Source organism: Microtus oregoni, unplaced genomic scaffold (genome assembly GCF_018167655.1).
Source record: "Microtus oregoni isolate MIOR12 unplaced genomic scaffold, Mior012 000000F_ref0000247, whole genome shotgun sequence".
In the NCBI taxonomy this organism is placed as follows: Eukaryota; Metazoa; Chordata; class Mammalia; order Rodentia; family Cricetidae; genus Microtus; species Microtus oregoni.
In genome coordinates, this window is record NW_024543059.1 from 72370891 (window position 1) to 72515069 (window position 144179).

General features: G+C 39.1%; 1 protein-coding gene across 1 annotated transcript; it reads right to left on the reverse strand.

The window, feature by feature from the left end:
• Positions 1-22625: 22625 nt before the first annotated feature.
• Dkk2 (dickkopf WNT signaling pathway inhibitor 2) lies at positions 22626-112890 on the reverse strand. The gene is made up of 4 exons (XM_041655385.1): positions 112472-112890; positions 28976-29126; positions 27748-27903; positions 22626-24796 (listed from the first exon to the last, which is right to left on the reverse strand). Exons 1-4 carry the CDS (start codon positions 112691-112693, stop codon positions 24546-24548), a joined length of 780 nt encoding a protein of 259 aa, XP_041511319.1. The 5' UTR covers positions 112694-112890; the 3' UTR covers positions 22626-24545.
• Positions 112891-144179: the final 31289 nt, after the last annotated feature.

Below are 144179 nucleotides of genomic sequence, written 5' to 3' on the forward strand. Positions count from 1 at the left end.
TTCTGTCATTGACACTTGTTTAAAATGGAATTTATTTTCTACAGAAAAGGTGATTCCTGGAATAATAAATTTCATCACTCAGGGCAGCTACTTTTTAATTTCCTTTGGATTCTGTTAGTGGCTCACAAATGGCGGTCACAATTTCTCTGGTAGAGAAATAGTGTCAATATTAGTTGAAATTTGAAAGACATGAAATCATGATTTTCCTTTTTTAAAAAGATGAAGTTATGAATCTCATAAAGGTTAATTTTTAAAAGAATTTGGAAATAAATATCCTTTATTTTCAAACTAATATTAAATGAATCAGCAGAACCTATCAGAACTGACAGAACTTGTCTCTCTGCAGCATGCTGGCTTGAGTTAAGTGTACAATTCCTCAAAGCTAGTCCTTGTGGGCTCCCCGGGCCTTTAGTAGGGATCACGTGTGAAGAGTCCCGTCACCTCTGTACTGTGGAAAACAGAGCATCCTCCTCCTCCCTGACTTACTCAGGAACTTCACTGCTAGTGCTGTTTCTCAACACGGTTGTTTATTCTATTGGAAATGTATTACAATGAAATAGTCGTTTCTTAGCCAGCAGCCTTATTGATGAGTCTGAGGATGATTGATGGCCGTCAGTAAAGAGGATCCACCCTTTATAGAGACTCTACTCTGGCTCTCAGGATGTGAAATCTCCCTGAACAATGAGGCTGAGTCAGGAGCACCACGAAGAGCCCTGAGAGGCAAGGAAGTGAGACGTTAGAACCAGTTTATAGGATGTATAAGGTGTGTGCAAATGAGGAGCCTCTTCCAGAGTAAGATGCCGGGGATTAAGCTGAGTAAGACATGAATATTCTCACACTTGTTTTTAAATGAGAAATAAAGGCAAACTCTCCATCTACTTCATAGACAGGAAAGAAAACAGAGTATGCAGTAACCTGAGAGGAAAGTTGGAGTTCTTAAAAGAAACTTAACAAGCTGAGAACAGTGCATTTGAGGAGAGAAGCAGCAGAACAGGAGACGGAAGGGTGGGAAGGACCTTTAAAACGTCATCGTTTTACAAGTAACCCGGAACTGCAGAGATGGTAAACTAAGCCTGATGACCTTACCCCTCTTCAGGCTCAGTGACTTTTCTAGAATAGGGAGTAGAGGCAGAGCCAGTGGCTGACTACAAAGAAACGGTGTCTTCTGAACGCATGAGGGAGGCTGCATTTGCAAACTCGCAGTAGTTGGGACAGAATGTACAAGATGTGTACAAGCCCAAACCAGGCCAAATCCCAGCATGGAGGAGGGAGCTGGGCGCACCGTCTTATCCCTATCTGTGGAGCTATTGCTAACTGTTGGTTAATGACGAGTCCCTGGCAGTTTGAAGACCCTCCAGTGGAAGACCGACTATCTAAGAATATTTCAGTGTACATGTTGGTCTTGAAGAATGAAAAAGGGGGTGGGGACACAAAGTTGGGAAGGAAAGGAAGGAGGAGAGTTGGTAGAGGAGGGTGAATATAATCCAAAGATATCTTTGACTGTCTCAAAAAATAAAGAAGAAATTAGAAAGCATTTAAATGTAGCAATTTAAATGATTTATTTAAAGAAAACACATTATTGCTGTTCATTGGTCCCCATCTGTTGCTCTCTGTCCTATACAGTCTGACTTTGCTGCTTCTATCAATAATCAAAATCTTCCTCTGCCTAGGGTTCTTGTTAGTCTTGTACCTTAATTTGCTTTTCAGAATGTGAAAGTGGGGAGCTTGCCCTGTGTGATTGGAATGCAGATGCTTTGTGTATGCTACTCTGTCTACTGAAACCCCCTTACTATCATATGGAAACCTCATACCCGTCTGTAAGGCAATAAGCAAACATAGAAGTGAGATCTCTGTTGTTTCAAGGCTGATCATTCACGCCCAGCTTATGGTTTGTCAAACTTCCAAATTTGGAGAAGTGATATAATCAGCAGAACATGTCAGCCAACCTCCCTCTGAAGAGGACTTGGCCAAGATCAAGGAACAAGAGCACCTGGATGACCTGAAAGCAACTGCATGTGAATTGATGTGTATAGTTTTAAGATTTTAAGTTTTGTGGTAATATAATCACTAGTCTTGGTAATTTTAACTTTTCTTTATTTGTTTTAGCCACTAGAATGATCACACCAAAATATGTTACAACATAGCATGCTTCCTACTAAACACAGATACAGCTTTAATTTCATTCAAAATAAAAGCAGTGTTCTTAAGCCCACAGTGAATGCTGGCAGGTACTTTGCTGTCAGCATCTGTTACTCCAATCGTTATATTCCTGAAATGGTCCTGCATTGTTTGGCACTTTCTTAGCTTATTTTCAGCTCAACATCTGTGTTTGATGCTTCCTTTACTCATAATATCCTTCTCTGGCAATCCTATAGCTCCCCTCATCCCCTTAACCCTTCCTTTGACTCAAATATGTCCAACAAAGTATGTTCCTAGGTGTTAAAATTAGTAACATTAGTAACACGCACCTATCCCAGCCCATTCACTCTCTGCTCTCTCTCTCTCTCTCTCTCTCTCTCTCTCTCTCTCTCTCTTTTTGCTCTATTTCTCTCCCCATCACTTACAATAATCTAACACACATTCTATTTCCATACTTAAACTTTATGTATGCGTTTCATTGTAAACCACTTATGTAATGGCACCAGGAATTGCTAATAAGTTTTTTTTTCCATCCTCAGCTTTAGAATAGTCCGTGTTTCAATAAGTCTTCTTTAAAATACAAACTGTTTAACAAATGGAAACAGTGAGAAACATAATGTGCTTAAAGCTAGATTTTTCTCCAGAAGATAATCCAATAAATATCTGATTTTAAAATTAAGTTGTTTTTACTTGAATTGGTATTATTGGAATATTACATCAAACAGATGGCCAAACAACAGAACAGGTTTCTTTCAGACAGTCTGCAGAGTGGGAAGAAAAATGGTCCATGAATCCTTGAGGTACTTCAGGGTTTTGAGGAAGAATAGGATCTTGCACAGGGGGCGAAGTGCTCAGTCCGAGAAGAGAATATTCTAAGACAAGACACCTCAAATCACTCTAACTGTCACAGGAAGTCAGATAAAATACATTTACAAATCTGATGCAACTTCCAGTTCATAATTTCTTGTTCAGTATATGATTTTTCTTTCATGAAAATTGTCTAGAGGCCTATAGTCCTCTCTACTATATATGTATTTTACTTTTGTTTTCTGATTATCTGTACCCTTCCATACTGGTTATAAACCCCTTCAAGGAACCTTTGATATTTTCACTATTCTCTTCATATAATGTGTTTGAGTTGTTACATTGATGGAATGATAGAGACTATTACTGCTTCTCCATAACCTAGCTTGTAATATGTTAGAGACAGAGAGTAGGGAGGAGAGACTATCAATGAAGAGGAATCGTTCACACCAGCCGCTTTCAAAAACTTCAGGGAAGAGTTTCTTTTTTTAGAATTTTAATAACCCCAGTAACCACACAAGAATTCTGGAGATGAAATCCATGAATTAAAAGAAAACGAAACCCCTGCAGGGAGGAAGGCACTATAATGGAAAGTGTGACTTTTTAAAGATGAGCAGCTGGAATTTCCATATCAGGCAATCAGAGCTAGACCCCTGTGTATTAATGCACTAATGCATTCTAAAGATTCTCTGAAAGTGTTTTAAAGTGGAGTCTTGCATACTCTCTCATTCTGTCTGGGAGATTTCAGGTGCATAGCTTCTAATAAAGATGAGTATGGCTCCTTCTCCCCCATACCCAAGGGGATAGTTCTGCTGAATAAAATTTCTCAGCTTATCCATCATATCTCCTTGAGGACTCTGATATGAAGGCTGCACATGTAATCAGTCTATCTTCCTAAGTGATAAATTTTATATTTCATTATGCTTCCCAAAGATAGCACCAGGTCTTGTGAAGGACGTCTTCAAAGTGAAGTCCGCAATAACCTGGGTCAGACTGAGACTAGGGTCCTGGCCACCACTTCTCCAGAAGTGACCACCAGAGTCCCCTTCACTCATTCGGAGATGGGCCCTGTCAGTAAGAAGGAAAAATTGTGTCCCCATAGCCCATTTCCAGGCTGAGTCTTTTTTTGACAGAACAAAGACTGCCATTTGGGCCAAAGCTGAGGTCTTTACTAATACACTGGGAGCTTTCGTTCTCTGGGAATAGTGCCAAGACCACCAGACGCATTGAGCTCGCAGTTTTACCATCACATCATCAGAATGAGCTCCAATCCCTCCGGCCAGCGTTGGATTCTGACCAACTTGAGTCAGGTGAAAGGTTACCAACTTCAAGAATGCCTCCCCCCCCCCCCCGCCTCCACCTCCCTCCATCTACTTCCCATTGTCCCAGTAATTAAATTGTGTTTATCACTCCTTAATACAAGTTCACGTCACTCTGTACTGAATTTCAGGCTACTGGTTGACAAATGACTGCTCGGCTCCATATGTCGATTTAACTTGAATTCTTACAGTGTTATTTAAAAGGGCTTATTTTATGAGAAACTTTCAAATTAGAATTAAAAGGTAGCTCTAAAATCGAACTCCCATGTTTTTCTCTATTGAATCTTGTCTTTCTGGGAAATGAAATAGACATAGTGACCGTATTACTCTAGCTAATTTCAGTAATGCTAAAGGGATTAAAATGTCTAATTGAGTTTAAAGATGCTCTAGAACAGTGGTTCTCAACCTTCCTAATGCTGTGACCCTTTAATATAGTTCCCTCATGCTGTGGTGACCCCCAAGTCTTAAATTGTTTTCATTGCTGTTTCATGACTGTAATTTTGCTACTATCATGAATTGTAATGTAAATATTTTTGTATATAGAGCTTTACCAAAAGGACCATGACCCATGGAATGAGAACCACTGCTCTAAAGTCAATAATGGCACCTGCATCTTTATGGGTATTAACACATCTCAAAATATTTTGTGTCACTATCAAACAGTCCTTTAGTGTCTTGTGAGATACTACTACTCTGTACAATGTGGTTTTTCTATAAAATAAGTGTAGGACAGGAACATCCTTCTTAGGCCTGGATTTCAATAGTAATTTTTATTGTAATAGTCCACAAATATTTATTGACAGTCTATAATTAGCTGTAAATACAGGTGGAAAAGAAATCATGTGAGACTGTGTCTCCTGGAAATGACAGGGAAACTAAACTAATGATATCTCAACAATATGGCTTCCCAAACAAGACATGAACAATGATAACTTCAGTACACTTGCTAAGGAGGAAGGAGGGAAATCTCAGAGAGCCCCATCCCTAAAAAAAAAATATAGAGGCAACTGATGACTTCTGAGATGTGGAAGCTATCCTCTCCCAGGGATGAGTCCTGCAACTGGCCATTCAATATAAAGTAGCCATCCCTGGAAATATATACACAAGCTGCATTGAACAGTCTCAGAGGTTGCGTTTGTATATTTATGTATATGTATTTATATATTTATACATTTATATATCTATATATATGCAAAATGAATATCAGAAATGAAACCATCAATTTGAGAGGGAGTGAGGGAAGAGTAATGGGAGGCACTGGGGAAGACACAGTTGATGAGGAAAAATGATATAAATATATTTTAATTAAAAAAGGAAAATAAAAATAAATACTTATTAAGATAAAAATAGGTAAGTGCTGGAGTAGATGCAGAGTAAGGGTAAATACTAGATTTATTTATTTTATGTGTATGATGAGTGTTTTGCTTTATGTAGGTTTGGGCATCTCATGTGTGCCTATTACCAGAGAAAGTCAGAAGAGAGCATGACATAGTCCAGAGCTGAAGTTACTGATGGTTGGGAGCTGCCATATGAGTTCTTGGAACTTACCCTGAGTCCTCTGCAAGAGCAGTCAGTGCTCTTACCACTGAGCATTTCTATCCTCTCCATATTTCTTTTCTTTTTTTCTTTTTTTGATTTGTTCTTTTTGTTTTGGAGATAAGAGAATGTGTCTGGAACCTTCTTAGGGTGGTACTTTCTCCAGCTTTTGCTATTCTTTTCTATGTGTGGTTTGAATCTAGCATTCATATTTCTCTTTTCAAACACTGAATAGAATTGTCTTTGTCCTGACAGAAATAGCTCCCAGCAACGTTAGACCCACCTATAAACCACTGTGTGGGTGTCTGAAGCGGAGGCGGCTAAGGCGGAGCTGGTGAAGCCTGACTATGGTCCTCTCAGGAAAATCTCTCATCTATTCTCAGAGAATGCTTCCTTCCCCCGGGAAAACAAGTTGAGTGTTTTCTAGCTGGGATACATTAACAGGAGATGGGTTCTCTGGTTTCCATTCTCACTTGCATCATCAGACAGAGTCGCCTTCTGTATTTCAACCCCTCTGGGGCACTGTGGACCAGGCTAACGAGAAGCAGAAAAGAGGACACATGCTTAATGCTCAGTCCAAATATCGTGACTGAAAAGTGTAAGCTCTTGAAGAGAGGAAGGGCAGCACATGATGTCACCGCTGCCATCATATATTCAAATGTCAGAAAAGGAGGCTAAGGAAAGCAACAGGTGTTGCTGGGAGGGTAGTATCCAGTACTGAAGAAGGGCTGAGCAGATAACTAGGTGGCGGACTGTTTTCCTACCATAAAATACAATGTTTGTATCGTGTCATTCGGACAAAGAGGAATTTAAAAACTATTTCTAGCAAGATGTGATGTGCATTGGGAATGTTTGATGAAAACATGGGGAAGCGATTGGGGACCTGGAAATATGGACTTGATTTGAACCCTTGGATGAAAATCCTCCTTTCTGGGCCATTTCCATGACGTGTAACATTACAGTGATGACATTTGCATTCTCCAGCCCAAGATTATCTGGAAGGGAAGAAGTACTCCGTTGAATTGCTTTAGTGAATGCATAAACCATGACATCTCCTGAAAGATAATTCTGATTAAAGGATCGCAAACCCTAAGTCCATTTGCTTCGCAGCATGGGCAACAGAATGATACACAAATGCAACATTTGCCGGAGTTGAAAGAGGAAATTCCTCTTCATCATCGTCTGCATTCCGGTTCTGGGTTGAGGGAAGCCATAATTTTCAGATGGTGATGTCACATCCATTCCCACAACAGAGATTAGACCATACCACAAACGCAGATTTATGCTTCCATGGGAGAAATCTTGTGTTTTCAAACATTTGTCTTTAACAATGGGCTACTGGCAGGAAGGAAAGCTACCAGTCACACAGAAAAGAATGTACTGTGTTGTCAATGATGAACTGTGCACAGACACAGGTACTGGCTTCTTATGTGAAATCTGCTTTCTGTGATGTACATACATTTAGCTATTCTATCCGAAACTAAGGTAACTAGTGTTATAGCTCACTTTGGTAGGCTAGTTATAAAAATGTTTCTCACAATGAATGATTAAATTATAATTAAATATAAATAAATGAAATTTCTGTTCTGTCAAAAACCTTGAGGTACAATTTTTAAAATCCACATTTAATAATTGAGGGAATGTGCTGAAGCTGCAGCAAAGATAATGCAGCTTTTACCCTTCTCTGTAAAAATTCAGTTGGATAGAACATCAGAACTCTTTCTACCTTTAAAATTATTGTATCACGCATGTTTTTCACTGTGAGAAGTTAAAAATTTTTAATAGTATTATGACATTAGACTTAGTTTCAGAATAAATTATCTTGGGAAGTCATTACCCCCATTTCAGCATCTGTTGATGTTTATGTGTTTATTATTATTGTCATTATTTCCTTTCCTTATTGTTTTGGAATGAATGAATATGGTGTATATGTGTGTGCATCATTGAATATGTGTGCAAGTGTTATTGTACTTGTGTGCAATGCCTGGAGGTCGATGTTAGGCGTTTCTCTAGTTATTGACTTTATTTGTTTGAGACAGAGTTTGCTAATTATCTTAATTATCTTGTAGTTCACTACCTGGCTAGATTGGCTTGCCATCAAACCACAGGGTTCGGTCTCTGGACTTACCCATATGTGTTAGGGCACTCAGCTTGCTGATACGGGTAAAATGCTAGGAATCCAAATCCAGGTACTCATCTTGCATAGCAAACACTTCATAGACGGGGTTATTTCTTCAGACCTTGATGCTGCTTCTTTCAATCATAAATTCCATTTTACTCTAAAAAGAAGCTAAGTAGATTTGTAAGTCTGTATACTATATAGTTAAATGAAATAAATGTAAAAGAAAGGAAAAAAATAAGACAAATATTAGTGAGGGTCTCATGTTCTGCTTTCCAGAAATGAGTCTCACATTTGAATCTCGTCTTCCCCAAACCAGAAACAAATGAGAAAACAATATCAATGGCAAGATTTCATTTCTTCATTTAAACAAAACATTTATTTATTTTTATATGTACGAGTACTTGCCTACATGCATGTGTGTGTGACCACATGAGAACATCAGATCCCTTGAAACTGTAATTACAAACATTTCTGAGCTGCCATGTGGGTGCTGGGAACAAAAATTGGTCCTTTGCAAGAGTAGGATGGGCTCTTAGCTCTCTCTAGCCTGATTTCATTTTCCTTAAAACTTCCAAGGTGCTCCTGAGAATACTGAGATTACTTGGATCCTCCAGGACTATTGATTAGAAACAATTTTTTGAAATAGGATAAAGCCATGATTATCTTTTAATTCTTGCTCCCTTGTGATTGTATGGTGAAACTCCCCTGCAGACACATGGCATGTGATGGTCCCATGAGTCTACATGCTCTTGACTTGTGTGCTGGTGCCAATACAAATAAAACCACTTTGAGGGTTACAATCGGTTTTAAAATTAAACCAATTATTATCATGTGTATATAATGATAAATGTGTGTGTGGAGGTCAGAAGACAACTCTGGAGCTGTTTCTCTCCTTCCATTGTAGATTTAAGAATCGAACTTGGGTTATTGCTCGTGTATGGCAAAGGCCCTTTCCCACTAAGCAATCCTTCCATCCCCTTAATCATTTTTGAGAGTGTAAGCAGGTGCTTTCCAAATGTATGAACATTCTGCTAATTTTCACTTTCTTGACAGAAAAACCTGAAGCATTACTTTCATAGAAGTTGAATATTAGGTTTAACAAAGAACACATAGAATCCTGAAAAGAACTACGTAGTGTTTTAGACTCTGTAGGAATTGTTCACATCAGATGTCTGAGACCTTTTCCATGAGAAAAGAAAAAAAAATATGTGGCTATCCTGGTCCTAAGAATCATTTATCATTTGCTTATATTGTATTAAAACAGTTTTTAATTTCTTAATATTTGATGTTATAATGTGTAGTTGGACTTTCCTGGATATATATACTCAGGCACACACACAAACTTGTAAAAAATTAAGCTTAAAGCACCAACAAAACTCCTTTCTTACTGCCTTTCTTGGCATAAATTAAGGTAAAGCATTTCATGTAACAGTGCCAGTTAGTTATTCTATGGCAGGAAAAGTGATGATTCCTGTTACCCTCACATGTAAAAAGGCTTGGCAGGTTCAATTTTTCTCCATTGGATCTGTGCTTGCAATAATCCCATGATATTAAAATACAAACACAAGAGTTTCCCAGAATGGTGAACTGGTGTGCAGCATCAGAGACCCTTAGGAAAGCTGTGAAATACCAAGTCCAGCTTCTAACATCACTAAAGTAGATTTATTGTTTCCTGGAGTATAGATCTGAACACTGTAGGGGTTAAATCTAGGATGACATTTGTCAGGGATTCAATTTAAATGTAAGATATCATTAACAGATGAAAGTAAACATTGTCTACACTTGATTTACAATGGACTTATGTATTTATGAAATCACTGTGAACTGCAAATATTATATCAAAATTTCATTTTGTACTGGAGTAAGGCTCAAAGTTCAAAGTAGGATTTTTATTGAATTTGGGCTGCTTTCATGCCTTTGTAAATCAGAACTAGCTTAAATTGAACAATAGTTATTGAACAATAGTTAGATCAAGCACAATGTGTACACGAGAAAGGACACTATGACCAAAGTAACCTTCCAAAGGAAAAAGTCTCCAGATTCTGAAACCTAAGCGAGTGCTTTCATTTAGTAATGTTGCTTCAGCAGATATGTAAAATCTTATCAATTGAATTGTGAGGAAAAGAAAGTCACACATGTGATTATTGTCAGAGTTAAACGAATGCACACACACACACACACACACACCCGCATACACACACACACATACACACACACACACACATACACACACACACACACACACACACACACACACACACACACACACACATACACACACACCACGTTATAGAACAAATACCCGGCAAATGTCACTACATCAAGAGCTGCACAGTGTGCTCCCATGAGAGACAGAATATGAACGCAGAAGAGAAGGCTCGCTGGGGTCAGCTTGGAAGAGTTTACAGGGGAGTTAAACATTCAGCTTTGGGGGATACTAAGTGGAGTGGGAAGTTATAAAGTTCTCGGTGGAGCATAAATTTAAAATCTAATGGATGAGAGAGGATCAGCCCCAACTTCTATATGCACAAGTGTCAGAAACATGGAAGGAATGCTCGGGTCTCTAGAGATGGACATGGAAGTGCTAAAATGCAGGGAAGTGAAAAGTGTAAGGGGAGGGTGTGGGTTATTAACGTGGCCGGAGTGTGGCTAAGTACTTTGCACTACTTATGGGACCAACTTGCTCTGTTCAACCCTCCAAATTAAATCTCACTTTCCTCGGGGGAATCTTTTGAGAGTAATGTTCCAGAGGGAGAATTCGTCTTTTGTTTTATTTATTTTCTTTTTATAAAATATACATTATGAACATAGGAAACACACTGACTCTTTCAGACACACATACATAGATAAAAACAGTAACAATATTTCAAAATTATGTCTATGTGTTTTTTAAGACATTTGTACCTTTTGCCTTCTCATTAAAAGAACTAGAAAAATTCAAGATTATGAAAGAGAAAGGATCACAAATACATTAATGGGAATGGGCATTAATCGCACAAAAGATTCAAGGAGAGTCAAATGCAGTGGCTTTCCCGTTCTCTGCTTTCATATTCTGTCTCTCCCTGCGGCACACTGTACTGCTCTTGCTGTAGTGACATCTGACTAAAAATTAATAATAATTTGCTTCATTGTTGCATTTTTCCTGCATACAGAGCATCACTCCTCTAAAATAGCATCCCTGGTTTCTGTGGTGCACAATCATTTTTTTTATCCCCCCAAACAGGGGGGAAGGTGAAATTTAAGGAGGCAGGAAAATAAGCATGGCTGGAGGGGCAGAGAAGAGCGAGAGTGGCAGGAAGTGAGATCAGGAAGGCTGGTCAGAGTGTGTAATAAGTGGAAGCCAGTTGAAAGCAATGGGAGACATCAGGGTACTGGTGACAAAAAAAAAAATAATGTGGCAATTTTTCCTTAATAATTCAAAAGGAAAACACCTGCATTGATATTTTTTAAAAAGGCAAGGAAATTGGCATGGGGCGTAACAGGTGCTGGAAGGATGGAAAGGTAAGGGAACGCGGCTCTCTCGGCACAATTAGCTTCAAGGAGAAATTCAGGACCAGAATTTTCCTATTTTGTTTTGATTTTCTGCTTTGCTCTTTGGGCACACCTAAAAATCATTATTTTATAGAATAAACTTGTAGTGCTCTAATGATCCAAAGCTTCTTACAATTGGCACAGAAGCCAGCACACTGTAGGCAAAATTGAACATTCTTGGAGGCCAGACAGAGCCCTGGTTTTGATTATTTACTAACCCAATGGTATTGTATCCTGACTTTCACAGATGGTGAAGGAGAATAATGAGAGGGGAACGGCTGGAGACTCGGGTTTCTGTGTGGTATCAGCAGAAGGCATGCGATAGACAGGGCCAGGGTGAGTGCGGTTACCAGAGAACCGTTTATATGATGGTACCCTGTTTGGGAACAGGAAGCAAGGGAGAGTTGAGTTATCAGGACTGAGCACGCAGCAGGCACCACCCCTGGATCTGGAGAAGCCCATGCTGAAACCCAATCAGTGCTGAGAGGGAGTACAGCCTCCACAAACTACACGAGTCAGGGCTAAAACTCGGGGAAAGGCTTCTAAGTCCTTGCTTCTGACTCTTGGAACTTCCAGAAGGAAGCTTGAGGAGCAGGGAGTCCTGAGCAAGAAGCAGGTGTTTCCATTAATCTCCGAGGATACAGGGGACAAAGGTAGATAATCCACCACAATCAGATGCCTTTATCATTTCCACATTATTATTTGTTTCGAGTATAAGTGGTTTCAAGGATACTAATGCCTTTAAAATGATGTGAATCGAATGAAAAAGAAAGAGCTTTTAGAGTTGGGACTATTTTTTTTCTCTGTTGGCTTTATTGGGAGGGAGATTCTCCATGATCCCTCATGAAATCCTGAGTTCACATCCTGAGAAATTCCCCCACTTTATTCTCCAAACAGCCATATATATCAAAACATAAACTGAGAGCGAAAATTATTAGCATTCTGTTTCCTAGGTAACCAGGTGAATGGCTTTTAGTCACATCCATAAACTAGAAACCAGCTATAAACTGGCCAAAATCAGCTTAGAGAAGTGCTCGATTAACATGCATATTGTTAGAGAAGGCCCAAGGCCTTTTTCTTTTCCAAAACTGATTCTTCAAGTTTTTCCTGTCTTTGAAAAAAAAAAAAAAACAAAACAAAACCAAAAACCAAACAAAATAGTAACAAAAACCTGCTTTTGTATACACCTTTCAGAGTCCAGTGAAAAGTAACCTTCAAATATATTTCTCAAAATTTTTAAAGTTTTAAAATTGAATGTATGTACTGTGTCTAAGTGGGTGTATGTGCACATGGGTGCGTGTGCTCACAGTGTCCATCAGGGGGCGCCAAGCCTTCTGGTCCTGGAAGGTGCCTGTGCTCAATGGCCATCAGAGGGGGCCAGGCCCTCTGGGGCTGGAGTTTATTGTAGTTCCAGCTGCCTGATATGAGTAAGGGGACTGAACTTGGGTCCTCTGTAAGAGCAGCACGTGTTCTTAATCACTGAGCTATCTTTCCAGCCCCACCCACTGCTTTTAAGGAAACATCACTGGAACTGATGAAACAGCCTTACTTCCTTTCTCTTGGGGCTGAACTGACTCTGTTGGTGACTGATACGGTGATGCCAACAAAATGCTGAGATGAGAAGTCATCAGCCTTCCAGAAATTGATGGTTTTCTGTAGTGATATTTTATTTGTATTTTAATATATACAGCTTGCCTGAAGATTGGAGTGTAAAACAGCCACACTGATCAGCCATGCAGACTAGGCAGTGGGGGCACATACCCTTAATCCCAGTAGCCACACTAGTTTGCCGTAGAAACCAGGAGATAGTGATGCACACTTTTAATCCCAGCACTAGAGAAGAGTATAAATGGGAGAGGAAAGGTTTCAGGCTCAGTCTCATTCTGAGGATTTCTGGAGCAGGATGGCCATTATTGGACTGAGGTAGAGGTAAGAACCAGTGGCTGACTGCTTTGCTTTTCTGATTTTCAGGTTGAACTCCAATTTCTGACTCTGGGTGTTTATTAGTGATGCTACAGGTTTCTAATCACACTATTCAAAGGAACAAGAAACAATGATTTTTAAAGCATACAGAAGAGGAATCATCCTTAAGTGAAGCATGAGTGTGGAGTCCAAGCCTTGCAGGTCATAGTTAGGGTACATGTCCACCTCTGCTTCCTCCTATCCCAAGCCAATGACCTTGTCAAGTCATTTTGTTCCGTTTCCCTCAAAGAATGGTATGATTATAATTATTTTTATTATTTTTAGCCAATTTGTGTGTTCCTTAAACAGATAGTGATCTGAAGATAGTCATAGGACATAGAATGAGGTCAGTGGAATCTCAGACTGACTTTTAAAAGAATTGTATTTTCTGTTTTTTTTTTTTTTTAGAATATGTCTATGAAGATAGTCATAGGACATAGAATGAGGCCAGTGGAATCTCAGACTGACTTTTAAAAAAATTGTATTTTCTGGTTTTTTTAGAATTGTTTTTATTGAGCTATATATTTTTCTCTGTTCTTCTCCCTTCCTTTCCCCTCCCCTTCTCCCCTCTCCCATGGTCCCATGCTCCCAATTTACTCAGAAGAGCTTGTCTTTTTCTACTTTCCATACAGATGCGATCACATATGTCCCTTTTAGGGTCCTCTTTGTTGTCTGGGTTCTCTGGGATTGTGGATTTGAAAATTTCTAAAATAATTTCAATTAATATTTTTAAAATTCAAATTTGGCTTTCTACTGAATTCTGCTGTCACTCCAGCAGACTGTGGTGCGCTTGAGATCCGGTGGCTCTCAGAGTGTCTTGGCCTTAGTCTGCTCCTAGCCACATACTGTAAGTCCTATTTGAAAAACAATCCTATTGCTGTTTTCCATTAGCTTTGTGGAACTTTGAACTTTTGGAGTATCCTCCAATTGTCTTCATGTCAGTTGACTGCAAGGTACGCAGTATTAATCCCCACAGCCTGCCTTTGTTACCACTGTCCAGAATACTAAATGATGGCTCCATTTGTCCTCTGAAATGAAAGCACCAGAAAAGAGTATCTACTGGGTGATGGGAAAGAGGGGTGCATATTTACTATCGTTTCAGCTATAGCTGCTCTGTTCTTGAAGAAAGCTAGGGAAGATGCTTTGGGAAACAGTGATAGTATAATGATACTGATGGCCCATGACAGCCTTAAGCGTCTGGCCCACTGCTCACATGACTTTGCAACACTAAGAAGGCCTCATGAAAGGCCCAGTTACTTCAAGTAGAAACAGCTTATGCTACTGGTTAAGAATGAAATCCAAGGCCTCAGAGCATCATGGTTTCAAATCCCGACTCTACTTCTCTTCACTCCAGAGTGGTTGCTGTGGAGAATCAAATGTGGTGTTGCATCCATAGCCAAGCGGGTAACTATATGTTTTTCCTTTGGTTCACCTTCTTACTTAGCTTCTTTAGGATCACTAATTGTAGACTCCGTGACCCTTATTTATGGCTAGAAACCAATTAGGAGTGAGTACATCCCATGTTCATCTTTTAGGGTCTGGGTTACCTCACTCAGTATAGTGTTTTCTATTTCCATCCATTTGCAGGCAAAATTCGAGAAGTCATTGTTTTTTACCGCAGCATAGTACTCTAGCGTGTAGATATTCCACACTTTCTTCATCCATTCTTCCATTGAGGGGCATCTAGGTTGTTTCCAGGTTCTTGCTATTACAAATAATACTGCTGGGGTGGGGTGGGATGGGGGTAAGTGGAGATGGGGAGAGAAAAGGGAGAAGGGGAGGATGGGGGGAACTTGGGGAAAAAGGAGGATTGGGATAAAGGAAGGTTGGATAGGGGAGCACGGAAACACAATTCTTCGTTAAGGGAGCCACCGTAGGGTTGGCAAGAGACTTGACCCTAGAGTGGCTCCCAGGAGCCCAAGCCGAGGTCCCCAGTTAGTTCCTTGGGCAGCTGAGGATAGGGAACCTGAAATGACCCTAGCCTATAGCAATACTGACGAATATCTTGCATATCATCATAGAACCTTCATCTGGTGATGGATGGAGATAGAGACAGAGACCCACACTGGAGCACTGGACTGAGCTCCCAAGGTCCCAATGAGGAGCAGAAGGAGGGAGAACATGAGCAAAGAAGTCGGGACCACGAGGGGTGCACCCACCCACTGAGACAGTGGAGCTGATCTACTGGGAGGTCACCAAGGCCAGCTGGACTGTGACTGAAAAAGCATGGGTTAAAACTGGACTCTCTGAACATGGAGAACAATGAGGGCTGATGAGAAGACAAGGACAATGGCACGGGGTTTTGATCCTACGCAATGTGCTGGCTTTGTGGGAGCCTAGCCAGTTTGGATGTTCACCTTCCTAGATATGGACTGAGGAGGGAGGACCTAGGACTTACCACAGGGCAGGGAACCCTGACTGCTCTTTGGACTGGAGAGGGAGGGGGAGAGGAATGGGAGGAGGGTGGGAGGAGGGGGAAGGAAATGGGAGGCTGGGAGGAGGTAGAAACTTGTTTTTTTTTTCTTCCTTTTCTCAATAAAAAAAATAAATAAAAACTGAAAAAAAAAAAACAAATGTGGTGTTGCAGATTATCCATTAACCCAGCAGCGCGGTGCACAATAAACAATCAGCCAGAAGAAGCACAAGCCCATCGTGAGTACTAGTGTAGGGACACTCATGTATGGAGGGAAGCATTCTGAGGCAAAATCCAAACATCTCCTAAATGTATGGAGGGTCAATGCACTGTGCCTGCTTCCTACAGATGAGCCCTTAGGAACAATCCTTGTTGCTAGGAAGTTTAAATGACCACTGTAAACAGAAAGACCCGTGAACAGCAATATTGCTAGGCAGCCCTTAAGTCACTAGACTTCCTACAACCCCAGCCCTGGTAGCCAATGTTTCCCTGGTCTGTCGTCTTTAGCACTTCCTTCATTTGGCTTGTTCAAGACTACTTATACTTTGTCCCAAAGAGGAACGTCTGCAGGCCTGATTAGTTTCTGTATCACCTTTGTTTACCCTTGTGGATGGCTCACCTCTTTGGCTTGTTTTGCTATTAAACTGAGTACGTTTGCTTCGGGGCTTTTTCTTTTTTCTGTCTAAAGTATCTATTCTTTTTGTAACCTGAAAACAGTCTTATGAGTGATGTCATACTCTTAAAGAAATACCATTTACTTGTATTCTGCATGCGTGTGTGTGCATGCTCACATCTCCATAGCTAAGGTTAAATTTTAAGTCTCAAATGGAATCCCAGAGTATAGCAAAGTGTTTATTACCCATGAGAATTCCTGATCCCTTGGAACATGTAAGAGTCTCTCTGCGTTTTCTTCTCAGGCATCATAAAAGGATCTTGAAAACTTGCAAGGCATGGATGTATGTTAAACCAATTGAAGATGATATTCCCTTAGCCAATTCTTGGTCTTACTGATGTCTAAATCAACCTTAAGAATGGCACACAACTGGGCACCGAATCAATGACTGTTGGAACAGAAAGAACACAGCTGGTAGAAACGGCAGACAAGGTAGAAAAAGAAATGGAAGACAAAATGATCTCAATTTCAATGTTCGCCTGAAACGTTTAAGTAGGACTTCGAATATCTTACATGTGTTATGCCGATCTGATGTTCTCCATCTGTTCCAAGGCCCCAGAGGCTGACCGGCCATTAAACAACAGGACGATGACTGTTGGAACAGGTGCAGTGAAGTGGGAAGGTGTGGAGCAAATAAAACAAGTCCGTGGCATCTAGAAGAGATGGTGGCCCCCAGGAAATTTTAAAAAGTTGTGTGCTGCGGTATTCATGACGTATGTGTGAGAGGCATGATGGCAAGTGGATCTCTCACCAAAGTACTTCAATTACTTGCATATTGTTTTATTTCTTTCAAATTCCCAGGCCCGGCACTGTACACTTACTTAATGCTCACAGAGAGCTATGACTTGCTTTGACAAATTGGCCTTTAATGCAATTCACTGGCCCGATGTCAATGGGAATGTTGTATGAGCTACACCCTTTGCTAAAGTAATTTTCTAAACCTACCGCTGTGAGTCAACCAGTCTCTCTCCGTGAGTTTTCCTTGACACCCTTTGACATCTGTATCAAATTGACATTCCTGATTAGCACCCTTCAGGAGTTCCAGCCTTAGTCAAAGCATCCCTTTTTTATATCCTCACTTGAAACTCTGCTGGGCTCATGCTCTGTCTTAGGTTTCTTGTATTCCATTTATCACCCTGCCCCTCTCACATCCCTCTATTTTCCTACAACCAGTTCCTTCAGTGTATCTAACAAACTGTTCCTTGATAATATAATTCACTCTGCAGAGAACCTTTGAAGATACCAGGATGCCTAGTAAACGATTTAGTAAGGGCAGATTTCTAAGCACTTATTTCTACTGTACCAAGGGTATTTTTACATATTAAATACATAGAATATTTATATACTAAATATACAGTAGAGAGGATTCTTTTAAGTTCCTCTTAAGAGCAGTTCTTCTTCCTGTGTTCTTGAATATCATACAAGACTTGGAACATTCCCTTCTTTCATTAATAACTGTAATCTAGCCTGACAGTCCAGGTAATTCTCCATATCCAGCCACTTCTCACAAATTCCACCTTTCCTCTCTAATATAAGCAGCCATGAGATTTTGCCTCAGAGTCCTACTGTCAAAAACTCTGATCAGCAGCCTGATCCTTGCAAAATATGCCAGTTTTTACCACCCACTTCCAAAACCATTTTCAGCTCCATCTCTTTCAAGATAAAACCGATGGTGGCAACAGAGTTCTGTACCATCTGACCCCAGTCTTTCTCTTGTCTCATTCATCTCCTCCCAGCCTGCCCCAGGCAATGGCATCCCATTGACAGAAATATGCATTTGTTCCTCTGCTTTCTCATCTTGCCTTTAGATCTTCAGCCATCACCCCTTCAGCTCACATTGGTTCACTCGGTTTATGCAAACTTTATCCTAAGAGGCATTCGTTGACAAGGGGATTTAATATGCCAACACCAATCATTTTCCTTTTCTTTTCTCCCTTACTCTGGCTTTGTTGATAGTGCCTATTGTTGTCTCCTATATTAATATATTTGCTAATTAGTTTTTCCCCTACATATCTTGGCAAAATATTAACTGTAATAAAAAGATGAAATTATTGACTTCATTACATGGTGCCTCTCTCATCACCGATCTATTTAAAGACCTTATGGTGAAGGGCAGATAGAGATGGCAGAATCCCTTGCCAAAATAAAACTGAGTAAGTGTCCTCCAGAAGACACAGATCTCACAGTCCCTTTTGCAGGGCATAACATCAAGGCCCTAAGGACCTCCAGATAAGAATTACCTGATAATGGCCCACACTTTAAAGATCAAATTTCCCAACATATAATCTTCTTGGGATCACAAACCATATTTAAACTACAGAACGAGCATCCCCTGAGATTTTTGGAGTCTGTCATTTCTGAAAATATTTTTCCAAAATATTAGTCACAATTTTAGTTCAGAGATATGCTAATGAGCCTTATTACAATGTGAACAAATGTAGGGCTGATGGAATGTTTCAACAACATGGGCCGCTGAAAATTCACACAGAGACGTGGAGCTAAAGATGTCAGCTTGCAAGAGCTAATGGAGTCTGTGCCACTCAACAGAACCTGTGTCATTTAACCACTAGCTGGGCTCTGAGGATGCTAGGCATAGGAAAAGGAAACACTAGTATGTTTCATACCATGGCAAACCCCTAAACTTGACCAGTCTTATATAAAGGAAGAAATCACTTAAAGACTACACATTCTTTAAAGGAAAAAGACTGTGTAGGTAGAGTCTCATCTCACCATGCCATTTGTTTAATAGAGATATCTGTCCGGTTTAGTAAAGTGGCATTTATACATTCTCCTTCAAGATCCATGACTTCACCAAACTGGATAATTGGCTAGGTTTCCAGTACCTGGCATTATTTCCCTTGTGGTGAGAAGGTCTTGAGTCTAATTAGAGGGCTGTTGGTTACTGACTGGCAAGACATGTGTGCCACTACAGCATCTTTGGAGTTATCATGCCGTGATAGACATAATTGTATTCATAGGTTTCAGAGCAAGGTAGGACAGTTGATTGTTTCTGCCCTTTAGAAGTTTGCCTGGCACCTTCTAGTACCATGAGAGCTAGGCTTCACAAGAAGGTTTTCAGCTTAGAGCCAGTACAGAGACAGCCAAAGAATGCCAATGGCAGAAGAAATAGTCTTCCCCAGGGAAAAGCATAGTTGGTAATACAGTATCAAATGGTCATCCCTGAAAACATATACATATGTGCAACATTATACAGATTGAGCAGGTTGTTTTTTATGGTTTTAGGAAAATATTAAATTTTGTAAGATAAATAAAATGTAAACAATATCACACACCCATAAATATGTGTATCAGAAATTTAAAAAGAGAGACCATGAATTTGAAAAAGAGCAAGGGGATATATGGAAAGGTTTTGATGAGAAAGGAGAAGGGGTAAGTGATACAATTATGTCATAGTGTCAAAAAATATTTTTCAAAAATTAAAGAGAGAGATCATAGATAAATTCTTGGCAGAATATTCCCTCCCCTATAGATTTCAATTAATATGTCACAGTTCCCGATACCTATTTTAGATCAGTAGGCAATTTTACAAAGTAAAAAGGAAGAATTATATTCTATGATATGAGTGCATTATCTTCAATCAATCCCATGCATCTCTACTGGGACCTTTGAAATCGCTTACGCTCTACACGTGTTGAGTGGAATTTGACAAAGATATCAGGTCTAAGATCCAGAGAACATCTTGTTTCCAATGTGGTAACACTTTTGTCTTAGTATTTTGTGTCCTCAAAATTCATCAGACTTTTTTAAAGGCTAGCAATGTCAGAGAATGAATGAATAAATCCTTGATGTCCTACTGGGTCCACAGTCAGCTAAGAGAACATCTTGGCCACAGCTGTTCAAGGAGTTCTAGTTGAGACACCAGGAACCCTTCAGAAGACAGAATAATGAAGAGAAAATTTTGTTGTTAACTTGGAGATTTGAAAGCTTGGTTGTTTGGGACTCATTTGCAAAGTAAGATAATGATTGCACAATTTAACTCCTTTGAAGCTCAGCTTGTTTTGACTTAGCTTAACATGCAAGATTATTTACAGTTCAGTTTTTCTCTAATGACTTAATAGAAGAGGTGCTGTATTCAAATGAGGGGTTTCTCTACATTATCATTCTATGATTACTGAAGTATGCTTGCTCATTCTATTATTGGCTACTGAATGTGGTAGTTGTTATTTTTACTGCAAAAATAGGCTCTGTTAAATGATATGACAGACATGGTTGATATTGTAAAAAAGAAAGGGGAGTTATTCTCCAGGTTTGGAAACAAACTAATCTCAGAACTGATTTAATTAACAGTTTACATCCATTTTGCAAGCTGAAAGCCCAGCAGTATAACACAAGCATATGGTGAGGAGTCTTTTGGGTACTTTGCCCTGTGACATTGATAATAATGGTAGGTGCACATCTGGAAACAAGTTGGAGATCTGGGTCCTACTACACTTCCTGAAGGCATGCTTCCAGTGACTCATGGGTATTTCACTGCATCCAGCTTTTAAAAGGTCTATACCATCAGTCAATGTTGCCCCTCAGGGAATCAAGTTGCCTACACATGGATCTTGGGTGGGAGACAAGTCATCTTCAAGCCATGGTACCACATTGGTAGATAGCAGGGAATATTATAGTTTCATAGGAATGGTTTTATACAATGGGATGTGATAGGAGATGTTTTTGGTATAGTGGTCTTGTTTTATATCCTGAAGACTCAATTACTGTGGAGTCTAGTACTAATTTCTGTTTTACTTTATCGCGCATGTCTCAGTATGAGTTGTTCAGTTTAGGAGAATTTTGAATGAAATTCTTGAATGAGAAGTATATAACTCACTTTGTCCTTCCTTCTCCTTTGGTGCTAACTGTGGAAGGAAGTGTGTCATTGTGCCCTGCTTGTCCATGTAGAAAATTTGAAGGGAAAGTCCACACAGCACAGACTCATAGAGTTCAGTATAATGTGTTCACAATCTCACAGCAGTGCCTAATTTTTGTAAAGACCCTTGTCCATAGATGTATGTTATATTCTCTCGTATTAATTTTGTCTACAACAGAGTACTGGCAGATTATTTGGCCTTTGGAAAGACCTTTGTTCCTTCTAGCCTGAATTTGAAGAAAGAAAAAAAAACATAATTAAATAATTGTTCCCCAAATGATAGAGGGCAGTTAGGTACTTTTTGGTTAAAAAAAGAAAATGAGTACCTTTGTCACTTCTCAGAGCATGTCATTTAGTGTAGTGGGAAAGAAACAGAATGTCACTCATATGATTGTTAGAGTCTAAAAATACATTTTCACAAGGAAATACAAATGGTCTCAATTTGAGGGAATGAATGACTAGGAATACCCAAAGTGACTGATTAAAATGCTGTGGAAATTCTTCAGCCGTGCTTTGGGGATCTTTAACTCTTTCCTGAAGCCCTGGGACTACTCTGCCTTCAGTAGGCTGTGAGAGCCGCATGTGCTCCCTCCCACTTTGTCACCGAATGTCTGCCTTTTGCATTTCCACACACAGGGCAACATGGACTTTCCCATTCACCCCGGTCTCATGCTGAGCATTGCCAACCAAACACGCCCAACCCTTAAGGCTCAGAAAGCAGGCAAAAACCAACTTGCCAGGAATTAGATTTGAGTTAATCAGGCCCAAATAAATGGATTGATTTCCCTCCCCAGCTGGAGCAATTTCATAGGTCTTGGAAATGAACAAGTACACTAAACCTATTGGGCCTCTAGTTCGGAAAATTTCTCCCAAGAGAGAAGGTTGTAGGGACTAGGGCACCTGCCTTCAAGTGTTTTTGAAGAAGAGTGTGGAAGCCTCTTCTTTAAAGAGGGTCCTGAAGGCAATGGACGAAGGAATGGGTGGAAATCACAGGTGGGACTATGCCAGTGTTCTTTATAATAGCAATCAGAGCCATTCTGTCTTGGGAACAATAAGCTGGGCCACCTCATGTTGCTGAGATTCAGATGTTTCCCACTTAGGTTGAAGACTCCTACCACACCCAGTTGAAACCCCAAGAACTTGGGATTCTGTGAGCTTTTACCCACATAAGGAGACACAAGGCACTTTGCATTCAATTTTTTGAAAGAAAAAAATTTAATATATTTTATCTTATTATACATTTCCCCTAAATTACAAAGTCGACAGCTGCAAATATATTCTGCTACAAAGCTTTCTGTAAGAAACATCTCTATAAGAAAATACATCTCATTAACATTTCCTGTAAATAAATTATTTCAAATAATCATTCTTGAGGGGGTGGATATAAGGGAAGTAATGTGGAAATTAGATTGTAGGTATCATTCCTATGTAGGAAATTGTGACCAAACTGTGCCGTTTTCACATCACCGAGCTCATACAACAAACGTTGGCTTTTGGATGAATTAGCTTATGATTTTTTGCACACATGTGGACACAGTCCATCATCATCCTGGCAAAATGCATGCTGGAAGTTCAAACTCCTAAGGGGCTGTACGAGATTGCGTGTGGGATTTAAGTAAAACAAGAAAGTGGTGTGATTCTGTAAGATCTGGCGATGGCTTGGTAACCTCTTTTTGTCTCTTACGCTCTAGACATAATATTTAGAACTGTGTTATATTAGGAAGTAGTAAAGAATTTCTATAGATTAGAGATATGTTGATTTCACTTGTCAATACTTTTTTTTTAACTCTCAATAGTTGCAGAAAACAGAAACTATGTCTTTGGCAGTGAAATTCCACTGAGAGGCTAGTACAGAAATTCCCAAAGATATCATCAGTCCAAAGCTTAGGGAGGACATTGGTTCCTCTTGTACCAGCTGGCTTAAGAGAACCCACTCTTAAAGATCCCCTCATATTTGATTATTTTACACCCCCCAAACTATGAAATATTTTGAGGCGAGGGAGGGCAAGTTGCACTGCACCGAGCTCTTCTGCATGGTAAATATCATGAGAAGAACAAACCCTCTGGAGAGCTTGAAGCTCCCTTGTGGAGCCCCTGGGGTCAGCCATGAAAAATAAGCCTGTGCTTCAGACACGTGATCTTAGAGCCTGGACAAATGATGAGGTTTCCTCTACTTCCCTGCTGGGCTCCACTCAGTATAGCTGTCACTCCAATCTCTAGTGTCAGCTTCACCCTACCGGTCTCCAGCTACGCAAAGATGAATGTATTAGCAGATCTGCTCTATCACATACAGCACATGTCAAAGCTTTGGCCAAACGGTGCTCACTCCATTTTTCAGCTCCCCACATGTGTTGGACATCTTTAAAGGTTTTGCAATCTGTGAAAGCTCTGCCCTGTGCTTGCACTACACAATGACTAGCTCTAGCTTAGGTAGGCCTCTCATTTGAGATACAGTGGCATTCCTTCACCATGCAGGGTTTGCTTTTGTCTTACAGCGGTCTTTAATAATTCAGGAGAAGAAATGAATAGTGTGGGGAGACACATATTTATCTTTTTCAGATGTTGAAAAGACATGCCGGTACCTTGAAGCGATATGGAAAATATTAACAGCCTTCTTCTCTCGCCTACCAAGGCCTTTATGTGAGAAGTTGAAGCTGCATTCCAAAGACAAAGGTGATTTTTTTGGGGGGGGGATGTAAATTAACAATGCTCCATGCTTTTGCTTCCTATTTATCATCTTCCCCATGTTTTAGAGATTGTCTTATGCCAATGGACAGTGAGACTAATTTATTAAACCATTACTTTGAGCAGAAATAGGGCTTTAGGTTATTTTTATAGTCATTGCCAATCTGAAGGAACTGTTCCCTCTAACTCAAGCCAAACTCTTGGAAAATCACACAGTATTTGTCAGTAATTTCCACGGTGTGCTTTCTTTTAATATTAGCATTTTCACAAAAGTGTACATTATTTACATAAAGAAGTTGCATAATGGAAACACTGGTTGTGCTTTAGTTGTCACTGTCTCTACGTCATTCAGTCCCACTGCTCTCCTGTGCTCCAAATCCCCATCACGTTCCGTGTTCTTCCGCGCTCCAAACTGGATGTTCCATCATGCCATAATGCATGAAATACACAAATTCACAGTCTGCTAGTGATAACTCTCCCAGTGTTTGTCAGATCTTCTGGCACACGTGGAGTCTGGCTTTGGAGGAGTAGGTAGCATCTTTCCAAACTTTGCAGGACAGGCCCTTTGCACAGTCACACCTCTGGAAAATCTCCAGCCCATGGGAACCTTTCTTGCGCTGTTTGGTACAAACTTCCCCCTGATGGAGAACTGGTTTGCAGATTTTGGTCCAGAAGTGGCGAGCACAGCAAAATCCATCAATGCAGTCTGATGATCGCAGACAGGGGTCACCTTCATGTCCTACAAAAAAAAAATGAATAAAAAGGGTTATGGGATGCTTGAGAGAAATTTCGACTTTATAATCAGCATTTAATGAACAGCTAGACTATTCACCTTCAATGTGTCTTAGTCTACTTTTTCCTGTTTCTCTCTGTGTGTGTTTATTTGTGTAGTGTACATATAGGCATGCTTTTTACTTGCATGTGAGGGCATGTGAAGGAAGGTATGCAAGAACATGTGTACATGTGAACATGAAGGACCCAAGGAGATGCTGGGAATCATCTTCCATCACTCTCCCACCTATAGCTAGCTGATAAGGCTAGATTTGCCAACCAGCTTGTTGGGAGGATTTCCTATTTCAGTGTCCTGAGACTGAACTCACAGACAAGCTGCCATGTCCCACGCCACATTTATAAATTTTCTGGAGATTGGAACTCCTCTTCTCATGTTTGCATAGCAAGCAATTTAATCATGGAGACAACTTCCTAGTCTGTAGTCTAACTTTAGATATTTTCCTGATGATTTTCCCCCTGTAGGATGAATTGGGAGGGGGGAAGGTTGGCTTCAAGCTAATTAACTTGATGCCTTTTCAACAGGTCTCAACAAAGCTGTAAATCAAGAGAGCAGAAATTTTCAGGGACTCTTGACATCATTTATCAGTTGAGTCCAGCTGTGAAAGCAGAACCATTCACACCGGTTATTTAATGCAGAGAATTGATCGCATGTGCGGTGGTTGAATTATAAAAGGTGGATCAGCTGCAGGAATTTACTACCACGTTTAGGCCAAGAGACCCCCAAGGATAGGTGATGTCAGTATCCAGAGGCTAGATTCACTAACTAGAACCTAATGGCCCCACCTGGAAGCAACTAGAGATTGGAGGAAACACAGTTACACCAGAATACCAGTGGAAGCAGCGAGAGTAGTAAATGGTGTAAACCCAGCCAATGCATCTGACAAGGAGTGGTAGGAATACAGCCTACCAGAAGCTGTGAGACAGAACAGAGCAGAGAGATGACGGTCAGCTGTCAGAGCCACCAGGCTCAGGAGCAACCAAGAACTTTCTCAAAAACCTGTGAAATTACAAATCTGGGTAGTGTGTGCACACACGGAAGGATTAAGTCACCAAATAACACTCTCCCACACACATCCTGGCTGCATTCATCTGTGTTTCGGTGTAAGGCAGGAGTAGTCAAACTTCTGTGTTACATGTCTGACTACAAATCTGTAACAGCTCCTCAGTTTTGCTGTCCTGTAAAACTCATCCGTAGAAAAGACCTATATGAACGGGTAAGTCTGTGGTTTTATGAGTCATTATTTAGAAAATCTGGTGATGCAGATTAGGCTCAAAGTTCATCATGTGGCTACTTGTGGTCTAAAGGATTCTCTAGCATCCTAGACATAACGACTTCAACTGCAAAATTTTGGTGTAACTCAGTAGTCATACAACACAAGATCTCTTTATGTTTGCACTCAGTACATTTCAAATGTAGTCGAACTGAAATAATTGGTAGATTTTAAATAGTGCTATGACTTAGGAATCTTCTGGAATGAGGAAAGACACACATAATGGCAATTATATAGGAATTGGTTGAAATTTGTTGAAAGTACTGGAAATAATAAGAGATAGAAAATAATTAAGGATCTTGGTAGATAAAGCAAAATGATGAGAAAATTATTTGCCAACATCTTTAGCATCATACACACGACTACTAGCAGTCCAAGGTGCACCAATGGGCCAGTTAGTTCTCCGAGACTGACTCTTTAGAAGATGAAAATGTGGGTTTTATGGTGAGACAAGCTATGGAAATAACGTGTTTAGAATAGGAAGCTACTTTTATGCATCATGAATTCCCAGAGAACTCCCAGAGAGTTCATCAAAAATTCCCCCAAACAGGGAGATGCTCTATTGTAAATTTTTTAGACCACTATGTATTTTTAATCACATACATCTTGAAAGAGGAGCACTTCACAGATCACATGGAATAAGTCTCTTTTGAGTATAAATGTGTTTTATGTTTTCAAATTTTTCCTATTAATAAAATATTTTCACACTCTTCAGGTTTGTTGGTGGTCAGCTGGTGGGAGAAGAGGACTTTATAGCGATGTATAACCCCATATACGGGCTGTTTCTCATAGACTGGTTATGGATTAATTGATTATATCTCATAGATAATGGTTATCTGATTGCTTAGTAATATCAACTTCCTGGATCTACAACGGTGAGAAAAAATGGGCATGAATTTCATCGTCAGCATCTAAATTTCCTCATGCATTTTCCACAACGCTTTATTCTCGGATAGGTTTGGACCATACAGGTTTTCTTGGAATATTTCTGCTCAGTTTTCACATGAAAACTTAGAAAACAACATGGCAGGTCAGGCTATTGCCTTTCTCATAACATATACTTTGCAATAATTCCATGAACTCTCTAACATTTCCAAAATTAAAAATCAGTAAACTCAGTTTAAAATTGCCCATTAATGAACATTTCATTAATGGATTCATAGAACCAGAATGAATTAACTATGTTTGTCTCGTGTTGGAGAGAAAATTGCCCCCAGTGGAGTGGCACTATTAGGAAGTGTGATCTTATTGCAGTAGGTGTAAGTCTTGTTGGAGGAAGTGTGTCACTGTGGAGGTGAACTTTTAGGTCTCATATATGCTCAAGATACCACCCAGTGTTAGGCCACTTCCTGTTGCCTGTGAATCAAGATGTAACAACTCTCAGCTCCTTTTCCAGCACCATTTTCGCTGGCATGCTTGCATGGTGCCTTGCTTCCCACCATACTGACAATGGACTAAACATCTGAACTGTAAGCGAGCCACCACAATTGAATGTTTTCCTTTATAAGAGTTGCCATGGTCAATGTTGTCTCTTCACAGCAATAGAAACCCTGAGACTCTATTTTTTTTTACTTTTTTTATAGAAGAAATAAAGAGTAAACAAACATGGAAATATAGGTAGTCGTACCTTTTATATGCGACATCTTGGTGTGTGGCCTTCCTAGATTCTGCCATCCCAGGTCATGGTTGGAATAGTGACCATGGTTCCGATCTCTATGCCGAGTGCCATCCAGAGCTGGAATATGAGGGGTCAGGATGCTCTCAGTGACCGGGATGCAGATGCCTGGAAATGAGGGTGTAAACAGACCACTTTTATTCTAACCTGTGATGTTCATCTTGAGCTGTGTTTGAAGACATTTATGTGTCTATTTCTTATGCTACCTATTGTGTTTCTATTTTCTTATCCATTAATTAATTCATTCATTCATTCAATCATTCATTCATTCACTTACTTATTGAGGGTAGATTACTCTGGGTCTGGAACCAAGCTTCCTTGATCTGAATTTTCCCTTTTTTTTTTTTAAGATAAAATGACACTGTGCAAACAACAACAAATTAGGAATAAAACCAGAATTAACCTCATCCAATTACTATAAATATATGCAAAGTACTTAGAATAGTGACATGGTGAAGAATTAAACCAGTGTCCAGTATTTCTTTCCTTAGAAACCATCTGCTAAGTCCTTTTTGTTTATGAGCAAACCAATCTGGTCAAGCCTACACACTTCTCAAATGGTTGTGAGGTCATTCTCTCCACATCAGGTCCTCTTTATGGTGCTCACAGCAGGTTTATGCTTAGAGCCCAGAGAAGGCATGACAATTTGAGCTTGACTGTGTCATTTTCTATGGCTAAACTTAGGCTTCTAACCCCTTTCTGCAATTACTTAATCATGTGTTATCTGTGATTGTTTTCAGTACATTATTAATGCTGAATAAATGTCTGCCTATGAGTTCGTTAGGCTTGAGAGCAGTCAGGCTACAGGTTGGAGTCCTTTGTTCTTGGTAGATCAGTCATCCGTTCTAGGACATCTTTAATATAACAACTATAATATAAAACTCCTGTTAACCTGATCAAGGGACTCACAACTACACTACTTGTCTTGGTACTCATAAATTCAGCAAACAGAACATTTAGCAATTTTGCAAACAACTCTTCAATTTCGCAGGAGGAAGTGGCCAGATCCCAGGAAGCCCAAGTTTGGAAGGTGACTATGGTATCTCATACTACACAAAAACCCAAACCCTCCCAATCCTAAAAGTCTTATAACTCAGTAGTGTGGATAAACAGGCATTAAAATCACCTTTACACAAAAACTTATGAGAAAAAAGAGACTGCTTAACGCTTGATCTCTTACCATTATTGCAGCGGGTACCAGGGCAACACATGCCGTCTCTATGGCAGCGTTTCTTTTTCCTCCGACACACCATACAGGCTGACGATCCTTGGTGGGGACTGTGACAATATCTTCCCACTTCACATTCCTTATCACTGCTGCAAGGGTAGGCCTGTCATCAGATAGGACAACACAGAAAGCAGTGGGTGAGGTCCTTGGACACTGGAAAGGCACTGAGGCAGCAAGCCTTAAGGGAAACTAAGTCATGTTTGCAGTGCCTGAATGAAATACATCATTGTGTACTTTTCTGCACAACAGTTCTTCAGGCTGACCTTTAGCTGATGACGTCTGATGGTTTACAAAGATGAAATTGGCAATAAAAGTTAAAGTGAAAAAACACCATGGAATTAACACTTCCCATGCATTTTCATGGCCACCGTTGGGTTTAGGATTTATACTTCATGCAGATAGGCACCTGCTGTAAGTGACCCTGGAGGCTCATAGAAAGGTGACTGTCATATTGCCACTAATTGCAGAACACACCAGCAGCCTCACCACTCCATTCCCTCCTGATATTGAAAGATGAAGAGAGAATAAAACAGAGAAGCGATTGGGTTCGACGTTAAAGTATGTCATTTGCCCAATCAGGGAAAAAAACACTCACAATCCCTGCTGCGAATGGTAGGGAGAGACTCTTCCAGAATGATCTGAGAAACAACTGATGTGCACACAATGCAAAAAACAACAGCAAACCTCCAAAACAAAGCAAAGGGCCCTGCCCTCGTTCCTACGTCCCCCACAGAGCAACAGCAGTATCCACATAACCAAAAGGACACCGGGCTTCAGTTACTCAGAGTTCTCAGGAAGCCCAACAAGGCTCTCATCACACCATCTCCTCTCATCATACACAGCAACCAGGCCTTCAATTTGTTCAGAAGAGACTGGTTAATAATGCATTTCTCCACCAGCAGGAAGTCCTGAAAACTTCTTGAGCTGTGTGTGAGAGTAACTCAAAAGATAAAAGTGAGATAGGGACTCCAGCCATACACAGCTTGCCTTTCGGGAGTTGGTGGAACATTTAACATGTACATGTTCTGAGACTGTGATGTCGCACAGCACACTCAGGCTTAGAAGATTGAGATAGGTCTTTTTTTTTTTTTTTCTGAAACAAACGCTAACTTTAGCTTGTGTTTGTTGGAACTCACCCTAGACAACTTTGGTCTTGAACTTTGAACTTGTGGCAATTCTTTTGCTTCTGTCTTTACATAGTGGGGTTATGAGCAAGCATGACCAGGGCTAGTCTCATTTTATTTTTCTGATTTTTAGAGAAATGCATTCATTTTCAATAACAAATGCAAACTGTAGTTTTGAAAGCTTTGGTTTTTGCTTTGAAGTTTGTATAAATGATATACGGATGAAACTGTGGATAAAATGTTTGTGTCTCTAAAATAATTATTTTGGTTTGGGTGTTTCCATTATGAAATCCCACTTGATGTTCTGACCCCACACATTGCTTATTTCCTTTCTCCTTCTGTCTCTGTCTCCTCTCTTTTCCTCTTTCTTCCTCTCCCTCTCTCACCCTCTCTCTCCTTTGCACTATATGTTTGCCGTGTGTGTCTGATCATCTTCAATTAAAAAAAGGAAGTAGAGATGAAGTTTATGTATGAGTCTGGGGGGAAGTAGATTTTATCCTTATTACAACGTCTTATTTGTTGAAGGAATAACCTTGGAAACCATTCACTTCACATGATTGCACAGTGGCCATGCATGCAGAAGATGAATTTGTATTTGTAGCCCACTTTACACATTGTCAATTTACCTTCAAGAATCTGAATGAAGCTGGATTCACGGTAGTAGATTGTTTTTCAAGAACCCAAGACTGATGAAAACAAAAGAAATGTCACTTCCCGCCTTGCCACACTCCTTCCCCCAAGCAGTTCACCATCTTCCTATTTAACCTCATTAATTTTAATTGAAACACAATTCACATGTTTCTGATTCATTTACATTCATTTCATCAAATGTTTTGCAAGAAACATTTGATGTCTTACAAGTCTTTCCTTTCTCAAAAATAGGACATGTTCTTTCAACAGAAACAAACATGTGCCATCTAAAACATCATGTGCTGTTTTCAACTCAGCAAATTCTCAAACTATTCCCAACAGAAGGAAGACTGGGTCCCATCCATAAAGAACAGACTACATTGGAGAAAAAAGTTGATTTCTAAATTTAGTTTATTTTAGAAATGTTTAGAAAAACATTAGTTTGAAGAAACAATGACACAGGCAAAGACAATATTTATGACATCTTTAGCATGAAATGTTTTAAATATTGTGTGCTTGGAACTGAATGCCCATACAAAAATTCAAGAAGGAATAATTAGAAGTGCTTGAAGTGATTTTAATAATTTTAAATAGAAATATGGCTTCTCTTCAGCTCGTAAAACTTTTGGCTATTGTAAACTCTATGAAGTAAAATATATGAACACACATACATACATATATATATATATATATTCCTGAAATATTTTCAAAAAGGGAGCATAATAAATTGAATGAAGCAAGTTTGAAGAGAAGCACGTGATATTAGGAGACAAAACTTGCTTTCAAAAATTCATGCCCCCAGCCCAGATTGACTGAGGAATAAGGCCTTTTTAGCCCGTTCATTATCAAGAAAACAAACATAAAATGGAGGTCTAATATATTAACAATACACATGCATCAGCTTTGATGCCCCGCATTTCAGTGAAGCATTCTGGACAAGGTATTTCACCATGAACATGAGGGCTCGGCCACTTGTCATCCCAGCGGTGCCTTTCTGTGCTTGATGCTCTGTTATTAAATTGTGTCACAGGACAAGAACAGGGAGAGGAAGGCAGACAGAAAAACAGGAGGCCTGAAGGACTGACGGACGTAGGAATGAATGAAAGAATGTCTGGTGAGAAAAATAGAAATAAATCAAGCAGCCATTTAGAAAATCTCACAGACATATCTTCATTTCCCTTTGACTTTGTTCTCAAAGGCTCTTACTTGGTTCCTACTTAAGGGAAGCCTTCTGGCAAACATAAAGTGAGCTTGAAAGCCTTAGCCAGAGTCTCAGTTTAATATTAATAACATGCTCACCTGGTACCTGTTTCAGAGATTTAAAAGTAAAAGGCTGATATGTTTCTTACTACAGAAATTAATAGCAGTGGATTTTTACAACTTTCTTGATATGGTCTTTAAGTGAAGTCTAGATAACGATAATACAAGGACCAGTGGGAGTTTACTAAACCAATAGTCAAGGGAGAGACCCAGAATGCAGACACCTGCATTCTCTCTCCACTAAAAACTTCCAGAACTGATTAGAAATCCCACTTTGTCAGCATTCACAACCATTTATTACCCAAACTCAGGCATGGTTAGGACGTAAATTAATTAGGGACACCTAATAAAGGGAGTGATTAGCCATAAATTAAGAATGTGTGAGAGCTGCCCAGGATCAGGCCAAAGCACTAGGGCATTCATCTTGCCCCTTTCTAGTCTAAAAATAGAGTTGTTTCTACAAATAGTTACACTGGCAATCATTATAACCATGACAGGAGCTTAAAAAAAAAAGAGTAAACACATTGAACACAGATTGAATTGAAGTCTATCAGAAACCAATATTTCTCTTTAGTACAGAGAGTTTGAAGTCAATTTCTGCTATGCTAGTTTGGAATATTTTTTTATCATTGGAGAGGGGAAAAACAGCATGTAGCTTTTAGAAATAAATAGAGACTGAGTGTCGCAAGCTTGCCTTGGCATCGGGCCGCATCCCGAGGTATCAGAAGCAAGAATGGGTCACGGTGAGGATTTTACAACCATAGAGACAGGGTTGGGTCTTGATGACCTCTGTGCTGAATACAGAAATTACAAAAGTAAACTTGTCCACATCTGTCTTATGCCAACAGCCTGTCCTGCAGCAGCTGTTGGAGGGACCGGAAACGGGAGGGAAAGGGAAGCACAGCCAAAGCTAGGACAGTTCTTGACAGCAGTTCTGACAAACTGTAGAGTGGATTTACAAGCTGAATACCACCATGCATATAATGATAAATAGAGTTCTAAGGAGCAAAGCAAAATGAAATGTACCCATTCCATCTTACTTGAAATAACTGAATCTCTTTTCCTCTCTTTACTGCCAAATGCCAAAACTTCTAGGAGAAATGGTTTCTTCATTCAGTTTTATATATAGGATTGAGTTTATTAATGTTTTGTTTTGTATTTTAAAACAATAACAACAACCACAAAAGCTCCCCATCCCTTTGAACTGTAATCACAAGATCAGTTCTCTGGGATCATGAGGAACATTGCTTCAGGTTTCTCTACAACACTGACCAATGAGTAGACCTTTGCCACAACCAAGCCTCCCACGTTCTCAAAATAATGATATTTTTCCTGTTTGATGAGGGGGGCTGGGAAGTGGAAGAGAAAGAGACAGAAACATCACTCGTTTATGTGGGATGGCTGGCCACCCATCCGGATTCTTGCAAGATCGACCTACTTTTGTTGTTGCTTCAATCTAGGCAATCCTTTGTCCCCTTGAGCACTGTTTGCAACAAGCACAGAAGTTGGCTGGAGCCAGGAAAACGTCATCAGATGGGCAGGCCGAAGACAGCCTGTGGGGGTAGAGGGCAGGGTGGGGGACAACCCAGCTGTGTGAATGAAAAACATTTGAGTGGATAGAGGGCGTGAGGGTGAAGTTAGGGACCAGAACATGTCTTGGGGCTCTACAGTCGAAGCAGAACAAGGCTGGCCATCACACTTGGGAAACCATAGCCTTTTCCTGACTCTTTAGAGAAAAGGTTAATTTCCCATGTTATGACACTCCACCTGGTAGATTTGTCTTTCCACGAGTACATAAGGTACACTACCGTGAAGGCATGCATTTCAAAACTACCCAGGAAAAATTGCACCACGGGAGTGCAGTGTGGACTCTACCCCGGTTTGGTTATGGGCAAAGCGCTCATCAGCTCCTCTGTACACTATGACCTCCAGGCACGCACCTTTGAGGACTCACGGGTCATGCTGGGAGGAATGAGCTATATTAAATTTGAGAGAGTTCAGATTCTCATGGTGTGCAGGATATGAATGTTTGGGTCCTTTAAAGCAGAGGTTTGGCTATGTGCTCAGCAATCAGTTTATTGCTGAGCCCTGGTGGACTAGTGGTGGATAACTACTGGTTATCTTCCAGGTGCTTTCAAGAGAGATCTGTAATCTGCAAATGTTTTGCTGGCTACTCTAAAGATGTTTTTTGACAAAAAAAATATATATGCTTTACACATGTAACATCTAAAAGCTGTCAACATGTGTCTGTTCGCTTTGTTAATATAATGCTTAATGTTAAATAGTTTGCAACATTAAGTTCACATCAATTCAATATGGCTCAACAAGATAGATATAAAACAGCATATTCATCATAAAATTAATTGCAGCGTATTTTTTCCATGAACATTTTCTCTTCAGTTAAATTCTGGGGCTTGTACTCAATTAATTCTGAAATGCAGAAGTCATCATCACAACTTTGAATGCTTTGCTTCCAGATTTTCCATGATTTCATTTAAGAATTCAGGATAGGGGCCAGCAAGATGTCTCAGCCTGTAAGGCACTTGCCACCAAGACTGATGCGCTAGGCCATCCCTAGTGGAAGAAGACAAAGACTCCCTGAGGCTGTTCTCTGAACTCCATAGGTATGTGTATGATATGGCACATGCACCCCCATTCACACACACAATAAATAATATATAAATAAATGACAAACATGAATAATTTTAAATCAATCAATGATAACACAAAGAACATAAGATTTTAAGACAAAGCATTAAAAATAAAATCACTCAAATCAAAACTTCAACCAGGTGATACATGTCTGTAATTCTAGCAGTAAGGAGACAAGACAAAAGGATTCCAAGTTCAAGACCGACCTTGGCTACATAATGAGTTCAAAGCCAGTCTGGACTATATGAGATCCTATAACACACACACAACACAGAACATAAAAGTATTTAAGAATTTTGCCTGTATTTTCATCTATAATGTGCTAAAAGATGTGTGAACTCAGTTGTAACCCTAGGTGATTTCAAGAAGGAAGAACCACAGATGTTGAGGATCTGGAAGCAAATTTAGTCAGATAGCAGTGTTGTGCTTCCAACACTGCTAGGAGACACAATCTCACAGCTAACTCCCTTATCTTCTGGCTCTTATAATCTTTCTGTCCCCTCTTACACAATGTTTCTTGAGCCTTGGGTGCAGAAGCCGTTTTGTTGATGTATCTATTGGGACTGGGATATACAACTGTATGTTTTGGTTGATCAGTGTTTGCTTGGTTGTGGTTTTATATAATGCTCTCTGTCTGTTACAATGAGGAGGGTTTCCTTGATGAGGGTGGAAGACTACGCTTACAGCTAAAGATTTGGAGCTATCCCGTAAAGTTTCACCAACATAACAGCCTAAATATGAGATGAACAAGGGCAATGATAGACATGTCCAAGTGGAAGGGGGAAAACCCACAAGCCTTCAACCTTACACAAGGAGATACAGGCAACTAAGTAATGCTCAGAGTGGGAAAGAATAGTCTTTCTCCAGCTAGTTACCTAACACCAAAAGATCACACTGGAAAGCATAAATACAACTAACAGTATACAAACGGAGAAGGCTATACTTAAGAACATATATGTATGTTTGTATGTATATGCACATGCAAATGTATACATCTATGCATGTACCAACAATCAATAAAAATGAGGTCATGAATTTGAAAGAAAGCAAGGAAGGTTATGTGGGGAAGTTTGGAGGAAGAAAAGGAAATGGAGGAATGATGTAATTATAATCCCGAAAAGAAAAAGTGAGGAACTAACCAAACAATGACAAAACAGCCACTGGATCAACATGACTGAGTCTACTTTAAATTGAGTTTCCTAAGAAGAATAAACAGCAATTCATGTGGTTCATCCCATTGCATATTTTTTTTTAAAAAAAGAAAAGATAGAAAGTTGAGTTTTGACACAAAGCTTAAAAGACAGGAGAATACCTGTTAATGTTGCCAGGGTTACTAACTAGGAATAATGGATTTCTTCTGGTAGCTTGAAAATACATTAGTTCTCGAATCAATTCAGAAAGTCCCACCAGAATCCAAGAGGATAAGTTAATTTTATGGAATAAAGGTTAGGTAATCTCTAACTTGAGTGTTCCACTCAGTCATTTTTCTAAAATTAATTTTCTATTTGAGATTATAGAAAAAATATATTCTTATCCCTTCCCTTTCCTCCATTCAAACACGTCACATATCACCATCCTTGTTTTCCTTCCTTTTTCTTCTTTTTTTTTCATTGATTTTTGCTACTTGTACTTATGTATAGACATATATTCCTAAATACAATCGGCTCGACCTGGACAATGTGGCTCATGTGATACTCACATGTCTTCAGGGATGACAGCTTGGTATTAGATAACTAATTGGTGTACTCTTCCCTGGGGAAGATTATTCTCTAGTGTTACCATTCTTTAGTTGCCTGTTGCTCTTTTAATCGAGAGAGAGAGAGAGAGAGAGAGAGAGAGAGAGAGAGAGAGAGAGATTCTAAAAAACTCTCTGAACACATCCCGTGTTCTCATCTGTGACATTTATTTCCCGTCGGGGAGTGAATGGGTGAGCTGACGTTTCTGTCTGGTCAGAGAACTTATGGAAACATAAGAAATGTGCTTTACCTGGCTCTTCGCTATTTTTGTATTTTGTAGGTCTTTCTCCCCTCATTCTGTTTAGGCATTCCCCCTCATTCAGAATGTATAGAGCAAGCTGCTCATATCTGTGGCCCCAGAAGGACCTCAGCATGTGCATAGGTGACAAGGCCTGTGTGTTCCGTGCTTCTATTACCGAGTCCTTTATAACTCTCTGACTGACTGACTTAGTGTAATTATCCAAGCCTAAACAGAGGAGTAAACTGCCAATTTAATGTGCTCTTCAAATGTTTGGTTGATAGCAGGAATAGAAAAATGTCATTATAGTCTTAAAAATTTGCTTGATTTCATGTCTTTAGAAATATATTATGGTAAGGCAGATTTTTATAACTGTGCTATTTAAATTATGCCTCCAGATTAATTTGTTTTATGACTCTTGGATAAGTTGGTAAGTTTCATTGGTCCCTTGATAAAATAGACATATATTTCTACTTCAGCAGTTCTTACCTGCTTACTTAACCATAAACATTCCATAGATTCTCTTTAAAAACTGCCTACCTACTCATGGATTCTTTTCCTGGACATTCCGCTTATATTCTCATACTAGATGGTGTCCAGGAGTGTCTTTTAATAGACTCTATTCTGATGAACACACAATAAGGTAAGATAGAGAGACAGGGCTTTAGAGATGCTGCGTGGAATAATGATACATACTTTGCAGGTGTCACACAGATGATGCAAAGCTAGACCACGTGATGGACCCAATACCTTTTCCAGACATCAAAGGTCCACGTGAGGATTGCTTGCATGGCACAAGTGCGTCTACGAAAGTGGTCCACTGGAAACAACTCTTTCATTTTTATTCCTCGTACTCATTCACTGTGCTTGGGGGAGAGCTCAGTACTTTCCAGAGCTCTGTGAAAAGTAAAGGAAGAGAAACACACATACACATCACAGCGTGACTTGGGAAGAACACACTGTGGATTCAGAGCTGTCAACACATCCGTTATTGCTGCACTGTTTCGTATCCTCATGCGGGTATACACTTGCATCATGTCGGCAACGGATAACTATGTAGCTTTCTCTGTATCCTATATCCTGAGGGTAGACACAAAACAAAGAGCTTTCATCCCCATACAATATATGAAAGACAGATCGTGTGAGTGTCCATTAGTAAGTGTTCTTCGAATAGGTTTTCCTTTTCTCAATGAAAGGTCTATTTATATTTAAAAGCTGCTATTTAGATAGAAATGAAGACTTAAACTTTTAACTTACTGCTTTCAAAAGACTTTTATGATAACAAAACAGGCCAAGGTTGGTAAGTAGTTTTGTGTTCAAAAAATAAATACTTGGAAATTTAAATGTCATATGAATTGGTGATTAAATGTTTGCTTACATTATCATGAACTAGAAAATGATGACATGACATTGCAGTGTGTTTGTAATTATATACATGAACATATGTGTGTAGTAATCATATCAAATTATCTCAGGAAATGTACCAAAGAAACACGTGATAGAGTTTACATATGGGAAAGTAGACTAGGTTAATGTTGAGAATAGGTCTTCTAGAAGAACATTTAGGTTACACATAAGCCTTTAAAAGTATTTTATAATTTGCACCAGATACACACAACCCCCCCAAATTAATACAACTTTTTAAAGAGCTAGTATTTCAAAATTTAAAACAGAGTTTCTTACTTGTTTTTAAATTATGCCTTATGTTTTTGTTTTAGAAAAGAACAGTTTTCCTTAATCCAAATCTTCCTACAAGAGCTTCAAGTAAAGACTCCCTAAGAAAAGTGTTCTGAATGAGTTCATAAATTTCACTGTCTTAGAACAATATGACTATCAATTAAACATTCAAAACCATAATATCACACACATACATAGACATACAATGCACTGCTCTAACAATTACTTGACTCAGCTAATGTTTGTTATTATCTTGGCTGATTTCACTTGCTATAGAGCAGTCGAATGGCAAAATCTCTCTAATCTTGTTGAGTTCTCTTTCATTTCCTTCAGGAATTAGGTCACACGAAGCCAAGTAGCCACTGGCTACATTTTATTCTAATTCTGAGGAAACAGCTGATACAAGCAGATAAAATTTCTGGTCAAAATGATGAAAAAGAAAACCCAGAAAAATATCTCATTCATGTTCATTTTGCAGCACAAGAACTTTTCCCCATATTTGTTAAGAATACTGTGAATAAATATTGAAAATTATATACTGCTCCTTTTAGAGCTTAGAGGCTGTAAATTAGAAGATATTCAGAGTTTGTCCCTCCAGGTGTGCCGGCGTGGAGAGGCACTGGCTGACTTGAAGAGAGGCTGACCCAGGGAGTTACGGCAAGACCTGTACTCTGTAGCTAGCATCAGATTGCCCTAAGACACCTTTTATTATTAACACAGGGCAAGGTTGTGAATCACAGTTATCACAGGCAAGTCTAAGAAAAGCAATTAAACAAGAGCTATGATATATCTAGCCAAGGTATAAGAGTGTTTATGTAGATAATTTGTTCTATCAGCCACAGGGTGAAGGACTAGAATAAAGTCCTTAGGAAAAGAAAGAAATGATGCTATCTCATCTGATAAGAATTTTACCAGCCTTACTCTTTGCAATTTCAGCCTGATGCCTGAATTTATGATGTCTAAAGATTACATCCTGGCATCTCCAATCTGTCCTTTGTTAAGGAAGGCTCTGTGTCCTCGTCCTGGGGTTTGTTCTTGGATGTTTGGGTTGTTCTGTTGACAGGCAGAACAGATCTCACAGAGAAACCTGTGCACAATGTCACACCAAGTACACTTACATTGTCAGTCAAATCAAATCATTTCTGAATTCCACAATCCAAGACAACTATGAATGTTTGAAGCAATTTCAGAGTTTCAACTTTATGCTAGAGTAAACGTTTCCCAATGGAGGCGTGCTTGACTTTCTGACAGATGAAATGTGATAGCAGCCAAGGTCTTTTATTTTTTGAGACATTTAAAAGATGATTGAATGGAAAAGCCTTAGATTGGAGAATAGTTTTACGTTTAGTTTCTGATAATAGCAATAATACTACCACATGTTATTTATTAAAATAAAGCACTTTTCCAAAAAAAAATCAGTATCTCAATATACATATGGACTTAGTTCTCAGCCCCGTACCCCTACGAACCAATTTAAATTCTTACTGTGTAGAAAAAAATGAAGGAAGGTCAGCACACAAGGGGCATGGAGATACGTGTCTCCAGAACAATATGGTATAGAGACTCATTGGGTTAGCATCCATTTCTGTGAAAATTTTCTTTCAAAAGCGTTGGAAAGGAAGGAAATTATAAACTAGATGATGGATGCTTTGTGTTTTGGTGATCCCTACTATTCAAGTATCAGCCTCAGAAATGTGGTCTATCTTGTGATGACATTTCCAATGTGTTAGTAATCCCAAAGAGAACATGCTGAAGACATTGGTCCCCCACCACCACCCACATCCCAGGGCATCCGCTTTTGTGTGGTGACCCAAGAACTCTCAGTAGAGCAGAGGGGGGTCAGAATATTTGTTACCAGATTAAACAACAAAAATAAATAAATAATGTTTTGGGTTTAAGTCATGCTCCTCTCATCCCGTTGGCTCTTTCTGCCTGTGCAAAGAGTATGCTCCTCTGTATTTCTGCTGCTTCCATTTGTGGGTCCCTGGTCATTACTAAGGAGCCCCAGATGTGCTGGCATTGAACTCCTGTTAATACCTATCTGTTAATATCTGGCCTAACATTCCCACAGCCTTTGCAAAAAAAAAAAATGATGGGGTTTTAAAATGTGAGTATAGGGGAAGGTGGTGAGAAAAAAAGGAGAGGGTAGCCAAGAGAGCAAGAGTTTCCATGGGGATAGAGATGAGTCTGTATTGCCTTTATATAACCAGAAGGCTTTTCTCACCATAGAAGGATCATGAAGAGGGCTAATGTAATTTTTAGACAGCGATACTAGGGTCATTCCAAAACTCTTTCACTTAAAAAAAAAACAAAACAAAAACTCTGAGCTGGTCAGTGGTGGCGCACACCTTTAATCCCATCTCTCAGGAAGCAGAGGCAGGGGGACCTCTTTGAGTATGAGACAAGCCTGGTCTACAAAGGCTAGTTCCAGGACAGGCTCCAAAGTTACAAAGAAACCCTGTCTCAAAAACAAACAAACAAACAAACAAAAAATCTGTACTTCATGCCATACATTCAAATGTATTCAGAGCAATATTTAAAACACTATGCAAAGTTTTTCCAGTGTTGTTTGATCATTTTAACCAAAGAAGAAAGCTATATTACAGTTAAGATTACCAGAATACATTTGTTCTTTGTTTGATGAAGAATCTATTTTCCATCTGCCTCTCTAGGTTTTGTGCCATGCATTCCGGCTACACGGGATAGATGCATATCCTGTAGTCAACCTCAACTCCGTGGCTCTTTGTTTAGAAACATTTTCCCCTTGCCAAGATCACTCTTTCTTCATCCCAAGTCATCATTAGGATATCTTTATCTCATAATTCAAAGATTACATCAACTTACTTCACTTTTGGGCAACTCTCCAGGTTAAGTAGCCACCTCCAGTTGAGATGAACTTGATGTTTATATCCCAGATATAGGGTGCTTATCTGTACTAGGACACAGAGCACACTCTGTTGAGTTCTTCGCCTACTTTCTTTGAGTGAGAACAACATTTTTAAATCTCCATTTCCCCAGTGGTAACATAATATTTGGAATGTATTAGCACCCTTCAACATGTCTTCTCTTGAGTTAATGAGATTTCACTGTAACTGAGGCTTAAATTCTATAGAATTAAATTGACAAAAAAAATCAACCATGAATGATAAAAAGTAAACTGATAAAAAGTAAATGCTCAAAAACTAAGGCTGACTTTGTATGTTTTTTCATACTCGTTTTTAAAGTTGGTTAAATCTTATATAGCCTTTTCTAGTCTAGGAATCTGTATATATTTAAGAAGAAAGGACTTTGGATGATGAGATATTTTCTGTCTAGGAATTTCGCTACAAATGTCTCACTGAATCACTGGCTCTGCTTTCCTGAGTGCTATCATCAGCACCTTGCCTTATATCCCCAGAGTTTTCACCTACAGGTTAGCAACAGTGGGAAGATATTTCTAAGTAGCCACAGATTGTCTCTACTGTAGAGGTAATGATGTCCTGATAGTTATCCGGTGCAGTAACTGTCTTTGATCTCTTTCCTAATTGTCCTCTGGAAATGATTAAGATTTGTGCTAGGTTGGAACACTCACAGTGGATATTTCTTGGATGAGGGAGCTGGTTCCCTCCTGCTCCTAAATACTTCTTTCCATTGTTTCTTTGAATTTTTCTCTAGATATTGTCTTTTGATTATATATCAAATGTGATAGTTTCCTAGTACATATATACATATATAAATGTATGTATTATATTACACACACATATAGTATTTATAGGTCTTGAACAAAATGCTTTCCAGCTATTGTCTATAATTATTGTTCATATGCCCTCAACTTCCATAATCATGCCAATAAATAATTGATTGGAATTTTAGGAAAACCCATGTAAGTGTTAGGTCCTGTTTCTAAATTTTACAACATGCAGATGTTTGTAAAAGATTGTTTATAGCTTTATCTGAGTTCATATTTGGTACTTTCAGAAAGATACTATGAGACTACTTGCTGGGCAAAGGGGTGAGAAATAAAAACTCTGTCTTTTAGTTTGAATGTGTCCTACACATATTAATTCCATATAGAATGTCACTCTAGTTTGAAAAGGCTGAACACTTGTAAGGTTCGTGTACATTCCAGTTGCATAGAATAGACCAACCAGAGTGTTGGCTTCTCTAACATTGTAGGAAAAGGAAAGACATTCACACCTGGGCACAGCAGGTATCAGGCAGGCTCGATTATATCTGATTATAACATTTAGTGGGTTTAAATGTGATCACCAGAACTTCATTCATACAAACAAGTCAAGTTGTTTCCACACTAAGATTAGATGAAGTATTTTTTTTTTTATAAAAAAACAACACTAGCCAGGCTCCTGTCTGAGAATAGATCAAAAGCCTACCAATCTGTTTATGAACTGGTTTTCATCTGCCCTCCTGGAGCACAGCAATGCACACACTGATCAAATGCTGCCTGGGATTAGTAATAGGATGGATGGAAATGCCAAGAAGGAGCCCCTGAAACCAGACCACCATAACAATGAGAACTGGAGCTGTCTTTTCATTACATACACATCAGAAATCCTTACCACTTGCAAATTATGCTTCCAAGAAACAGTAGAATGACTTTCTAATACAGAAATATTAATAAATATCAACAAATTCAATTCTAAAAAGTCATGCCTTGCTTTCTGGAAATTACTCCAGTACAAAATGAGAGGATTTCAAAACACAGTTCTACAGAATGATCATTTCAAGGTGTAATCAGCCTGTTACTTATTATAAAACAACAATTAATATTTAACAGTAACTGTGTATAAACCCTTTTGTCTTTGAAGTTAATACTAACAAATTAATTATCTGTCACAAACTACCAGTATATGTTTGGAGAACTCCAAGAACTTTATCATCCATGTGTGTCATTTTGTCATGTCTGCAATGGGATCCCTCCATGGTTAGATATTAAATAAACATTCTTACATGTACACAGACAGGGTAGCAACACACCCACATCGCAACATCTGCCTGGCTCAGTGCTGGATCCTCAACTCATACCCATTCTAAGGCGAAAAACATGTTTGGAGTGATAGAGGGGTATGGTTTTCATTGAAGACAAGTTTAACTGAGAAGAACAGAGAAATTGTCTGGGAATTCGGGTGCATAACCCGGGTGTGGTAGCAATGAGCTTTTCCCATTTCTTACTAGAGTTCCACAACTCTCCATGCAAACCTCAACCCAGCCACAGTTCCTGAAATCCACCGTCTCACAGGCCAAAATGTCTCCTCCTGCTACCAGATGCCCCAGTCCCAAAGTCTCACTGCAGACTGCTCACATATCCATGAGACCTTGACAATAGCAAGTCCTAGAGACTGCAGCTATTTTACAGATGTGCCTTTCACAAAATGGTTTCACAACTTCCCTGCCCATTTCACTGTGTCTGTTATTTTATAAAATAATAAAGAATAATCTCTAATCTTTATTACAAATTGCAAAGTGAATTGTAATGAGTTTTCTTTGTTTCCAAACAAGTGAAAATTTATTAATTCCCTTTCCTATATATGGAAGAACATGAAGGAATTATATTGCCAACTCTTAATTTCAGTGGTGGTGTTTTGGTTATTTTTTTAACTTGGTTCTTTACAGATGTGACTGAAGAGCTTGTGGATAGAACAACATGATAGTAATGAGCTAAAAATGGTCAAAATTTTAGGACCAGAATGTGAGGGTTCAAACACATGATTTCCTCTGCTTTTGTGTTTGCTAGAAATAGCCATCAAACAAAACAAAAGAAGTTTTGCAAATATAGACAAAATGCTGAAATTAATCTAGTCATAATCAATCCCATACATAACTCACATAATTTGATTTTTGCATACAGAGTCTGGGTAGAATCTTGGGAATATGGAATCAGAATTGTCCCTTGGCCTCTTCTTCTACTTGGAGTGAAGAGAAGGTAACCTTCAATAAAATGTGTCAGGCTAGAAAGACTTTTAATCTTATCAGAAACTTCAGAGACTCCAGAATCAGGCAAATTCACACTGTACTTGCAGAAATATCAATGCATTAACTAAATTTAGAAACTGATATTCTCAACTCTGACCAGAGCCACGGACCTGTAATTTTAGTTACTCAAAATGTTGAGGCAGGAGCATCACATATTCATAGTCTATGTGGGTTACATACCAAGTTTCAGGTCAGCATGGGCAACTTTGTGAGACCATGTCTCAGTAAGGTTTAGAAAGAGTATCAGCCTGTCAAAAACAAATTTCTGGGTCTAGTTCCCTGTGCCGAGAGAGAGAGAGAGAGATAGAGAGAGAGAGAGAGAGAGAGAGAGAGAGAGAGAGACACTGCCTTGTATTTCTCAATCCATAAAGATCAAAACACCAACATACCTAGCCACTGGGATCCATTGATGACTTTCCTAAAGACCTAATGTCAACAAAGCTAAGAATGACTAAGGGAGAGTTAGTGCCCCACAGAGGCCAATAGAGAACAGGGAAGAGAAGTCAGGACACCATGCTTGTAAAGAGTCATGATCTAGTTACTACTGAGAAACCATTAGTACATGGGAATCCTGCTACCTTAGAGTAGCAAAAGAAGAATCGATATGACTATGATGAGTAATCATTTTCTAAGTGTATGGAGTGTCTTGTCTCTTTTTTATTGCTCCTTGGGTCTTGGAATAAATATGATGCTTATAAAAAACATGTGATATGACAAGGATTTTATGACAACATGTGAACATCAAATACAGTCCCTATAGCCAGTGTTCTCCTCCCTCTAGCCTCACCATATGATAATTTCATTTTAAAAAGTGCTTTCCCACGTTGCATCATTGGCAGCACATATAAAAATAAATAAATAAAAGCAACTAAGTATCTGTGTTCTCTGAAGAGTCATTCCCTGGAATCACATCTGCGTAGCACCTCTGGGTGGCACACATTCTCTCGTGGAATTAGGATGGGGAGTTGAGTTGAGCTTTTGAAACAGTATTGAAATAAAGGTCATGTAACACAGGATAACTTTAAGATCAGTGTTCCAAGGGGCAATGTATTCACAGTGGTTCAGCCACCATATCTGATTCCAACATGTTTCAGTGCTCTACAAAAAGCCCACTACGTAGTATGATGAGACACCAGAAATGTTTACTGTGGAGGTGAGGAGGCCTACCTCAGAGTCTGCTAGTGACTTGTGGTTAGTTAATATAAAAATCAGTAAGAGAACCCAGTTTTTCAAACTCTAAATTCCTTAGCAGACTAGAGGTTCTCAAGTATTCACCTTGACCAGACAAGTTGGATGTATCAGACACAGACTGAAGGCTCCATCTTCAAAGTCTCCGAGTCAATAAGTCTGCAGGGGACACTTGCTTTCCCAACAGATTCCCAAACAAGGCTGATGTGGCTGTGTCTATGATGTGGGATTTCCCCTCTGTATAGAGAAGCTGCTTTGGCCTGTGGCGGGGCAGACTAGAACTTGGCGGGGAAAACTAAACCGAAAGGAGGGAGAAGGGAGGCAGAGCTAAGCAGATGCCATCTAGCTGCTATGCTGGAACTTTACCAGTAGGTCACATCACAGCCCATTGGTGATACATAGATTAATTAATGGATTAATTTAAGATGTAAAAGCGAGCTGGGAATACGTCTAAGCCCCAGAAACTAAAGTACCGTATTCACTTACATCTCCGTACTGTAATTCAAGAACCAGCGGTCTGTTGTCAGGTGTCTCAACCAGTTTCCTAATTACAGATTTTGCTAAATTTAACCAGAAGTTTCTATAGTCAAACAGAGCAAGCATACTGGAAGTTCTTACACTCCCTGTGTTGTTAGATTTTCGTTTGTGTCACCATACAGTCAAGAATCTGCAAGAAAATGTTCTTTAACAGCTTAAAAAGTTGTCATTTAGAAGGAATTTTCAAATTTTTATTTCTTCCTGAAGACGGATCTTTCTCTTAAGTTGCTGAGCTTTTCTTTTTCAAATGTCTGGGGAAATATTTATAGTGTAAATGAACTCGCTGGTGTTACAATGAAAGGAAAGGGGTTTTTTGTTTTTGGCTTTTTTTTTTCTTTTGGTACTACTTGAAGTACTTCCAAGTACATGGCCGCAGAGTAAACTCTGTGTTTTGTATTATGGGCAGGGATTTCTCCACTGGTTCACCCTCAGTGAAGTTTCAGGCTGGCATCATCGTCTACCAGCACTAACAGGTTTTCCTCAAGGCACTGATTACACTGTCCGAGCCACCCCTCCTCTCTCGGATTTCTGTATATGTTGATGCCAATGCTTCAGCATCAACTCAAGACCACCACCCATGCGTGTGCATGTGTGTAGATGAACATTCCAACATCTGCCCAGCAGATCCGCCTGTGCCCTCCTGGTGAGGAAACTTGAGGTTGGGTGAGGTGGAGCATTGCAGGATGCAGGAGTCAACAGTGGGGTTGAAGATGTCTTGTTTCTAAAGTGCTTGGATCCTTTAATCTTTCTTCCTTTGATGTTTGAGATTTCCTTCTTTAGGCAGTGACACTGGGACCAAAGCAACACCAGGAAACCATTTTCCAGTAAAGGGTATGTGTGCTGCAAACACCTGCAGTGCCCCTGGAACCAGGTGACTTGAATTACACACACATTACTATGTTCCTGCTTTGCGTGTGGGTGGCAATTCCAACCTTGGGCAAAAAGATGATAGCCCTGGTCACAGTGCTGTGACTTCTATTTATTGTCTTCACATATATCAAATCAAATCACCATGATCAGAGAGGGGAAACCTTTGTAGTGCTTATGAGTATAAAAATAATGGATTGCAAGCCAGTTGGAATTTTTGTACACATGGTTTGTGGATTCAAACAAGAGAGAGAATGAATGGTTTGTGATCAAAGTCACTACGCAATTGAAAGACAGAATTTGGGGACCAAGATTTGATTGTTATCAGCTAATATGTGAACTTTTTGCATACTGTTTAACGTTTTGGTGCTATTGACTTCCTTCTCATCTATAGAATCAAGGTCAGCTTTCAAAATGTAAGGTTTTGGGTTTTTTGTTCTGTTTTTGCTTTAACAAGCAATCTCTTGCAATTTCTGGGGTGGCATCTACCCACATTCTCAAGAACTATTTATTCTGTTCATCTTTTATTACTTGCTATTCATTTATTATTATTTATTATTAATTTGAATATTCATTATTATTCTTTTGAATTACAGAAATTAGTGCCAATATGGGCAACAGTCCTTCTCATTTTTATCCATCTAATGGCTAAGTGTAAGAGGTTCCGTAAATTGGTATAATTCTCTGTCCTCTCTGTAGGATGTCCTTTATAGATGGCCATTTTCTCTGAGCTTCAGTACACAACATCCTTATTCCCTCCTGTCTCAAGGGAATCCTCCACTTCCTCTTACATTCTCAGCATAGTAATCCTCATATGTTCTAGTCTTGGGTTTCTTATAATACTATAAAACATTTCACTCTGGAATTCTAACAATGCCTTCAAATATCTTGTGCCAGTGATGTTCTAAACAAGGATGAAGAATTGTCCCTCAAAACTCTAAGTATTTCCCATTCTCCTTCAAGTACCTGAGGTAACTCTTCTTGGACCTCACTTAGCATATGCCCACATCCACATTCATTGATTAGGATCAAAACCACCTCTCCTTCATGACTTTCTAAACAGTCTTTAAAAATTTAAAATTAGGGAGGTTTTTCAAGGTTTAAAAGAAAGCTATAAAGCTAGTGGAAAAGGAAGACGAAAGGAACCGGCGAGGTAGAGAAACCAAATTCAGAATATTCTTAGTGAGAAAGCTGAACATAGTAAGCTCCAACATTTTGTTTTGCATTGCATAAGTATTCCAAAATTTTAGAAGTTATTAGCTTGGGAAAAATTTCGATTTGAATACTTAAAAAAGATATTTTAGCATTAAGAATTTTTAAAAATATGGCTCAAGCAACTATAGTTGACGTGTCTACCATTTTAGAAAGCATTTTTATTAAGTAAAAATAACATAGTCAATGTGGTCGTTTTTAGTAGTGCCATTAAGACAAACCCATTTGGACAAGACTGTATGTTTGCTGTAACATTAACTAAACAGGCTGCAACGTCTTCACTGTCGATGTGAGCTTCATCCTTATTTGACTTCCTCTGATACTCAGTCCTTGACATGTGGTCATCCAGTGTTGGCTTCAGGAAGGACATCACGACTTGGAGGGGCTGTGTATCTATTTCCAAGTTGAATAGCTGCTTGCTCTATTCTGCATAACATATATGAACAAATCCTTTCAATTCCATTTTTTTTCCCATGTAAATCCATTCAGAATAAGTCTTACATTAACATTCTGTGAAGTTAAACTCTCAGGTTGTTTTTTTTTAATGTAAAGCACAATCTCCGTGTGGTTTTGGTTCTCTTGTCTAGGGGCAAGCTTTTGTTCTGCCGTTTTCATGTCATCTGCTGTTATAATGGGTATAGCAGTACTTCCCTCTAACTTAGAAGACGGGCAGCATCATGAACTTGCTAAGTTAACAGAGACGAAGGCCAATAACGTTCCCTCTGATACTTGTTTAAGACGTTACAACAATGAACAATTGACTCTTAATCTTTTAAAATCACGAGTAGCATCAAGGGAAAAATTCTTTATTTGTGTTTGAATTATGATTTCCAATGAGTGCGATTTCAATGGTAATACACTCAGTGACTCAACAAACTAAAGCAACCTTACAAAAATTTAAAAAAAAAATACCGGCCTCAAAGCCCTAAAATATATTATCAGTATGCATCATTTCATGCATATAAGTTAAAAGTTATTGGTTAATCACTTCCAGAGCAAGAGCTGAGTATTTTCTTATATCCAAACACTTTCTCATGCGTGGTCTAGAACTGTGAAAGAACACAGCTACTACCTCAGATAGAGCTGAAGAGATGTCAAAATTTTTAATAGCCGAAATTCTCCAAGATTTGGTATTTACCTTTTATAGCATGGGGTAGTCAATTTGCTTACAAAAAAATAATCCAAACCATAACACAGAATCTTCATTTTACAGTCTAGAATCCACATTCTCTTTTATCTGTTTTTACAATCCCTGATATACTTTTGCAAATCTCATCTAATTTCCTGTTTTAGCTTAGCTTTTTTCTTAAAGGATTCCTCCTAGGTAACCACTTTTATTTTGTGGTATTCCCATTTGTATTTCAACTCCTTGTTTGCATTTTCTGTGGATAACCAGCTGTTAAGCTTAAGAATACCAGATGTTAGTGTAAGATTTGAGATGCTGTTTCCAGGGCAACCAGCACAGAGCACTGGGCCCTCTTCATCACTATGTCTGCTACTCTAAAAGGGATCTAGATCCTCATCTTTCTCTATGGAAATGAAACAGATAAAAATGCTCCATTAGTACAAAGTGAAGTGGCTACATCTTCTACCGTGGCGTGGTTTCCACCGTCTTTCATTTTTCCACTCTGTGTAAGAACCAACTATTAAGAGCTTGATAGTATGAAGGGTAGAGAATGTTTTAATCATTACCACTTGAAGGATCAATTAAATTTGCATAATTTCAAGGTCAAGGGTAATTGCCTCCCTATGCAGATGTGAAGGGGAAGCTTTGTAATTTCCTACCTGTCCTTTTTTCAGCACTCATGGGATAAGCTGTCCAGGCTCATGATGTTCCCCGGGGAAAAGGCAATACCTTAACATCGTTCTGCCATTCTGAAGCCACAAATACAGGACACGGAGCCTCTCCTCATGTGCCTTATGATGTTAATCATTGCAGTGCTCTTGACATCCGGTGTGGTGATTTTTACAGTAAGGATTGAACATGTTAGCCTCAAGCTTCAAATGGTTAACAACTAGACTCCAATCCTCTTTAAAACTTTTTTTTTTATTTTCTAAATAAGGTGCCCCTGAGTTTTCCAGGTTAGCCAGGAGCTCTGTGACCCATGCTGGCCTTGAACCTGTGATCCTCCTGTCTCAGCCTCCACAGTAGTGAGAATTACAGGCTTACGCCACCAGAAATACACACAAATGCGCACATGCAAACATTATGGTAGAAAAGTCTTGTTGTACAATGTGATGAGGTTTAAAAATAACTGTTGTCTATTGCAAATTACTGATAAACATCATATTTCCACAAATATAAAATGAGTTCAATAATTGTTGTTCTATGTATTGTACCATCCAGTCATCAACTGAGCTATATTATTCATAGTGTGTTGTAAATGAGTAACAATTCCAATTGATTTATAAGCTTTACCCTACTCAAATTAGCTTTAATACAGAAAAGTTGCCTCTTCTTCCAGACATGATTGTTGTCACTGATACACCATCAAATGTGTCACAAGCAAGACAGTTCACAGGCAAGCTGACATCTTAGGGTTCTAAGACAGTGGGTTTGAAGTTCCAGGTTTTGGGGTGTAGTTTTGTTTTTTGATTCGTTTTGCCTGGTCTGATATTAGTGTCCCTTGTCTTCCATTATACATTTAGTCTCTCTGTTTATTCTCTCATAGAAAACAAGAGACAGGAGAGATGAGTGTTAATATTTCATTTTCAAGAGCTATTCTTTAAGCATCACTTTATTATTTCAAATAGCAGTCTAAATCAGAATTGAAAACTGGTCATTATTGTGTGTCAGAAAAATGGGTCCTTTGGCTGGTTGTGGTATGCACAAAGCTGCTCCCAGTGTTAAACAGGAGACCATGCAGCAGAATGGAGGCATTTCTGGACCATGTGGAAGGATGCCACTCACTGAGGACCATGGCCTCACACATTCATAATTAAGAACACTGCTCTGTTCCTACTGAAGAACCCTGGGAAACTGTTAATTGAGGCAACTTAACAAGTCTTCTCAATGGAAATTTGTTTTATTCATAAATCAAGTAATAAGAACAAGACATAGTGTACTAGGTTTTAATACTAATTATCTTAAAAATAACAACTTACTGGAAATGTGATGGACTGTTATTTTCTCTTCTAATGTTATATTGCTCCCCGCCCCCAAAAAATTGAAGGCTAAATAGTTTTTGATGTCACTTCTTTAATAACCTAAATTCTCAACCTGTCCTTCTGAAGTATCTTATAGTGAAGATTTTTTTAAGCAGGCTCGTTTTTTGGGTCCATTTGCTAGGCTAAAGTATGCCCTGGGGCTGAGAAGTCATAGGAGACTGCCCATGGCATATTCCCAACAGTGTGTCTTGGATAAATGCTTCCATCTAACTGACTCACACCCAGTAGAGATCAACATACCACCCATGAATTCTCCACAATTAGTCTTAGCACAAAAGAACAACAAAAGTATTCCTATTTCTTAACAATGCCCCCAAATATATGACATCCCATAGGAGCCTTTGGCAAAATTGTAACGAAACCTAGATTTACTAATGGTTTTGTTTTCCATAATTAGAAATATAGAAAGAAAATGAAAACATTTCTCAGAAGTGAGATGTGTTTCTAGAATGCTGATTAAGACAAAACCCTGCATTTAAGCCACGACACAGGCCAGTAAAGACTTAAGCCACTGTCACTGTATGGTTGGCGATCAGCTTGATGAGATCAAGAACACCAAATAAACAATGTCCAGACATACCTGTGGGGGATTTTTCTAGATTTGATTAATTGATGTGGGAAGACTCATTAAGAGTGTGGACGTCATCATTCCATGGACCCTAGAGTCCTAGGATGACTGAAAAGGAGAGGGCTACCTGAAGTCCAGACTCCTCCTCCCAACTGGGTGTGCAGAGTGATTGGCTGCCTTGGGATCCTGCTACCATGCTTTCCCTGTTATGATAGAATATATCCTCAAATTATGAGTCAAAAGAACTACTGTTGTTGGAACAACCAGAAAATGAATACGATTCCCCTCTATGGAATCCTCTCTTCTATGACTCTCTCCATACTTCAGCCCCAGAAACAGGATTCCTATCCATGTTCCCATCTAACTGTTTACCCATTGCTGCAGCATTTGACATAGTGTACTGAAACAATTGAAAATTTCTGCTCAGTAGCTAAGGTGTTTGCCTCTGTAAGTGCCCAGCACAATTTCGCTGCATGTGGTAGCTTTCTCAGTACATAATTACTGAATTTATACAGGAATCCTGAAACTGAAAGATAATTCGGCCAGAAGTCAGAAAATATGATCCATATTGCTATTCACATGTCAAAGGAGTTCAGAAAATTTAGCTGAAAACATGAGATAAAATCCAAAGAATGTATCATTTATTCAAAATTGTCTGCCTTACAAACACTTTTTGCAGCATCCTATGACCAGAATAGAAGGGATTATCTATGTCATAATGAGTTTTAAAAGGTACATTAGGTGTACAGGTAAGAGAAAGACTGTATTAGAGAACCCTGAAATGCATGGTTTTATTAGTAAACTGTTAACAGTTTAAAGCTCAAATACAAGCTTAACCACATCCTTTTCCAGAAATATTAATCAAACGTAGATGCAAACTTGAACTCTGTAAGAATATTCTTGCACTACACATCACCTATATCTATGAAATTTGAACCTATATTCAAGAAGCAGATTATAATGCAATAATTAATCTCTATTCATAGATACCATATAATAATCCCACCACACTGAATATATAGCAAGCACCATGAACTCTAAATGCACAGACACATGCCCAACAAAACTTTCAAATGATACAGTTAATAAGATCTTAACAATGGAGGAAAAATTATTTACTTAGACACAACTGCTTCTAATATTTGACATCCAGTCAACCAATTGCCCTAATTCCTAATAGAGTCCACTTTCTTAGTATTTGCTCTGATCCCTTTAATAAAACTTAGAAACACAGCCATTCTGAACCTAAGAGGACCCACAGAGGTAGCTCAGCTGGTAAAGATGCTATTTCTGCAAGCATGAACACCTGAGTATGAAACCCCAGGACTCACATAAAAACCGAAGTTTGGAAATATGTATCTGTAACCACAGTACTGGGGAAGCCGAGACCATTGACCCCGGGAGCTGACTGGTCAGCCAGTCTAGCTACCAACAGAAAGCTATGGGCTTACTGAGAGACCATGTTTCAAAACGATAAAGTAGACAATAAGAGAAGAGAACACCCAGTAAACACCTCTGACCTTAGCATATACATACTGTGTGAGCACACCTGTCACTTACACCACACAGAATTAAAAAAAAGAACCTAAGAGCCAAAACAACATTAAACCCGATTACAAACACTCTTCATACTTAGATCCTACCAAGAAGACAGTACTTCAGAAAACTGAATTAAACCATAAAGTCAGTTGCTGTATTTGACTCTGAAATAAAAAAAAAATAAAAATCCCAGAGATTTTATTCGCCTATACGAGAAAATATTTTAGATACATAAAATGGTTTTCCTAGTGGATTAGGAATGAAATATCTTAAGTCTCCACATCACAAAAATTCTGTTTATTATGCTGTTTTTTTATGAGAGTCTGGTTACCTTGTGGAAGTTTATGTTCTGACTGGCCCCATTCTTCCTACTCGGGGACCTTAGAAAGCTGGTCTCCATTCCGTCAACACAGTTGGCCGCTGCGTTCAGTGCAAGGAAATTACGCCTTTCTGCTTCATGGAAATCTGTTCATTTATCTGAGAAATAAACCTAGTTCCTTACATATCTTTATTTCCTAAGAGGCAATAGAGACGAAGCAGGCCTTAGACTCTCGGTTTTTAAAATTCCCACGAGAAACTACGTCTGAACCAGAATGATCAGACTTTAATAGAAATTTCGAAAATTTTGTTTCTATTTTTTGTATGTACTGTGCTTGATAATGACCAGAGAAAATGTTCAACATATGAGCAAGTCTCTAACTACAAAGGTTTGCAAACTTAAAGGATATTGTAAAAAGTGAGGAATGGCAGAAGCTCCCTTCTCTCGTGCGTGACTTACTCACCAGAGTTTTCCCTGAGGAAACCTTCAACTTTTTTGCTACAGAGAAATTATATGGACAGGTGGGTGCTCTGCTACAGGATCAACACTAACCGCAGCCATGTTTTAGACACTATGTCTGAACTTGCTTCACATGTCCTTGACTTTCTCACATGCTAATTTGAGGGCACAAACTTAATCCCCTATCAACCAAACTGTGAGGAAAGAAACCCATGGAAGTGTAGCTGGACATCACAAAATCATCATCAACAATGATGCATGTCTCCTGAAATCAGAGCCCAGCTAACTCTGGGACAGTGGCTGGCATTTCCAGGATGTTTCCCGTCACAGCCAGTGTCACACAGTGAGTAAACATGCCTTTGCGGTAGTCACCGTTTATAATAAGAGGAAATAATTATAATTAATTAAATGGCCTTTTCCTGCTAATTCAGTCTCTAACAACAGTTACTAATAAAACTGTAAATGAACAATGAAGTGGGCAGTCTCCCCTGCTTTTGTTCTCTTTCATTGGGTTCTTTGTCTCCTGTGACAAGCCCATTCTGGCTGAGAAGAATAGTTTAATTTCACGGTCACTATGTTTGTCTACTATTCCCTGTGAGTATACACGTTTAGGGGGTTGTGTCTCTTTAAAATACTTTTTTAAAAGTTAACACATGAGGAAATTCAGTTTTTAAAATAATCCTTCAATTTCTTTGATGTTTAATATATTGTTAAATTAAATGTTTATGTATCAATATTAGACAATAACTTTAATGAGACATGATAAAGGCATGCTCTTGACAACTCAGCTTTCCCTTCCTCTAGAAATTCAAGAATCACTAATTTTCTGTGTGTTCTAAAATAGGAATTTTGCACTCGTTAAATCTTTCAGGACAAATGCTCTAACTCTGTTCAAAAGTACACGTAGTGGACTGTGGACTTTGTAAAGGTCTTTAGAGTTGAACAACATTTAATATTTAATTATAATAACCGTGTCTTAACACCATGTTAATTTTTAATCTTATTAAAGTTTATAAAACCCTGACATTTTCACAGCAAAATGCTATGGAGAAATCTGAAAGAGTCCAATAATCATCTGACAATAAATTTTCAAATGTTTTAACTTTATAAATAATTTCAAATGCGGCCATGAACAGACTGTTCAGAATCAAAGGTCTGGTAATGGTTAGGAGTCCCAGAAATCCTTTTCAAGCGCAGGGTTGTGCATTTTCTCTTTCTTGTGTTACTGACATTAACAGTTCAGTTATAGCCATGCCTAAGTTAGGCAGACAATCATAACCACCTTGTGTAAGTTCACAGATACTCAAAATATACTTCATATGCTTTCCTACTAAAATTATGCTCACAGAAGCCTCCTGGCATATAATATGTTGCACAAGTGAGACAAATCAAAGAAGCCAGCTGTCCACTGTAAGATCATAGACAACCGCGTTATTCCAGTCTCTGTCTCTTACAGAACTGCGTGGCTTTGAACTCGTCACTGCCCCTCTCTGTACATTTAGAAGCCTTACTCAGTGGAGCTTCTGAGAAGGAGGTGATGTAATAGGTGTGATCCACATTGATAAATGGTCTTGAAGAAGCCTGGTGTCAGCTCTTGCTGCTGTTGTTATCATCCCGGCACATGTGAGAACATGTTAGCAGCTGACTCTCGTGTCTCAGCTGGATGCAACAAACCTCGGATTGATTCTTGAGCTGGAGCCTCTGAACTTGGCTGAAGCTGACAACTTTATTTCTGCTATCCTTGAACTCCGTGCTCTTGACTTTTGAACCCACAGAACGGGTGACCGCTGTGTTATTGACAGCTGAGGCTGTCGGCAACAGGGATGGTGAGTGTCTGTATCATGTCAAACATCTTCTTGAATCTTTTTGTAGACTGTCAAATCTTCCATACTTTTATTTTACATTGGCATAGCAAATTACTGACAGAGGTATATTGCAAAGCTTCCTTTATCAGTTTAGCCCAGCACTTACACAAATCCCTGTATGAATCTTAAAGCTTTGTTATTAAATGTACATACGTCTAAATTTTTTCTTCAACCTGGAGAATGATTCCTTTTATCATTTAGTAATGATTTCTTTCTCTCATCACTATTTAAAAACACGGTGTTTATTAACCTTCTTAATGGGTATACTGATGAAGTTTCCTTTAAACTACTTTTGTGCAAATATTACAGTTCACACCAGCATCACTAGACTGCTGATCTCTTGTCCTGACCTACTGCCCTTTCTTTGTTATCTTTTCCAATTAATCAGACAATAGCTGACAACCAATGGAAGAAAAATTGTAATCACCAGAAGTAGTATAATGGTCTATCTGTTCTGGAATGGAATGTAAATGAAGACTCGAATTTGGAGGAACAACTGAGGACAAATCATTTAAAAACCTGGAGATTACTTTATTTTGAACCCAATAAAGGTATCAGAAGAAATATCGTTTTCTTTCTCTTTCCACACTTTATTGTTCTCACATTCTCACTTTATATCTTATAAATATTTTTGTTTCTTATTTAGATAGACCAGAGTCGTATAGGAAAACCAAATGCTATTGTTCTGCTAAGAGATCGTGGCAATCAGAAGGCTCCTCCGCTATACCCACAGACCCATGCCTTGTTTAATGATTGTCAGAGACGCTTCTTTCTGCAGCAGGTGGGAACAAATACAGAGACCCACAGCCAGACACTCTGCAGAGAATGAGAGGCCTTGGAAACTCAATCTTATGGATCCATCAAATGCCCCCCTTTGGGGCTCAGCAACAGCTATAGAGGGGGCAGAAAGAGGGTGAGAGCCAGAGGGGATAGAGGAGAACAAGGAATCAAGGCCTACTGGAAACCAAAGGGCTGGCACACACATAGACTCACAGAGCTGAGGCAGCATACCCAGGGACTGCATTTGTCTGTCTGAGAGAGGGCCATAGAGCTGAAAGGAGAGGTGGACACAGCTCCATCCCTACCCTTAAAGCTGTCTCCAATTGAAAGCCACTTGTAAACGAAAAGATAGTTTTCTGTGAGGGAGTCTCAGTGTGGAAAGAAGCTACTCTTAGAGATAGGCCAAATGCCCAGCAGAAAATGAACTCAATGGCACATTTGGTGGGTCTTTGGTTCACAGTGTTAAGTCAGGGCCCTTCTTTTCTTTAACTGTATAGGGACTTTGCATTATACCATTGCTCTTGTTTTTAGGTTTTATAGGATTTTTGTGTGAGTGAGCATGCGTATCTTTGCATCTACCTGAATTCCATGTGCTTCCTCTTTGACGCTTTTTTCCTTTGTTTGTCATATTCTGATTTGTTTCTTTTTTATTTATCTTGTTATATTTATTGTGGTTATGTAGGGGCCTTTGTTTTCTAATGAGTGACAAACAGAGCGTGGATCTGGATGGATGAGGAGATGGAAAGGCACAGGGAGGAGTGGGGGGAGGGGAAGCCAGAATCAGAAGATATGTTATTTATAAGTCTACTTTCTTTTAAGGAAAGAGAAAAAGGAGCCAAGTTTTACACAAGTCTTCTCAATGAAAAGGCAGCAAAAATTTAAGCACGCCCACCAGAAGGAAGATTGAATAAAGAACCCATGTCATTTATTTTTAATCTTTCATGGAACTCTTCAGCCTTCTTCTGGACAAAGTCATTCTGGGGGGGGGGGGGAGGCTTTGGTTGTTTTTTAAAGTCCAGTGAAATCCAAGTGTATTTAGTAATGTAAGATTTGAAATTAACCTGTGAACTTGTAACAGTTTTTTAAGTTGATAATTTCAGATGGACTGAGGTTTGGATTTCTGCACTGCTTCTCAGCGCAGTTAATTTGCACCCTGTGGATAACGGGAATTATTAGAAAGAGCCTCAGCAGTAGTCAATACAGTGCTTCTAGCAAAACCTCGGTTCTGGTGAGTTAATGTTCCTTAATTAAAGGGCAAACACGTGTGTGTCGCTTCAGATCCAGACCCTGGCATTTCGAGAAAGGTATGTAATCCAGGAATCTGTTCTTGGACTTTTCACACAGGGAAATTTATGTAAGAATAAGTGGATAGGTTGAAACCTATGTGAACTCCGGGCACAGACGCTGCTGCTGCTGCTGCTGCTGCTGCTGCTGCTGCTGCTGCTGCTACCACTGCACACCAGCTCCCTCAATCGCCTAAGCGTTCTCTCGTCTGTCTAAACTCTCCATCCAGCCTACGTTTTTAACAATTCTAATTTTCCCAAGAATGCACTTGTGTTTTTTATTTAACTCTCATCTGTTAGGAAGGACACAGATGCCTTGCCCATTGTTTGCAAATAGTCGTGTTTGAACGGGCAGATTGTAAGCCTCTGGGTTCTTCCTTTCTTTAAACAACATGCATCATAAGGAGAGGCCTGGAAATCATTAGTCTCTGAAGGCAGCTCACGCCTACCCGCATTTGCAGCTGTAGGTCTCTGGTTTATAACAGTGGACGGTCACAAGAAACTGCCTTCAAAGAACTATCTTTATTGTTAGAATCTAAGTGCTACATATAATATATTATAGAATAATATATTATATAATAATTCTATAAAGAAGTTTTTTTTTAAAAATTTAATTGAATGGAAAAAACTGCTTTATAAAATTATTCATAATTACTGATCAGAAAATGAGCTGGGGGCAATAAAGAGCCTCAGTGGTTCCATTCATCCATCCAGTTCCGTGTTTATTCATTAGCCAACTAGCAAACACTGAGAGCTGACCACTGGCCAGGAGTTGAGTTAGGCGTGGGTTACACAGTAGGGGGACAAGCACATTTGGTCCTATGGCAATCACCATTTTGAAGCCTAAATGGTTAATCATAAGATAAATGTGACATGTTTAGATATAATGTTCTGAGTAAATCTGACACAGTGCTGAGCCTGTGCAGGCAAAGGGATCTGCTGTAGGCAGAGTCAGAGAAAACAAACCTTGAGTGTCATTTGAGCCAAGATCTGAAGGCTGCCTAGCATTTGACTGTCTGAAGAAGAGTCACACTGAGGAAAAGCTTAAGGAAGTGGAAATGGTATGTCTGATCTTCTCATGTCTTCTATCCAAAAATGGCAAAGTAATTTGGGATAGGGGATCAAGGTGCAGACACTGTGTGGAGGTTTGTTCCGTCATCCCAAAAGGATTATAAAGAGGATGATCCTAGGTCCGGGGTCTGTGTTCTTCACAGGGAGCTTTGCTAACCCTGGTACCTAGCACATGATACCTGACACAATGATTGATAAATATCTGTCAGGGAAGGGGAGAGAGGAACAAAGAAAGATGGTAGAAAAGAAAGGAGGAGGTGACAAACGACCTTCCCTATGAGTATAAGACAAAGGGATCTAAGATCTGAAAAGATCTAAATCAAATACAGTCCAGTCTGGTTCTGGAAGCACAGACATTTTGCCGAACTCCCTAGGAAGCCTTGTGTAGGTTGTTATTAGTCTTTTATACTTGGGAATAATAAACACAAGTTAATTAAGGAACTTGCTTGGGGGGGGGGGGGGCACAGTTCCTTCTCTCCAAGCAGTCTTTGCACTAGGTTGGAACCTCGCAGAAGAACATGAATATCACACACAGAGAGGGGTGGCAGTGTCTTATCTCTTTCCACTGATTAATCTTTCGTGACTAAGATTTTAAAAAGAGTCAAAATGTTGAGACACTGCCTCATGTACTCTTCAAAGTATCACAAATATCGCTCAACTTCCATGCAAGTTGCCATAAAAAGCGGATCTAATAGATAGTAGAGAGTCTATTGACACATAAGATGCCCGGCAGCAAAGTAACTGAGTCTTCATTTTCCTGACGGTGTCTGTGTAAATTTCACAAAACTTTGGAGCAAGGACTAGATAAGAATTGAAGAGCGGCAGACCTTTCATGTCAGAAGAAGGGGGTCACTATTGCTGACTGCCGCAACCAGACCAGGTCAAAGGACAGTGCTCCAAACATATAGCCCTCCTCCTCCCCTCAACATTCCCCACATGGATTTCCCAGAAGTGTTATTATTCGATTTTGAGAGATGCCCACATTCAAACAAACTATTCACCGTGACATCTTCAAACTTGACCTAAAGAAGTCCCGATTCCTTTCTGGAATTGAGTGTACGGTTCCTGGAGAATACCCCTGATTTATGTTTCCTCCTTTGTTTTTAATTTAAGAGGCAGTTGCCTCAACTAAGCAGTTTTATGATCTCTGCTCAGAATCAAATCCGGGATTCCTGTATATTCTGCTTTTTCTCAAATTTCAGGCTGTAGCTAGGGACTGGAGTGGTTTCCCCATCTCACATAGCTTCTCATGGACCACCAATTCTCTTGATCTGTAACTGTGTTTCTGGGTCCCCCACTGTCTAAAGCAACTCACCCCGGAGTACCCAGCCTTCTCTGTCATGCTTGCTGTCACGTGTTATCCTTCCTGGCCCTCTACCCCAAAATTCAGTTTCATCTCAACTCCAGAATCGCATGAAATGTTTTATTCTGAAAAACAGCAAGTTATTTGAGCCCAGGGTCATGTTTAAATAGAGACCAGACCAGAAACTCAGTCCTAAAATAAGAGGTGGGTATGTTTTCCCCTTTTGGTAGACAGTCATCCTGTTATTTCTTTTATTTTCTGACCACATAAACTTTGAGATCTTTGATACTCACATTGAGTGATTGCTTCGGATGTAATATCACTTCTGGAGTTCAACAGGAGGAAGAAAAATCATCGTGCAATTGATTGGCATGAGAGAGAAAAAGAACAGCCAAGTGGGAAGCATGGAACCCCCAAGGGCACAGAAATGTCCCAGAATGTCCAATAGGTCACAATCTCCTTCTCCTCACAGCTGCAGTTTCTCTCTCAGTTCAACGCTGAGGGACTCATCCTTTAGCAGTTGGAGACCTGAAAAACCCATAGTGGGTGAGGAACAAAGGAGCCAGAGTCTTTCTGTTAGTCTCCAGAACTGATATGAGTTGAATAGACCTTTATGAAACCCAACTACAGGCTTTTTAAGATAGGATTTTCCTCTCCTGCTCAGGTAGACCTCCAAAGCGCTATCCTCCTGCTTCAGCTAACATTCCAGGCCTGTGCTGCTATGTTTAGTTTTGTCAATGTTGCTTTAATTAGGCGTATTGATCTTGAGTCGAACTGCAGTGTACTCAAACCAGAGAGTCTGGATTTAACTCCCAACCCTACCATTTAGAAGATGCATGACCTTTATCATTTTTTGGACTTCATTTTTACACATACACACACACACACACATAGAAAGAGACACTGGCCGTCTACTTCACAAAGCTATTTGGAAGACTGAATCAATTAGTGTAAAGAATTGAAAACATTTTCTAGTATTATAAGGGATTGTCTAAACATAAAAGAAACACATATTTATAAGTTTTATGAAGGGCATGTGTGTGTGCGTGTGTACATGTGTGTGTGTGTGTGTGCATGCGCAGTGTATCAAGTACACACTGTCTCGAAGTAGGTAATGGTTATCTATTTTTGCCATGATTGTTCTCTTCTGATATGATGATGTCTCAGGGACCTCCGGTTTGGCATAGAGCAGATTCCCAACCACAGCTGGAATTAACACTGTCATCATTGTGATGATCTTGCGTCTGCTGTCTTTCCCCATGCACAGGCATCCGTAGAGCTCCCCAATCAACCCCTTTGCTCATACAGAGCCTCTCAAATAATAGGCCCAAGTGGTGCTCACAGTCTTCCGACTACTATGTGGGCCTAGTCTGTGACCTCCTCTTAGTGGCTACAAAGATATGTTTGACTCAGCCTGTGGAATTGGAAAAATTCCAGCAGTTACTGGAGAAATCTTCCAGGCAACGCAGTTCTAAACTCTAGATTCACAGCTTGTACATCTCCCTTGATCCTAAGGAGAGGGATGCCAGTGGCCACCACTCCCATTTGCCAGTGTTTCTTATGAAATCTTGCTGCTAAATGCAAGTGAACACTTCTTTGGAAAGGACCAGAAAGGAAATTTCCAAAATGTCAAAGCAATTATCTGGAAACAGAAATGAGAATCAAATAACTACTGTTGTTGTGTTTTAAATGTTTCAAATATAACAAATTAAATTTTGTCTGGCTTTGTTTTGCTGTGCCGATGTAAATATTTATTTGGCGGCCATCTTACAATCACTCCCAGGCCTGATTTTTGTCACAGGGCAGAACTGTTTTCTTGTTTGATGTTCTTTCTCACTGGGGAAAAATAAAGAGAATGAGATCTACAGGATCCACTAGTCAGAACAAACTATGACACTAGCTTTCATAATGACAGTGAGCAATTCCTTCTCAAATCGATACCTTTGTAACATCTGTTCTTTAAAAATTGTTCTATCCTTCATAGTTCATGTATTATCAAAGTCATGTTAGTCACCTACTTTCATTCAGTGAATTTCAAGATGAATTACTTAGACTCTTAACATCTTCCCTCTCCGGGTACGGGAAGGATAAAGGACAGTAGAGTAAATGGGACGCTGATGGAATAGAGCAGAGGAATATCCCCCTGAGATCACAAATCGAAGAAGCATACACCACTACCTCTAACATAGGGCAGAGCACATAAACTCCACAAATCTGAAAACTAATGCTTTAAATACACTAATTCCTCTCCGTGTAGACATGGAAAGTCAACATTGCATGGCGGTTGCGATTACTAGTTATTTCTACTGTCTTCCATCTCTTTTTATAGCACTGTTTGATCCATTCTTTGAATTCCTGTTGTCTGAAAGTAATAATCTTGATATACTTAATAAGAGACCCCCTCCTGTGTTCCTAGATGCCCTGGCTGCTGATCAGCAAAAGCCATGAACATACTCAGTTCTCTCGGCTTGGCACCACATCAGTCTGGAAGCGGTTTGCATGCAGAGCCCTTGTAGTAAATACTCATTAGAGGTTCCGTCGGCTCATATGGTCACCCACGTTTTGCAGTGGGTGGCCCAGTTGGCATCCTTGTTATTTTATTTTCCACCACTGCAAGTCGTCCAGATGGAGTGACCTGACCCTGCCTGCTTTCCACACTTAGCGTGGAGTTACGGCGCACCCATTTCTCTCTGACACTGGTTAGTTAACTAGTCCAGGTAAGTAGAAGCACACGTGACGAACAATTATTCCTAAAACACCTTTCATAGCGAAAGTTGCTCAAGTGAAATCGGATTGTTTCAAGGGCAACTCGCAACCAGCTCCTCACATCTGAAACTGAGAAGCCGTTTCTCTCTCTTCCCCTTCCCTCCTCTTTTCTCCTCGCCCACAGCTTTACACAAACAAACAGACCAAATTCGCAGAAACACAATTTCCGAAGCCATTCATGAATTACAAAAGAAACCTCTTGCTTTGCTTTCTTACCTAAACAAATCTTTGCTACCAAGAATTGGTGAGGGCTTTGATGAGAGAAGTGGCATCTGCAGAATGTCATTGTCTTTCTAGGCTTAGCAAGAAAAACCTCAACACAAACCAAAGAGCAAGAATGCTGATTGCCCAGACTGCCTGCTAAGTGCCGAGTAAGTCACCATTAAGGTATAAGGACTCTAGGACAACGCTTACCTCTCACAGGGCAAACGTTCTGACCAAGCAGCTGTTATAAAGCAAGTGCAAGTACGTTGATACTTACCGGCCCTCTTACTATATTATATCTCTAAAAATGCCTCTACTGATATTCACCAGCTAACATTCCTGTTAGTGTAAACTAAAATCACAGTACATACGCGAAGTTCTTACAACAGCCATCTTTTCTGTACTTCCTTATGCATGAGAAGTTGTTGGGATCTGCAAATTAACATCAATTTTTCACACTTCAAAGTTTATGAGACTCTTATTTTGCTGTTGTTGACATCTCTGTGCATGAACAGAATTGAGGAGAGATGCAGCGCTGGAGGGGAACAGACGGTAACCATGGACGAGATGTAGGCGCTAGATTTACATATTTGCATCCACTGTTCCATTGAATACTAAAGTGACTATGTGAGCTACATATTGCTAAGTCTGCTGAGTAAAAACTAAAACATACATTCGCAAAGGTTCAATAAGGAGCCAGAATTTGAAGGTGAATTCCTCTGATTGAAAAGACGCATTCTTCCTGTTCCCCACGTGCTAGGCAGTCTAGCTGAGCTCCCTGTTTTCAGACAGGAAGAGCGTAGGAAGCACCCTGTCAGCTTACACAGAGTCATTCTGCATCCTGGATTCTAACTGCCGCTAAGATTTAATAGCTGTGGGGGGAAAAACAGCATGGTATCCTCCAGTGGACCATAAATAGGCCACTCCATGGTAAATTACACACTCAGAACGCATCCTGAAAGGAACCCCACATCATGGCTGGACAGCAATGCTGACTGGGGCCAAAATCGTGAGGGCCTGCACGTGCTCAGGATTGGAGTCTGAGTGTGTAATCCACACGCAGATGTCAGCCTCACTACTGACTTCCTCCAGCTCACTGCGCTCCTGCATAAATCCAACTTCTGTCTTTTCTCATATATCATGGTATCCAGGTGTTTGTTTGTGCAGCCTTGACCTTTAGCCACATAAGACTTTTGTCAATGGTTCCATTGATCAATCCAAAACAATCCATAATAATGGTCATGTGTAAAAGTTTACTATCGTGAGTCTTAAATTACTCATCTGTAACCCTAGGCATAGAAATTCCATCTTGGTGGAAGGATTATGATCATTGATTCACCAATCTATAATAAAGAAAGCTTCTCTCAAGGATGTTACAAGAGCTCTGGGGCGGGGAAGACTTGCATTTAAAGAAGGATAATTCTGCAGAATTAGACAAGTCTCTTATTGTGTTTTGTTTTACTACCAATGCTGTTTGAATCTCAAGACATTCTGAAGCATATTAATATTGAGATCGTGTTTGTATTTCAACCTAAAATGTACAATCGGTGGTTCATCTGAAATGCACCTTTTATCTTTCCAACAGCACTGTGAAGCAAAAATTCATGTCTGCCACTGTAAAAAGGCAGGTGACTTGAGCAAGGATTCCAGAGATAGGAGGACACCAACATTAGCACTGCAGCCCAACGAAGTAAAAAGAACTTCCTCTTAATTTCATGTATTCAGTATTTGTGATAGCCCCTGGTTTATATTAATCTGACTTGATATCTTTCAGTCTTAAAATGGTACTAAGCACCTGTGGTACCGTGGCACCTTTGGAAGGCAGCATACTTGAAATAATGATGGTTTCCTGTCTCTCTAGTTGGGTACTCTTCTAGTGTACTGGCCATCAGGAGTCATGTGATCCCCTAGGAGACGGCAGGTGTGCTGGGGCACTGTGCAGCCAAGCTCTGTGTCTTAGGAAGCTAGGTGTTCTCTATGCGTTGTCTGTTCTAATAATCTCAGCTAACAGTAGGCTTATCAGCTCATAACTCCAGTATGAACACAGCAATAACTGTAAAAGCCCTTTAAAATTATTTGAAATATTGATTGTCTCTATTTAATTATCAGGGGCCAGGCTATTTGAGAAAAAAATGAAAAGACAAGCAAAAATGTTCCCACACCTGGGAATAGTCTAAATTTAAGAAGAAAACTAATTAACGATAGTTATGGTTTCATGCTGACACATTAGTAAATATGTATTTCTAGCCAATGTTTGAAATGGTAAAAACATGACCTTTTATCTAAACTCCAGTCTAAGATTTTAGAAAGGAAGCTACACATGTGGAAAAGGCATGATTTCTATCCCTAATGAAGAGGGCATCTCCTTCCTGTTTTAGGTTTGCTGTGAAGTCCATCTTTCAGATGGTACTCTCCACGATCGCTGCAGAGAGAAGAGATTTTCCTTCCTCAGTAGGGAGCAATTCTTATTTTATCTTCATTTATGATTCATCTTTCTAATATGATACTTATATAATAAATACATATTTATACATAATATCTCTAGATAAATTCTAAATTCCTAAAAATAAGAAATTGTAATATTTAGGGTCATAGTTTGTAGTAGCTCCTAGTACAATTCCATACATATTACTGTATTGACTAATTATTGGATAAATTGATATAAGAATATTATTGAATTCAACCAACATCACTACAATGTTCTGTTTTGTAATTCTGTTATAGCAGTTGCAATGAATTCTCCCAACTAAGGAATATTTCCATGTATGCAACGATAAAACCTTGTGAAATAATTCTCTAGTCTATGGTCGTTTCATTTATCTATTTTCTTCCTCTTTTATTAGACTAGCATACAGTCTCTTTTCTCAATGTTTATTTTCAGGTTGTTTATATACTTTTATTAATGAATTAATTTACTTTGGAGAATGAAGGAGGGAGACGAGAACAGAAAAAGAGGGAAGGGAGAAATGAAGGGGAAAGGAAGAGACAAAGAAAACAAGCATAGAATTTGATGGCAGAAGAATTGCTTCATCAATAGTGCTGGTAATTGCTATGTCACCCGTGGCTTTAATCTCTAATTTGCAGGATTGCAGGAAAACAGAACAGAATTAAATTCTGATGAATAAGGCTGCTGATCCTAAGTGTATTGTACAACAAAGAGAGGATCAGAAACACTTTATTTATTTCAATTTCTCTGGTATTCATTCATCAGTTAACATGACCATCATGAAAATCTATAACTTGGCCAATGAAATGCCAGTTTAGTTGTTGTGTAAACACATAGGCAAAAGAAATCTATAGAGCATGTTCATACCAAGTACCATCTCAGCATGGAACCATGCTATGTACAGATAAAAGTAGAGTTGGTAAAGATAGTTTTGAACATGTAAAGCAATGAACAGAGAGAATGTTTGTGTAAAAGAGAGGAAAGAGGGAAAGCACATTACCTTAATGTCATTTATTTCAATGCAAAAGAGGATGCTCTTCACCATAGATTGGAAATCTTGTGGAGTAAGTTTCTCAAATAGCGTATTCCTTTATAAGCTAATGGGCTAGGAAATTTTTCCAGATTAGAACAGTTGTGTGTTCTATGTACACACAACTCAAATAATTACTCACATACACACATCATTGTCATAGTCGTCAACTGACTCGTGTCAGAAGTGTCTACAGTCTTTTTAATTGGAAGCAGCTGGTTCATTCTAAATATGGAAACCTCAGGCTTCTAAAACCGTCATTAAGAATCAGAATCCTTGATTTAAAGGTTCCTTATCGTTCTCCCAGTAAGCGGATTTCTTATCACATAGCTGTTAGCTCTTCTGTTATTATTCCCAGACAATTGTGCATAAAATCAAGCGTGTATTTCATTTCTGCTCTAAAATTAAATCCTTTATCCCACAATTAGACATAATCATGACCACATATGCCTATGATTTACCATAACTAAAATAGATGGTGTGAGATTTATTGTTGTCTTATGTTTGAAATAGCAAAGGCAGATTCTTGAATTAAATAATTGCATGCTAACTGTGTGGAACAGAATTATTGCTCATTTTGTTTTCCAGATACCTTCCTTTAGCAATCAGTTTGTTAAAATGTCTTGTTAAGAAAATTTTAAGTTGTATCCAAGATCACTCTCTGTACTGGTTTTCTCATGTACATTCAAAGTATTTTTTTCATGTACACTTACAAACATGTGTGTAGAATGAGCTCTTTGAAAATATGGTCAGTGTTAGGGAAGAATAGATGGGATGATGAGAGCTTTCTAATATATTTTAAAATTATCTTTGTTAGCAACTTGGTCTTGTCACTGTGTGTGTCTAAGTCAATTATCCCTATTGAACATCTTAATAACTCCAAGTAAGGCGTCTGGCAAACATTTCTGTTTGTTTTGCTTATCCAGAATCCTTTTCCTTGCTTAGATCACCTGATATGATCTTTGAAAACTTGGTTTCCAGCCTTGACTTAAATCTAATATCATTATCAATAGAGAATCCTATATTTTCCTGCCCTGACCAAGGAGAGACACACAGGACTCCCAACTAGGTACTAGGACTCTGGAGAGTTTATGTAGTGAATAGAGAGGAAGGGGTTGCAATTGCACCCCAATAATGCCAATATGTTTTTGGTCTTTGTAATCCTAAAGCTCCATGAATTCATGTCCTTTCCTTTCAAAGACAAGTTCAATTCTCTACTTGGATTTTATCCAGTGGTTACCTTATATCTTTACAACCAATTCTCCTTGAACAGAATACTGATCACTTAAGAATTGATCTCTCTTACCTATACCTCAAAACCTAACCAACTTGAAGTTCCCCCTTCTTGTAGGTGGTGAGCAGTAAGAAAGCAGACCACATTCACCCAGCTCAACTCAGATCAGTCTTAGTTGAAGCCTTGTTGAAACAGGCACATTGTCTGTTTCAGAAGAGCTTCAGAGTGAGCACATCTAGGTAGTTACAGAGGAAATATTAGACTAGATGAAAACATCAAGTGCACACAATAGAAATCACTTCTTGCTTTATTATATTCAATTAGACAGTATTTATTATGTACGCAAAGGATTCCTTGCAATAAATTAAGACTGCTAAACCATGACAAATTTTGCAATGACCCTGGAGGCTCTTGTCACCCTTCGTTCAGTGTTTAATGTCACACAGCTGTGCATAGCTCCAGAATTAACATGGGTTCAATTGCAGAGCCTACCTGCATTTAAAAGTACTTTATTGCCAACTCATTTAGCAAGGGATACACAAAGTCTAGTGCAAAGAACATTAGCATGTGTGCACACTTCATTTTTTAAACTTTCATGAAAAGTCACACTGGTGGTAAGTCAGGGCCAAATACAGAAGGGTCACATCATGTCTAGATTGAAAGTAAGACTAGAAAGCACGCTGTGAAGTCCTTAACCCTCAGGTCTAGGGCCTCCATCCCACTTGTGACTTGAGTACTGTTAGCATTCGTGACCTGCTGTGTTCATTCTTGACCAGTGGCTTACAAAGAAAACAATACTCTCTAGTGGGATTAAAGGTAGAAGATGGGATTGGATAAGATTGCAGTTAGGTTTGGGACTAGGTCGGTTGCAGGCAGCACGCTGGAGCTGTTGGATGGATTCCCAGTCAGCCTCTGCCTCCCCTTCCTGGATCTGACCTGACAAGCCACCCTGGAAGCAGCTTCTAGTGGAAGTGTGGTGAGCTCTGGAGTTTCCAGGTCTTTTTCTAAGTGGTTACGCCTGGAGTCAAGGAGGAAATGGAATGGAGTCTGAAGCACCAGTGTAGGAGGGAGAGGACATGCTGAGGACCACCTACACTTCAATAAAGTTTCAGAATCAAAATCCAATAAATTCAACTAGTTTCCCCATAAATTTTGTTTAAGATGCCTCGGAGTGGGGATATTTATTGTGTAGTGTGCCAGAATGATCATGAACAATGGGAATGAGCAAGCCTGGTTTTGATCTGGGTGTCTATGTTTACCAGCTGTGGGGCTTTAGTCAAGGAATTTCTCTGTGCCTCAGTTGCTTGGTTTACAGAAGGAAAGTGCACCAAAGCACTTCCCTCCCTTGGGAGTATAGAGCAAGCTGAATAGGGTATTCAGAATGTATCTGGTGACTGATAACTACTTCACTATAGTAATATTTCCTGCCTTGTCAAGAAATATTTGAGAATATTCCATTAGATCACATTATAAAAATCTGACCAATTGTTTTGGAAATATCACCAGAAGCCAAGTATTGCTGAGCTAATAATACCCATTGAATAAGTCTCCTGTAAAATAAACCCTCTTTTCTTTAAGAACAGAGTGATAATTTAACTCACAAGAAGTAAAATGACCTTGGTAAAGTAGATTGATTTGTTTGAGGAAGTTCTTTTGGTTGTTGTTGTTGTTCTTGTGTGTGTGTGTATGTGTGTGTGTGCTATCATTAGGGCCTCAGTACAATAAAGACAGTGGGTCCCAGCTGTGGATCAGAGCGAAGCTTACTAATCGTTATAAAGAGTTACTTACATAGTTTAGGCAAAGCCTAAAGCTAGACTATTACATAGCAGAAACCACACAGTAATTTCAATTTGTCTAGTTTTTTGAAAAAGTTATTTTGATTTTAATAATAAATCTAGCTTAATCCAGTGTAGCCTAAACATAATTTGAAGAGTAGTTGAATACAAAAATTATCTCGTAAGATGGTTTTCATTTTTTCTTCACATTAACTTTAAGAAACCTGGGGTGTGTTTTGCATTATTAGTCCACCTCTGTTCAAGTGGTAAATCTGGAACACAAGCTAGATCTGCCCCAACAACAAAGTTGTATTCAACGGGAAAATACTGTGCACTGTTTGTAAAAGAAACATGTTGGGTTTTTATTTAAATTTAAATTAATTAAACTTTGCTAAATGAAAGACAAACCCCAGCTCCTAGATGACACTATGGTAACAGTTAATAGCCACATACCTCACAGTTCACATATCAGAAAGTCCATGGTTACACATAGGACCCAGATGGTACAGCAGCCTGAGGTGAGCAGGGCATTAAAAAAGAAAAAAGGAAAAACAGACAAACAAAAATACTGTTTTGTTTTTCTTTAAACTTGAGGACGTGGGTAAAGAGTGCTTACAGAATCTTGAAAGGTACAGCCTCAGTGCTAAGTGCCTTTCCTACACACTTGTGGCTCAGAAATGCATCCTAGTTATCCCAACAGAGGGAAACAAAGAAACAAGAGTCTACAACCAAGGCCTATCTAGGATCTCATGGTGTGAATCCATCCACCATGGCTGACTGGTAGCTAACAGCATGGTAGAAGCAGGCTCCAGGAAGATGTGCAGATTGCCTTCAGTCTCCTGCCAGAAACCTATTACCCGGAGACCCCCTGGAGCACTGAGTATGTCAGAAAAGGTCATAACAGGCAAGAAATAGACACTTGAGTTCTATCTTTCTTTTTGCCTTCTGCACACATGAAAAAAAATGACTGACATTTGGAAATTGAAATCAGTGACATCACCTATGACATCAAGATGTCACCTGGAGCAGACATCAGACTTTTTATAGCTTCGGTGAAAACATTTTGTTCTGTCAGCATAGAATGTTCATACAAGAAGGAAGCTACTCTGCTACAGAACTTTTGTGAAAAGAATTCTAGAAAAGACTGAACTTTGTATGTCCTTCGAAGCTAGTTTACTTATATGAAGTGCCCATATTTGACAAAATGATAAAAGTAAGGAACTACACATATAAAATCCCACTTGTCAATCATCCCCATTTCTGATTCTAGGTGTTTGAACACCTGAGTTCAAAATCTGTATTCCCCTCCATACAGTAATCTTTTCAATCCCTCTTTTTTTGTTCCATCCCACTACTGCAAAACCCTAGATTTTCACAGGCTTCACTGTGTGCTCATCTGTTTCATGAGGCCCTCTGGATCCTCTCGAGTATCCCACAGAGTGTCTTCCTACTTCTCAAGACTTCTTCAAGGACTCCCTTCCATTAACAAAACCAGTTCAAACTCAGCCTGGCCTTGAGAAAACTCTATAACTTGAATCTAACTTTTATTTCTGAAATCTCAAATAAGTAATAGCCAGGTAATGAGCCAAATTCAAAGTACATGAAGACCTCAGGCTCAATTTACTGTAAGGCTTCATTTCATTTTGTGGCCTCCGACACTCCCCAATCCACACATTTATGGGTGCACACATGCACGCACGTGCGCACACACAGATGCATGTGTACATGTCAAAACAATACTTTTCTGTGCCTGTAATTTTCTGAAGAAGTACGCTTAAAAGAAATCTCACACCAACTCAGAATTGAGAATAATAGAGGGTTATTTATTTAGGGGTAGACTCACAGATCACAGTCCTCTGCTGTAACAGGGACCAGCAACCAAATCCTGCAGCCAGAAAAGGCCTGGCACATGCTTTACATCAGCATAAATAGTATAAGAGGCCACGCCCAAGTGGACAGGTAACTTAGAGGCTATAGGAGGTAAGAATTCCTACAGCAATTTTTTAACCTCCTGGGTTATTGAGATTCAAAATCCAGCTCTCTGAAGCTCTAACAAGCAAACGGCCTTATTGAACACCAGGTGTATACTTCAATCACCAGGGAAAGTCAATGGCAACTCATTCTCAGGTCACATCCTTATTCCATTTGTTTCCAAGGCTTCCCCGCATCACTGCTTTCTAAAATTGATCCCGTTAACACGAAGATAGTTATGTCTTTGAATGAAAGTCATTTGCTTGGGTTGTAAGGGAAGCAGAAGGGCAGGAAAGAGTACCACTTGAGTAAGGTAACATATATCCTTCCTGCTTCCATAGATTTATCCTGTCAGTAGAGGCTACACATGAGCGTCTTCCCTTCTGAACTCCTAAAATAACCCATTAATAGATGCCCTGGGAATTATACTATGATGTTAAGGCTCTGAGTTTATGTGTTCTAACATATTGCTCCCTCATGACCTTTGCCCTCCCCAACTTCTCCCGACCATTGAAATTTCACTTGTGGATTCAAGCTATCATTGAAAGTCTTAACCGATCTCACTGTGTGTTCTGGAGATGTTGACATTCCTAAGTGAAGTAGCAGATGTGTATTAAAACAAGCTTCAGATATACTGCCCAAAGTAAAGATAGGCTTACTTACTCTAGAGCTCTGCAGAGCTATTGTTAAATCAGTCAAAAGACAGCATGGTAGGCAGCATTGACATATCTGAATAAAGAAAGTTCCTCCACGACACCCAGCTTCCAGAACATTAGAACATGAGCCCAGTCACGTGAGTGACTATGTGGAAAGCACTCCAGTGTCTAGAAGAATGTTTATAGTTCTGTTTGTGGTTTGTTTGGGGTGTTTTTGCTGCTATTTATTTATTTATTTATTTATTACTCTTTGGGGGGCCTGCCACCCAGCTTTCAAATGAATACAAGACTTATTCTTACTTATGAATACCTGGCCTTAGCTTGGCTTGTTTCTAACTAGTTTTTCTAACTAAAATTATCCTGTTTAATCTTTAACTATGATTTGACTCTGGTCTTTTACCTTTATTTTCATTTATTTATTTATTTTATTTATTTTTATGATCAGGTATTAGAGTTTTGACATTTTGGGGTTTTTTTGTGTGTGTTTTGAGGTGTTTCAAGACAGGGTTTGCTCACTTTGTAGACCAGATTTGTATCAAACTCACAGAGATCTGCCTGCCTCTCCTCGGGCAAAACATGCCCAGCTAACTTACTTTTCTTTCTTTCTTTCTTTCTTTCTTTCTTTCTTTCTTTCTCCATTTCTGGCTGTATGTCTGGGTGGCTGGCCCCTGGCGTCCTCCTTTCCTTTTCTTTTTCTCATTCCTACCCCTTTCTGTCCTTCTTTGGAGCCTAGATTTCTCCTCCTATTTATTCTCTCTGCCTGCCAACCCCACCTACCCCTCTCTCCTGTCTGGCTACTGGCCTTTCAGCTCTTTATTAGACCAAGCAGGTGTTTTATGCAGACAAAGTAACACAGTTTTACAGAATTAAACAAATGCAACACAAAAGAAGGCAACACATTTTAGCATCATTAAACAAATATTCCACAGTATAAACAATTGTAGCACACCTTAAACTAATATTAAACAACAAATGAAGCTCTTTAGGCTTGTTCCTACCATGGTCATCAGATAGTTATCTAACTGGTATATATCATGTGCTCCTGTGTCCTCTAGGAATAAAACCAAACATATATATGAATTCAATAGGCCATTCCTTAAAAGTATGTTGCCATTTCACAGAGCAAGAATAGACTTTTCTAGGGTCATTTGTGTCAGAAAGTATGCCCAGTGCAGCTGTCCAATGACAAAAGGATACAACGTACAACCTCCACTGTCCTGCTTAAGTCTTGGGGTTCCATGAGTGGCCATATGTCTTTGATAAAGCCTATAACTCTGTGAAATTTGATTAATTTTATTAGCTCACTGAATTGTTATCAGTAGTTAAAAAGATGCTACAAATTAAGTATTTGTCTTTATACTTGGTACATGATGAAATGTTGAATGTTTCTAACTACATCTCATTTATTCAAACTATGAAAAAGCAATTGATTTTACCTATGAAGATATTGCCACTATATCCCAGAAACCAATGAAGTTCACAACTAATACTTAGAAAATATGTTGGCCACTTGAATGATGAGCTGGATGGTATTCCCTTTGCCACTATGAACTTAGGAAAGAGGTCACCCAGACTTTTGGGGGCCACTCTTCTGGGCATCCAAAACAGAAACAGAAATTTCACAATTATCACAAGGCAATCTCTAAAGGAACATGTTTCTCTATTTTTCCAAACCTTTTTAAAGATTTCTAATATAATGCACAAAACTTTGGTTCCTAGTTAAAACTAAAAGTTTCCCCAAGTTCATTGCTTTGAGTTTAAATGTTATTAATAGTGCTGAAGTTATTTACAATACAGGGATTGGAAGCTGTGGAAAAATAACCTCACTTTTTGATGGTTCACAGCAACCCTTTGGTTCACAAACCCTTCTAATGTTGTCTATGCTGCTTGGGCAGGGAGAAAACTCACAGTGGTGGTGAGACGGGAAATTTGTGTGAGTTAATGGGAATGCTGTGGCTGACCAACAAAGGAACTTTCCCCAGCCAAAACCAACACAATGATATCAACTTGGAGGAAGAAAAGCCTGCAGCATAATAATGTCACACATTATAACCTTATCAAGTGGTTGAAGTAACTTGGTTTGAAGGACTTAAAACACATTTGTGGTTTCTGGAAACTGCCGACAGTGGGTATAGCAGGCTTTCCATGATGAAGTTCATGATACAGCTTTTCCCCAGCTTCATCTTATCAAAGAAGGTCTCTCTCTCCCTCTCTTTCTCTGTCTCTCTCTCTTCTTTCTTCTCCCTCCTTCTCCCTCTCTCTCTCACTCTTCTTCTCCCTCTTTTTCTCTCCCCCTCAGGTGCTACCAACATTCAGAAGACAAAACCCATGCCCTCAAGCACACAAAATGCCAATACATTGCTTTTCATTTCCAAAGGTATACCCCTGTTCCTTTGCTATATTTGCTCAGAGTGTACTTACCTGTCAATCTCAGAACGATTTCTCTCTCTTCCAGGAAAGTCTATCAAAACAATTGCACATGTGCACAGCAATGCTCATAGTAATTCACAGTTTAAGTTTACGGTAAAGATATATTAAAAACTTCAAGAACAGTTACAATAAGACCACGAGGGGTGCACCCACACACTAAGACAATGGGGATGTTCTATTGGGATCTCACCAAGGCCAGCTGGCCTAGGTCTGAAAAAGCATGGGATAAATCCGGACTAGCTGAACATAGCGGACAATGAGGAATACTGAGAATTCAAGAACAATTGCAGTGGGTTTTTGATCCTACTGCACGTACTGGCTTTGTGGGAGCCTAGGCAGTTTGAATGCTCACCTTATGAGACCTGGATAGAGGTGGGCAGTCCTTTTGCTTCCCACAGGTCAGGGAACCCTGATTGCTCTTCGAGCAGATGAGGGAGGGGGACTTGATCGGGGGAGGGGGAGGGAAATGGGAAGCGGTTGTGGGGACGAGGCAGAAATCCTTAATAGATAAATAAATTTAAAAAAAAATAAAAAGTAAAAAAAAAGATTTTCTATTGAAGAAGATAGACATGAGAAAGTAGTAAGTGGTTTTTGTTTCTGTGTTAGGATTCAGTCCCATGACTTTGCGTAGATCACAGGACAGTGACAAGGGGAGAATAAGAGGCCCTTGTTAAGGAACTTAAGATGAGCTCTTTCACACCTGACTGCTGGTTTCTCCTGCTCTCTCTGGAACCCTGACGCTCCTGGTGGCATGCCCTGCACACTGGTACTAGAGAACCGACACTCTTAGCCATCACAGATGTGCTCATATGCCTATGTGCTGCCACAGCACCTTCTAGAACATGCTGGGGCTTAGATCCTCACTTAATTTTCTGCTGAACTCAACTATCATTCTACTGTATAGTAATATTATAAAAATATAACTTTGTCTCTTCTAGACAGCAATGTAACCATATGTGTGTGTGTGCAGAAATATTAAATCGATTGCCTAAGATATTAACTCTCTACAATCTAATTTCTTAGTAATTTTTCTTTTAGTTAATATTATTAAATATTGTATTAGAATTAGTAAGTACACATCTGTGATCCAATCACCTAGGGGCTTGAGGCAGGAGAATGACTAGTTGAAGACCAGGCTGCTATGCAGACAAAACTTTGCTTCCACAGGGAAAAAAAAATAATAGCAATACTTCTTTTTTTGTTGTTGTTTTTTGTTTTTTTGTTTTTTGTTTTTTTTTTGTTTTTGTTTTTGTTTTTCGAGACAGGGTTTCTCTGTGGTTTTGGAGCCTGTCCTGGAACTAGCTCTTGTAGACCAGGCTGGTCTCAAACTCAGAGATCCGCCTGCCTCTGCCTCCCGAGTGCTGGGATTAAAGGCGTGCGCCACCACCGCCCGGCAAAAGCAGTACTTCTAATGCCACTTTCTAGGGCAAGACTTGAGAACTGAGCCTGGATTTAAAGTGGGTAATACATTCATCAATCTGTTCTTTGTCCTATTAACTATAGACAGTATAAGAATAGTATCGATTTGAGCACATAAGTTTATTTCCCTATTAGGGGTGCATTATATAAGAATAACAAATTGAATTAAAATCTTGTATTTGGAAATAACCACCAATGTTTTATACGTTATCCCTTACTCTTTGCTTTCTTCAAATTAAAGTTTCAATGGGTATTTTATTGCTTCACGAGAACAAAAAGTTCAGAAAATAAATTCACCAAAATGAATTTGCACAGTTTTTCATATTATAACTGAGAAAATAAAACAGTCTCATGTAAGAATGAGGCCACCAAGGCTAAGATTTACAGAACTTTCCATATAAAGGATCCAAGAGAATTTTACTTCCACTGTTTAATTTTAATGAGCATGTAAATTTTTATCCTAAATTTTTAGTTATGTGTTATTGAGATAGCTTGAGGGGTGAAAATTATCTAAAGAATTTTAGATTATTTTTAAAAATATATTTTCAGGTACGTGTTCGGGGGGAGTTAATGTGCACATTACTACAGGTGGAGAGGCTGGGGCATCAGCTTCTCCTGAAGCTGTCAGTACAGGTCATTGCTAGATGCCTGAAATTGGTGCTGGATATCAAACTTGGGTCCTCTGCAAGAGCAGTATTCACTTTTAACCTTCGCCATATCTCCAGGCCAATGATTACGTTATTTAAGTCTGTTTCAAAAAAAATTTCATTTGTCATAAAAAGCAAAGATAGTGTATATTAGTAATGTCTATCTGTCAATTTTGCATCTTGATACCCATGAACTGTCCCATGCATGTAATATGCAATTCAGTTTCAAATAGTATAAGGTTTAACCTATGCAAGAGTCAGCTCAAAGGGAACATGGAACAAACTGGGAGAATTTCTATTCCAATTGTTCTGACCAGGATTCCATTCTGTTTCCAGAAAGGTGCCTGGAATACATCTAGTGTAGCCAAACACTCCCAGTAGACAGACATCAGGCTGTGAGATCAGAGTGCTGTAAGCAAAGGTTGCTATATGAAACCCCTTTGATCCTGTAATTCGAAGGTAAATTCTATGACATCACATAGATTTCAATTTGACAGACCTTGGGAGCCACATCCACTCTGGGCCCTAGACTTCAAAGAAAGGGTAAGATGTGGTGATTAACCTCATGTACAAAATTGCAGGGTAAAGCCACAGAGACAGCTTTCCATAGTTCTTCCGTGTCCTGCTTTCTTGCCTAAAGAGTGAGAGGGAATATGTAGTAATAGGAGCAGCAGGCTGCGTCCCCGGCGCCCGGCCACCCGCATGGCTAGCTTTACCTGAAATAATTACATGGAAACAGTATTCTTTTAAACACCACTTGGCCCATTTCTATCTAGCCTCTTCTAGGCTAGCTCTCGCACCTGGACTAGCCCATTTCTAATAATCTGCTGTAGCCCACGAGCTGGCTTACCAGGAATGATCTTAACCTGCATCTGCCTGGAGTGGGAGAATCATGGCGACTCCTTGATTCAGCTTCTTTCTCCCAGCATTCTGTTCTGTTTACTCCGCCTACCTATGTTTTAACCTATGAGGGCCAGCCAAGCAGTTTATTTTTTAACCAATGAAATCAACAGATTGATATGACACTCCCCAATCAGGAATAAGCAGCTGCATGAAATTGGCATTGTCCCTCTTTAGGAAGTTGGGACAGGAGTGCAACCAATGACTTTGTTTTCAGACTCTGAAAACTCTGCCATATACCGGCCATAGCCCACCACTGGAGGACAAGAGTTACTAGAAAATCTAGTTTTAATTTAGTTCAAAAATAATTATTGAAAAGAATCATTGAAATGAGTGGAATCTAGAATATTTCCCCCACCATTTTCATACACTCCCAGAACTTTGTATGACTAAAAATAGCCTGTTTGTATTTAAAATAAAAATCTGTGATATTTTCAAATTTTTACTTATGCAAAGTTGAAATTGGATTCTTGTAATGCCCACCACTGACTGTAGTTCTTCTGTGTAAAAAATAACTATTTCAATTATCCTTATAAAGCAAAGTGGAACCCCTCCTATGACTTTGGCACCCTGCACAAGACTCAACAGATAGCAGGCTCCCTGTAAATGCTTATAAAGTAAGTTCTGGATGAGTAGTTACTTCCTATGGAGACTTTAAATACTGCCAGATATTCAATTGTTTGTACAACTTGTGCAATGACTTTTAGAATTCTTAACGAACCTTGACGATGGAATAAAGACCTAGCAGGTATGAAAAGAGATTAAATCTCTCCCTAAATGTAGGAGATCACCCAGAGTGTCAACAAACAGCGATGTGGGCACCAAAAGCTATATTTAGACATTTCCTCAGAGTTCAACTCTTCTTTTAACCAATCATCTGAAAAAATGAACTGGGACAGGAACATAGACTACAAGCAACAACAGCCATGATAAAGCTTGCGGTAACCTAAATCAAATTTTTATTCTCAAAAATCTCCAAGGCTTCGGGTATACTGAAATAAACATTTAGGCCTACAATTACGAATGAATTTGAAATCAGTCACTCTAAACTGTTTTAACAGCCTTACACTTGCCGTTCTTGTTTTAAATAGCTTCTTCCTTTTCTCTTTTATGGGCTACCAAATTACAGCTGCCTAACTGTACCTATTTAACGAAAGTGGATTCCGTAGAGTGTAATCTTACCCAGCTATTGTTTTCTTCTGGAGGATATAATGAAGAACACATGCACGTGCTTAGCAGCAGACTCCTGTTCCTAGAATTACGGTCTTAAAGCTGTCAGAACTGCTCAAAAACAGGAGGATCCGGAGCTTGCTGGGCATATGAACTTGGTGAACACTTAAGTAGGCAAGCAGAATACTGAGCAACTGGCATAGAGGACAAAAAAATATCCGAGCAAAGGAGCTTTCTCTTTTCTTCTCTGGTGACAAGTCGCTTTGTCTTTTTCCCCCACAAAATAAATGGATAATATTCTTCTAATCTATTTCTTTTTCCAAGGAACAGTATTTTCAAATCAATTTGGTTTTAATTTCAAAAAGTGGTGTGCCTTGGTATGTTCTGAGAAGCATGGTGTCATGTGACTTGGTTTAATAAGTGTGAGTGTATAAATGTGTTCCATTAGTGTGCACGAACTTGTGCCCATAATGAAAGTGGAAAGATCAGTAGAGGGAAGAAAGAAATCTTTCAGAAGGGCGAAAGGGGTGAAAAAGATAGGGTGGTGGAATTTGTGGTGTGAGAGCAAAGAAAGAAAGGAAGAGAGAGAAAGAGAGAGGGGGAGGGTCCAGGGAGGGCAGAAGAAAAAGAGAAAAGAAAGAACTTTTGGGGTTAAGAAAGAAACTGAGCAAGATAGCAATGCGGAAGATGAGTGGGGGCAATGGAGAGGGAGACAAATGAGAACAAACCGTAAAAGCACAGATGTGTGAAAATGACATATGTAGCTCATCACCTTGCATCTTATCTTGAAATTTGTTTAGGACAATAGTCTAATATCCCCACATTTTTTTCCGAAATAAGCAATTTTGGTTTAAATTCTTCCAGAGGGGAAAAAAAAAGTAGGTAGCCTGCTCATTGGTAATACCAGTTGATAGGCCCACAGGGAAATCGCGTAAGGCTCTAACCCTAGGTGAAAAGCTACTGGTAATTGATGACAGGTGAGAAAGAGAATCAGTCATATCCAGGGACAAGCCCCCTTCAAAGGTCATTGGATGCTCAGTCTCCAGTGGTCAGCCCTAAACACATACAGATAAACAGTACTAAATGGATTCAGCAGTGGGGGGTAGGGACAGGGGAGAAGTTGAGGGACAAACGAAGGGCTGAAAAGCATGTAAATACAGTACTCATGTATAAAAGCTGCAAAACATTATTAAAAGATATAAACAAAAAAGTATATCAGACCAGACATGATAATGCATGCCTTTTATCCTAGTATTTGGATGCAGAAGCAGGTGGATCTCTATGTTGGAAGACAGTCTGGTCTACACTGAGAGTTCTGAATCAGCCAGTACTATGTAATGAGACCCTGTTAATAAAAGTAATACATCCACATTTCTTTATTAAAGTAGTAATTGCTCAGCCCCACAGTGCATAGTCAGTCAATGTGTTATTGTAGCCTTTGAGGATAGAGTGTATTGGAACATGTGTAGTTGCAATAGTCAGAAAGAGACACCTTTATTTTTGAAAAAAAAAGATGCCTGTTTATTTGTGCAAATACAGGAGACCATACTAAAATGTTCATATTTGAGGCAATAAATTCCCAATTAATTTAATACTACCTCACAAGCTGATCATCTTGGAAGTACATGATTTTATAGCTGATAAAAATGAGCTTCTGAATAGACTGAGAAATCTCTCAAAAGAACATCTTAGGTACTGAAACCTGGAAACCACAAAGTCATGCTGTATCGTTGGTCCTCAGAAGCAGAAGCAGGAAAAACTATGAGGTGGAGGCTGGCCTGTGTTTCACAGCAAATCCTCTATCAAAAAACACGAGTCAAAACAACAACCTCAGAAGTAAATAAATACAAAACTACATAAAGAATTAAAAATGTGACATCACTGACTCAGCCACTGCCACGTGATAGGCATCTTCTTGGATTCAGGTGCTCTGAGTTTCTTTTGGAAAGTACACGAAAAGAATCGGCTTCAAGGCAAGTGTATAAACCTGGATTAATACCCTAACTCTGCCTCTTAGTTTTTGTGTTTACTGACACCGCACTTTATCTCCTCTTTGTGTTTCCCTCCTAGAACTCCTACAAGGATGTCAGCTGAAGCAGGAAGGTTGCCCAGCACGTGCTACATCATCATGGGCTATAGAGTCCTCAGAATAGACTTGGATAATCCATACCTCATGAAGGAAATTTTTTTTAACTTTTTTTTTTATTGAGAAAAGAAAAAAAAAACAAACAAATTTCCTCCTCCTCCCAGCCTCCCATTTCCCTCTCCCTCCTCCCACCTTTCTCCCCCTCCCCCCACTCCTCTCTCCCTCCCTCTCCAGCCCAAAGAGCAGTCAGATTTCCCTGCCGTGTGGTAAGTCCTAGGTCCTCCCCACTCCGTGCATTTCTAGGAAGGTGAACATCCAAACTGGCTAGGCTCCCACAAAGCCAGCACATTACATAGGTTCAAAACCCTGTGCCATTGTCCTTGGGTTCTCATCAGCCCTCATTGTTCGCCATGCTCAGAGAGTCCAGTTTTATCCCATGCTTTTTCAGTCACAGTTCAGCTGGCCTTGGTGAGCTCCCAATAGATCAGCTCCACTGTCTCAGTGGGGGAAATTTTATTTGAAATAATATAAATGTGCATCTGTCATTTTAAGCAAAGTTTATTTAGGATTTGATATTCTTTCTTCAATTACAAGTGATAAAGCTGTGCAATGAAACAAATAGCTACTTGAAATCATCTAAGTCCACTTTCTGTCTTTTCTCATTGCTTTTGAAATGTTATATTCTACAAACACATTTAATTGTGATTTTTTTTTAAATACCGACTAGAGTATTTAAGGTCTGTTTAAGATTTCAGCCCTTCTGTGTTGAGAATGGAAGGAGACTGTTTTGAGATCTTATCACTATGGGAATAAATAAATGTGATAAGGAAAGACGTAGTGTGAGAAGAAATACAGAAAGAGATGAAAAGAGCATGTACCCAGAGGGAAATGTGCGAGTGTCATAAAAACAGGAACAGCAACAGCCCCAACACTGCAAACAATGCGGTCTTACCAGGAGCCAGTATAAAAAGCACATTTTATACTCTTTGCTCGATTTACGACTGGCTGTACACATAATGTATTATTACTTTAAAGAAATACAGGTCCTGATTAGTGGCAAGTTTTTGCTTTACTGTGTCTTCTTCTCTGCTGGTATTACGGGTTTGACATGATATTAGTGACTAGAGATTAACCTGCAGTATTTTTGTTTAATTCATCAATAGTATAGTATTTATATAAATTATAGTAAAGAATGTTTACAGTACTTGTACAAACTCATTGTGAGTTTCTAACCTAAACAAATACACACTATCAAGGTTTGTTGTCCATTAGATCCTACAACTCTTCAACCACTATTACTGATACTGGAATCTTCCACTTTGGTGGCTAAGAAACAACTTACCCTGCATATTTCAACTGGTTAGAAACACTTGGGAACTACTTAGTACCTTTTCGGTCTGCTACACGCTAATCTTTTTCATTTTCCTGCTTTTCCTGTCTTATATTTGTCTTGAGATTCCTAAATGGTGACCTCATGCATTGTAGTGCACCCATCTAAACCAAAACACAAAGGGGACAGATTTCTATGGTCCATTGTGTGCCAGGGATGACATCAGACCGTATGCATCATCCCATAAAATTTCACACAATGTTCATATCTCTATGTTACACATGGGGCTGAAATGTGAATAATTCTTGTCCATGACCACACAGCTGGGAAGTTTAGATCTCACTCCCTTCAATCCCCTGAAATGAGATAAATATTCTCAACTCCATAGTTACATGAACTATCCTAATGGTAACTGGTTGTAATGTCATAGAGTTGATACTTCCTGGGAAAGAAAATTTGATGTGACTAGCATAAAACTCTCTCTCTCTCTCCCTCTCTCTCCTCTTTCATGTTAAGCCTCACTTAGGACGGCACTATGACTTCCCTGCATCACAAACCCACAGAACAGGAAAAGAACATCAAATGCTAATAATTACTTACAGCCATGAGAAGGTGGGCAGAATCAAGCAAAGATCCTGTCCCATTACTTGCAGAAAGAGCAAGGTTATAATGCCTCTTTGATGTCAGGCATCTCTGAGCCATACCGATTGGAGAATACATACCCTGATGAACTAAACCTCATGAAGTTCACAGGGACTTGGATAATCCTAAAGCTTTCGCTTTTCTACAAGAATTTCCTTTCTTACATTTTTTTCAGATTCTTTTATTTACCGTCTATATATGAGTGTTTAGCCTGCATGTATATATGTTTGCCACACATGTTCCCAGTGGCTGTGGAGGTCAGAAGTGGGAGTCAGATCCTCCGAATCTGTAGTTATGGATGGTTGTATTCCACCATGTGAATAAATACTAGGAACTAAATGTAGCTCTGCTTCAAGAGTAAAATGTAGTCTTAAATTCTGAACTATCTTTTTAAACATAAAGCAAAGAAAACCAGCCTATTAACCACAATCCCAGAAAACCTAGACAACAATGAGGACACTAACAGAGACTTACATAGATCTAATCTACATGGGAAGTAGAAAAAGACAAGACCTCCTGAGTAAATTGGGAGCATGGGGACCTCAGGGGAGGGTTGAAGTGGGGAGGGTCAAGGCAGGGAGAGGGGCAGAGAAAATTGTAGAGCTCAATAAAAATCAATAAAAAATAGATAAAGTGAAAAATATATGAACTATCTCTCCTGCCCCTCTATTACAGAATTTCTTTATTAACAATTTAGCTCTGATGTGATGGTATTCCTCCTTTCATGGCTGAACAAAAATAGTTCTGGAAAATTGGGATAAATTCTATCAGGAGTATTCAGGGATGCTTGAATAGCTCTAGTTTCTAGAGACTTGTAAAATTTTGGGGAAATAACCTAGGGTGTTCATTCTCTCCACTGATATTTGACACAGAACTTGAAGTCTTATATAGAGTAATAAGATAAAAAAGAAAATAAAGGGTATACAGATAATAAATATAGAAGTAGAAACAAATTTTCCTAACTTATTCCTTAGTAATTCTAACAGATCACAGCTGTAAGTCACACACTACCTTTCTAGTCTTCCACAATACTTTTTGATACATAAAAAAATCTGAAAACTAAATGCTTTTGCCCTTTGAAGTCTGGAATAATAGCTGTAAACAGTACTGGCACTTATAAGGAGAAATTAGTAGCGCTATGATACTTGAAAACTATTCTGTAATGGAATATAAAATACCTTTCAAAAGCCTATACACGTACAACTTTGACACAGAAAAAAAATAGTTCTGGAAGGAGCATAATTTGAGTTTGTGTTATTTCCTTTCTCATCATTGTGAAAAAATTCCTAACAGAAACACCTTGAGTGAGAAAAGGCTTATTTGGTTCACAGTTTCAGAGGGCACAGCTCACCATGGTTTCAGAAAGTACAGGTCATCGATGATTCCAGGGAAGCCACGGCAGAGTGGCTGTGTAGTGGTTGAAGAGTAGGAACTCTTGCTTCTCACACGTGCAGCCAGACTAGACCCGAGCAGAGAGCACTAGAGCAGAGCCTGTGCTGACTGTAACTGTCAGAGGACTGACTGCCCCCAGCAGCCAGGTAGGCAGGTCCCAAAACCTGCTAAAACAGCACCAGAAGGTGGAGTCCAAGCATTCCAGCAGAGGCACCTCTGGGGATGCACGCTTCACAGGCAAATGATGGCAGGGCTTACCTCAGCCAAGTGGTGGTTGTTGGGTCAAATAGGATAGCACCCATAAGCTCCTAGCACCAATCCTGCCTGGGGCCTAGGACAAGCATGGCATTTGTGTTTCCTGCCTGTTATGTCCTAGCTGCAGGTTTTAGAATCACAGAAGGCTAGATCATCACTTACCACCCATTATACCATGTGATAGTCTGTCTGATTTTAAGAAGATAATGAATATTCAATCGTTCTCTGTGAGAAAGTACAAGCAATAAGGCCTCAAAGACCCTTTGATAATTAGTTAAATTATCTGGGATTATTAGGTAAAAAACAAACAAATTCCAGAGTTAAGGCAAAAATACATAATTTCCCTTCAAATGAGATCGTTGTCATTCCAATTTCTCCATCCATCTGACTACTGTAAACGTCAGCCCTGGAAAACACCCTGTCTCTATTGACAAGAGAGGCAGTCACTCAAACAAAGTCAAGCAGGATGTGAGATGCCGCATTCCGTGAAAAACTTAGTCTGATCTTAATTTTTTGCACTTGGTTCATAATGACTTTTCCATCTTCCTTCAAAGAAAAGAAATCTTCGATTTCAAAACCATGTGTTAGGGAGTAGGGCGGGGGGAATATGTCCCGAATTAGATCTCTCTGAACTAGCTGCAAGATTCTTCCTTCACGGCACCGGATTTCCCAGTGTAGAGATACGTGGACAAATTGCTCAGCCCCATTAAGCCCTCAGTTTAGTGGTGCTGAACTCCTCAGCTCCGTCCCATGGCTCCACGGTTAGCAGGCCTACTGATTGTCTCATCCACTTACTTGCTTTTTCCCATGAGCAGAAGCTGGATCTAATTTCCCAATGAAAGACCTCTTGACTGAACATTTATTTTTACGAAGGAAGGAATGGCTTTACAGTGTCTGCCATCTCGTTCTTTTTCTCCCCTTAATTTGGCTATTTTTTGTTCTCTGAAAGATGCGAATGGAAAATGTTTATCTGCTGGAGGGCTTCACATGCTTCTGCTTTGCTGGCTGCATGAGTTCTCAAGCCAGAGAGGAAAAGAAAAAGAGAGAGAAGAGTAAACGAATGTTCTCTGGAGAAATGTTGACTCAAAAGAAAATTATGAATAGCATACCACATTTCAAACCAATCTTATCATACTATTCTACCGACTGTTCCAGTGTTTTGACAGTATTTTCCATCAAAATAACCACTATGACTGATTAACAGCACAGGTTCTGAAATCCATAGACATATTTTAATTCAGTTACCACCTAAGTGTGTGCTCTTGGATCATTTGATTTCACCTTTACTTCCTCTTCTGTAAAATGGAGACGATGCTCACCCTTCGCTGCTGTCATTGGGCACTAAATTAAATAACATGCATGAAGCATATCAAAGAGCACCAGATAATCACATTCTAGAGGGAGTGATGATACCTAATTTGTGGAAATTATTACAGGATTGTGGGTAGGCAGAAAAGGAGAGTCTTCTTAGCTCAAATTCAGCAGAACCTTGTTAATTAAAACGTTTTGGCAGTGTTGGTTCCTTCTGATAAGCCTGAGGGAATATCTGTCCTGTGACTTTATTGTAGTTGCTGGAGGTCTGTTAATAATCTTTGGTGGCTATTAGCTTATCAGTTTCTGCCTTCATATTTTCTTTTCCCCCTCCACAGGATATGTATGTGTGTGTGTGTGTGTGTGTGTGTGTGTGTGTGTGTACACATACATATATATATGTATGTATAATTTTTTACAAATAAAACAAACTATCATTTTTTATTTTACATCCCAATCCCAGTTTCCACTCCCTCCCCCTCCACCAATTCCCTCCACCTATCCCCCCACCCCACACCCCAACCATTCACTCCTCAGAAAGCATAGGGCACATTGCTTGGGGAGGGTCCAAGGTCCTCCATACTCTATCTGGACTGAGCAAGGTTTCCATCCAAAGAGAATGGGTTCCCAAAAAGTCAGTACAAGCAATAAGGATAAATTATCGTGCCATTGCCGGGCGATGGTGGCGCACGCCTTTAATCCCAGCACTCGGGAGGCAGAGGCAGGCTGATCTCTGTGAGTTCGAGACCAGCCTGGTCTACAGAGCTAGTTCCAGGACAGGCTCCAAAGCCACAGAGAAACCCTGTCTCGAAAAAAAAAATTATGGTGCCACTGCCAGTGGCCTCTCAGTTTCTCCCAGCCATGCCACTGTCAACCACATCCAGAGGGGTTAGTTTGGTCCTATGCTTGTTCCTTCCCTGTCTGTCTGGAGTTGGTGGGCTCCCAGTAGCTCAGGGAAACTGTTTCAAAGAGTGTCCCCATCATGGTCTTGATTTCTTTGCTCATATTCTGATTCTTCTCATTTTTCAGATTTTGGGAGCTCAGTCCATTGCTCCGCTGCGGGTCTCTGCCTCCCTTTCCATCAGTTGCTGGATGAAGGTTCTCTGGTAACATTTAAGATATCCATCAGTCTGACAACAGGGCAAGGCTAGTTTGCTGTCTTCACGTTTTCATATCATTCTCTTTGTGCTGCCCGACGCCGTGAAGGGCATTAAGCGAGAGAGCTAGCTACTACCTACAAAAAGACTCAGCCTTTCATTCAACACTCAGCTTAAATGACTGAGCATCAAAACCACTACAGACATCTACCAGTTTTTTTCCTGGTTCCCCTTTCCCAGGAGCAACTCACTATCTTTTGTGCTTATACTATTATATGTTTCTGTCTCAGTTCCAAACCTCATTGTAAATTAGCACTTCAAATCAATTCATCTATTGAACATTCATCTATTGCACAGACAGATTATCATTCCAGTAATCTATCTTAGATGTCTGTGTTGGCTGTTATTATTAGATAATGAATTGTTCCCAATAAATGTTCAGTTGTGGTTGTGAATTCCAATTAAGAGTGTTCTTCATGTATTGTACCATAAATCAACCTACTCCTGCTAACTCGCGGTAGATGAGATTGCTAAAAAGTATTCTAACAATAAAACCTTTATATTTATCTAGTTCCATAATTTACAATTCTTTGAAATTATAGAATATGAATCAAATAAAATAACAACTATAATGTCTTCCAAAGATGTTCGTAACCTGACTTCTGAATATTTAGAATGTGTTACCTTATATGGCACAATGGATTTTGCTGATCCATGTCGTGACTTTAGGAGTACGTGAATGTGTCCAATCTAGTCACAAGAGGCTTTAAAACTGGAAAAACTTTCCAAGCTAGAGCCAAAAGGAGATCTTACAAAGATATAGTGTTGCGGGAATAGAATTTGGAGAGTCGCCGATCTGCTATTGCTGTCTTTGAAAGAGAAGGAAGGGGTTTCTGGAGTCCAGCACTATGAGCAGCCTTTCACTATGGATAAGGCAAGAAACTGGACCATGATCATCCAGCTAGTTGAAGAGCTGTATGAAGGATTTTCCTTCACAGATTGAGCTACCCTGCTGGGATGATTTTATTCAACTCCTCATCAAACAATACTATTTACCTAGAGCAATGGGTCCCCAGCTCTGGCCACAGTCTAGCAGAGAGTTTCTTAAGACAAGATTAATGCCTTATTTTAAAACAACTTATATGTAAAAGCTAAAATTGCAATGACATTGAGAATTTAAAATTGATGTCATCCATGACTGCCACAGTCAGGAGCAGCATCTAATAAAACATCAAAAGTAAAAATAAGTTTGGCAGGAGACCAAAGACTCAAAATGTAGCTAATGAGTTAAAAGGTAAATGTTAGAAAGATCCAGAAAATTATAGTTTGAATCAGAATTATGCTAAAATGACTTTTACAAGGACAAATAGTCTTCCCTGTATTGTTAATGGTAATTATGTTTTCATGTATGATTTTGGTAATAGGGGCAACATGATTCAGAAGGAAGAATTTCAACATCTCAAAGAAAGTTAAAAACAGGTGTGTGTGTGTGTGTTTGTGTGTGTGTGTGTGTGTGTGTGTTTTAATTCTTCACGAAGTTCTGCAGAAGAAGCCCTCTTCCTGGCCTCAGAGCCTCTCTTTGTACTTAATAGCACCCGACTATGTGTGTATTGGGGGGAGAAGGGTTCTAGTGCTAGGGGACCCTCAAGAAGCAATCTTTTAGTATTCATGAAGGTTTGTTTGTCTGGGTCAAATTTCTAGGAGTTGGTTGAAATCTTCAGTGATTCCAAGATCATGTTAATTGCACCTATTTGTCAAGTTAAAATTTTATAGGAGTCTCATAGTGGCTGAATTGAGTGTAGCTATGTTTTCTTTTTAAAGTTTTCTTCTATCCCCTGTCCAACTGCATCATCTAGTCATGCTCAAGCAAAGGGCAAAGGGAAAGGCAGCCGACAATCTGTCACTTTGTGTACTGTGTGGGCACTAGACAACTCAGACGTAAAATTAAGGAAATACTGTTAGGTGAGAGTCAAAATGCTGCTCCCAAATTTTGCTTAGAGAGTACAGCATCTTTTTCACGCTCTACTTAAAGGAAAGCTTTAAAACCCTTACTGAGAAATGCACCTATTTAAAAAGTGGGGTAGTCAAGTAAACTAGGGAATATTACTATAATGGCTATGTCAAACATGGATGGATAGAGCAACCTTTCTCAGCTTCAGTGTTTCAGGTATACAGAAGAGATACCCTTTAAAATTGAATTTTATTTTCAGGGATACTAGATGATCACTTAGATCAGGGGCCATAAGGCAACAGTTCTGAGAACGTCCCTGCTCAAGGCAGAGCACACAGGAAGAGAGTTTTGGTTCCTGGGTTCTTGTTATCTCTTCCAAATGAGCTCCCCCACCTGGAAGTTATACAGGAGAATATGAGGATGAAGACATGACCAAAATCGAGTGGAAGCACCTGGCCATCGTAGGGGTGGACCAACCTGACTGACGTCATGCATTACCAGTGTGGGGACCCAGTCCTGCTCTGCAGGGGCTCTGCTGTCAGTCTTTCTCAAGGGAAGTGTTGGAGGACCATGAGCATTCAGCATTCTAACTTCCCAAAGGCTGAGAATGCCCCCATTGAATTCCCCACCTTTTCCCACAATTCATTTAGGGCTACATGTGTTGCCAAGTTCTCACTCTTTGAACGTCTAAAAAAAAGTCATGTCAAATAAAACCATTTGCATGTAATAAAACAGAAGATGTGATTTTATTATTCAGAAATCTACATATGAGGGCACATAAAAAGCAATAAATAAACAATATCGGATTATCTAACAGAAATATCAATTCTTTTTTAGTGTCAGAAATACTTGATAATTCGAAATTCTTTTTAGAATTGGCCAAACAAGAAGACTGAAAATCTAATAAATTAATGAAAACAATCATAAACGTTATGGGTTATTGTAGGTGAAGCCGAATATATCCTTCTGGCACCTAAAATGCTTACAGGCACATGTCTAAAATGAAGAAACAACAAATAACTAAGCAAATAATTTAAAAGATAAACTCTGCTGTTACATTCAAAAGATAAACTCTGCTTTTATATTCAAGCACAGAAAAAAAATAGTTCCCATCATTTCAGAAGAAGGTTTAACACGCCCTTCTTTGACTGGTGCTTGTTTTGTCATGTTTTTTTTTTTTAAGGTCTGAAATGTTCAAAATTAAAAAAAAAAAAAACTGGGATTCAACAGTAATGCTGCAAGTGACGAGGGGCCTGAGATAATTGCCACTGGCAGCTGTCAGAACCACTGAGAATTGGCACAGCAGTGTGGGATTGGAAAGAGGGATGGGAGAATCTGGACCCGTTTATATTTTTGAAATATTATTGCAAACAAAAAAAAACTTCTTAAAATCCATTAAAAAATGCTAGAACTGTGCAGCTGGTAGGAGTGAGGGAGAGATGTGCTCTTATTTTAAGCTTATGTATTAATTATTGAACAAAGCTGGGAAGGAGCTTGCAGCTGGGAAGCACAGGAAACTGGAATTTTAGTTCAGGATAAACTCATGAAATTGCACTTCAACAGGGGAACTTGCAGCTGGGTGAGGGCAAAGGGACAGTGATATTTTTTAACTAAAATAAAGTATCTGAGCCCTAGCTTTGACACAGTATTGGAAAGGACATTCTGGAGTTCAGATCAAAGCAGAATCAGGCATTCTGTTGAACACAAAGTAATCTTTGGCTTCATGGCTGAGCTGAAGTTTTCCTTTAAATGACTGTTTGCTGTCTGTTTTCTAGATCTCTGTGATGTGTGAGAATTCTCCAAGAAGTATAGAGTGATAACATTTTACCCCATACTGACTCTTTTCTACTCCTCAGATTTGAAGTTTGAAGGGATTTTTTTCCTTGGGAGTCCCAAACCATTTTGCCATCTGTGACATTTGCGATCACCTTACAAACTCAAATCATCTACGTGTGTGTGTGTGTGTGTGTGTGTGTGTGTGTGTGTGCGTGTGATGTGTCATTACTCTCATTTAAATTAGTTGATTTGCCTAGCAGTAAATTGCTTTCTTAAAAAGCAAGATACAGTAATACTTAAATATATGTATACAATGGATTAACTTTTCATATAAATTATAATCATATTTCTTGAGTAAATCCCTGTCTAACAAAAATTAAATGCTCCCACGGTTCCTTTTTAAGGTACAGTTAAGTACAGTTAACCTTTAACAAAGCAGCTAACTGTGAAAATCATGGGACAATAGACAATTTTTATTACCATTTTTTTAGAGCAAAGTAACCTACCAAGTATTTATACCAGTGGTTTTTTCTTCTCTTTTCTTTCCATTTCTTCCCTTTTCCTTTCTTTCCTTTTATTGTCTTCCCTTTTTATTAGACAGCATCTCACAATGTGGTCCTGACTGACTAGGAACTTGCATTTTCGTCCTTGCTGGACTTTGGTTTGACCCAAAGAAATTCACCTGCTCCTGTTTCCCGAATACGTAGCCTGTATCGTTGTCTCTACAAAACCTTTCACTGTTATGAGTTTAGAAGAACCCTGTATTAGGCTCAAGCTTATTTAAGGGACATTTGTGTCTTCTCTATGTTACTGGTCCTTGGACAATCATCGTGTCAGAATTTCTAAATAGATATCAAGAGAATACATGTAAGTAAAATCTTATTTCCCACAATTATGTATGATTTTTTGACAGCATCTGCTTATCATTCACAAAATATTGGTTCATATAATTTTGTAAAGCCTGATAGCCCAAATCAATAAACCGATAATGTGAGTTGTTTTCTTTGAGGTGGTAGGTTTACTTTATTCCGTTCTCAGGAAATACTCCCTATTCACTCCAGTCAAGACATTGTCAATGTATTTGCCTCCCCCTCACAGGTAACATTTGATGTCCGTGAAATTAAGTTGCAGTTCCGCCTACTGCCCAAGTATTCCCCCTGAAATACCTCATATACTGTAATGTAATGATATTCAAACTCTAAAGTTCATCTAACAATATTTTAACTTTTTGCTGCAGCTTAAGAATACTACCCTCTGCATAAAAAAAAGAAACGGGTTTAGTAACATCCACAGTACAACATCTCAGAAGCATATTATTTGTAAGCATATTTAATAGGCTTCATCATGCTTATGTCAGTGCCAGCGTTAGGAGCTCAGAACTCTTCCCTGCCCTCATTCATTATAGGTTATTTTATAGTTTCCTTGGAAGCAGCAGCAAAAGGGTAGTGACATGCCTTACAGAGGGAGTTGCTTCTGGGAGCCATGAATGATTTTCTGGGGGGAAAAAAGGCTGTTTCCAGGGTAGGTGGAAAATACTCAGGACATAATTTTGACTGAGATGGTGAAGAATCAGAGGGATACAAGATTTATATGTCAGTGGAATGTTCCAGAGGGTGGAGTGTGTGGGAGTGGGAAAGGGATTCATCACTAGCCAGGGAGGAGACTCATAAAAACTTAAAGCATATTCTGTAGGATCCCAGTTCTTTCACCCAACTTTCCCTAACACTGCTTATCATGATGCTTTCAACATATGGCCTCTAAAAAATACTTTTATAATGATCCCACTCTATTTTTTCCAACCTAATATCTTATTCATTATATGGGAATTTCACACAGTGCAATCAGATAGGTCATAAACTCTTCCCAGTCTTCCCAGTTCCACCCTCCACCCTTGTGCCTCCCCCCAAAAAGAAATATATATATATATATATATATATATATATGTATGTATGTATATCCCAAGTCCAATTTGTGTTGTGTATATAATCATTGGCGAATGAACGAATGAATGAAGTGGCCAACTCCTAAAGGAAAACTGCTAGCTAATGGGCTGTGCTTTTATTTATCTATTCACATAAATTCTGATTCCTCTAAATGGGATGGGAGATTGACTTGAGATTTTGAGACAAAAGAAAGTAGTTTTAATTGACTTGGGATTTTGAGACACAAGAAAGTAGTTTTAATCATTCAGAAGAGATAAAATATTTTTCAAATGTCTATGAACTATTAAAGTGGGCAAATAGACATTGATAATATGAGCAAAATTAAAAGTAGCCTCAATACGTATGACACAAATTGTTATCAACAACAAGGAATGTGATGAAGATGCCCTGATGCTTCCTAAGTGATATAATTTTCCTTGACCCTAGACAAGGCATGCCCATTAATTGAGTCAAATTAGAGCAAAGGTATTTGAAAATCTTTGGGTAAGGTCTGATTCATATATTATCATAAACACCTATGATGTTAACCTACCAAAACACACTCACCATTGTTTAGCTGCTAATATTAGCTGGATGCATGTCCAGGATACAGAGAAACTGAAACCTACACAGAACACTAAAGACTAATTTGAGAAAACATCAAGAGCATCGTTGTGTATGAGTTTTGATGTTGGTTTGTCGCTAAGGCCATGTTTCACAACCCCGTTCCTCACTACCACAGAACAGGCCCTTCACATTCCTTTCTTTTTATAGGGTATGGTTAACAAATGATATTTCAGTAATTTTTCTGCTTTGCAGTGGTGAAGTTGATGATTGAATTGGTTTCTAGAATATCCATTTTTAAATGTTATAAATGTAAACAGATAGAACAGATGCAGTACTGTAAAATAAAGATGTTTTTAATATTTATATGAGGTTATTTTCTTAGAAAGATCTGCTTTGACCTGTGTGTATATCATTCTGCCTAACTTAAATCCCTAGGATACCTCCCCGTGGCCTACAGTGATGTCATACCTTAATATATAATGGTTCTTTTGGATCTAAGAATGTATTTTGAAGATATAGACAAGAAACTTAATTAACTATTAGCCAAGGAACTTTCCTAATGGGCTTCAATATAGATGATGGGTACAGATGAATCTACAATCACTGCAGAACAATTACCAAAGCAGATCTTCCATCAGTTGAGACAGAAATCAAGGCATGGAATTGTAAAGGAGAAATACGGATTTTTGGATGTACTCGGACGGGAGTATAGATTCCTGTAGCTCTGATGTGGCTACCTGAGTGCAAGAGAGAGGGGCTATGCCTAGAGACACAAATATGAGAGTCATTGGGAAATACAGGTATTTAAATATAAATTATCATTAAATCCCAATATCTGATACATTTGATGAGTTTGTCCTGGTTCATTCTGAGCAAGCCTATGTTGCTTTGTTAGTCATCCATTTCCCATAATGCTCAGCTTTTCAAATGAATCATGCTCTGTAATGTGGTTCAGAATGAACACCAAGCTCATAATTCTATTCAACAACCCACACTTTTTCAGAAACAGGATTTCCCTTTAATAGTAAATGACCCTTACAGAATAATGGGGGTGAGGGGGAAAAAAAGTACTTAGAGATTATAAACTTGCTGCTCCCTGTGCTGCTGATTATCTGCCCCTTTTAGTGGAGGTGGAAGCACTTGATTGTGCATAACATAACTGAATGAAAATAGAGAGGTTAAGTATTGAGATGTATCTTTCAAATTTGTGTTTTGTGCACGCGAGAGAAACATAAGGACATAAGCACAATCTGAAAGTCCGGGTTGCGGTCCATACCACTCCCCTTGTGCATCTCCAAATTGTTTTCTCCTACTTGGCTATACTCGTTATTAACAGCTCTTACAAAGATGGGAAGGAATGGGAAAGTTCTTAAATACTGCTTTCTAAAAAAAAAAAAAAATAGGAAAGCCAAAGTTCAAAACATCTGGGCTCTGCACTAGGAAATACTTTTGGTGGGACTGAAGTGATTATGTAAAAGATTATGCAGAAAGAGCAGACAGTGGGTCTCTTTGTCGTTCTATTTATGAAATCTTTTACTTTCCCAGTAGCGTTTGTCAAGTGCTCGGAAATGTTTAACAAACCTGTCCTGTTTTCCTCGCTGAATTAAAAAAAATGAGTCTTACTTGAAACCCTTGAAGACTTCCTAAACTGGGCACGGGATTGCTCAATCATCACCCATGATTACAAAAGCCACCCATTCCAGTGCAATTTTTAGCTCTGTCTGTTTGCTTGTTTGCTGTCTTGAGTACTGCAGTATTGTTTCCCTCAGAGCAACAGCCCCACCCTTTTGAGAAGTACCCCCAAATTCTGAAAGGTGAAGGGATCAGCCACAATGGACAATACAGAATATAAATGAGGAAATTAAAACCAAACACTTGGCTCAGGTCTTAGACCAAACCGTCTACATCCTCTATCCAAGCTCCATCTAAGTCAGAGAGCTGCATTATCACCCAGCTCAGTCGGATCTTGACTTGGTTAGAGAGGGAAAGCAGTTGTTCTGGGAAGATAGCATCGTCAAGCCATACTTCCCTATGGAGGGGAGAGTGGTGTCAGAGTTGCTGGAAGGTCCAAATCAGAACACCTGTGTGCCAGATCCGCCCAGCTGCACCCGAGGGCCGGCCAGCCCTGCCTGACGCCATCTGCTCAGCACATGAAATGCCAGTTTCTTGCTGAAGATGGGTTTGAAGGATGAGCGTCTTTAAAGGAAAAGCTCACAGCTCGCCTCTGACATCCTTAAACTTTCTCACGTTTTAAAATAAACAATTTTAGGAAGAGGGGATTAAAGGCTTATGTCGGAGAGATGACAAGGAGTGTATATTGTGAGCTCCAGAAGCATTGCCTCAGAAGTCCTCCTTCAGATCAGCATTTGGCTTTTCACTCTGGTGACGGATGAAGTATGACCGTACTTTCGGAAAATTCCAGGTGTTGAGCATGTGCACATTCCAAACATGCTCTCTGTTCCTGTGTCTGGGTTTGCAACAATCAGACCAGCAAGCAAATAGCTCTCTTCTCCAGCTCATCAGACACATAACAAGACTCCTGGCACACACCTTCACTTCCGGTTAACAATAAAAACATGGCGGATAACCCAGACTCCATAGAACTGTGGTAGTCACTGCCCTTTTCCACCACACACAACAGTAACACCAAGAACAGTGTACTGTTTTGAAATTAAGGGTTAATTTCCTACAAACCATTAACATATCCCTTTTAATGATCATCTTCCAGTAACTATGAATAATTATTATGTATTTGAAATACTGTTTTTTTTTCTTTCACTTAGCCTTTGGGAGTGTTTTGTTTGTTCTAATTTTTATGGAGATTTAGAACATGCATCCTTTTTAGAATTATCTTCTAGGGATGGAAGACAGGAACTTTAATAATTTCCATAGTTTACAGGCAAAATTCTATAAAGTTATTTAAATTTCTAAATCAAATTAAAGCTCCAATATGTTAAAAACAGCATTTTCCAATTTTACAAAAATGAGAAACAAAGAGGTCTCCCCCATGTAACCCAAGAAGGCAAAAACATTTTATATTTTAATGGAAAAAAAAATAATTCTGACCATGAGACTGAGCTTCCATAGAACCACAGACACCAAATACTAAGCTTGTCTGTCCCCTACAAGGTCTCTCTCTATACCACCTTTCTGCTCTCCTCCCTCACATTTTTAGTGAATGCTTTCCAGGAGACCCGGAAGCTGATAGGATACAGAGAGATTAAGCCAGGTATAAAGCTCTGGGAACCTGGAGGTGTTCAACCAATGCTAATTGTGTGCAGCTTCTAGAAGCAAGACACCATCTACTTCTCGGATATCTGACGACACTAACACTAGACGGAAGACGTTGCTAAAAATATACAGGATTTTTCTAGTGAAACCACATTTAATGCCAGGCTGCTTTGTGCATGGATAAACAATTACTATGGTTTGCATTTACCCTATTTGATTTGTGTGTGCTTGAGTCGCAAGCAGCTGTCCGTGGTTTTGTTCCTTCCCCTTTCATGTCTCTGAGCTGCAGACTACCACTCCTTCCGATCCCTGCACTCAAGCCCACTGTGATGACTGCTCCTGGCACTCTGCTAAACCTGATAGCGTAGATTCAAAATCAGTCACCTGTTCACCGCTGTGGCTATGCACTTTCCTAAGGTATTTTAATCAGTCCTTGAATCTCCAGAAATTCCTCCTCCCACCGTCAAAGCATCCTCTGCATCCAGTCTTTGGCTTTCCCAGAAGTGAACTATGTTTTGTTTTTTTTTTTTTTTCAAATAGATTTATGGGTGTGGTCGAGCCACACGATTCTTTTTTGATGTCGCCTATGAATCACTGTTGTATTTTTTTTTGTCCTTCATATTTTAAGCTCTAGGCCATCAAATATAGTTGCACTTCTGTGTTGAAAGCTTGTAGTTTCTAAGAAGAAAAAAATCACAGTGTGCACTCCAATGCAATTTGTAATCAATGAGTGGGCAGCCTGTACCCTAAGACCTGCACATCGGGGACTCGTGCTTTTAGCAACCAATAGAGACTAAAATTCAGCTGCAATGCCCTGCAGCTGCTGGGCTAGGGACCTCCTTGGAAATGTCATGTCAAGAAGATTTTTTTTTTGCTTCTATTTTGCTATTTCCTTCTAAAATATGTTGGAGAAGATACCCGTAAAGCAAATAGGCAAGCAGGAAGTCTATGAGGATTTCTAATGTATTTTGGAAATCTTTTATTAGTTAAGCAATTCCAAAGACCTTTTGACAGAGTTAAAAAGTTCAGATTTTCTCTGAAATTTTAATATGTTTACGTTACAAAAACAAACAAACAAACAAACAAAAAACCAAATACCTCCTTACAGACCTTGTTTTCTTGTCTCGGTGCATGCATTTTAACTAACAAGTTACACATCAAGTATCCTGTGTCACCAGATCGGACTCCTGGGAGTTATACTGAGTAAGTGTGAGCTCTTCCTGCCTCTTGCAGGGAGAGTGGGCTTGGGGTGGGGAACATACTTCCAGCCTACGCTGGAACATGGTGGTTCTCTCAGAGAGGGGAACCGTCTTATAAAAATTCTTCTCAGGTTTTGTAATGGAGACCAGTTTACAAGATAATGCTAGGGATCTTCTTTAAGTTTAAGATTTTATAATTCCAAATGAGGGTTTCCGTGTTAAACCGGCATTGAAAGGATTACAGTTAAAATACTGCCTCAGCTCAGAACGACTTGGGGGACGCTCTGGAATTGTTTTTGGAAACAATTCTGTATTTTGTTTTTTGATAACTTCACTGAGTATGGGCACTGAGTTTAATGAAAGAACAAAAAGTCAAGTATTTTAAATGTGGTATACTAATGAATATACATGATATTAGTTAGAGTCACAAATAAGGACCAAGAAGAAATAAACACGTGGGTTACTTCTGAAGTCATTTTCAGAACAAATGTCTATATTCTAATGCCACAGGAAAGAAATTTCATAGTGGCTAGTTTGGAAAAATAAAATGTGTATGTGCTTTTTAAAATCTGTGTCTTTAAAAATATGTCTTCTAACGCATTGATTTCTCTGCTGTATTTTAGCCCATGTTCTGCTCCCGGGCTCCCAGTGGTGAGGTCTTGGGTCCTTTTCTTGTCATTGCTTTCATTAGCGATTGCTGAGGGCCCCACCGATTCCAAACTCCATTTTTTTATTTCTTCCCATACTTCTAATTCCTTGTAAGCTGCCTCCTCCCACTAAAGTCTCTTTGGTATTTTGCAAATCATAAAATTAAAATCAGACTTTCTTGGCAAACAGCAAAACATTTACAAACAGGAAGATAGTTAAACTTTAACTCCCGCTAAAATATTTGGGAAATTAAAGGCTGATCTCACCCCTTTATTTATCACTGTGGTATTCAGCACCCTCAGATCTTTCCTGGCTGTTTATAGGACAGTGTCATTCCTACAGGTCATCCTGACTGTCCATTGATGCACCTGCAGTACAGCCTGTCAAGAATGGCTAAAATGGCTTCGCTGCTTTTTACATTAATAAGTAACAATGTTTTTTCACTGTGGTTAATACCCAGATTTGTGTCATTCATGTATAACAGAAAGGATGATAGTTTTAGTTTTATATAATTGAAGTGAGCTAGATAACAAGGAGATTCAGTTTTCGTGTCCATCCTTAGAAAGCTTGATGAAAACTCATCAAGCTGTTTCGGCCCACTTCTATACTACACGAACCTGGGAACGAACCTCTGTCAACCTCAACATTTCCATGGTTTCCTCAAGAACACTACATTGCTTTCATTGCAACATATACAAAGGACTTATTAGACATATGTGTCTAATAAGTGCTGGTTGACTGGGAACACCGTGTCTAAGACACTTAAAAAAGGAAATACCCATACTTTTTGTTATACTTCTCATCTGGCCTAGGTCTGAAAAAGCATGGGATAAATCCGGACTAGCTGAACATAGCGGACAATGAGGAATACTGAGAATTCAAGAACAATTGCAGTGGGTTTTTGATCCTACTGCACGTACTGGCTTTGTGGGAGCCTAGGCAGTTTGAATGCTCACCTTACGAGACCTGGATAGAGGTGGGCAGTCCTTGGGCTTCCCACAGGTCAGGGAACCCTGATTGCTCTTCGAGCAGATGGGGGGGGGACTTGATCGGGGGAGGGGGAGGGAAATGGGAAGCGGTTGTGGGGACGAGGCAGAAATCCTTAATAAATAAATAAATTTAAAAAAAAGGAAATAATTAGAAATTTGATTGATTTACCTAAAGAGTTTAATTACATCAGAATTTTTAGGTGTATCACGAAAAGATCTTTAGCTGGTTTCGTGTGTGTGTGTGTGTGTGTGTGTGTGTGTGTGTATGAAGTGGCATGATATAATAATAAACTATACAGACGCAAGCAAGACTAATTGGGTTTTATTTATTTTGTTTAATTTTTGAAAGTCTGTGGACTGATCCCAGAACTCTGTGCATTTAATGCAAGCACTCAACTACAGAACTACACTTTCAGTCACAAGACTTCTTGACCTTAAACTTCAGTTCTGCCTCTCATCCTAAAGAATTTGAGGGACTAAGTGGGGGAAATAATATAACCACATGAAATATTAAGGTTAGCTTTTATGCTTTAGAAATGGACAGATGATGGAGATATGTTAACCATATTGTAACTTTAGAAAACTCACTTCAGAGATGGTGTAGAAGACATCTTGCAGAAGTATAAAACACTGATATATTTTATGGAGATTGATACTGAATTCCTGTGGATCGAGGCAGCAGCTAGATGACAGTAAAGCACCAAATGTTGACCAGCAATAGACGGAGCAATCTTCGTTAGAGGAGAATCCCTAGCGTGTTTCTAGATTTAATGATCGTTGGATATGAACACTAATGAATTTTGAAGAAATAAATACTATTTAGTTTTTAATATGTTTGATTTTAGTCATCTGTCAACTGTCCAAACATATATAACTCTTGAGAAAATAAATACATAGACCCATACCTGAAAATCTAAACATGTAACCTAATAGCCCATATTGGTTTCCTTTACTTTTGCCAGTGTAGAGTCTCATTTTATGGTTTCTCAGTAGATATAATCATTTTATTTTCTTCATTTTATTGAAGAATGATCATGTTTATGAAAAGTCCTTACATGTTCTCATTAAGGAGGAAACCAGAAGTAGTAAATTATGCTTGCAGTAAACAAAATTAGGACTGTTTACTTATTTTGGAGAACAATTTATCTTACAAAACACCATAAAAAGCCAAGGGCGAAACTGAAATGCATGTTCCTAGGTTTAAAAAAAAAAAAGGGCAGCGTACTCTCTGATTCCACCTGAGTGCAATTCCAGAAAGCACAAAGTTAGCACCAGTTGGCAGGGGACAGGGAAGAATGAGAAACGCACTGTCTTGGCGAGAGCAGAGGCTAAGGGTCTGCTGTCTGTCATCTTACTTTCTGCTCCATTGTCCTGTGACACTAAAATTATTCTGAAGGTGAGGGCTATGAAATTAATAATAATTCTTTAAAGAATTACATCAATTTTCTGAAAAGAAGTTTAATGTTTCCGTGTGTGTGTCCATTGTATTTAAGTCTCTGCGATTCGATTCCTGCCATGTAGGATGGATAATCAGTTACTATGGCATTGAGGAGAACATTCATATTTAACAGAGTATTATATTTTCAACAGCTTTGGAAAAGAACCCCTTCCTGTTTCCAGTCTTCTCTGGGGTCATGGACTATAAGTTTGTTATCCTTTGTTTTATGTCTAATATCCATTTATGAGTGAGGCTGTACTATGTTTGTCTTTCTGGATCTGGGCTTTCTCACTCAGGTCGTTTTTTTCCAGTTCCATACATTTGCCTGCAAATTTCAAGATGTCATTTTTCTTTTTTTTTTACTGCTGAGTAGTACTCCATTGTTTAATGTACCACATTTTCTTTATCCATTCTTCAGTTGAAGGACATCTAGGTTGTTTCCAGGTTCTGGCTACTATGGATAATGCTGTTATAAACATAGTTAAGCAAACAGTTGTATGGCATGGGGCAGTTTGAGGGACCACTAACAGTGGGACCAGTATTTTTATCCCTAGTGCCTGAACTGGCTCTTTAGAACCCATTCCCTATGGAGGAATACCTTACCCCATCTACATACAGTGGGGAGGGCCGTGGTCCTGCCTCAAGTGATGTGACAGACTCTGTTTACTCCCCATGGGAAGCCTCACCCTCTCTGAGGAGTGGATGTGGGGTGGGATGGGGAGAAGATGGGAAGAGCGGGAGGACAAGAGGGAGAGGGACTTGGGATTGATATGTGAAATAAAATTGTTTTAAAGATTTAAAAAGAACCTCGTCCCAGTCCACCCACTTTTTTTTCTGTCCTGGCTGATACTGTTTCACATTAATGAAGTCTGACTTTACACGGAATCATCTCCCTGAACTTTATGCATCCTATGTGATCCATTATGTGTTCAAAATATAGCACTCAAGGAACACATCTTAGGTATAACAGGAAGAAAAGTCACTAGTAGAACATTGTAGTGGCAGGCAGGGAGGCTGTGGTCGTGGGATACAAGAATAAGAACAAATGAATGTTTATCAGAACTGTGAAAATATTAGCAGGGTATGGAGGTTTTTAAAAGAAAATTCAAGAAAACCCAAACCAATAGGCCATAATAAAAAGTTTTTAAACCTGAAAACACTTTCCACTCTCAATCTCTTATACCTACATCTTTTATCCCCACAAAAAAAGTGTTACTATAGCAACATGGAAACTAGTCATGATTTCAGGATCACAATTTACTTGAGTTGATTGTGTGACTCACAACTGACATTCAAAAATTTAAGATAAAAGTCTAAGTTTTTTTCTGTAAAGCAATTTTTAATGATATTAACTGCGAAGAGGCAATACTTTCCAATTTACAAAGACAGGAGATAAAACTACTGGAGACGCAATAATAAAAATGCATTGGGTGATAACTGATGTCCTGGAGGAAATCCACAAAGATGGGTGATTTTGACTACTCGGCATGTGTCTAATCAGGGCCACCTAGCATCCCAGGTGGAAACGGTAGCCGTCTTCAATCGCAAATTCTGGGAAACGGTGTATGATAGTGTAGATGGCATGGGCATAGAAATAGGATGTGAATACAGGGTTTACAGATGACAAAAGTAGCAAAATAGCAAAGGCCCATCACTATTGCTCACATCTACCAGTAGTGAGAGAGAAAGACATGAAACATCAGCAACCGAAGAGATCCAGCCTGTCTGGGCCCATGGCTGGCAGAGAGCTAAGAGCGTGAAAGAAGTTTGAGAGATGAATGCTGCTCTTCACAAGGCTTTCTCTTCAACACCACCAGAGTGGATTCTGAATGTCTGCAGAAAATGAGGCTGACTTCCAAGAAGAGTACCTGAGATCCCGTTGAGCACAGCTAACAACTCATTGGCTCAGTGTTACTCAAGCTGCAGGTTTATTCACTAATTACAGCAGGGATGACCAGCGTTTCCAAAGGACGTGGGTGAGGCAGGAGGAGGAGGAAGAAAAGGAGGAGGAGATGATGACAAAAGTGGACAGAAAAGAAAATAAATGAAATTTTAAAATGTGCTTCATTGTCAATCATAATAGAATGTATACTTGAAGCATTTTTTTTTTCGGGGAGTGTGACAGTAGAAAGTCATACTGGATCACAACATAAAATACATTTCTGACTCTGGGAGAAAAGTTTCAAAGCCATTGGACCCTATCCTAGAGAGGCTTGGGCCAAGGTCAGGCAATTCGCATCCTCCATCCTTAGTTCCTCTGTGATGCCAGTTATTGCAGGGGAGGCTCGGCCAGGCTGCTTGCTAATCACATCACTGAAGTGTCAGGCCTGAGAAGGCAAGTGAGGACAGTGTAATTACAGCCACTTCCCTTCATTAATTTTGCCCAAGAGCCATGGATACAGTTGTCATCACGGCACTGTAATCTTTGATAACACATTTGAATGTGCGCAAACCTACAACGGTTAAAAACCTGTGCATAGTTTATCCCCCACCAGTATTTTCTTAATTAACTCAAGACAACACATTTAATTCTTACGCAGAGCAGAGATGGCACAGGATAAACTGAAGACAGGGTTTTCACTTATTTAAATGGCTTGTGTTAGATGCAGAGAACCCAAGTTCTAGTGAGAATTCTTTTACCATGGATACCATCTGTGCTGCATCGTTCTCAACCTCACTCCCTCAACTATAAGATGCGAAAGTACACCTAAGCGACTGCCAATGTGCCATTCAGATATTAATTTATGAGCTCTTGGAACATTTAAATTTGTAGATGATGAAATTTATTTTGATTTTTTTTCTTCTATAAAGACATCCATCTTAAATGTTTAAACACGTAGCAATGACCTTATTTGGTTATCAAATTCAAGCATTTTTTAGGAGTCAGTCAGTTTGAAAAGAAAGTTGAGTCTTCACCCTGAAAATAACAGCTCATCTTTTAGGACATAGCAAAAAACATATCCATCTTTACTATCTCATTCATGTTATACAGAAAAATAATGTTATTTAACTATTTTTGTACATTTTATCATATGTAGCACTTGATAAGAATAAATCATTGCTATGTTTGCATTCTAATCAAACATAAAACTCTTCAACACCAAATGTACCACAAAGCAAAGCTAAAAATCATGAAAGTCCCAAGATTTTCAAACAACAGAGATTTTAAAAAGACAAAGCAAAGTCTCTGTCTTGCTAGGTTCCCCGTAGCTTTCTTTCATTATCAGGAGAGAGACAGTTACACAGAGGTTAGGTGCTTGGCTGCCTAAGTTCTGACATTTTTTTTGTTTTGTTTTGTTTTGGTTTTGGTTTTTGAGACAGGGTTTCTCTGTAGCTTTGGAGCCTGTCCTGGAAGCCTGTCCTTTTGTAGACTGGGCTGGCCTTGAACTCACAGAGATCTGCCTGCCTCTACCTTCCAAGTGCTCGGATTAAAGGCATGTGATACCACCACCCGTCTTGTTCTGACAATTTGATATTAGGCATCAAAGGTCTGCATTTTGTTACTCAGGGCTCGTATGTTGTTGCTGTTATTTCTGGTGTGGTTTCCAAAACCAGTATGGGAAACTTGTGGGGTTTATCATCTTAAAGATAGATATAAGTGGTAAATAGTCTTTAAAATGGAAAATCCTATCTTTCATTCAGTGAAAATAGGAGAAGAAAAGAAACAAACAGAACGGGGCTGTGAGAAGTGCCCAGGTTTGCAGGTAGATGACTATAGTCTGTAATCAGCAGAGGAGAGAAAGAAAAGAGAAACAGCACAATGTCAGAGATAGAGGGAAAATTTAGGCATAAGGAATTAACAGCAGACCATAGTGTGAAGATTAATACTAGGGAGACAGGACTTTAGGTTTCAAGAGAACACCTCAATGCAGGTCAAGTCACCCATAAAGGCTGTGTAAGAGGACACCACCATTTACAGATAATTACAGTTTCAGGTGATTTGAAACTGAAAATTTCCTTTGTGCTCCCATTTGGATGAAGGCTTATATTTCATCCAGATAAAAATACTATCAGCAGATACTATTGTTTCTAACACCCCTGTTAAAAGAAATGTATTTATTGCCCACTTCTGTGAGATGAACTTAATTCTCAATATTATTAAAAATTACTTCTAATTTGTGTGAATTATGAAAACATCATTCTAGAGAAAACTGTCAATACTCGAGGAGATGGCGTGAAAATAATACACCTCCAATTTATGGATCCTTTTCAAAGAGACAGCTGATATGCAAAGAAAAACAACCGCGCTCTGAATTCTGATCACAATATGTGGGTCTAGACACTCAAAAGCAGTTGAGAGTTTTACTCTTGAGGGACTGTTTTAACTTTAAACAGCATCAGATTGATTTTGTTGGAGCAGACTCTATGAGTATGCTCAATTATTTTTGGTTCCTGTGGTTGAGTAACTAATATTGCCTTGGGTATTAAAACCCCAGCTTATTATGATTGTATCCTTGAAGTCTGAGCTATTCTTGCTTCCATTTTTAACCTATAATTTTGCTAGTTAACCAGTAATGAGCCAGCTTCCCTTTTATGACAGTGATACTCTGTCACTCTTAATGCCAGCATTCAGTGAGAAAAGTGTGACAATATCTATGTTGCTTAGTTGGTCTAATTTGTTGTTTTCGGGGCTCGTATGAGTTCGAGTCTTCCCTCTATTCACACCACATAGTTTAGTCACTACTCCCTCGCTTTTTAGGGAAGACTAGGCAGACCCCTCTTTGGTATGTATACTGTTGTGCTTTCTGCCTTTATAGCCCCAAGCTCTGGACTACTTGCTACTCAAGGAGCAGTTGGCAGCCATAGATGGCTTGTTTCCTTGTATGCTTTAACACAGCTATGGGTAAACCCACATCACTATACAATATTAGAAAGACTAGAAAAAAAAGGACTACATACTTTTCTTAAATAAATGCAGAATAAGAATAAACTTAACAAACTAATATCAGAACCTGGTAATTAAATATACTAGCTCAAATATCAGACAGCCTACGGCCAGGATTTTTGCTTTCTGCACTTTATGAATTGTACAAATTGCATGATCTCTAACTCAGGAAAATAATTGTTTTAATTAATTAATTAATTTGTGTGTGTGTGAGAGAGAGAGAGACCTGTGTACAGGCATTCAAAGAGGCCATAAGAGGGCATCAGATCCCCTGGAGTGTTGCTAAAGGCAAATGTGAGTCATGTGACTTGGGTTTTAGGAACTAAACTAGGGTCTCTAAAGAGCACCAAGCACTCTTAACTGCTGAACCATCTCTCCAGCCTCATGCTTTCAAATACTTCATCATTTAGAAATGTAAGGATATTACAGTGAGCTTCAAGCTATCTAGAAGATTAAAAGAGTTACTACAATTGGGGGTTTGGAGTCAAGTCTGACACCAAGTAGATGGTAAGTCAATTGTACCTCTTAGTAAAATTTAGTATGTGCTTTAAGAATTTGCAAGCTTGTTTAAGGAAGTCATACATTTGATGATAGCTAATTCTTCTTCTCGTCAGAAGGAGGAATATATACTTTATCTCATCCACGTGGTAAATCATAATATTGAAAGCTGCTATCTCTTCTTGTTGTGAGGCTTTGATTCATCTCATCGTGCAATGTACTTATTCATTCACTGATTTTTTAAAATTTTGTTTTACACAGGATAGGGCCATTTAGTGGGTAATTTTAAGATACTTGAATTTAAACTACTATGTATATCAAATTATAATATATTAACAACTAAATTAAACTGATGCTGCTGAAGGTTTGAAAGAAGTGATGTACATTGGTCCCATTTCTTCATTACGTGAACGAGTTAGCTGGTGAGCTCTTAAAATTTTACTGTTTCCATGTGGTCTTATTGACTTGACTTCTGCTTTTCTAATGTAGCTAAATCAAAACTAATTTTAAGGCCTCAAAAATAATCTGCCATATAGATTCAACGGTTTGAATTAATGTTACTATGTCTTATGCTAATTCCTTCATTAAGAGCACAATAATTTCAACATCAGGTTGAAATCACCAATCTTAAAGATCTGTCTGGTTCAATTTACCATTTACCAGAAAACAATTCATGGCAAAAATTCTCCAGAATGATTCTGAATAGATATTGGTCTTATTTGTGGCCTTCCTGTTATTGCCTTGGAACTGAAGCAGGCAGTGACCCAACATTGTCCTCATGAAACACTCATTGAAAAGCCATTATTTTAAATATTTGGATGGTGACTTTTTATCCTGTGGACAGATGTTCCTATTTTTTTAATGAAAGAAAAAAAAAATAACTTCCCAAATTTTATATCAACTGACCTCTTTGTTTGAGAGAACGGTTTGGATTTGTTTTAATAAAACCAAACCAACAATGAGGGAAAACATGATGTCCCTTTCCAGTTTCTATTCAAAGTCAATAGAAAAAGAAGAAACTATTGATCACTTTTGTGAAACACTAATATTAAATTTCATTGTGCATTATATATTGGATGTTTCTATGCAACCTTTAAAAAGCAATGCCAAGGAATCAAAAAACAAATCCATGAATTATTACTAATTTCATTTTTTTTTTAGAATTTCAGATATTAGGGGATGGTTGAGAAAGAGAGAGAAAGAAAACCGAGTTGGGTGGATAGGGGTTGAGGAGAATCTTGGGGGAACTGGAGAAAGGGGAGGAATAGGATTAAAATATATAAAAGCCTTTTAGTAAAAATGTCTAAGAGACTCATGCAGACATTATATGTCATAATCTTACCAATGATCAGATAAATAACATGGGTTTATCTCTTTTTATAGATTAATACCAACAACTAGAGGTATAAAGAGGCAAATCAACTTTAATATGTGTTCAGGGAGTCACGGGGAGAAATAAGATTGTAATTCACCTTGATATTATCTTTATATTAAAGGATATAACCCGTGAGAGGGCTGATTTCAAATGGTAAATCTATTAATTATGATAAATCTCTTGAAAAACTCCACAGGCGATTTTAACGCACAGTTTAAACGATTGCACGTGTAAAAAGAGCAGGCGCAAATATTCTCCTAAAACGGAGTATACCGTTCCTCTTCTATGACATTGCTGTAACTTTAACCTTCAATTTGGAACAGTCGGGAAAGGAGAGAAGAGGGCAGAACTCTGTATCCGAGGGAATAATAAAAAAGTCTACACTCGGTCAGAGTCACAGCTGGAGTGAATTTAAGTCACCTTGTCCTCTTGCTCACTCTAGTCTAGCACAAAAGCGGAATGATGGATGCTTGTACTTAGATTATCATTAAAATGGTTCTCCTGCTAGTCATGGGCAACCTTCCACTTGTATCGGCCGCTCACTCTGCAGGACTTATCATGTACGTAACGGAATATCCATGCAGATTCTTTCAAAAGAGTTTTAAATGATTTTTGAAAGCTTAATTATAAAAATGATATATTTGTATTGCGATATCCAACAAGTGTTTGCAGGTTATTTATTTCTTAGCAGGGAGAGGTTGGACTAGGGTTAAAAGAAATCTTGGATAATTTCAGAAAGCAAAGCAAGCCACTACAAAGAAACGACGGCATAGTTTATATTAGTGGGCGCTCTCATGAATTCTCACAAGTGCAAATAAATATCGCGTTTTTATTAAACAAAATGAAATCTATCATTATTAGTGATCTCTAACCAGGTCTCCCAATTCTAACCAAGTTCAGTAAATTTCAGTAATTCTTCAAAACATTGCTTAATCCTAACAACTGTTCTTCCAGCTCTATTCAACTGTCTATTCAAAAGTCATAGAATTGGGATTACACTAAACAGACATGTAAAAAAAATGCTTGTCAACTTCTTAAATATAACTGTTTGTCACTGACCAATCATCTACCTGTCACTTTTAGAAGTATTTGAATTTGATCTATAGTTTGCTTTCAAGTTAAATATATCTATTAAGAGCAACTGAGAAGTGACAGAAATGCGTAGAAACACAAGTCAAGAACATTTTTCATTTGCACACAAAATACTGTGAACTGCACATAATAAAATGATTGTTTAATTGCACTGGTATATTTTTAAGTTTATTTCGAAGGTGGCCCATAATGTTCACTATGGAAAGCTGTAGAGGCACTATCAGGCAACGGCATATGTATATATATATATATATATATATATTCCCATGATTTTGAAGATAGTACTTAAAATTATCTTTGGTTTCAAATATGTTCCCCTAGGAACTGAAATATATAAATATCACGGATATATATCAATTGTGGAACACGATTTGTCCTGTACACATATACAGCACACACTATTTTTTAAAACCCATTAGCAATGCCAGAAATGAAAGCTAAATTAAAATTTCTGAATAAATTACCAAAACCACCTTTCCTACTTTATTTTGTACCAACTAATAAAATAGTACCACCCTGGGTTTTCTTTGTCAGTTCCCACCGTAAGTCTTCATGGTGTCCTGGAAAGGATGCTGAAGTATTTTCTATGTCGCTTCGCACCAGAAGTGAAAATAGTGCCTACAACCCCTCTCGCCAGCAATGTGATTTTTCTCTGTGCTCTTTCTTTCTGAAAATACAAAGTTGTATTTCTAGGAATAATTTACAACCCACCCACATTTCCTACAGAAGAGGAAAAACCTATTAATTAAGAACACTTCCATGAAATCAAGATGAACCAATTCTGAGAAATCATGGAGATTCCTTACTCCTATTTTCCCTTTTGTGGATTAACAAATCATTACATCTCTCCGAAAGAAAAACCTTGCAATGGCAGTAAAATTTGTATTTTAGCTCCCTATTATGAACTTTTAAAATAGATGGCTGTTAAATTTCAGTTTACTAAGTAAGGAAGGTCAAAGACTAAGTTTCTAATCTCCCGATGGGAGTGGGGTTGTGCCCTAGAGATTTTCCCCTGTCTTTAAAGACAGATATTTCAATGTCATCACTAAAGGCAATGGACAGAACTGAACGTCTTAGGCCTTGGGTGGTAATATGGAAACAGCTGCTGTCAGTCTTCTCAACAGGACTTTGCTACTATGGTGGGTAAAAGAATTCGGGGAACCAACACTGACGTTCTGGAGATCACCCCACTTTAAAAAGCAGCATCATTTCTCTTGAGCTGGTTTTCAAAATTATATCCTATTTGTGGAAAAACAACTACTAATATTTAGGAGACAACGTGTCCCATGGAATAAAGAAGATAGAATAATAAATGTTGAAAAAAATTATTTCTCATCTTCAAAGAAAGAATCATTTCTCTTTTGATGAGAACACATGCTTTAGACAAAACCATAAGTGAGATGGCAGAATAGATACAACATAGTTCTCCTAGATAGCGACTCTCCTCCTGCCACCCACCCCGACATTTTGTTTTACTTACTCTTAATTCCAGCAGGTTAGACTTTTTCACAAACCCACTTCTGCATTTTAAGAATCTCTTAATTATAGTTACGAACCTATAATGAAATATATTTTATACACTAAGTTCGGAAGGGCATATCAAGAATTCAACTTATTCGGAAAGTTAGTAATTAGATATTCAGTTTGAGGAGTTGAAGTGTGGCTGCAAACACTTTTTAAAAACATAAATAAGGAGGTCTTTGAGGGAAAGAAACAATAACGCATAGCGATCTGTCTACAGGTATGTTAGCAAAACGTAAAGGGTAAGTTAGACTCAGATATATGCTCTTCAGTCCGGTCTGTAAAGCACTCATGGCTTCTGGCATAACAAACTTGACAGAGGAACATGAGGGATCAGGACCCGAAGTAATGTCAGAAGTAAAGGCACAGTGCGGAAACTCCCAAGATGCGCACTGATTAAAACAGTGAGGAGCCGGGAGAGATGCTACGTCCTTCTGTTCTGGGGAGAACTAAAGCTCTCTCAAACTAAGAAGATGGAGTGAGGCGTGGATGTTCTGTAGTAGATTATCTGCTAATGTCCTCCCAGGCCAGGACCCCAGCTCATGATGGTCCCAGTTCATGAGGAACTTCCGAAGAGGAGGTTAGGTTAATTGCTGTTGAAAATGTTGGGGTGTTTCCCAGGGAAAAAGCAATAGTAAGAGAGATGCGTGTGAGAGAGAGGATGTGCGAATATCATGTATGGATGTACCCATGTGCATATATGTATCGGTTTTTTGTTACTTTCCTTAAATTCTTTTAAATTCCTGGGATTGGAGACTTTGCAGTCCTTTCAGAGTGGAGCTGAAATGTTTGGTATTTCAAAATCCTGGGAAATATTCTCAAATTACAAAAGCAACACACACACACACACACACACACACACACACACAGAGAGAGAGAGAGAGAGAGAGAGAGAGAGAGAGAGAGAGAGAGAGAGAAGCAGGCAGGCAGGCACGCACCAGACATGCAGACCATAAGAGGGCAGTAGGGGACCAAGCTCAGGCAGACTCTTCCCTGGCTGTCCAGCCTTAGCTGCCAGTCTTCCCTCTGCCTTCTGGGCTGTGGGCAGCTGCAGCTGATGACAACGCGCTGAAAGCGGGTGCAGCCTCAACTCTGAGGAATCAGGAAAACCCGCATCTGCTGAGCTTGGACCTCCCCCTTTGGTTAACACTTGTGCGATGTGCGTGTGCCTGTGCTGTTTGGTAAACTGGCTTCGATTTTGGCTTTCCACAAAAGGAGCAGAAGGTGGAGCTGTGGTGGTTCGCGGTGCCCACAGAGCCCCCTCTCCTGGCCTCTGCGCTCTGACCACACTTGGTGCCCAGTGCGTCTGTTTGCTTTGCTCTGGTGTGTGTAACCCTTCACAATTGACTGTCAATCAAACTGCCTGTGTGTCAGACACCAAGACACCCCTGGGAAGTTCCCTCTCACAAAATCGGGTTGGTTTTCCTGCTGTGTTGCAGGCACCTCAGAAGCTGTCACTGTCGCCTCATTATTTTCTTCCTCCCGGTTGATTTATGCGCAGTTCTACTTGAGGGGGAACTGCGAGTCTATTGGAGGTCTTGCCTGCCAGTGCAAAGAATTTGGCAGAGAAAGAGAACTGTGAAAGAGAGCAAGTCTGCTTTTCGGCAGCGTAAAATGTTTTGGGTGCCGGAATTCCCGCTTCGCTGTTACACCCCGCTCTGTCACTTATACCAGTTGTGAGTTTGGGGCACATATGAACATTTCATTTGAAGACGGGAAAGCAGTGGGCCCTATCTTCCAGAGTTGTGAAGATTAAACAAGCGAACACCCCAAGTGCTTAGAACCCAGGCTAGCAAGCACATCTCAGTTGCTATTGTCAGCTGCTGCTTGCATCCTTTGCATCAGCATGTAAGATGGAAGGACCATTCAGGCCATTTCGCCAAAGAAACTCACTAGATCTTGAAAAGTATCTCAAAGTAAATATTCCGCCCCCGCTCTAAACAAGCATCCCAAAGACCAGCAAAATATCGCCCAAGTCTCAGTGCCCATGCAGACCTAGCTTCATGAACCCCCTCCCAAGTAGCCCTAAGCGCCACACCTGGTCTGAGTAAGGCTTTGACTCTTTCTGGGCGCAAAGGCAAACTTCAGGCGCAGAAGCTCTGGTCCCTACCTCTCCTGGCTGAAGAGTGTATTTGAGGGGGTTTCCTACCTGCCCCAGGCTTTTGCCCTTCTTACTGCCGCCGAAAGCCAGTCCTTGGTTCATGCCCGCAGATCGATTGGCAGCCTGAGCAGGAGTCTCCCCTCCCAGAGAGGACTTGATAGAGTTGAGTTTGGACCGCGAGCTGCCAAGCTGGGAGCTCTCCACCATCAGCACCGCGGCCAGTAGGAGTAGACATCGGGATGATTCCTTGCCCCGCATCAGCGCGGCCATCTCCTGATGAGGGGTTCCCGCGGTGGGGTGGAGCCCCGAGAGATGTGAATGTCAGGAGAGGGAGGACGCCGACACTCAACCCCTCAGGTGGGTGCGTGGGCTCCTCACAGACACTGTTCCCCCAGCCCTTCCTGGACTCAAGTCTCGAGCCTCCAGGCCTGAGCAAACGCGACCCCAGAGAGACCCGCTCCTCTGGCGGGCAGGAAGTTCTGCAGTCCCTGGAAGCAATCAAAGACCAGGCGCCTTCTCGCCAAGGAGGCGTGACCCAAGGTGCTGGAAGACCCAGCCCTGCAGATCGCAAAGCGAGCTTCGCTCTGTGTTCTGCACTTCTGAGCTCTTGCCCGATTTTCCGCGATTGAATCCTTTCCCCTTAATCGCTCATGGAGCGGGATCCTTCCCAACTTTTTTTCCTTCAGCCTCGGTTGCTCTTCTTTCCTTTCCTGCGCCTTAGCTCTCAACTTTTGCACCACTCAAGTCCCTCTTTTCCAAGTCAGCACGTTTTGCAACTGGTGGTTAAGAGTTCTCCCCCGACCTCCGGAGAGCTAGGCGAGCTGAGGTTCCTGCAAGCGCACTCCTACCCTTACAGGGAAGACTTGTCACTTGGTTCACACCGGGCCACCAAGCACGGCCAGCGATGAAGTGATGCGCGCCGCACAGAGGGCCAGAGCTCTCTTTCTGCTCTCCCCCGCCCTCCTCTCTTTTTATAGCTTTCACAGTGGATTTTTCCTCCGCCCCCAATTCAAGAGTGACAAAGAGTGAAAACGTTTCTCTCATCCCCCCCCCCCCCCCGCCCGCGGCAAGCTCCCGCCTCCCCTTCCCCAGCAGGCGCCCTTACTGGGTCTGTCCCTCCTGCTTTCCACCTTCCCTACCCTCACACCCCTCCTTCACCCTTCAACCGAAAACTTTGGGTTCACCTCCAGAGCAACATGGGAGGAGATAATCGTGACTGATCACATCTCTGGGAGTGATTGGGAGCTTGGAAACCGGCGAAAATGAAGAGGAAAAGTTGTCCGCATTTGTGACGGCTGCCACCAACCGCCTTTTCTTAGTTCTCCCACCCAGCTCCAGCCTCCAACTAGGAGCTCTGGAAAAGCCCTGTGGGACATTTGTAAATTAACTTAGTGGGTTGTGTGCAGCCTACTTTGATTTTAGCCAGTGCGTCTCGGTTAATGGGCTATGTGAGGCTGACCCGCTTTAAGTGTATCATGGAAGCGCACATCGGATTCTGGGGGCGAGTGGGGGAAGCTGTGGAAATGGGGACGAGCTTCCCCGTTTGAAGTGCTTGGATCTTTTTCATTTCCTCATTCCCACACACATAGTACACATTTATCTATCCAAGGAGTAGGAGGAAGGGGATAATATATCCCTGGGTGTGCGACTTCGCCTCTTGACCTTTAGGATGCCAACGCGTCCGCTTTGCAAAGAGGAAATTTCAGTCAGGAATAAAAAGCCTAATGGGGAACCGGGTGAATGGCAGAATGGGCTGGAAGCATTGGGTGCTGACTCCTGCGCAGCTCCCCCACTCCCAGTCCGAGGATGGCCTTTTGGGTCAGCCCTTAAGGCTCCCAGTTCAGCAGTTCTCTAGAGTCGCCCAGCAGCTCAGTGAGCATCCAGGACGCGCCTACTGGCTTGCAGCACTTGGGGGCGCCAACAGCATCGGTCAGATGGGCGCACAAACACTAGAGGAGACAAGCATTGCCAGCAAACTCTGGGTTTGGAGAAGTTTGGTCGCCCAGGACGACCAGAGCAAAGGTTGTTATGTGTTTCCTTAGCTGGAGCTCCTTCATGCAACCACTAACAGTGTCCTTGAGGCGAAACGTGGAGACAGACAGGGGCGTCCTGCTGTGAGAAGCTCATTCCAGCAACACACTCTAGAATTTTTGGATGTAACTCTCCTCTTTCACACCTGATTGTTCTGGCTTATACCAGCCTGTCCAGGAGCCGAATTTAGCATGCCAGTAAGGGAAGGGTTAGTGACTCCTGTATTTTCCACCAAATGCTAAGATCTAAGGTGAGCATTCAGAACTGGGATGTCCTGGGCAGAATTAGTTATGCGTTTTGCTTTCCTGATCTGGGAGTCATCCTGTCCTGAAACTTTTTATGAAGACAAGGTGGTGGCCATGGTGTTTTGTTTTTAGAATATACAACTAAACAGGAAATAAAACATGTCTTGTCTTTGGATGTCTTATGACTGTAAGATAAAATTTATTTATTTATTTATTAGAACATGTTCAGGTTATATTGCTCAAAATTACTCTAATCTAGTAATTCTCCCAACTCCTCCTCCTCTCCTCCTTCTCCAAAATACTGAGATTATGGACAACTGTCATCACTATGTCAGGTCTTCATAGTTAATGGTTGTTTCACTTTTTAAAATGCATAAGAATAGCATGTTTGAATCCTGAAGGAAAGATGCAGTAGAAAGCACTGGCCACACGTGTTCAAGATGAAGAATGAACAGCAGTTATCAACAGCTTGGAGAAAGGAAAAGTCAGGAGTTACTACATCGATAGGCACAAAATCTTTATCCATCAAGATTAAAAAAAAAAACCCTGGATATTTGCTAAATCACAGAGTCTAGAGTAAATGATAATGAAATGAACATCTAACATTGTCTAAAGGGAGGAAATATCTCATGGCAAATGTCCTTACTAAAATAAATAACACACATAAATATATAGTTTTATGCAACAAACAGCATGTGTTCCTGTGTAAACTGAAGAATGAATTTATATGTTTTTAAGGATAAGCAAGGCTCTAATGGAAGACAGGCAGGAAAATGGTCTGTATGTTGTGAATAAGCCCTTAGTCTTTACAAATAGATGGTTTCTTTTGCTTTTGTTTTGATTTGATTTGCCAATCAGTAAACTACAAAAATGCAGGGGGTTAATTTAGGAATGTATCAATTCAGATATTTTAAAGGATATTTTATTAGTTTTTTACAACTTTTATTTGTTATCAGTGCGTGGAAGTTGTAGGAGACCTTGATGGAATTAGTTCACTCTTTCTGTCTTTGCACAGCCTCCAAGAATCAAACTCTAGCCATAAGACTCACACAAAAGTTTCTTTTATTAGCTTAGTCACCTCTGACAAATATTTTGAAACAAAAGAAGAAACACAAGGTAGTCAAATATGTATGCAATACATTGTCGTACATTTGTTTGAAAGGAAATTCAATTTGACCCTAGCTGGAGAAAAAAAAGTTAAGAGAGAAAAATATAAAGAATCTTTGCCTATTTTGGTCACTTCACACTTTATATCCAATCAAAATTGAATCACACACACACACACACACACACACCCCTCCCATATGTAGTCTGATCAGAAAATTAATGTCAATTACAGCATACTTACTGAATAAATCTCTCTGATTTGAGGATCCTGATAATGAGTCCATCTAGAATCTAACACAACACAAACTTCAGAACACAGTTAAATGCAAGGTTCACATGATTAGACCAGACATGGCAGCACAAGCACCCCAGAGACAGAGGCAAGTGATCATTATGAGTTCAAGGCCAGCCTGATCTACATAGTGACTTCCAGACCAGTCAAAGATACCCAGTGAGACTCTGACAAAAAAATTCACATACAATTTGTTTTTGCAAATATTCTACATTAAATGAAATTGAATATATGGAATGAAACACTTAAATGTAAACAATCACACCTGAGACTAAAAAGAAAGCAAAAATTTATGTCATTGATGATCTAAATGCTGTCTATATAATTGTTTGGCATACACAAACACACATAACTTATACATACAAAGAGATACAACCATACAAAATGAATAACTGAATAAACACATTCCTTGAGCAGCTGTCATAAATCCACACATGTTTTCTTCTTGTGTGTTTTATTAAATCACTTGGGAGGATTGGCTTTCGCTCACTGGCAATAACATAGTTGCAGAGAAAATACATAAAAAGAAGACTGTCCACAAGCAGAGTCAAATCTCTCAATCCAGGAGAAAGTATGTGGTCATTAAGAATAAAGTATTAGATCGTGGCCAACTTGGGAAGGAAGACTACAATGCTGCAGGCACACAAGATTTCAAGTCACCTTGTATATACCAAAAGGATATGAAGGACATTTGTGACATAAATGAGTCTTGGTAGTTGTTAAGGATCTGGAAAATACGGTTATGATTTTCCTTCCTGGATAGTGAACCAAACTACTAGATCCTGTTACTCAGTGGCCCTCACCGTTTGGTTCTTAACCAATGGGAATTTGAAGTTATGCGTCCTGCCTAAAGAACAACGATAGCATATGCTTCTATCAACAGTGTTTAAACTGATTTTAATAGATGTTAATGAGCAATAACATCTTTGGGAATGAATTCAGTTATGAGAGAAACAAACCTGAACCTCATATCTGATGCTTGCCTTAGTTTACACTACTGATTGCATCCTGCCTTCATTCAATGGACAGAAGATGAGATAATAAAAGAGACCTCAGCATATGCGGGTGAGTCTTTGGCCTGGGCTTGACACAGACACATACAAATGAAACAGACCAGGAGATTTCACAAATAAACAATTAAAATATCACTGCTTGGCCAATGTCTGGTTTGCTTGAGCCTTGAAAAATCAGTCATCCTCCCAATGTTTTCCCTGATACCCAAAATGAAAAAAAAAATTGCTATGTAGCTTGTTCCTTTGCAGTCTGAACACAAGTAGATTTTTTTAATCCTAATAATGCAACTTAAGACTCCAATAAATAGACTTGTATATATCCCTGTGCATGTAAGTGACTATCCAAGGGGTTGGAATTAGAAAAAAATCTCCACATACTCAAATATAAATTTCTCCTTCTAATACACATTTTCATTGGTTATATACATCAAATGTCCTTCCTGGCAATACATTTATCTTTCCTGTGGAGTTCAGAATCATCTTTGGAAACAATGCTAGATCTGAGTGTGGTGGCTCACATTGGTAAGCTCAGCACTCAGGCAGCTGGGGTAGAAAAAGTGCTGGGTATCCAAGGATGGTCTGGACTAGGTAATGAGTTCCAGGTTCACCTAGCCCACACAGTGAAACCTTGTCTCAAGAAACGCTGAAAAGGAAACAGTTCAGAAGCTACAAGGAGCAAGTGACATGAAAAGGAAGAGTCCCATGTTCTTCAGTTTATTCTGGAGTTTATTATGTCAGAAATTATTTGGTCATTTGTGACATTCAGTTTAAGAAATTTCATTCTGGGAAGCAATAACTTTTAGATAGTCTGGACTAAGGTTGCCAGGACTCAGGTCTTTAGAACCCCAGGGTTCTGCAGAAGCTACACAAAATGTCAGGAGTTGTGATCTTTTTCCTGTATGTATTGAAGCCATGGGTCTACTGCATGCTAAGTAAGCATTCTACCCATGAGACATGTATCTTCAGTCTCACTTTTCTACCTTTTATTTTGTTGCTTGGTTTCATTAAACTGCTTATGTTGAATTGTATCTCAGGAGGGCTTTGAGCTTGTGGTCCTCCTGCCTCAGCCTTCTGAGTAGGCTGCACTGCTAGGACTGGCTAGAAGTTTTAATTTTTTATATGAATCTTTAACGAGGAAGCAGCAAGAACAGGTTTAAAATGTCTACTTTTGGTGTTGTTTCCTTTGGAGAAGGGCTATGTTTGTTGGGTGAGTAGCTTTTTCAGAATCCATTGACTGCTCAGGTCTGGGGGCCACAGTGAGCAGGAAAAATACTCTAAACTCAACTTGCCCATAACAACATGGATTTATTTCTGCCCAAATATTGAAGAAATTTCCAAAATGAACATTACTTAAATTGAGAAAGTACTCAACCTGAAAGTTCATTCTGTCAGAAATTATTTGGTTATGCTTAGTAAGAAATATTAAAAAATAAAGGAAGGGAGAGACTGAAGGAAGGAAGAGAGGAGGGAAGAAGGGAGGGAGGAAGGGAGGGTAAAAAAGGAAGAAAGACAGTGAGACAGTGTAATTGATCCAGTAATGGTATAATTTTGTTTTGTTTTGTTTTTTTAAACTGGTCAGTAACCTAACACAAGAATAATGAATACAGAAAAACCTTAACCACACTCATACGATATATCAAATGGGTTGTGATATGAATGAAAGAATAATGAGATTATCCTCAAAAATAAGAACACCCCCAAGTGGTGATTTAATATTGGTGTTTGAAGCATAACTGGATTTAGTAGCAGAAAATATAAAATGTATTTAATTTCTCTTTGAATGATCATCTTAAATTAGATCTCAGCTTTTCAAACTATAAAACTATAAATCATTATCACTGAAGCTCAAAAATAGCTTGAAATGTGACCAAGTCAAAATAAGACCAATTCGTTTATGGAATTTTATAGGCAACTGATTAAGAATACATATTAATGGAAGTAATAATAGTGAAAAATGTCATAACTACTTACCACTGTATATGCCTGGTTTGCTAAACACCTGTCATATATTATCTCTTAATCATGTCCCATAGTTTGTACCTCAAAAACAATGCGTTTATAAGCCAATGTTAAAAGAATACTGAGCGAAGTGTGTGTACCCCAGTGAAATGCAGACAAGACTGGAATTTCTACCCAAATATATTGGGTGGTACCTTTGTGTTCTTATAGCAGGTTCCAACATGGACTTCTCTAAGAAAACTAAGGTTCCTCCTGTGGCAATTGGCTATGAAAACTCCACGTGCCAAAGCAGATGAACACAAGTATTGGATTTTACCTAACATAGTAAAACCTTGGAACAAAATGATCATGTAGAGCAGGCAAAGGCCCCTCACATCCAGGATGGGTTTAGCTTACTAAGATGGCCATAGCCCTGGGTTCCTGCTGCTCTGGTGGCTCAAACAGCAGAATCTTCCATTTTGTCACTATTCTAAAAGTTAGCATGTAAAGCCCAAGATCAAAAGCTTTGGGCTCTTTGGGGGATTTTCTCCCTAGCTTTTATATTATTTCTCATGGTGTCTTGAAATGGTCATCCTTTGGTCTTTGCCCACATTTCTTCATATTAGGACACACCAATTACATAGGATTGGATCCTCATTTAAGAATTCATTTTAATTACTTCTTCAAAGAACTTGTCTCCAAGTCTGGCTATATAGTGGGCACTAGGACCTGAACATGTAAATTTCAGGAGAAGAGAACACAACTCAGGCTACAACAGATGGATTTATAGATGTAGTACATATTAAATGTTAGTTGGGAAAACTAACATTTCCATACAAAATGTGTACAGCAGTCTACCCAAGTTCTTATATGTAACAGAAAAGTTTTGCTCCATATCTATTTAAATGTGTGATTTAAATGTCTTTCTATTGTCATTTGACCTCTAGAGCAGTGTTGATGCTAAGTTCTTCACATTCTTTCTGTATGTAACATATGGCTAAATTTGAACTCAACCGGCAGAGTCTATGTGTGGTTTTAAGATTCCTCTGGGGCCTTGAAAACAAAATCAAATAATGAAAGCTATTTTCCAGGAAGATAAGGTCATTTCTACATTGTTTAAAGAGTACCTAGCTAATGAAAGATGGAAACAATAAAACAGCAGTACATGATACAAAAATGAAATCATCGCAGATCAAAGAATAAGGAAGCAGCAATCAGAAAGTGAGTGGTCTACCAATCAGCAAGTCATTCTATTACTAACTTAATTTGTCCATTTATTTAATTTAATTTGTTCAATTTGCTGAGTAAATTAATAGTTGCTTGGAATCAGAGCACCTTTAATTAGTTCAAGACAGCACGAAATATGTGGAAGCAGGGGGAATATCTAATTTCACTGAAACTGCTCATGAAATCATTTGCTAACATATGTACACTTGACCATTAAGTCTTTAAATTATCAAGACATTTGAGGTACAGTGAGTTCAAATTAAGTTTAGGTTGGGCTGTGATCCCATCTAAACGTCATAAAATGCGTGTGTGTTGTTACTATTGAGAATATATGTGCAGATCAAATAATGTCTCTGATGACACAGCAAGTGTGCTTAGTATTGCTAAAACTATTTTTAGCAATTGTTTCCCAACAGCATTTTGTATATTAAATTAAAATGAAATTCTTAAATCTTCACGCAATGCCTTTTATACTTCTAATTTTGTAAATATGATCGAAGAACATAATATAGTTAACTTTTTTATTATTTTGTGTTTAAAATCAGGGTCTCACTGTGTTACCCTTGGTGACTTGGGATTCAGTATATACATCATACTGATCTCAGACTCATAGTGATCCTCTTGCCTGTAGGCAGAAGTTTCTATCCCACCCTGTCCTGTAGCCATTCAGTCCCAAAGAAACACACAGAGGCTTAATTTAATTATAAATTGCTTGGCCTATTAGCTCAGGCTTATTATTAACTAGCTCTTACAACTTAAATTAACCCATAATTCTTGTCTATGTTTAGCCACGTGGCTTGGTACCTTTTAATAGTGGGGCATTCTCTTCTTGCTTTTTCTGCATCTGAATGATGACTGCATCTCTGTCTTCCTCTTCCCAGAATTCTCCTCATCTGGTTCCCTCACCTATACTTCCTGCCTGGCTCCTGGCCAATCAGCATTTTATTAAACCAATATGAGTGACAAATTTTTACGGTGTACAAAAGCATTATCCCACAGCACCTTCCTCTGGCTCCCAAATGCTGAGATTGCAAGTCTTAGCTGTCTTGCCCTGTTTGAAACAGCAACTTTTTTTTGAGTTATAATCTCAGAAAAGGATTTTCTCTTCCATTTAACACTAAAGTTAGCAAGTACTGGGGTCAAACATGTGCATACTAGAACGACTTTTAACATCACGGAGCAAAGTAAATCTGGAACCTTCTAAGTGCTACTTTCAAATTCACGGAATTGCATTAATTTTTCTGCCTATATATTAGTAATACTTCATAGGTTAATTTATTTAAAATTCTTATACGTATAAGGTTCAACCAAAAGTTATATAACAAATCAAACTCCTTTATTTCCTTTAGCCAAATCCTAAAACTCATAAATATGTTATTATACAAGGCATTTACTAGGAAATCTCTTCCTGAATATAGTATGACCACATTATTTTATTTGAGTAGACATTTAATGTTAAAATATGTGAAACAAAATCATTCTATGTCATACCCCTAAGTAAATCTATGTAAGTTGGGGGTGGAAATTACAACACATTATGATATTATTCCCAGGAAGCGAAAGAGTTCCTGGGAGCTGTAATAATGCAGTTAAAAAAAAACTGTCAGATCCTTAAACCAGTGTGAAATGCTGTGAGAACTCCAGGTTTATTCACTAATGCTCTCTTATGAAATAAGGAAGATGAATGATAAAAACTTTATGAACAAGTCATTTCTCTGGAGAAAAATATTTAAAAGGTCATTACTATAACACAGTTATCAAAGAGTAAATGAATAAATTCAGTTATTCCTCCCCTATAGAGGGTTAAAATGTTCCTCAAATAATTGGTGATCTTAAACTCAGGAAACTTTACATACAGGGGACTGGCTGTCTCTGTCTCTGGGCCTATAATAAGGTTGGTCCTGAGATGTAAAATGCTTCAAAATATTGAAACTTTCTCTGGGTCCTGGAGAAAAAGGTGAAAACAACAAAATCTACCAGCAGCAGCACCCACCCTACTGCAGCTGCTGCAGCTGTCCATCACCCGTTGACATCCTTTTACCCTGGTTCTTTGCAAAGCAACCTCAATAAGCTGTTTCTATGCTCACACACTCCATCTAGACTTCTCCTGCTAAAGAGGAACCATCTAGAAAAGAGATGTGGGCACAGGGTGGTCTGGGCTTGCGGGAGTTACAGTTAGTACTTCTAATCCCCATAGTGATGGGCAGCATAAAACCAGACAGGGGATGTGAAGGTAAGGGTAACAGGACCAAGATGATCACACACACCGAGAAAAACCTACACTCACATTGGGTTAGAGGTCAAGGAAACCAAGTCACAAATTTCAAGATCACAGTTTCTATGAGAGACGTTTGAGAGCCATTAGTGGACCTCTAAGAACTAGTCATCCCACAGCCTCCCATAGGACTCCTTTGGAGATGCCTGATAATCTGAAAAAGAGTCACCCAAACCAGGAGGGAGTGACTTCTGTGGACGCTAAATGAACAGAGCATCTCTGGGAGGAGAAACTCCCAGGACAGGCCTATAAACCCAGAGGGCCAAGGATAACACAGACAGGGAAGGAAAAACTGAAGTGAAAGGGAGATCACAAAAGCACAAAACCTTTTCAAATCCCTTCACAAAAACTATGAATGTTAATACCAAAAGTAATAACACCAGAAATGGACTTCTGGTCAACCTCTTAATTAGTTAGGAAAACATGTTTTAAAAATGGGCAACCGAAAAGGATTGTGGCCCAATCTTATACAAGTTTAATTTAAGGAAAACCAGGATAAAGACTTAAAAAGTTGCCATAGACAGGACAAAGAGAAATGCTTGGGAAGCACAGCAAACAGTAACCTCCTAATTTCAAAATACTCTAAAAGAAATTATTTTTCTAGAAAAGCAGAAACATAATGAGTTGAAAATACAGACCATAAAACTTTCCCAAGAACAAATCTTCAAAGATGAATATCATAGCATATTCTAGTTAGACTACTGAACTTGAGAAAGAAATATCCCTTGGCTAAGAAAAAATCCCATTTCCCTGAGCCCTCCTTTGTTCTTCTGACTGAGAGTCAAGATTCCTGGTTGCCATGTTATGAGAATATCATCTTCTCCCCTAGCACAGAAGATGGGTTTGGTGTCACATGTGAGCCAACACTGTAAGACCAGTGCGGCCTTGTATTTGCTATAAAATAACAGGGTATGACTTGCTAGGGCCTTGATAGAAAAGCAGATGGGCCCTCACTGGGTTGGGAGGACTTTCAACCTACTGAACAAGGAAGAAAGAGACAGGACGAGGCAACAGGCACAAAGAGATGTCAAGACATAAAATACAGACTGTGAAAAGGTAGGAGAGATACATGGATAAGTGGGTAAAGCAGTCAAGCAGGTAAGTAAATATGGAAAGAGACAGTGATGGAGTCTACAATAAGTAGTTGTTACATACAAATAGTTCCAAGTTACATTGTTAAGAAAAGCCCAATGCCTAAAAACATAGCCCCGCTGTATTGTGCCTGTACATGTGTGCCCAATGGGAACATTAGAATAAAAGTCAAATGTCTGGGCTGAAGAGATGACTCAGTCAGAAGGCAAATACATATTTCAATATTATTTACTATTTTACAGCTACTTTCTCCTTCTTTCCTATTAGTTTTGATGTTAGGATACATAACTATTACTTGAGCATTGAAACATTTTTAATTTTAATTTTAATTTTGTTTTTTTGTGTAGCTTTGGAGCTTTTCCTGGAACTAGCTCTTGTAGACCAGGCTGGCCTCAAACTCACAGAGATCGCCTACCTCTTTCTCCCAAGTGCTGGGATTAAAGGTGTGTGCCATCACCACTTGGCACATTTTTATTAATATCTAGAAAACACTAGTAGCTTAATGCCCACCCACGAGGGGAGCGAAAGATTGGCTTTTTAACAATTAAGTGAAAGACCCCAAATATCTATCAATTAAAATTTCTCTTCCATTTTCATTTGACTACTCAAATAAGAAATGACAAAAGACCTACCTTAGAGCATAACATTTTATTTCCCATTGCAGTTTTGCTTTCTCCTGATGCACTTAGGCTAAAGGGACATGAATTCTGTCACCTCTGCTCTCACGCGTGTCTGTGAACAGAAGTGATACATTATGTCACTTGACTGTAGAGATGGGGATGTGAATAGAATTTTACAACAGAAAATCCAAATACTTTATAAAAGAAAAGAAACTCTGATTTTCTGTTCTTAAGAGTGTTTTCAGAACACCATCGCTTCACACACATAGTTCGGCATTGATAAATATTTACATGGCAAGGGATCATACACATCCTTCTAATTAAAGATACACAAGTAGTTCAAGCTGACCTCAGATAAATTTTAATATCTAGTATGTTAAGTCACAAAGAGCAGATCAACTCCCTGAGCTTACTGGAGAGTCAGAGGAATAGTGGTGCACACTGCCCTCAATATGAATGGTAAGGTTCAGCTTGCCCTGCAAACATGGTTTTCACCAAGCTCCAGTGTCCTTTGCACATTTTCCTCTTTGGACACTAGAGGGAGGTTGTTTGTACTTCAAGGAGATTTGCTGGAAGGTGATTGATGGTCTGTCTTCCCATCCTCTTCTGGTCTGGCTGTAACTTCAGATGACAGCTCTGCCCCCTTAGAGCTCATGACAAAATATTTTTTATGGCTGCTCCTCTACCATGCATGGAGAAAATAGCCCACATCTCCTTATAAAAAGAGAACCTAAATGGAGGAATTTAACATAGGGGCAACTAACAGAGGTAAAACATAACCCAGACTTTGTTAACCTATTATATTTACAAAGCAAGTATTCATGCTTTGATTTAGACTGGCTCCAGGCTTACTTCAAATTCCCTATGTAGTTGAAAATGAGTTGGAACTTCTGATCCTCTTGCCTCCACCTCCAGAGTGTTGGGATGGCAGGTGGGTACCACCATGTCCTGTTTATATGGTGCCAGATGCAAGCATTCTGTTGCCTGAGCTCCAGCCTCAGTACCCCAAACATTATTTTCAGAAACATAATAGCTAAATTTTATGAAGACTCGAGAATGATATTAATTGATACAAATCATTTTGTTTAAAATATGCAATGATATACTATCCGTGTTTATGCTTGTGATTGTCCTTCTGGCTCCTCCTATCCTGTCTGTACCCTCTTTCTGTATCCCCATTTGTGACCTTTCCTTGTGGTTTGGCAGTTGAAATCCCTTCATTTTTCTCAATTCCTGTGAATAAGAAATCTTGTCTTTCTTGTCATTTTCTTCACTGAAAATTTATCCACATTTTTATTGGAGTTAAAACACCGTGGAAAACAACTTAAAGCAGGAAAACTGTAAGTAAAACCATGTCATTAGATTAAGTAAATCTTCGGTGCACTACCAATGAAGAGTATTTAATAGTCTGTCTCCTTTAGACACTATCCCTCAGAAAATTATCTTCTCACTAACCATCATCTAATCCCTGGTAGAGCAACAACTCTCAGTGGTTTAAGTTAATCCTCAAGGGAGCATTTCTGTTTTTAAAAAAGTCTTGAGAGCTGGCTCAGTGGTTAAAAGCAGTGGCTGCTCTCACTGAGGACCTGGGTTTGGTCGCCAGTTCCCACATAACCTATAATAGTAACATATAATTCACAGTAACCTATAACTACAATTTGGGAGGATCTGGTGCCCTTTTCTGGCTTCACAGGCTAATATGCACAAACAGTTGGCTTACATGTGTACAGGCCAACACCATACACATAAAATAAAAATTAATAAAACTGCTTTAAAAATAAAATGAGCTTGAAATCTGTAAGACTGAAAGTCTACAAAGGTTGGGGAAATCTCTACGCACTCTTTGAATCACGTCGCACAGGAAGTTCCAATTCCTTAGGCTATCGGAGGACAAAAAGTCTTTGTGTTGGTAGAGCCCATCTGGAAGATCATGTTCTGGTCAACAGCCCATGAATGACAAGAGAAACTGGGAGAGTTGAGGCAAACACTAGAATTCAAGTAATATAGAAATGGGGGAAAGTTGGAAGACTTAGGGGATAACTTAGGTTTCCCAGCAGCACACACTGTCCTGATAGCAAAGCATCTGGATTTTCACTGCAGAATGGCCCTCTACCTGCCTCCCACCTGACCTACCATTCTCATTTCATGTCCCCAACAATGGACAGGGGATAAATGAACAGCAAGTTTTACCTCCTATTCTAGGCCCCCAAATTTGATTTTGCGCAGTAAGGAGGGACATTGCAGGAAACATTGGGAATGAATAGCTCTTATTGGGACCTAAAGATGCTGTTGATTGTTTTACTTTTTGGCTCTTTTGTTCTTTTGGGGGGGCACCACCCAGTTCCCAAATAACTCACACATTGAGGCTTATTCTTAGTTAGGAATGTCTGGCCTCAGCTTGATTTGTTTCTTGCAAGCTTTTTAAAAATTATCCAATCTACCTTTTGTCTCAAGGATTTTATCTTTCTCTTCTGTAATCTTACTTTCACTCTTTCTCTGTGGCTTGCTTTGTAAGTGGATGGCTGGGTGGTTGACCCCTAATGTCCCCCTCTTCTGATTCTCTCTCGTTCTTCCTCTTCCTCGTTTTTCCTTCTGTTTATACTCTCTATATTCCAGCCCGGCCTATCCTTGCTCCTGCCTCGCTATTGGCCACCCAGCTCTTTATTAGACCATCAGGTGTTTTAGACAGGCAAAGAATGATCACAGTATCGCCGAGTTAAACAGATGCAGCATAAAGAAAAGTGATACATATTTGCATCACTAAGCAAATGTTCCACAGCATAAACAAAAGTAACACACCTTAAAATAATATTCCCAAACATAAGGATGCGACGCAGTGGCAGAGTATTTGCCTAGCATACATAACGCCCAGGGTTCAATACCCAGAACTGCCAAGCTATCTCAACTGGCAGGGTGTGAGGTTAAAAAAAAAAAAAGACAGTCTGTTAGAGAAGGCACTATAAGGGAAAACAGTCAGGAGAGAATCCAAGTTTGATTGGAAGAAGATATTTGAGAAAATATCCGATAAAACTTATTTGTGATAAATATCATAAAAAAAACAAAGACTTGTCATTCCCTGGTAAGGATCTAGATGTTAAGACTGAAAAGTTTCTTTTCAGAATTGTATGTTTCATTACCCACATACTTTGAATAGGGTAATTTCAACATCTACTATAAGGCTGTATTTTATCTCTCTCACTCTTTATCAGTCTTTCTGTGTGGCTTAAAGGGTTACGCAGGTAAACTGTCCTGAGTTCTGCATAATGAATATAAGGTGAGGGATGGACAAAATCCAGTGGCAAGAGCATGACTGTCCAGCTCCCAAGCGTCTGAGGATGAAGTGTAGCTCAGTCAAGCATCAGGCCTGGGGCTGAGCTCCAGCAATGCTGTTGTTGCTCATGGATTGCTAGTCTGCTCTCTGTATCTCAGCTTCACCCTGCTGCTTCCTTCAGAAACTCAACCTCTCCCTACTGATGCATGGCTTCCTTCCTCTGTAGCTCTAACTTCAGCTGAATTTGTTTCCTATGCACAACTGTTTACAATCTTAGGACTCAGGTTTCAAAACGTTTGCTCACTCAACCATTCCAAATTCCAAGGCCTGTTCCCTTTTGAGGCAGGTGTGTCTCATACAAATAGATGCTAAGAATCATCATCACCTATAGCTTCCCAAGAAATAAAAGTGCTTTTCAACACAGATGAAAGCAGAAAGACAATGACTAATGTTGTCCAACTCTACAAAGCGATGAAAAGACTATTCTGATTACCACTGGAAAACTGAGACACTCTACCTGGGGTGACAGAATAAACCATGAGACAGTGTTAAGAAAAGAAATCAAGATGAAATCATCAATTCTTCTTTTAGGAGTTTCTGTGAGGGCCAGAAAGCTGACTCAGCAGGTAAAGACACTTGCCACTCAGCCTAACTACTTAAGACACACCCACCAAATGAATGAATGACTGAATGAATGGTTAGATATGATAGTAACAATACCTTTTAAAAAGAGTACTGTGATAAATGTTCTGCAATGATCACTTTGGTTTGCATTATAGGATAAAATAAAATGTAAATATCTCAAAGGATCTACGAGACATATTTGAAGTTACTGTATGCTTTATGTCATACATTTTAAAATCAGCAGCATTAACACTATACTATCCAGAGATACAAAGTGTATGTATGTATGTATGTTAGGATTAAATCAAGCCTTTAGAAACAAACCAGACATTACGTTTGCTCTGATAATTGTTTAGAGATGTTGGCTTTACCAGAAAGTTCAGAGGAGGGGAAAGGCGAAGGAGAAAACATCAATGGCTAATCCACAGATCAATCGGAAAAACTCAAAATTGTTTCTGATGTTACAATGGATATAATTTTTCAAGACATCATAAGTAATTTAAAACATATTCCTATTGCTACAGATAATTTTATCTAAAACATAGAAATGATAACCATACACAACCGAATGGAACTGGCTCAGCTTAGGAAGCCTTTAGGACCAAATGTACAAAGTAATTTTGGAGGAAACAAAAGCAAAAATACTCAAGCTTTCTAAGATTTGAATTCTTTGTTTTTTCTTCCTGAAGGGTGGCGTATTGAAATAATCTCTACTAAAAAGAGTACTGATGAAGCCTTGGAATCAAAGAAGCCATTTCAGAAGATGAAAGAGGAAATGATGCACCCAAGTCAATGAAAGGGACATATGTTACACAGCACACATGGTACGATTTTTCAGGAACTGCACAATGTCTGCTAGTTCCCAATTATTAAGGTGATTATGACATTATGACAATATTTGAATTCATAAATCCATTTGAAAATTCAACTTGAAAATAATTTTCTTATGTTTGAAGACTTAAAAATTTCAGAAATAGATTGAGCTTCACAGTTTTCGCTCCTTGACAGGTGGTGTTTACCTGATGTACGTGGTTTGTTTAATCTCCTGAGCAAGGCAAAGATTAAGGTTTCAGACCCCACACCGAGAGCCTGGAATTTCCTTCTCTACACAGCAGTAAGTCAGAAAACCAACAAGCCTCAAAGGACACTATTGTAAATGTGTCCCTGTGTTCTAAGAGGTGGATATTAAAATAATCACTTCAGATTATAGTTATAGATTAACATGGATGAATTTAAATGATAGAGTTCCACTTTCTGAGGAAGGGGATATAGTCTTCCAAATGCAAGTCATGTGACATTTATAGGGTGGAAAAAACATCAATGACTAAATCCTAAAATTCTGGTGTAGGCATTTTGCTTATTGTGATTCCATGCTGTTTTGATGGCAGTTCATTTGAACATAATATTGATGGTAATATATCGCAATAATAACATTTTATATTCCAGAGCAACACATTCAACTTTTGAAGGGCTAAATGCTTCCAAGAGCAATAGTATCTAAGCATTGTCTTAAGAATGATATGGAAGAAAGACACTGAGGACAAGGGAACTAAACACTGTGAAACCTGAAGAATTAAATAGACTTGCGTGAGTAGGGCACAGCACGGGGAGACTTTCAGAGTAGTCATTCCAGGAAAGCTGGAGGTTAGAGGTAGTGCAGTCTTCTAAAATTGTTACCTACTCAACTAGGGCAAATCTAAGAATGTGAAACCAGTTCAGTGCCTTTCTTGAATAGTGGGTACATAAGCCACATGGCTGTGCTCAGTGGGTAGCCATGAGACACATAGTGCTAAAAACGTTTACTGAATAAAGGAATGGGAAAAGAGTAACATTCTGCATACAAACAGAAGGACTGTCTTTGATAGCAATCATGACAACCCAAGTGTATAGCCTGTTACATAAAAATTTTGTGGTTAATAAGTAAAACAATGAAATGAGTTATAATGCAATGTTTAAGGTGTCTCCCTGATTTATTTACCAAAAAATGACAAATCTTGACCTTTGAGTCAAGAGAAGTCTGCTACTTGCTTGGCATGAGACGCTGTGCCATTAGCAACATCTCCTTTTTTTTTAAAATGACAATGAAAATTGGGGTTTCTTTAAACTCTTAACTTTTGACCTCACAAAATGACATTAAAGGTCACACCACTGAAGAAGCAATGTGTTCATGTGAGGTCATTTGACTTTAAAAATAATTTTGCAATGAAAGCTATTTTAACTATTTTGTCCAAATCAAAAGTAGAAAGTTATTTTAATGACATTATTAACATGTGGTTATATCATTGATCATTTTGATCTGAAATGTGTGTTTCTACCTATTTATCTACCTACTTATCCGTCTGGATTTCTCTGTCTTATGGTTATCAGAAAAACTTAGTGCTTACATAATAGGAAGTTATTCCTGAAAAAATTTAAACATACACATTGAAAACAAGATAGATAAATAGCATTTACATATTAATTTATTATTCGTTTCCTTATCCCTATTTTCCAAATTGAGATACAAAAACAATAGTGTAGAAAATTCTATAGAATCTCTCTATGTATTCTTAATTTATTTATCCTATATATCACAGGGAAAATACAAATGTTGTGAATATCAGACTGGTTCCTTCAAGGCAATTAGGTCTAAAATATCTATACAGCAACAGGTAGAAGCCATTACTTAGGTAGACAGAATGTGAACCGTAAGGAAACATAACTTACACATACCCAAGAGGAAAATGTTCATCAGACCTTATGGGACATAGATGAAACATTTGATCAACTACATACAAAGTAGACATCGCCAAATGTCTAGAGATGATATTACATCAGAATGAGACACAGAAGTAGGAAATTTAGACTGAATATAATTTTTTTAGTTGAAGATGGAAATGTGTTGTTTAAAAATAACAGCAAGGACTGAAGAACTTAACAGTTCAACTCAATAAATGGTTGTGGCAAGCAGATTCAAGCACCATTTCGGGAGACAGAGGTGTTCTAGCACATGCATCCTCAAGCAACTACTGTCTCAGAAGAGCAACGGGTATCTAAGGAAGTGTTCTATCTCAGTGTAGCAAAGGGAAGGACTAGCAGTGGGTGTGGGGTGCTCACCTAGCTTGGAAGATGAACGGCCAGAGTAAGTGAGTTGATAGACATTTGGGAAAAAGTGTAAGAGAAAGATCCCGAGAGAAGAGATGTTCTGAGATGAAACACTCAGTCCACTGCTTACTTTCCTCCTTTCCACTCTATCTATATTCCTGAGAAGACAATGAATGTCTGCTTGGAAAAAATGTAAGAGGTTCATCACATCAGGGTTTGATTTTATTCCTTGGCAAGAAATGAAGAAAGAGTACAAGGGGCCAGAAACCATGGTAATTAGAGGAGGAGGTTCAAAACCTAAACAATTGTAATAACCAAAGAGAAAAGCTTTTAAATCTATTGTAAATTGAATTTAGAAAAATCATGCAACATTATTTTCCCCTCTATCTTCCAAAATGATCCAAATCTGCCAAACACCATCCGCAAACTTATCCTGAACATTTGTTTCCACTAGAGAGTGAAAATTGTTTATCTAATCCATCCCATTTTTGATGCATGATCAGGAGCATGTCCTATAGGCCTTGAAATATTCAAAATTCATTTCAAAGACCTTCCACAGGCACTTCGACTCTGTACCTAAAATAGCCTCTGGGAAGAAAGCTTAAGGAAGCTGGTTAATTATGTCTCAACCGAGTAAGGTTATAGCCACATAGAAAGGGGGAAAAATCACATGACTGAAACGCAGCTTCAAGGTAAGGCCTTTTAACATGTTCTCTGTGTTTGGGAAGGAAACAAATATAGGGGCAAGATCATTTGGGGACCGTCCTGTCAATTAGAGTTTACAATAGCAGCCTCAGCTCTTCAGTTCCCCGACTCAGCTATTATTTACAGAGTGTCAATCACATCTCAGGAACCCTGGGATTCATTTCCTCATCCTACCTTTATTACAGCTCACCACTCTGAAAAAGGAGGATGAACTAAGAACCCTAGATACACATGTTTTCTGCATTCCTCTGAATCTGTAGTGTTGAGAGATGCTGGAGAAAGAAGACGTGGGAAGAACTTTCTAGCAGAATAAATGGTCCATACAATATATTGAAACATGTCACCAAAGAATTTTGAAAGTAGATTCTGAATCTTTTTATAGAGAAGAAAGCAAATGACCCTGCAACTATAGCAGAGCTCCTTTGGTTCCTGCTCTCCCTATCAATGTGCTTGACCTTGCTAACCATGAGAATCTGCGAGTTCCTGAAGTTAAGCCCTAATCAGTAGTCTGGGGGAACCTGACAGCATAGATATGTATAACATGAGTTATGCATGCAGACCTAAGAGCTCAATATTCCGACTTCTGTATAGTTCCATATCTCCATCTACAAAAGGAAAATAATGCAGCTAGTTATCCTGAAGCCACAATGTGTGTCATTAATAATGCAAACAAGGCTATATATTTTTAAGGATTTCAAGGAATGCCGTAAAACAGCTTGCTTCCTCTCAAGAATAGAGTAAAGATACATTTATTTTGACAGATGATCTCTTTCCAAACACTAGTTATAAATTACTCACTCTTTCCCCAAGGCAAGTTCCAAATTCCCCAAACTAGAAAAGACAGTTTTATTTGCTATCCCCCGTTTGGTTTCATTGTGAGCATCATGTTCCCAACACGGTGGTGTTAATGTGAATCACCCATGACCACACTGAGTTAGAATGAACCTGTTTAAATGATTGTTGAACCTCCCATAGTCATGAAACAAAATTTACTCTGAATTGCTCCATTTTAATGTCACTGGGAGGTGGATATTTGTGCATAGAAGAAAACTGTTTCATAGGTAGTATGTTTAATATTGAGATGTTCAGTATTGATAATTTCATAGTTTGGCATTCTCTTTTAATAAGTACTTTTTAATTTAAGATTTTTTGAAGTTCTATTTTATAGAATACACTTCTCTTTTCTTCCATGAATCTTCATGTTTTGCTCTTTAAGCTCCACTTAGAGTGTCTAAAGTCAACATAAAATTATTAGTGGGAGAGCCGACTGTGAAAGTCCAGCATGATGGGTTCCAAATCCTGTGCTTTTGGTAGGAATCACATCCCTGATCTTGCAAGTTCCTGGATACATGAGATGCACAAGGAAGACACTTGGAGCCTGACCAAACTCATCGAGGAGTAACAAATATGACAGTATCATTTGTACTGCTGCCAATTCTCCACTTGAGTGAACTCTTGGACTTCTGCAATGTCCTTCAGACTCATATGTTTCCAGTATAGTATTCTCATTTACTCAGCTAGGTATTTTCAGAATGGCTCCTAAGAAAGAAAAAATTAAAACAAAACAAACAAACAAAAAATAAACCCTAACTGAATCATCTTGGTAGTTGGAATGAATTTAAACTTTTAATCCTCGAAATATAAAAAAGATAAGTTTTCCATTTCATTCTCTGAGAGAGAGGGCATGCAGGTGGTGAGTGCCAATTATAAGGACCTTCAGTTTCCCCTCCCTACAGAAAGGCTTCATCCTAGAGACAACTAGGCATACTCCTAGGAATGTGGCTTTTGATGTAGATTTTAATGTTTCTTCTACCATTGAGTATATGAGTCCTCTTTGCCCTTTGGTCCCATGCCTGGAAGAATGGGCTTGCGTCTTTCCTCACCACCTCATTGAAAAGACTAGAGAGTCATTGTAACTGCCTTCACCTGATCAGGGCTCACAAAGTCTACCCAGCCTTCTTTTATCGCCATCCCAAAACTGCTTCCTTACAGGACAATAGTCTGGGGGTTCTGCCCTCTGACATGGCTGCATCAGAAGTCAGGGCCTGCTCTACCGTTTGCTGTTGCTTCCGGAATAATCCAGAGGGAAAAAAATAACCTTTACTGTGATGGGTTTAGTGAGCTCAGTGATGAAGGCAGTACTTACTGGTGCTTCCACAAGTGAAGCCATAAGCATCACAGGGACCTGGGAAGATGGTAACAAGAGACAGAGACATAGGACTCTGCATTCACTTCAGGAATAGACAACTTTTATTTTACCCACTGATGCTTATATATTGTTTAGCTAGCTACTAGAGATAAAACTGCAAGTGGAGCCTGATCAAACAGTATCTTTGACCCTTTATCTTAGTCCTCTCTTATGCATTTCCTTGCTTTGTGGCCTTCGTTTGTCCCAAGGATAATTCTTACTAGACATTTTCTCCTGCTCAAAGTTTACCACCATCATGGGGCCACATCTAGCTTGGGGTGTATACTCACTAAAGGAAGTGCCGACCATCTGGTACTCAGCAACAGTGTTTGCCCAAGTCTTCCCTAAAACCGGTGGGGAGCAAAACTGACTCTTCAGCTACCACAATATAGACCCAGAATTCTACCTACCACATGCAAACCCATCACGTTCACATTGGTGCTCTTCATCATCCTGTAGCGTCTTCCAGAGATGCTGTAGTAGAGGTTGAGGCCAATCTGTTGGGAAGGCTGCTTATTCATTTCCCAGTTGCCCCGATTCCCAAAATAATCACACAGAAACCATATTATTTGCAATACTGTTTGGCCAATAGCTTAAGCATATTTCTGTCTAACTCATATCTTAAATTAACCCAGCTCCATTAATCTGTGTATCACCATGAGGCTGTGGCTTACCAGTAAAGTTCCTGCATCTGTCTCCTGTGGAGCTACATGGCTTCTCCTGACTCCACCTTCTTTTTCCCAGAATTCAGTTTAGTTTTCCCGGCCTGCCTATATTACACCCAGCATATGCCTAAGACAGTTTCTTTATTAACCAATGGTATTCACAGCATACAAAAGGGAATCACACATCACAATGCTCTTCTCAAATCTAAAGGAAAGAAAAATCACAAATATTTGTGAGGTTTTCTAAGAGATGACTATGCCAGAAATAATAATGTAAGACTCAAAACGTTGAGATGGAGCCTGTCACAACTAGAAAGTATGAGAAAGTTTTACTTTAACTAATAAAAATTTGTGCTACTTAAAAATATCAACTCCTTTATCACTTAAAATATTTAATGTAACTAAAGCAAAGGCAGGAGGATTGTCAAGAAGTCAAGGTCAATCTAAGCTATGTAGTGAGTTCCAGGCTACTTGGACTATGTGAGAGAGACTGTCTCAAAGTTTAGTAATTACAATTTTAAATTACGCTTTTAAATAAAAAGTAATAAACAAAATAAAAATTACCAGTATATATATGAGTGGCTTTACACATTCTAATTTTTCTAAAGAAATCCTTTCATGTTAAAGCTTATTTAATTTATTCTGTATTTTAAGAAACAATAGTTGACTGTAGTAGTACAATTATTTTATTAACTCATTCTGTCAACAGCACAAAATGCATGCTTTCTCTATATACCAAATTCTATCCTCAGTCTTTTTCAACAGAATAGTTTGCTCTTTGCTATTTTATAGGTTATGTACATGCGTGTGTGTGTGTGTGTGTGTGTGTGTGTGTGTGTGAGAGAGAGAGAGAGAGAGAGAGAGAGAGAGAAGGCCTTAGTTATATATATTTACAACTACTTTAAAATTAATAAGAAGCTTGAGGAACTTACCTTGACAATAGTGTATTCAGTGAATAATGCCCTTAAAGACTTAAAGACTCTGGGTCAATAATCAAATACATCCTTCCAATTAAAGTGAAGAATCAACAGTTAAAGTGGCTTGCTGCTCTTCTACATCAAAATTCAGTTCCCAGAACCCATGTTAGGCAACTCACAAATGCCTATAACCAAGGGATCTCACACACTCTTCTGGTTTCCACAGGAACCACTGAACCATAGAAGGAAATGAATATAAGTATTTAAAAGAAAATACAACACTTTGAGAAAGGGACAGGAAGACCAAGCTGTCGTGCTTTGATTTGAGAAAACTGAAATTCCCAGTCAGTTTCTCTATGCATTCTGTGGCATGTGAAGTTTTAGTAATCTTGTATAACATGTAGTCAATTGTGAAATTGGACACCCTGAAGAAAAAGGTTGGCGACCCTATCTGCCATCAACTGTCTCATGCTGGCAGCTGCGTTTGTCCATTTATTTATTAAAAAGGATTATTCACAGCATACGGCATGAGTATGAAGGCACACATTTAGACTGTGTTGGGGTGGGAGTTAGTTGAGATATTAAGGAGCCGAACCAGTAAATACTAAATATGAAATTTAGACAACCTTCCTTGGAAACCACAGATTATTTTATGAGGAAGCAATTATCAGTAAGTTTGGAAGGTCATTAAAGGCCTTCACAGCTAAGTAGATTGGAATTGCAATAAAATGAATTATATCAAGCTAACTTCAGTGTGCTACCCTGGTGGAGAGAGACTCCCAATAAGGGGACCACAGGGACAGAGGTCTGGAACAAAGAGAAGCTTGTTTTGCCCCTGTGCCTAGGAGAGAACTTTTCCCTGGAGGCTCAGAGTGGCAGAGGTCACATGGTGCAGTGGCAAGTGGAGGCACAGACAGAAGGCAGATCATACCATCCTCTTTTCTGTATTAGCACTGCTCTGTCAGCAAGGGGATTTCTTCGGAAGGATTTACACATGGAAGTAATTTAACTGAAAACAATTTGAGTATCCGTCAGAAGTGAAACAGACCTGATGACTTTAAGGATGTGGATGAAGAGGTTCGACATAGGAGAAGCAGCCTATCCCTATTTCTAGGAAACTGTATGCAAATTCTTGTTTGTGACATTGTGCTAATTTATAAGTGGGATGTAAACTGAGACAGTACTCAAGGAATTCAATAATCCTGATAAACTGGTGGAAATACTGTAAGCTGAGGAAAGGTTAAGGTTAATGGATCACAAGAGAATGGCAATTCTTGAAAAATACATTCATGGAGATGAAAATGATTTTTTTTAAAAGCACGCAATTGAAAGCCAGACATTGCGATTCAAGTTATAATTCCATTAACTCGGAGCACATCTTCTCTAGAGAAGTTAGAAGGTGTGAAGTTCATTAACTTTTCTGAAGATCTATTACTTGAAAGGATTGAACCAGGATTAATATGTAGGCAGCCCTTGGGCCTAGCTCTTATGCTATTGACATCATGCTTGCACTAAGAGGAAAAACAGCAGCACAGAAGCAGAACAGCCAAAGTGAACATCAGAGAGGTGTGATGATGCTGGGACATGACCAACACAAACTGTCCCCTTGGAGGTCTTTCATGAAGCTCTTTCCATGCTTAACTTCATGTATTGCCACTGGGTCCTACTCCTGAAGTCATGAAGAATTCACTCTCCATCCTAGGTCTGCCTCATCTTTCTCTCACATTTTTGATAAATGAAATTCTCAAACTAAGCATTTTCTTTACTATGTTGTTAAATTTGAGATTTAACAGCAACCCCTATTCCAGGAACTGGAAAAGTCCATAAATAACCACAGCTGCAACACATTCTTCTTGGGTTTAACGAGAACCAAGTTATACTTTTTTCTTTTGCAGAAGAAGCAAAAGATACACATTCAATGATTTTTGTATATGATTTGTATTTTAAACAAAATCATTTCAGCATACCTATAGATAATTATCTGTTTCTTTTGTCACTCATCTTCACTGAAAATAGAAAACACAAGGATTCATCAAGTAGTGCCCTCACCACCACACCTGACAACCTCAGTTTGATCTTCGAAATTTAAATAGTAGGAAGAATGGACTACTTCCTACAAGTTTTCCTCTACCAGCCACATGTACCCTCCTAAACACACAGACACACACACACACACACACACACACACACACACACACACCAATAAGTCAATAAATAAATGTAACAGAAGAATAGAAAAACCTAGTCTTATGAAATCAATGGGACTTCAGCAGTTGATAGATGTTATTTTGACAAAGAACAGAAGAGGGTGATTGGCATGGATAACCTATGGGCTCATCATCACTAACTACTGTTATTTGAAAAGCAAGAGCTTGTGGATACTCCCCATTTCTGTCTCACACTCTCTGACCTGAATTATCTTCAAAATTCCAGTAAGTTTTATCAACCAGACAAGAAACTTGGGAAGTACACTGACCATAAGTTGACCCCAAAAGCATTAATAAATGAACTAATACTTTGTACAGAGTGTCTATGCAGTGCCTGGTGAAAAAGTAAAACTGTTATTCAACGTGCATGTGGTAAAGGAACACATAAATAACTTAAATGAAAACTGTTGCTGAGAGTCTCACATAAAATATGAGCCCATTGTTAAAAGTTATTAAGAATGAACTACTCTATGTGGAGTGGTTCAACCTATTACTTAAATTATAGTAAAATATCCATTTTGTTAGTGATGATAATGAGAAACAAATAAAACAGAAATATAAAACATCAACAGTGAATACATGCCATGGACTCAGAGCTGTCAAAACTCTTCTTTATTGTTTTCAAATCCTCATTTTATTCTGTTTTTTTTTTCCTAACATGCAAACTTAGACTTTCTGCTCCTAAAGAACTTGAAGTAAGTCCATAAATTGATGTGGTATTTTCTTCTGTATGCTATGAATACCATTGGTGAATAAAGAAACTGCCTGACCTGTTGATAGGGCAGAACGTAGGTAGGCAGGGAAATATAAACTGAATGTTGGGAGAAAGGAGGTGGAGTAAAAGAGAAGCCATGGAGCTGCTGCAAGGACAGAGGTGCTGAAGTTTTTCTGGTAGGCCATGACCTTGTGGTGATGCACGGATTAATGGAGATGGGTTAAATTGAGATGTAAGAGTTAGCCAATAAGAAGCTAGAGCTAATGAGCCAAGCAGTGATTTAAATAATACAGTTTCTGTGTATTTTGGGTCTGAGCTGCCGAGCAGCCGAGAACCAACAAGTGGCTCCCTGCAACAATAGATTTTTTTTTATATTTAATTTTGTTCCATATCTTTAAATGTGCCTTTTTTCTTTTCAAAAATTTAATTTACTATTTTTGTGTCTAGATGTTTGCTTGTGTGTCTTGTACCTGTAGAGGTCAGAAGAGGAAGCTGGATCCCCTGGAATTGAAGTTACAGGTGATTGTGAGCCACCTTGTGGGTGCTGGGAACTGAGCCCACATCCATTGGATGAGCAGTCATTGCTCTGAACTATCTCTCCAGCTCTTTGCCTGTTTTTTTTTTTTAAATCCATAGGGTTATTTAGAAGAAAGTGTGAATCAATTTTTGGAAAACACGGGGTATAAAATTTCTTTCTACAGTAAATATTGTTTCTGGAGCTGGAGAGATGACTCTGTGGTTAAGAACACTTGCTGCTCTCGCAGAAGATCCCAGTTCGGTTCCAGGACACACATGGCAGCTCACAACCATCTGTAACTCCAGGTACAGAGGATCTGACACCCTGTTCCGGCTTCTGTGTGCACTGACCCACATCATGAATAGAGACATACATGTAGACAAAATACACAAATACATAAAATAAAAAAAGAAGAAAATATTGTATTTCTGTTTGCTTTCTCAAGTTGCAAAAAGAGTTTCTTGTCCCATCAGAATCTTTTGCTAGCAGTAATAAAGTTATTAAAACCTGCATGACATCTCATATGTCCCACAGGCTGTTTCGAAGTCTCAGTATTGGCGGGTAGTTCTTTTCAGGGAGGCTGAATAGGCAGCAGTTGTAGTCCATTATCTCTGATGCACTCTGGCCATGTGGCCTCACTTAATCTATCAAACAATCGCTCCTCTTTGGTAAGGAGTTCCCAGTTATAGTTTATCTGCTGTGGTCTGGATGTTCCCCCCAGTTCATGTGCTGAAATTTAATCCCACTGTGCTGGTATAAAGTGGCTATGTTAAGGTGAGGTGATAATGCCAGGAGGGCTTTGCCACTGTGGGTGGAATAATCCCCCATACAATGGCCGATGGGATATAGCCAAGGTCTGTTTTGACCTCCTGCCCGTTCTATCATGTGAAGTCGTATCATGTGCCATTCCTGGAGGAGGCAGCCGCAAACATGCTGGCAGCAGAAGTGCCAGATCCCTCACCAGACTCAAACTTGTTGGTGCTTTGGTTTTGGCTTCCTAGCCAAGACAAAAATTCCTTTGCTTTACAAATCAGCCAATTTAATGTGTTATTGTAGCAGCTCAAACCATCTAAGGTTTTAACACTATAGCTACAACATATAGGGATGGAGATGTCCCTTACAACTTACATCTTGTTAGTTGCTAAACATAACATCAAAGCCCTTTTTCATTCTATATTTTCTCTCTGTATTTCTTTACCTGAAGTCAGAAATGACTACAAACTACTAGTTTTTACTTCTTTCTGTATTTGCTTTACTTTGTGTACATTTACACTTATGTATTTAGGAGCTTATGCACACATGTGTGCACATGTATGTCTATGTGGGGGGTGCATATAGAAGCCAGCACTCAACTTTCATTGTCACTCTGCCTCACAAGCCCCATATGTTTTTTTCTTTCTTTCTTTGTTTATTTATATAGGGCCTTTTACTGGGCTGAAACTCACCATGTATTATAGACTGGCTGGCCAGTGAATCACAGGGATCCACCTGTCCTTGCCCATCCTACCCTTGGATTTTCAGAATATGCCACCATGCCTGGCTTTATTGTGTGGGCTCTGGAAGTCAAACTTGGGTTCTTGTACTGGGAAAGCAAGCATTTTACTTGATGTCCTCTCTTCTAAGTCCTCTTTTCTATAAATTATATGCAAAAAGGAAATGCATAACTTCAGTTCTCATTTTTTTTTTCTATTTATCAGCAGCTAATCAATTGATGCATAGTTACCAATTAGGATTTTATCCTATATTTTGAAAACAGTCAAAACTGGCAATGAAGTAAAAAAGAGAAAATGCAGATGAAGACTGTGAAATGTGAACCATTTGGTGTTTGTGTTTGCAGACTGGCAAAAACATATTAATAAGAGCCAACACTTAAATATGACATTAATTAGTTCTGTATAATATAGTATTCTTTATTGTATTGGTTGTGTGTTTCAATCTTTTTGACTTCTGTGCAATGGAAAGCGAATGTTGGTAGAATATGAACAAAATAATTAAGCTGCATAACCAGTTCAGTTATCTGATCCTCCAAGATAGGCATCCTCTCTGTATGAGCCCTGAACAATATTGTTAAATACGTATGATTCAGGGGAAGAAATGAAAGAAAAAAAACACTCGGTGTTCATTTTTCCAAGGTCCAAAAATTGTTCAGTAAATATCCTGTCTTCTGTGGTTGCTTTAGAATTCCCTGACAGTTGGAAATAAATACCTTGAAACAAAATACATGTAAAGCAAAAATGGGCATAACATGCTCCCTTCAAGAGCACATGTAACAAATAAAGATATCAAATGGATTGACACTCTGTATTACAGTATAAAATAACATTCTGCATGGCTTCTCTATGCTGTGCCCTGAGCTCAATTTCAGCTCAAAGGTTGGCTTTGCTTTCAAAGAATAATGTTCCAGTTCTGGGACTGACTATGTAGAGAGTGGGTTCAAAGTAAGGGGGAAAGTGAAGGATGTGGCGCTTTTGGTTTCAGAATTAGCTATGCTTTCCTAAGCTGTTGTTGAAACTGGTTCTTATTAATAGATCATACAAGAGCCCACCATCCACTCTCTGCCCCACACAAATGTGACACATTCTCCTAATCAGGAGCAAATGTTCATGCTTCAAGTTTTGTGATTCCTCCCCGCTCCCCTTAGGCCCACCCTGACTCTCACTATGATGCCAGGAAAGTATCTGAAAGGAGGGTGTGGAAGACAGAACAGGAATAAATGCCTCTTGAGGGCGAGGGTGGTGTTGCTGCAATCAGACATCACTCACGGGGTTTACCTTTCCCTCCAAAGAGAGCAAGTATTTATTCTAAATAAGTGGGAAGTCTACACAGCTGTATACACAGAGGAGTTCTGATAAGGCATGTCACCTTCTTATTTTCTTTTTAAAAGGCGGTTTTTAGTCTTGAATGAAGATTTTTTTGAAAGCAGTTGTTTTTAACCATAAATGCTATTTTAATTTTTTTCCAGTTTTCCCTTGTCTATGATTTTCTGTTGTTAGTTTGCTGAGTCAAAGTTGTTTTTATATTTTTCTGTGAAGTCTGGGATGGGCTTGAACTCACTGAATAGCACTGGAAGTCATGACTCTCCTGCTCAGCCTCTCTGGGCTGGCTTTATAGGTAGGTATCTTTTCTCAGCTCTTTTAATCACTTTGACATATAAAGATCCTTCCCTGAGTATTCAACTGTCTTTTGATTTCTATAGCATTCACTATAGTCAACTTCAAACATGTGGATTTCTTTATAGTAGCCTGCAGGCAAGTGTCGATTTTGTTTAATCTCTCATCTTTTCTTCGTTTATAGTCAGGGTTTCTCTTGGGGATAGCCACTTACTCCTTTTGCTTCCTTACCTTACTGCTTCAGCTCTGACCTTCATATAAATACATAAAAGCTTAATGTGTTGATTTTATTTCACAGTTTTGTGAGTCCACCTCTCTCCTCTTTTTTCCCTTTACTTCAGCTTTTCTGCACTTGAAATAAATTTCAATCCCCGTAAATAAATTTATTGGTCTTCATTCAGCCTCTTTCCATATAGTTCCTAAACTTCTTTCTAATAACACTCAAAAGTAGTAAATTAATAACTAAGCAAAATATATGTATCTAGCACTAGAGTAAAGGACTTTGGAAACCACTTACTTTATGGATGCTTCCTTTGAGCACATCTGTATACCAGGCACTATGATGACAAATAACAGTATTTTCCCTATCAATCTTAACAGGTATAGAAGAGATAGTTATACAAAAACAAAAGCATGACAACTTAATTCTCTTTATAAAATAAGACAATACACAGATATTTTATAAAAGAAGGATGTGGTGAGTGGAGAGAGAATTAAGAGATCATAATCATAGAATTGCAGGAGGCAAAAAAGATGGGGATTTCTCAGGAAAAGAGAGTGAGGCAGGGACTTCAAACAGAGGAAAGGATGCTGAGAACACTGATGTGAATCAGATGAAACTTCAGGTGGAGACAGATATTGCTGAAGAGACTACTACTTGACTTGCCTACTTATGTCTAAGTGTCCTTAGAGGTCTGGAGACTTGGTTCTTTGGTTAAGAGTGCTTCCTGTTCTTGCAAAGGGGCTGAGTTCACCTGTAACTCCAGCTCTAAAGAATCTGATGCCCTTTACTGCCTTCTACCTGCATCCACATTCATGTGTGTGCATACACACACATACACAAATACATACATTCATACATACATACATAAATTTTTTGAAAGTATGCTTTTTTTATAATAAAAATAGACATAACTATTTTAAAAACTATCCCGGGTTCTTCTCTAAGATTTGTGCCTTTCCTACCCCTGAACAGCTGGCTAGGTTTCTAGTACCAGATATGATTTCCTGTTGACAGAGGTTTCTGTCCCACCCAGTCCCACAGCCATTCAGCCCCAAAGGAACACATAGAGGTCTACATTAATCATAAACTGGATAACCTATTAGCTCAGGCTTCTTATTAATTCTTACATCCTACATTAACCCATAATTCGTGCCTGTGTTAGCCACATGGCTTGGTACCTTTTATCAGCAAGGCAGCTTCATCTTGCTTCCTCTGCATCCCGGTGATGGCTACAGACTGGGTCTTTCCTCTTCCCAGAATTCTCCTGTTCTTGTCACCACACCCATACTTCCTTCCTTGCTACTGGTCAATCAGCATTTTTAGTAAAGCAATACAACTGATAAGTCTTTACAGAGTAGAAGACCATTGTCCCACAAAGTGAGAGCAGCTGCACTTAAGGTGTAAGAGATCATGCCCAAATAGGCTGGTATCTTAAAGGCTATTGGCTGAAGGAGCTCCCACAGCAATTTCCCTCTGTTTAGAGGATTCTAAATTCATTTAGAGAGCTGTTATTTAATTCCAAGATATGTGTCCTGTATTCTTAGGGTTACTTTTTTATGTAGGTCCTTATTATTATTATGGTTAATAGTGTCCTAGCAGGGTAGGATTGTTGATTGCTTCCCTCTTTTGGAAGCTTGCACTTTCTGGTACCGTGAAAGCTACTACAATATGAGAAAGCATGCAAGTCAGT

Coding starts and splice junctions, on each gene's coding strand:
- Dkk2 (XM_041655385.1), bottom strand. CDS start 112,693: ATGGCCGCGCTGATGCGGGGCAAGGAATCATCCCGATGTCTACTCCTA. Junction 27,904..28,975: donor TGGTACCCGCTGCAATAATG/GTAAGAGATCAA, acceptor CCTCATTTCCAG/GCATCTGCATCCCGGTCACT. Junction 24,797..27,747: donor CAAGATGTCGCATATAAAAG/GTACGACTACCT, acceptor TTTTTTTTGTAG/GACATGAAGGTGACCCCTGT.